This window comes from Pezoporus wallicus, unplaced genomic scaffold (assembly GCF_028554395.1).
Source record: "Pezoporus wallicus isolate ANWC-B61680 ecotype Strahan unplaced genomic scaffold, APGP_CSIRO_Pwel_v1 scaffold_13239, whole genome shotgun sequence".
Taxonomy (NCBI): Eukaryota; Metazoa; Chordata; class Aves; order Psittaciformes; family Psittacidae; genus Pezoporus; species Pezoporus wallicus.
Genome location: NW_026642052.1, coordinates 7,606,551 through 7,750,729, shown reverse-complemented (window position 1 = coordinate 7,750,729; position 144,179 = coordinate 7,606,551). Strand labels below are relative to the sequence as shown.

General features: G+C 38.2%; 1 protein-coding gene across 12 annotated transcripts; it reads left to right on the top strand.

Moving 5' to 3' along the window:
* The first annotated feature begins 59,808 nt into the window (after positions 1-59,808).
* On the top strand, positions 59,809-143,924 carry LCORL (ligand dependent nuclear receptor corepressor like). Of its 12 annotated transcripts, XM_057426818.1 has the most exons (9): positions 59,986-60,085; positions 63,836-64,014; positions 87,384-87,449; positions 96,531-96,610; positions 96,882-97,011; positions 104,217-104,471; positions 114,772-114,862; positions 123,918-128,764; positions 142,813-142,965. In XM_057426818.1, the coding sequence occupies exons 4-9, from the start codon at positions 96,563-96,565 to the stop codon at positions 142,824-142,826; spliced, it is 5,385 nt and encodes a 1,794-aa protein (XP_057282801.1). In that variant the 5' UTR covers positions 59,986-60,085; positions 63,836-64,014; positions 87,384-87,449; positions 96,531-96,562; the 3' UTR covers positions 142,827-142,965. The 12 variants fall into 12 exon arrangements, with proteins under 12 accessions (XP_057282798.1, XP_057282807.1, XP_057282810.1 ...); XM_057426815.1 differs by lacking the exon at positions 63,836-64,014 and having other exon boundaries at positions 59,809-60,085; XM_057426816.1 differs by lacking the exons at positions 59,986-60,085; positions 63,836-64,014 and adding an exon at positions 78,607-78,803.
* Positions 143,925-144,179: the final 255 nt, after the last annotated feature.

Here is a 144,179-nt window from a genome sequence, read left to right as displayed (position 1 = left end):
GTCTCATCTACAGATAGGCACTGTAACAGTTCTGTATTCAAGTATTTTCCACTTCCATCAATGTGCATGTAAAACTGGAAGTTGTCTTGGATTCACTTTGTGAAGTGAATCCAAGATAATAAATATCTATTTTACAGTAATTATTACTCTAAAAAGACCACTAGAACTGGGACTGGGAGTGTTCTTGTATTCAGAGAGTCAAAAGCCACTGGGATTTTTGTTCATATGGAGTGGGTATTTTTCTGGGATTATCTGGAAAGGTCATTTAATAAACATCCTGCTACTATTCCTGTGGAATATTTTAGCTAAGACTTGCATCTTTTACTACTGAGCCTGTACTTCTAATAGGATGCAGAAGTGTTTTATGGCCTTTGAAATGTATACATAGTGCGCAGCCCAGATGATACTGTGGATCCTTCAAACTTGGTATGATTGTTGAGGATTCACTGGCAAAGGTTCTGACCACACCACACAAGTCTTGGAAGGCAGATGCAGGGACTGTGAGAATGAAGACCCCATGCCCTCTGAAGGAGAGGATCTGGTTCAAGACCATCTTAAAAACCTGAACGTGCACAAGTCCATGGGACCTGATGAAATCCATCCTTGGGTCCTGAAGGAGCTGGCAAATGAAGTTGCTAAGCCACTGGCCATCATATTTGAAAAATTATGGCAGTCAGGTGAAGCTCCTGATGACTGGAAAAAGGGAAATATAACCCCCATTTTCAAGAAAGGGAAAATGGATGACCCGGGGAATTACAGACCAGTCAGTCTCACCTCTGTGCCTGGCAAAATCTTGGAGCAGATTCTCCTGGAAGGCATGCTAAGGCACACGAAAGTCAACAAGGTGCTTGGTGACAGCCAGCATGGCTTCACTAAGGGGAAATCCTGCCTGACCAATTTGGTGGCCTTCTATGATGGGGCCAATTCGGTGGCTTTCTATGATGGGGCTACAGAACTGATGGACAGGGGTAGAACAGTTGATGTCATCTACCTGGACTTGTGTAAAGCGTTCGACACTGTCCCACACGACATCCTTGTCTCTAAATTGGAGAGACATCAATTTGATGGATGGACCACTCAGTGGATAAAGAACTGGATGGATGGACGCACACAAAGGGTTGTGGTCAATGGCTCAGTGTCTGGCTGGACACCAGTGGTGAGTGGTGTCCCTCAGGGATCGGTGTTGGGACCGGGCTTGTTTAACATCTTTGTTGGTGACACGGACAGTGGGATTGAGTGCGCCCTCAGCAAGTTTGCCGATGACACCAAGCTGTGTGGTTTGATTGATACGCTGGAGGGAAGGAATGCCATCCAGAGGGAGCTTGACATGCTTGTGAGGTGGGCTGATGCCAACCTCATGAAGTTTAACCACGCCAAGTGCAAGGTCCTACACCTGGGTCGAAGCAATTCTAGGCACAGCTATGGGCTGGGAAGAGAAGAGACTCAGAGCAGCCCTGTGGAGAATGACTTGGGGTGTTGGTCACTGTAGTGATAGGACAAGGGATAATGGGTTCAAACTTAAACAGGGGAAGTTTAAATTGGTTATAAGGAGGAAATTCTTTCCTGTTAGGGTGGTGAGGCACTGGAATGGGTTGCCTAGGGAAGCTGTGAATGTTCCATCCCTGGCGGTGTTCAAGGCCAGATTAGACAGAGCCTTGGGTGATATGGTTTATGTCCCTGCCCATAGCAGGAGGGTTGGAACTAGATGATCTTAAGGTCCTTTCCAACCCTAGCTATTCTATGATTCTTCTATGATTCTATGATTCTATGATTACAGAGAATTAGATCTCATGGCCCAGGTGACCATTTCCAGCCTTATATTCTTGTGCACTTCCCTTTCCATGTTTTACCTGTATCTTCTCACATCTTCTATTTTTGTGGAAGAGATGACTCCTAACACAACACTTTTATGTGTTTAGCTCAATTTTCAATTAGCTCAATTTTAGGGTTAAAGCACTCATCAACAAGGAAGGTCTTCATTACAACTATTATAGCTGCTGGGTTTTTTTTTTCCTACACCCCACAGGGACAGATCTCACAGCCATGGAAATTAAACCAGTAGCAGTTGATTCAGGACATTTGGATTTGATTCTCCAAAATGCTGAACAGACTATCCCTTCTTCAGCAATTTATATAAATATGTGCTTAACCTCAAACATGGTAATAATCACAGCCTTCAAAGAAAGCTTTACTTTGCATATGAATATAAACTATGGTTTAAACTTACTTTAGGGAGAGCTGCATAGAGTTTAGGAGAGTGCTACAGTAGCATGATAAAAGCCTGTAGCACTCTTTTAAGTACAGATCTATAAATCTTTTGGTAATCATGCCAGGCTAATCACTAATGTGGTGTTTTAATAGAAAAAGAAAAAAATCATTTACTGAAACAAGTGAATCTCAGCCTTGGAGTTCAAGACCTACTATACTGTACCTTTCCTATACCCTGAACTCTGCTAAATTATGGACTCTGTATTTTTCAGATTTCCTGTTTTCTGGAAATAAAAACAAACAAACAAAAAAAAAACACACCAAAAAACAACAATACCACCACAATTTTAAATAACATGTATATAAAGTAAATGTAAGATGCCTATGCTTGAGCCATATTTGCTTGCTACATCTGTTGCTGTCCCACCAAATTCTTGGCAAAGTAGACGGGTCAAAATGTATTTTAACAGTTTATTTCATAATTTGAGAAGCATTTAATTTTGTAAAATGTCTTCCCTAAGTACAGATGGGAATTAATAGTCTGATGTCAAGTAAAATATAGCTTGGTAAGGTTTTTGCATAGCATGCATAAGAAAAAAATTGCTAATGTTCCAGGGAATCCTTTGGTGATGCAGCACTTTTCCCAGGGTATGCATAATCTCTTCCATCCATCAGATTTAAAAATATGTGCTAGCTGTATATAAAGAAAGCTTCCTCTGCATCTGAGAGAAAAAGCTCTGCTAAAGAAGCTTTATCATTTTTGAGCCTTTAACCCAAATTTGTGTGGACTTCATGCTCCACAGTCAGTTTGAAAGTGTAGGAAATACGTTCAAGTGGTGATCAAAAACCAGTGATAGATGTGCATGCATGGTTACAGCAAATGCTATCAGTGGCATGCAGGATATTTTGTTTGGTGTGTTCCCAAAGATTTCTATCACCATGTTAAATTTCTAGTATAAGCTGTATTATTGGCTTCCTTAAAGATGGGAATTGTGTGCTACCTATAAAGTATCTTTGCAAATAATTCGCATGTCAACATCAAGAGAATTACTTTTGACAGAAATGTGGAATTTGTAACTGCAAGTTTCATGTTCAGCTCAATTATAACATAAAATATCTAAGGGAAAAATAAGTGTAAACAGACGTCATAAAAATTGAAATTCTTTTAAAGGGGAAAGTCCTCTGCATAAATTTATGCAACCCTCGAGAATAAAGCAATCCACCCTTTCTAAGTGAAATGACAGAAATAACTTTGGAGCTCCAGAAATGTCCACTTGTGAATGATTTTTGGTGAAAAAAAGTCATCACATTTTATAGATATTCAAAAATCTGCTATTAAATGTTCCATAAAATGTAACTGAAAAAATATCTAATACATATATTTATTCATTTTTTTTAAATCATAAGCAAAAACCTTCAAAAGTGTTGGATTCAGTATCTAAAAAGTCCTTCACACAAAGCCTTAAAGAGTTTGTGGACCAAATTTCCGAAGAATCCTAAAACAGTCCCATTCCTAGTCAAGTGTACACAAAGGCAAATATTTCTGCAGACATGACTACATAATAATAAAGAAAACCAACAACCAACTGTCCAATGTCATGTGGAAAAATAGTTCCTGTGATTTTTTTTTAAGGAATATAAAAGCTTTGAACAAACTCCTTAACCTCAGGAAACACTGCTGAAGATTCTCTCAGCTTCTTCGTTAAGCCTTTTATAAGATTTTCTCTCATTCTCCTCCTACTTGTCTTTTAGAGAAATGCCATATCTTTTCACATCTTTCCTACTTATTTTTACCACAAGCACAGTTTTTAATAAAATTAGTCATTAAGTATTATTTTTCAGACCCAAAGAAGTTGTCAGCTTTACCATTCATTAAGAGCCAGTTTTGTGCTGGTCTTGGGTAGTTATATCCAATTCCATGGGATTCTTTTTAGATTTTTCCATTGTATTTATAACCTTCATAAGCAAAGTCATGTTCAGCATATTTAAACCACTTCTTAACGCAAATATATATCTAAAATTATTTAGTTCCACCTTCTCTACCTTTAGTCAATAAATTCTGATTAGTTTGGACACAAAGGAGGAGCAGCTCTGAATAATTCTCTGAGCAATGATTTTCCTCATTGTCTGAGATCCATGTGAGTAGAGGGTGCATGCTTTCAATCATATCACAACCCAAGACTTAGTGCTTGGAGCTGAAAAGCTTCCTTATCTCCTTCATATAAATCTGAAGTTGTCAGAAACCATTTCTTTCATAACTGACAGAGAGTAAATGTATGTTTTCTGACTTTTCCAACCCAAGATCATATAGAAACATGAGGTAATATCCTTCATTCAGAGAGTTGTGCAGTTACTGTTTTTTGATATCTATCAGGCAATGTCCTCAATGTAAAGTCTTTGAATTTTCTCCACAGCTTCTATGATGGGGTGAAAGACCTGCATCAGTTTTCTGCAGGTCAGGTCTTTTGACAAATATTCATGGAATCTTTTCATTTTTTACCTCCCCATGGTAGTGTGTGGAACACCATCCACACAAGGGCTCACTGAAGCGATAAGACCACTAATTAAATAATCTGACATACAGACTGTATTCCCGCATAAGCCTTAGGCAATATTTCAATTACTGTGAACTTGAAGCCAAACTGGGCAGTATTTCAAGGTGGAACCCGCAAGTTTGTCTGCACTGAACCTCCAGAGACTCTGAACAATTAATAGTAGTGCCTTTCTACAATCTGCAGTAGAGCAATGTCTTATGTTTCAGTCATCTTAAAAGTCACAGAAGCTAGGAGCCACCCTTATGTGTCTCTTTTTTTTCATGGTTATTCTCAAGGCCTTAGGCCCATGTGCAGAATCCCTCAGAGCCCCATACCTTCACCAATCATACCTGCTGCAGCCAACCATCCCCTGCTGCACAAAAAGAAACCATCAGGTACCCAATACTATATTACCCTGCCTTGTAGCATCCATCTGTCTCTCAGGACCTGAACAAGTCACACAGCCAGTATCTACCAAAGTAACTTCAAACCTGGAAATGTTATAGGAAGTCAGTACAGAGGATGGAGTCAATTAAAATGATGAAATGATACATCTGCTATTATAATTTCTGACAGAGCTGGAAAAAAACAAAAAGCCTTCAAGCACACAGATTGCTTTTCATTTAAAATTGAGATTCTGTGTTTATTACAAACCCACACAAACACTGTTAATGGTAACTTGATAAAGAGCTTGTCTTTGTAATTTGCCTTAGCAATTTGCTACAAAAATTCAACATTTTGAAAAAATCGAATTATTCATATTCCAACATTTTAACTGTCCTCTTTTTTTTTTTTAATTTGCCTTCACTTGCACATACATGATTGGTATAAATGTAAAAGCCACAGTTACCTCAGTGTTGCTCACTGTTCCTTCTCAGAATTCAAAGCCAATAACATCAATTCCTTCTGGAGAATGTCTTAAACTAGAATTGTGTTTTTCTTAAAACTTCTGCTAGTATTAAATAGTCACCAGCTAAAAGGAAGAATCAGGAGCAACTCTAATTTGATAACCAATTATTCTGATGTACTTGTTTTTAACAGATTTCAGTTAATTCAGGCAGAGGAGGATAACTATGAAGTTGTGATTTTGAAATGTGAGAAGCTCTGTCACATTAAAAATAAAACACAATTTATACGTTTTATGTAACAGTTTGAAGAATGAGGTAACTATTTCTTTGAGATAAAAATGAAAATCTAATATCATAATTGTGGGAGATTGAGTTTTTGCTAAAGTTAAAAAAAAACAAACAACATTATTGGGATCTAGGATATAAAATCTCTGGAGTGGGTTTTATCCTGAAACAGTAAATAGAATTTGCTGAGCAGTCACCCAAATCAAAATAAGGTTTATGCAAGCCAGATTATATTCTCATGTTATGGAGACCACAAAATACTACAAGAAATGATCCTGGAAGCAGAAAAGCAAACATACTTCAAATTAGTCTTCAAAAGCAGCACTAAAGCCACTTGGTCAAACAATACAAATGAAATTACTAGCCAATATTTGAAAGAAGATGCAAGACAGTAAAGTCAAAAAGAAGAAGGATCCTTAGCTCAAAGATCGCTTCATAGGCACAAGGCACAGAACTGCAACAGCAGATGATAATACTAAGAGCCTTCCTGCAAAAGGTGTGTTGGTGTCAAGGTACTGCATTGGCAGTATAGGGCAAAAAGTAGTTTAGATTCAGAAGAACCTCATGTTTTAAAACTTATATTGATAGCACTCAGGTTTATAAAAATACTGTCCAGGTTATAAAACAATGTGAACTTAATATGAGAGTAAATGAACTGGCAAAACATTTGCATCAGTACTTCAGCAGAAAGTATCTATTAGTATATTATTAAATTAATTAGTATCTCTACTGAAGGAAGGCTAAGATTATTTTCTTTTTTCTTGCAAGAAATAAATGCTTTTATGCTGATAGCGACCCTTCAAAAAATACCATGTACAACTATGTATGTTCAATTTATCTTTCAGGTGACTCCTGCGCTGCTATTCCCATTACATTCCATAGCTAACATGCTGAAAATTCAAGACAGATGTGTGTGTACATTTTATCAAAAAGATACTAAAATCCTCACAAGAAATATTTTCATGAGTGAAAAGTGGAATAACAGCATGGCCAAAAGATCTGAACATCTATGAAAAGGACCAAAATTGCTGGGCTAAACATACAGAAATGTAGGCTGTGTTAGGGAAAACACACAGCAAAAGATGCAGGTAAGACTGAAACTATCACATACATACACTACTTTCCAGGCTGAAGTCTCCTAAAGTCTTGACTAAAGTCTTAGTTCACAGATGAAATTTTACATAGAATACTCCTGAACAGGAGTATTCCTTGCGTATGTCCAGCTAAGCTATCCAGATTTCTTTAAATGACTGCCAAATCTCCAGTGTTATTTACATGTCCACCACATATTTTATCATCATTGATTCCATATTTGCTTCCTCATATCATTGTTGAAATGTTGAAAAATTATTGAACCTAATACCATTCTGAGTAGTGCTTCACTAGAAAATCCACCAGTTGATGACTCACCACTGGCAAGCACTTAGAATCTATCATGTATCTAATCCTTAGTCCATTTATCCAGTACTTCTTTGTTGTGCTATAAATCTGTACTTATTATAAAAATCTTTACACAGTCTTTACACCTCTGCTATGAAGAGAAGCTAAGATAGTTGGGCTTGTTCAACCTGGTGAAGAGAAGTCTCAGGGAAGATCTTTATTGGCCTGCCAGTACCTAAAGAGCCTACAAGAAGGCTGGAGAGCGATTTTTTACAACGGCATGTAGTGACAGAACAAGGGCTAATGGCTTTAAACTGACAGAGGGGAGATACAGATATGAGGAAAAAATCCTTCTCTGTGAGGGTAGTGAGGGAGTAGAACAGGTTGCCCAAAGAACTTGTGGATATCCCATCCCTGGAAGGGTTCAAGGCCAGGTTAGATAGGGTTTTGAGCAATCTGGTGCAGTGGAAGTTGTCCCTGCCCCTGGCAGGGGGGCTGGAACTAGATGATCTTGAAGGTGTTTTCCAACCCAAACCATTCAGTGATTCTATGATTCTAATTCCTTAAAGTCACATTAATGACAATAAATTCTATTCCTATTCTTCAGTGGTTTTATCAGATAGCACATTATTTCAGTCGGTTTTGATTTCAGGATAACCAGAATATATTTACATAACTGTTTCCTTTGCCCTTTTGAATTACGGGGTTGGTTTTCAACTGTCTGGAACTTCCCCTGTATTCAAATGTGCACTGAAATTAATACCAGCAGACTGGCCAGCTTATTCAGCTCTTTTCAAGCTCTAGGCTCCAGCTGTTGCCATCAGCAGTGGTATCTGCTCTACTTCAGTAAGCACTGCAGAAAGTTGTTCCTTGCTTTTATATAACTCCTCTACATTAATCTTTCCAAATAGGGAATAGGAAGTTGTTGAGCATTTCCTGAGTAATTATCTTCACTTTAGCCATGTCCAGTTTCATAATGGCCTGTCCCACCAGTAGGATCATCGTTGCTCCCAAAGTAATTGAAAAAAAACAAAACAACAAAATTCTATTACCCTTTTTACTGGCAGCCGGAACTTTTTACAATTCCTACTTTATTACAAATTTTCTATGCTCTAAGTTGAAGATTACTTCTCTCTCCTTAGCTTTTCTTCCATCTCATAGACTGCTTTTCTGTTTCTCTTCATTGCGTCACTGGATTAGGGTAAGCTTTTAAGAAAATTAGTCCTCTTCCTGATATGGAATCATAATTTCCAAGATTTAATCAGAACACCTACTTACTTTCTAATAACTCTTACTAAAGGAACCAAATTTATTAAACTTCAAGTTCAGTCAAATGTATCCATTATAATAAGGTTCAAAATATTGTTGCTTCATGGGGAATTTATGTATTATAAAATTACTGCTTTTGATTTTAAAACCTCTAATGGTGATTAAAGGTTCTTGCTCCATAAATTCTCCGATACTTGCTTTTAAAAGCCATTATACCTTTTCCTCACCACACTTTACAGTCAGATGTTTTCTATTTTTATTAAATGTTCTCTAATAGATTCTTTCTGACTGTATTTTTTAGCCCTTACGTGGAGTTCTCAATACTATGCTAGAGATACCATAAGTATGCCTCTTTGAATTCAAATAGTAATTCAAATGGAAAATGGACAGAAGAGGTTGCATGCAGAACTCAGTAGACACTCTTAAAAGTATCTGTGTTACTTTCTGAAAAGTATCTGTGCTTTCTTAAAAGAAAGCTGTGCTACTATATCACAGTTTTTAAACATGGATGCCTGAAATTAAGCACCAGAATAAAGGATATAAAATAAGCTATGCATAGAATCATAGAAGAATCATAGAATAGTTAGGGTTGGAAAGGACCTTAAGATCATCTAGTTCCAACTCCCCTGCCATGGGCAGGGACACCTCACACTAAACCATGCCACCCAAGGCTCTGTCCAATCTGGCCTTGAACACCACCAGGGATGGAGCATTCACAACTTCCCTGGGCAACCCATTCCACTGCCTCACCACCCTTACAGTAACAACTTCTTCCTTATATTCAATCTAAACTTCCCCAACCCATTACCCTTGTCCCATCACTACAGTCCCTAATGAAGAGTCCCTCCCCAGCATCCCTATAGGCCTCCTTCAGGTACTGGAAGGCTGCTATGAGGTCTCCACGCAGCCTTCTCTTCTCCAGGCTGAACAGCCCCAACTGCCTCAGCCTGTCTTCATACAAGAGGTGCTCCAGTCCCCTGATCATCCTCATGGCCCTCCTCTGGACTTATTCCAACAGTTCCATGTCCTTTTTATGTTGAGGACACCAGAACTGCGCACAATACTCCAAGTGAGGTCTCACGAGAGCAGAGTAGAGGGGCAGGATCACCTCCTTCGACCTGCTGGTCACACTCTTTTTGATGCAGCTGAGGATACAGTTGGCTTTCTGGGCTGCAAGCGCACACTGCCAGCTCATGTCAAGTTTCTCACCAACCAACGCCCCAAGTCCTTCTCCACAGGGCTGCTCTGAGTCTCTTCTCTTCCCAGCCCATAGCTGTGCCTGGGATTGCTCTGACCCAGGTGTAGGACCTTGCACTTGGCTTTGTTGAACTTCATAAGGTTGGCATCAGCCCACCTCACAAGCGTGTCAAGGTCCCTCTGAATGGCATTCCCTCCCTCCAGTGTATCAACCAAACCGAATGCAGAAGTGATACGTTTCTCTTTGAAGCACTGAAAGTAACAGACAGGTTTTTTTTCTGGTGCATAATATGGTTTTCATTGTTTATTTTTTAGAATACTAGATTAAAAATTGTAAGCAGTCATTATTAAACTGTTTGCTTCAAAACTCTCAAACCTGACAAGGGTTTGTAAATATTGCATGCTGTTTCCTAAGAGAAAATGAAATCGTAATGGACTGGAAATCCCACATCATCCCATGAGTTGTCCCATATCCTTATCAAAAGCATGGCCTTTGTCAGGTTTTGACCTCAACTCTAATTATTCTGGTTTTTTAAAGGAGGGAGAACTTACTTTTATGGAGTACTGCAGGCAACTTTAAGGGAAAAAATATCTGTACTTAGAAAAGGGGTAAGTATGTTTTTAGTTGGGCAACCCCTTCCTTACACCCTGGGGGTGGAGGCAGTGGTTCTATATTTTTAAGTACATTTTCAGTATCGTGAAGCTTTCTCATAGCTTGCATCTACCCAATGGTTGTCATTAAGTTACAAATCTTGCACAGACAGCAACTCTTAAGCGGAGAAAAGCAAGGGAAAAGATTGGGTGTCGCTTCACTGTAAAACTGATGTAAAACAGGTATAAGGAGAATCAGATACCCTATGAATAGATCTCACACAAAAATAGAATATATGAATGTTCATTGCGCTTTTATTTCTGGTTTCTGTTTTTGAGAAATCTTTCCCAAAGCTTATACTGAGGTAACAGCTTGTTCATCAGTTGTAGGTGAGTGCAGAGTTTTTAGTCTTCCACCATCTTTTGCTTTCTGACAAAAAATGATGATCTCATGGAAAACCAGAACCTCAATTTATTTATTGTTTTAATAAAGATGGATATTGTACAATTTTCTTCTTCCATGTTTATTAAAAACTGAATGCCCTGATAAAACATGATGAAGGCCCCACATGTACTTTTTTTCACCTGCCTCATTTCAGCTACTAATTTGATCTCAATGAAACAGCATGTCTTTGGCAAATACAACACACAATTAAACTGTATGATCTGGTTCTAATGCTTCTCTGCTCTTGCAGAGTCACATTTTATTTCAATTAATTATTTAGATTTATGAACGAATGGCATGCCTTCTCCTCTCACCCCAGGGCATAAGGTAAACAAAACCTAAGCTTAATTATGATGTTCTTTCTTCTCTCTGAAAACTCTTCTAATCATTCCCGTTCTAAACACTACTGTTATCAGGGTAATAAGAACAATTGGGTTTGTTGTCATATTTTCTGGCCATTTCATCAGCTTCTGCTTACAGATCCTCATAAGCATAATAAAGGCTGCAGGTGACTGAAAAGAAGTCACCTTGTACTGAGAGACCCAAAAATATTAATTTCTGTACTTCACATTATACAAATTCTACTTATGCTATTTGACCTCAAAGAAGGGTGAGATCACTCTGTGGTTTAGTATAATATAGCTAAAAAGTCAGTTAACTGTGAGATGCAAACTCGTAGCAAATTAGACTTCTTCAGTTCCAGTGCTCATGGAACTACTTATTTAAACACGCAGTCAACTGACATCCACCCAGATTGTGAATTATTATTGCTATGGATGAAGAACTTGCTGGGTCTAATGGAGCTCACTGGCTCAGCCTCAGAAACAACAAAATAGAGAGACATTAATCTCAAAACAACTCTTGCCCAGAAACAATTCCGCTTCTTTCACGTGATACAAAGGCTGAGGCTGCAAACTCTGCAGCTGTAATTTTCCTCCTGGAGAACCATCTCAGTGCCTCAGGATTGCAGTTCTAAGCACCCAGTTACAGGAAAGCTTCTTAGATGGGCACAGAAGTGTGTGAATGGCAGAATGTGAGCAGGCTTAAGCCTGGCACCCAAGTTACCTGGTGATACAGTCAAAAGACATCCGATGCACAAATCCAGCATGTACCTGCAAAAGCCAGGAGATAAGTTTTACTGAGCCCAAAGTAAATTCTAAGTAACTATAAAAAAGTTTTGCTTTTCAGCCAGATTCACAATATTCATAGCATCCAGGTTTTTCCCACTAACCTAGAGCTTCTTAGTCACCTTTCTCCAGCAAAATCCAGAGCCGGCTATAGCCAAAACACCAAAAAAAAAAAAAAACAAAGCAAAGTCCATTACTATGTTTTTTGCTAGATGCAGTTATTAAAGTCACAAGTAGTGATGTATATTTGACAGAGCTATCTACTATTTATTTCTATCCTGTATTTGTAGTGAAGCAGAAGGATATGTTACATCCCATATGATGTTAAGGATGCAATAAAAGTTTACCATCTGTTGACAAAGAAAGATGTGAAGGAGCATTTGCTAAAATTAATTATTTCAGTCAAAGTTGAACATCTTATATCCAAGATCCCCGCAGTAACTAGCTGGGGAGCTCACTGGAACAGTCTAGGACTGTTCTGAAGAACCCGGAGACTCTTGGTGTAGTTCCAGTGTCAGACATGGGCAAGCTTGAGGGTGAATCAGGGACCCAGGCCAGCCATCATCCTATGGTGAACAGAAGGGTTCTCATGCCTGGTTGTACAGTGGCTCATGTTGCCAGCAATTTGTAAGGTTGTGGGTACAGACTGGAGGTACCCTGGGAATGGTACAGATGCCTCTGTTGGGATGCTATGCTCCAGTTTCTCATGTGCTTCAGGGGCTCTCTGTAGCAAGGCAGCAGAAGCAGGCATATCCCTCCACAAAGTCAGTGTCCCAGGAGTTGGAAAAAAGCCAAAGCACCATGCATGGATCTGTGACAGGAACAACTGGGAGGGAGAATGATCCAAATGAGAGCCTGGGGTTACTTAGCCCTGGTAAATCCCCACCTGCCAATGTTAAAAATAACTGGAGAACAGTAATACTGGTCTGGCATTCACATAGTATTTTATTTATCAAAACTCATACTTCAGGGATTCAGTCAAGCCTTCAATCATATTAGGAAGATTTCCTTTCCTTTCCTTTCTTCTGCAACACTAAGTGAGAGATGCAATTCAGTGGGAGAGCTTTTTTTTTTTAAGACTTACTATATTGGTGAATGCCAGGGAAGGGACACAGGACAGGTCAATTTGCTTACTTTGTTGCTGTACAGTCCACTTCCTTAGCATGTCTGAATGAAGTATTGAGCTCGCATGATCATGTCTCTGTCACTAGATATGGAAAGAGAAAACTTCTGCTGCTGCTTGCAACATATCCACGACAATGAATATGCTGCTGTTTAAGTCTCCTGACATTTGGAATGATTTTCGCTAACTGAAATCTTTGGATTCTAGGAGAGATCAGTATGCAATGTAGCAACATTTGACATACAGAAGGTGATTAAATGGTATTCTTTGGCAAGCAGATCTGCTGAAAACTCTGACTTGCATACTCCCTATCTAAACAAACAGACAAGAACTTGAACACAGAAGAAAAATAAAATAGAAATATAGAGCCAGCTGTGATGGAGTCATGGGCTCAGAGGCAGAATGGGTGTTCCATAGAATTAATTTCAGGGACCAATGCATCACTAACAGCAGATATTCAATGGAAAAACTAATCCAACAGGTAAGCTTTATTCTGTATAGTAGACAGATTGAGAAGGATTCATCTGCCTAAACATAGGTGAAAACTAAATGGAGTCATCCACACCTGATTGGCTGGTAGACTTATCTTCTGTAGTTGGAGACAGAAGTAACAGGGAATCTAAAATGAAAAATGTGTCTGGACACATGAATACCAATAGACAGAAAAAGTCCATTTAACAGTCATAAACTGTTTGGGCTCTTAAATCTTCCTGTTATTCACCAGGAAAGAGTCTGGATTTCTATTTGCTAGAAATTAAAAAGATGTACACACCCTCGACAGCAGTTTTTATTTTCCTCCCTCTCCCATTTTTTTGTCCAGACTTTCATACTGAAAATCAAATGGATAAATTTAAAAGATGAAATCTATGCACTGAAAAACTGCAATGGGCTACCTAAATTCTGACAATGAGTTGGGGAATAGGCCTGGTTTAGATAAAACAGACATCAAAGGGCATGGAATTGAAATAGACTGATACAGCCAAAACAAGGAATCAATTATTTTGGTTTTGGCATAGACTTATATCTTCTTGTAGAGCTAAATTTGTTATGAACATGTGGTGGTACCATATTAATAGGCTTGATTAAAGCAAGCGACAGCATTGCATTTCTTTTCAAGGATATAATATGTCCCTATAATTAACTGTTCTTCACTGCTCCTGAAAGTTTGAAGTACTGGGTTAGTCACAAGGCGACCAAAGCAAGCCTCCAACAGTAACTTATGCTGTCGCTTTTTTCTTTTTTTTTTTTTTTCCCAGATAAGCTACTCTCACAATTCACCCTAAGAAAATACAGCTACCACCTATGGCAGAAAAAGAGCTCAATACCAGAAACACTAATACAGAAGCAGATGGTATGGTTAACATTGGTCATAATGGGTAATGAAGCCTAAGCAGAGCTTTCAGGTCCTATCATGCTTCTGTAGGACACATACAGTGTAACAGTGGAGAGACTTGATAAGAAAAGAAGATATCAGGAAACCCATTATTTTCTGTACCTGTATCTTGTTTTTTCCCTTCCACTTACAGGGAAGAAGACACATAGTTCAAGCTTGACAAGTCATCAAAACTATTAGCCACTTTTTCTGTCTGCAAGTTGTGAGTAGGTAGAGAAAGAACACATTAACTATTTCTTTTCACACTTCTGCTCCTCACATCTCTCCCTTTACTGATCTGCTGAGTAGCAAAGGAGGTTTCCTTCCTCTCTGGAGCTCTCAAATGAGACCTTCCTCCTTCCTTGGTACACCTGGATTCACATGAGAGAAATGTTTCTGCTTTTAATTTGTTGTATCCACTTTCTGCTCTGTGTCTTTAATGTTGTTCCCATCAAGATGCATGGGCTCCCCAGGGGAGCGGAGTTTGTGGGGTTTCTGCAGTGCTTCCAGCACCAAAACCGAACAACACCTCCTTTGTAATCTGTGCCCCACAGTTGTATAAACAAGAGTTTTCACCTGCAAATGCAAACAGGAGTGACACTGTTGATTCAAATGCTCCATATTAGCATATCAAATGTAGTACAAATGGACCTAGCACAAAATCATTTGTTCTGGCCAATACATACATCAGCTTTTTTTACCTGCAGTCAAACTATTTGTCAAAGTAAGAATAACATTCACCTAAATTGTGTGTCCCATTAAAATATTAATTAGCAAATGATAGCAGTAAAATTTCAGGCATGTTTTTAATATTTAATTCAAACATTTCATGTCTTCTGAACTGTAGTTCACTTTGTAAATATTTGCTAATGCAACAAAATATGTACTGCCAACTTCAGGTCATAATTCATGCAGATAGCAAAAAGGACTTTGTGCCATTTTGTAATGTGACTTCCCATTTAATTAACTCCTTTAATCTGTTTGTATCAGACTTTTTTTTCCTAGCTCTTGTGTTTTTGCTTGTGTGACTAAAAAGCGCTGCGTACAATTCAGCACAGATTAGCTTCCTCCCTCTCTCATAGCAACAAAATCCTGGCTACCCCTGAAGTAGATATGCTAAATGGGAGGATTTCATACAATCTCCTGTCTCTCTAGCTTACCTGCACAAAATGCCACAGTTCTGCTCAGTATGTTTATTTTTCAGCAACAACCATTTTGTCTGTGATGCTAATCAGTTTGCTATTGATGACATCTACTCAGCAATAAAAATAAATCAATAATATAACTAGTCTGTTTCATGTTCTTTCCTAATTCAGTAATGTATGGTACATGCAGTCATTCTTCTCCTAATTTCCAATTTCCCAGAAGCCATGCATAAAGAGCATGAACTTTTACATATCTTCTTGTTATTCTTGCTTAAATAATAAAGACACATTCTTTTCTTCACTTAGCTGTTTCACTTAGAAAAATACTTGATGCTAGCAATTTCTTGCACCAATACATGAAACAATATGTTGAACACTATAGCCAGTTTTTTTCTGACACAGCTTACACTTTCTGCTAGCACAGGTTCCAGTCCTGTAACCCTGATTCAAATGAGCTCATGGGAATAATCTCACTAATTTCAGTAAATCTGTTTGCATTGGTGCTGTTCAATATTGTTGCTGAATCAGGCCATTAGTAAAGATATACAAATGGATTCAGCTATAGGCAACTTGTATTTCCCTGTTTCTAAATTAATGAGCTTATCCTACAACATAAACAGCCCTGGAGGAGCTTTAAAGGAATGAACACAGTCAAGACTAAACTCTTCCTTTATTATGACGTATTTTTTTTTTCATCATCCGTTACTAAATGTTGTTGGGTGCCTGCAATCAGAGACTGTTGTGTTGCTGTGCTCAGTGGTAAAAGGATTGTTTCTATAAGTCACAAGTGAAATATTTCCAGACTAATTTGATAAGCTTCTGAGCTCCCTTCATTTCTAATGAAGCACCACTACTTAGCAAAGATAGAGCATTTACTAGCTCTTGATAGCTTTTACTCAGTGAGACTATTTATAAGAGCAGAACTAGAAATAAGTATAAGCATGTGCAGGGTGACAGCTTGACAAGAGGTTCTGCAAAGAGTATTGCTAACACAACACCTTAGCCCTCAGAACAAAGAAAGGAAACATGGTGCATTGCTGACCAAGCTGCTATGTTAATGCTACAAGAACAGTTGAAGTTACAGGGATTTTTGATCTAATGTTAAAAAGAAAAATCAAATATATTTACCAGTTTGGTGTAGTATATTGCCCAAATCCATTTACCCTCATTTATGTTCACCTTCTTTTATCTAAGTCAGAATTCTGGTTTGATAGCTTTGCTGGAAGCAGAATATGAGAAACAGGTCTGCTGCAGCTGAAGGGAAAAGCAAAGATCAGGACCTTCAGCGTGACTGCAGTGTGCATTGCCTGAATTTTCCTTTCCATCTCCTTGGACAAATAAGAGTGCTTCTACTCTAGGTTACCATAGTTTCTGGTTTCCTTAGTAACCCCTTTGAGAGCATGCATGTGTTTGTGTCAGTAGGAAAGGTTGTGAGGGGGTCTAAAATGGAATACAAACCTCCCAAACTTGGAGTGAAAAAAACTCCAAATTTTCTCCTCAATCAACAAAACAAAACCAAAGTTAAAACAAGTGAAGTTTCACTGGAAAGCAACTGAAATAATTATGCCTGGGTATAATTTAAATCATGATGGGATGAAAAGACAACTTTGCTCTCAAGTCAGAACCATTTATGGTCCAAGGCAAACCTGGAAGCTGATCAGAAGAAAAGCACACTTAATATCTTTGGGATGGAATTTGAAGTTATGAACTCTGACTTGCAAGGATGCTTCCTTTCTAGAGGTTTGTTGCATGGTAGTTACAAAGAAAGCGGCTACCCACCTGAGTAGTATTAGCAAACAAAACAAGGCCAGTAAGAATTATGTGCTTTCTAGCAGCTTTGTGTAACTATAAGGGAAATGCTGTCATAATACTAGACCCAGTAATATTTTGCACAGTACTTCCTCCTCTCTTCACCCAATTGGCACTAAATACACCAAAATAACATGTTTTGTGAGCCTTTTTTAATAGCCTTGTTGATATGCACCTTAAATACGTCAGAATTGAAATTCAGAATTTTTTTTTTATGTTTAAAGAAGACTATTTTTTACTAATAGCTGTCGTGGTTTAAGCCCAGCTGGTAACTCAGAACCTTCATTGACCCTTACTGCTGCGCATCTATCCTGCACTAGAAAGATAATTTTCAGTAGATTTGCTCTTTTGCTCTTGCTCTTGAAGAGTCCTTTTCTGTCTGGAAGCTATGCAGACACTCTACTGAAGCAGGTCTTAGCTAAATGAACATAAGCATAAAAATGAACATAAGAAAATAAATTTTTCCTGTGAGGGTGGTTGAAGACTGGAACAGGTTGCCCAGAGAGGTTGCAGAGTTTTCATCCTTGGAGATACTCAAAATCAGCTGGACACAGTGCTGGGCAACCTGCTCTTGAGCAAGCATGCCTTCCGATTTCTGCTCTTCTGTGATTCTGGGATTCGGTGAAGTCTGCAATGATTAGGAAACTACCTAAATGCATGTTACTGAGAGAACTAGAAGTCTCCAATTCAAGGAGGCACGTGCCGTTTCAGAAATGTAATGCTTTTCTAAGCTAATTTATAGTATTTGAGAGTTTAAAGTGTAAGGGCTTTTGAGGACATTTCCATATTAAAAATTAATAATAAAACAGAAGCTATGGCATTGGTATTGAAAAGGTCTAATGTCCTTACAACAATTTTCATGATTACAGGATTTTTAATTGTGGGAATTTGGGAAAGTTAGCAGGATTAGAAGTTACAGTTGTAAAATTTTCATTTTTAAATAACAAAAAGTACAGTACTTGTCACATACAAATTACAGAAAGATGGAAAACAAGTGCATAGACAATTTAAGAGTAATGTGAAAGATGAAATACTGATAGAAAGACAACAAAAAAAATTATCATTTTTTGTTTGTATTTCTCATTCTTGTCACTGAACTGTCATTTCCCTGTGCTGCTGATGGCTTGCTGTGTTTCTGAAGGCAGTAATGGCAAAGCTGCTGATACCACTGTCCTCATTTTTGGCTCTTGTGCCAATGTTTTATAACTGACAATGACAGCCTGCAAAATACATTTGTTGATCTTTGCCTAACTGATTTTATGAAAAGAAAATAAAAAATAACTACATAGGTCAGCCATGAATGGCTTAATTTTTTTCAACGAGCTTCTCCTCAGAAGCAGTTTGAAAATAAACTGAATGAATGGAGCATCAATAATGGCCTTATTCCATATGCAATGCATTACATATACATCTTTAATCAGGGAAGCATTTTCAGTAGGTAACTCCTAATGAGCTATGGGCTACATTTCAGCGGTGATTTATCGATTGGGTTTCTGTTAACTAGCAGTAGGAGCTCTGCCCTTCAATACACATCTCCATTGGCCAGTTTGTTGTCCTTAAACTATTCTCTCATCCTACCTTTTTTAGATGTTCCATTGCCTTGAATCCTGTAGAATACTTACTTCAGGAGAGTCAAAAAAGGAATGTTTTGCACTTGTTTTGCTGAGACAAAAGTAAGTACCTATTGTCCATATGAAAAAACAGCACCTATTCCTTCAGATAAGTGCCACTAAAAATCACAGTACACTACTTAAAAGTCTGACTCAAACCTCAGTAAAAATCAGTGGCAATCTTTCTGTTTAATTGAATAAACTTTAGATTGGATCTTGAATAGCCCTAGCTTGTATTACAGTCAAAGAACTCTCCTCCAAGAGGAAGAAGCGACTCCCTAGTGACTTCTAATGATGGCTTTGAAAAGTAGAAAACTGTAAAGATGAGACTGCAGAATAACAAATAATTGAAAATATCATTACTACAGTTTACGCCTTAGCTGCTGACCACAAAATTCAAGATTCAGCTCAACTGAAAAAACAAAACCAAAAGAACCCACAAAACAACAAACCCCTACAGCAGGATTGTAGTTTGTATATGTCCAGACTCCTGGTAGTATTTTCCTCCTCACACTTAAATAGTCTGTACTATAGGAGTTACTTATAATATGGGTATCATTCTTGGTTTGCAGACTGGAAATACTCATATATCAATTAGAATGCTTTTTAACATAAAATACTAATGTAACAAGTTAGTGCCACAGCTAGCACTAATATTTTTAGAAATATTCATACTGTTGCATATTAATACATTTTCTTCTTAAAGTGAGTTCCTTCCAGATCCTGATGTTCACTATTCAGTAAGATGAAACAAATAAGTGCTATTGTTCTCTTTCATGTTCTCATTCCTTTACTACTGACTTTCAGGTTTCATATGGATAAAATAGTGACAATACTTTAATAGATAAAAAAATAATTCCTGAAGTTCTGTTCACTGATTAACAGCTAGCTCTCATAATAAAAATAATTTTTTCTAACCCATAAACATGCATAAATATGACAGTAAGAAATCATGAATTGGATAGCATACTTTATACACTGCCATATATTGTCTTAATCACAGCCACAGAATCATATACAAAGTATTCAATAGAGTATATTACTAAAATGCCTTTCTTATTCTGCTAAGGTTATACTCCAAACATCTTTCTTAAAACACATTTCCATAAAACTTGCAATCAGATGTCTCAGAGGGTTAGCAAATCTTTCAGTTTCAGGTACATGATTCAAGTGTCAAGATGTTGTGTTTATCAGAACTTGTTACCATTTGATGGTGTTCAATAGCTCATATAATCTAGGTCGCAGTCCACCACTCCACCTTCTTGCAGCAAGTGAAGCTCCCCTACGCAAAAAAAAAACAAAACAAAAGAGATATTAACTGGCACACTTGGTGACAACCTCAAGGTAAGGATCTTGAATAATTGGCTTAAATCACCTCTCAACATACAGGGTGCTACACCAAACCAGGGTTTAGACAAGATGATACAGGGAATTTCTCATTAGCACTGCCTGGCATTGAAAATTATCATAAAAATATTACATTACCATGAGAAAGAGCCCAGGGGATAGTCTTTTTCTGTACATGATGTCTATATTTAACAGTTCTTATTCTTCGGTGCTAGGCACCAGTGCAGTGACCTTCTTCAACTATGAAATCAAAACAGCAATGCCACATGATACCAATTTTAGCAAAGGCTATCTGGTAAAGTTGTTGGGGACCCAGTCAGAAAGGTGTCTCATTTTGATTAGACAGCTTGTTTCTAGCAGCTTTGTAATTTGTTCAGGTTCAGAGGCAAAGAAAGAAATTTGTGTTCCTTATTTTCACCCCCAGTAACCTGCTGACTTTGTGTACTTTTCTTTTGGAATAAGAAGCACTGAATTTCCAAGGTACCACTGAATAGACACATTGCCAGTAACACTAAGAAAATCCCTACTCTTATACAGTTAATTAGCCTTGTTACATTAATTGAAAACCATTCAGAACTCAGATCTGAATGGAGGGCGATCTGGGAAAGCGGCCAAGCAGGGCTTTAGGGAGCGAGGCACAATGTGCCTCTACACACTGCTGGAGGCAAAGGGGACTGCCTTCACAGGGCAGCAGATCAGGCTATGCTCCTACTCACAAGTGTTGCTGAGGAGCCATGTATTTATTTTAAGTAATCACATTTAGCGGTGGTTAGAATAATGAAAAAGGTGGAAAGCGAAACCCTTTTAAAGAGCTTTCAGCAATTAAGAAGCAAGAAAGGTATCTTCTTCAAATGACTGTAAGGGTGTACAGAGAGCAGTTGCTAATGGCTAAATGCTCCTCAGGAATTAGCTGTGGCCTCTTGCAGGTGTTTGCTATGCTCAGGACATGTTTTTGCCTCTCCCCTCCCCCCCTCCCCCTTTTCTTTTGTTCCCAGTTTGAGTCTTTAAATAACAATATTAATAAAATGATAGATTAGAAAAGTAGACGAAATAACCTGTTTACACACAGAAATTGAACTCTGCAGTGTAGCAAATAAGAAAAATAGGACTAGGATGAAAACCCTTTCAAGAACTGAATCACTTGAATATGAAAGCATGTTTGCTTAGCTCTTTCTGAGCATCCACTATAGAATGAAAACAAAATACAGTAACAGAGTACTTTATGATGGCTTTCTCTTAATAAAGGCAAAAATACAAAAATACAGAAAATGAGGAATAATATGTACATTTGCACTCTGGTTTATGGAAAATTGAACTACAGTGCACTTGTCTTAAGGAAAATTATTGTGTTTGTAGTGGGTTATCCTTGGCCAAGGACCAAACTCCCACCCAGCCACTATGTCATTCCCTCTCCAATAGGACACAGGCAGAAAATAATACATAAATACTCATGGGCTGAAATAAAAACAGGGAGATTGCTTACCAGTTATCATCATGAGCAAAAGAGGCTTGACTTGGGAAAAATCAGTTTCATTTAGTACCAATTACAATAGCTTTGGGTAGTAAGAAACAAAGACAAAAATGAACACACCACCTTCCCCTCCCTCTTCACAGGCCTGACTTCACTCCCACCTCCTCTTACCTTCCCCCCCCCCCGAGCAGTGTAGGGTGGGGAGGGGAATGGGGGCTATGCTCAGTCTGTAACAGTTCCTCTCTGCCACTCATTCTTCCTCACACTTTTGCCCTGCTCCAGCATGGGCTTTCTAGAGGCCACAGCTCCACCAGGGAATATTCACCAACTCTGGCATGGGGTCCGCCACGGGCTGCAGGGAAACACCTGTTTCAACACCTGCAGCAGCTCTGCCCCTCCTCACTCTCCAGGCTGTGTTTGCAGTTATTCCTCAGCCTCCTGCACCCTCAGCCTGCCCAGCGCCCTGTGGTGAGTCGGCTGGAGCCAGTTGGAACCGGCTGTGTCCACCGTGGGGCAGCCCCAGCTGCTCGCACTGAGGCTGTCCCGCCTCCATCCCCTGCTGCCAGGGCCTCACCAAGTAAACCCAGTACAGCGTTTGATTCAGTATTTGACTAAACACAGCAATATATCATGCAAGACTCTTGGTAACCAAAGCATCTTGTTGTACCTTTGGAAGTAACAATGAAATACTCCTGAATAGTTGTGCAATTTTTGTTTATATTCTTGTGATACAAGATGATCCAAATGCAATCCAATTGGACATTAGAAGTTAGTAGTAGCACTTGGTTTTCTGACAAATACATAGTCCTTCAACGAGGCAGATCATTTTTTTCCTGGAATATGCTTACAAACTGCTGGAAACAATTCAACTGATTTAGGAAATAACACTTCAAAACACAGGATGGTTTTGAAAGTCTGTGTGGAAAGTAAACATATGTACCTGAACGCTATCCCCTCTTCCTCATACTGTGGTTGGACCAGTTAAGGTATCTTTCCTTAAAAACATTGTTTTTTGGGGGCCACTGCAGAGTTCATTCCAATATCCTAAATACCATCAAGTTTTAAGATGCTTTAGTAATTGTCCTGGGTACACCAGTAGCAGTCATTTTTCTCCTTCTTAGTAGCTGGTACAGTGCTGTGGGTTTGACTTTCAGCCTGGGAACAGTGCTGATAACACCCATGTTTTTCATTGTTTCTCAGTAATGTTTACTCTGACCAAGAACTTTCTGAGTCTCATGCTCTGCCAGGGAGGAGGGGAAGGCGGGAGGAAGCAGACAGGACACCTGACCCAAACTTACCAAAGAGGTATTCCATACCACAGCACGTCATGCCCACTATGTAAACTGGGGGCAGTTACCCAGAAGGGCTAGATCCCTGCTCTGGTCGGGCTGCGTACTGGTCGGGGGGTGGTGAGCGGTTGTATTCTCTTCCCTTGTTATTTCCCTTATCATTATTATTATTCTTATTGGTGGTAGCAGTAGTGATTTGTGTTATACCTTAGTTACTGGACTGTTCTTATCTCAACTCATGGGAGTTACATTCTTTTGATTCTCCTCCCCATTCCTCCAGGAGCTGGTTGAGGAAGGGAGGGGGAATGAGGGAATGGCTGCGTGGTTTCTGGATTGCTGGCTGGGCTTAAACGATGACAGTAATCATTAAATGCTATAATTCACTGCTATGGTGTTTGATCTGTTTTCCTCTCCTTTTTCCTGCCATTCGTATGTCATAAATAACTCTAATTCCCGATATCTTATTATAGCCAGCCTTATTCATTCATGTGACTCATCTTTGACTTTTTGTCACTCTGCCTTTTTTTATTTTTTTAACTACAGATCATTTTTATGACCTGAGCTCTTTTTGTAATAAGGTGGGGGGGGAAAAGGGATCAGGGCATGCATTTTGCAAAAATTGAATTATTAAATACAACTCCATTCCCATGTGCAGTGAGAGACAAATAGAAAATGGAAGCTGACTATAATTTAATTATAGTACATACAATAATAATCAGTTACCATTAGGACCCTGATTTTCACTGTAATGTGCAAATAGAGAAATACCCAATTCACAACAATGAGGTCCTTTGTAGCAGGACTTAGCCCTTTTTTGTGCAAAACTCCACTTTTTATTATTTTTTATTGTTTATTTCTGGTGACATTATGTCACTCTAAACTTTTAATTGCACACAGTGAATACATTACTTTAACAGGTATTATTTTTAATGCAAATCACAATACATGGGCATATTCTAGAAAAGGAATCAGAAACAGCATTCTTATTTCTAAGTGATTCCTGTTTAAATTGTGAGCTCATGCTGCTATTTTGAAATTAAATGCTATAGTATCAGCCCAGTAATGATTGAAATTTGTTGATTATTACAGATCTCAAAAACAGCACTTGGGCATACACTGAAACAGATTGATAATGCCAACTGTATACAAACTGGAAGTGTTAAATTCTGCTGCCAGATTCAGATGCTTTGAAACACTTCAGGACTAGAGCTCTGGTGGCTCCAGATTGAGAACTGTGCAAAGCGCTGTATGCATACGTAACAACAGGTCCCTATCTCAGCTAGTGTACATCCCAAGTGCAAAAAATCCCCATTGACTAGATGAACACTCACATGAAACTGGGCAAAGGTTATTAACACAAGGATATGAAAACAGGAAAAATGCAACCTTTACTTATCATAGCTGTGCATCTGAAGTAGAGACTGGCAGGAAAGATGCCCATAGTCCATTGAAGAACGTGTCTCCTTGTGGTACTGTGTGGAGATAGACATGCAGTCTTGAAAACACCAGAAATAGCTTTCAAATATATATAGCTTGTACTGAACATGTGGTGCTACTAATGACTAGTTTTTATGTACATGTTTTGCATATTAATAAATTAATTAACCAATTAAAAAGGCAGATGATAAAAATTATAACCTCTAGGATTTTGCCTAAGGAATTGATAGACGTCCCTGAAGGAGAATTGTGAGTCAAGTTGCTGGACAACTGATGCTATGGTGCTGGTGACAATTAAGCACTAAAGCACTCAATGCTTTTCAATTTCCGGGCAACCTTGATAAAGAAACCCAAAAGGTGAACCAGGTTGGTTTGGAGCCATTTCAGTTAGTCTTTGCGGTCGCTGTCCCTGTAGGAGCTGGGATTTCAGGTGGACCCTGAGGCAGTGAGTAAGTAGCAGCTTCTGAAAGAGCCCATGAGCCCTGTAGCACCTGGCAGGTCAGGGTAAACAGCTATGGACATATTCAGACCCTCTTTTCCACCCATTACCAAACACAAGGGATTTCTTACATCTTAATAACATCTTAATGTACTATATTGCATGGGTTTGGGTTTTAGTTTTCACAATATAGTGCCCAAACCTGCAAAAAGAAAATTGCTACTACTTCCCACAGAAATTAAGAGATACTACTTTTCAGAACATCTGAGCTTTCCCATTCAGTTGAAGAGCCCTATCCAAGACTACCTGAAAATATCACAAAAAAAAACCACCACATTCATGACTGCACCCCACTGCTAGAATACAAATATGTAGTGGAAATAGCGTACACTGCTTGCACAGGAGCTTGATTGCTGACAACTTTGCAGCCACTTTGCCTCAAGTCACAAACTTTCAGTGCAAAAGGGATTTTAAGGCCTTAGTTCTCAAACTGATGCCATGAAATGAGACTTGCAGATTTCATGTAATAGAAATAATGATTTCAGGCTTCAATAGTTACAACCACATTCTTGAATACATGACTTGGGTGCACCTTGTGAATTTAGAAACCGGATTGTGGACCACTTACCTGCAGCTATAGAGTGCTTGGAACTGCCTACCTTCCTGCCAATGTCATACACTGAATGTCTTTTCATCTCCCTTACTAGATAAAACTGCAGTCTGAATTCTCAATAGTGCCTTGATCCAGCACTAAAACAAGGAGCTGCATACTGACTAAACCCACTGAGTTCACATCCAGGAGGGGCCAGCACACTCCACTCAAGTCTGCTATAAGGAAGGTTTTTGCCCCAAGTAAAGAAAGTACTGAAATGATTCCATGCCTACTCCTTCTTTTTTGTGTGATGGATTTTCCACAGCACTTACCGACAGAATTATACATTTAAGCTGTGCTACCACATATTTTTTTAAAAAGTTACAATTTTTCAAGTTGCTTTCTTCCATTATTTGTGCCATCTAATTCTTTCGGCAATGCTTTTGGTAGCTTCAAACTACCTTTAATAAAAGCATAGTTAAGCTCTGTAAGCAAAAACTGAGCTCTGTATCACCACAGAATTTCTCTGCTTCTAAGGAAGAAAAATATTCACTAGCCAAAAGGCAAATCTGCAAGCATTTCACTTCTGGAAAAATACTCATTTCAGGATATGGTATCATCAAAAACCCATCCTCTTTCATCTAAACATTTGTTTTTACACCTGTCAAACAAGACTAAATATAGCCTGATTCTGTGCTCTGCCACCATATGTTGCCAGTTTCTAAGCGCAGCAAAAGTGATTTTCGATTTAAAAGGTTCTATGCAAATTCCAGCTGCTAAGGGCATTCATTTTTATGTTCAAAAGTGGTTTACTGCCTTATGTAGATGCTTTATTTCTACTTGTAGTTACTTGAGGTATATTCAGGCATCAGATGGCACTTATCTAAATTTTATGTGATGTATTCATCCTGCACACCTGTGAAAGGTTCTTGAGAAGAATAAGGTACAGCTACTACTCACAGAAAATGTTAGTTCATGTTAATCAGCACATTATGAAAAAACATAAGCCATTGCTTAAACTCATAGCCTCCACATATTCAATCCTTACAGATTACATCTTCTCAACATAGAACTAAAATTATAGCCTTGTTATTAAACACTTCCACAAGCAAAGTAAGGTGTTCTGGAAACAGGTTAAGGGAAGTCTTTCTCCCAGCATTTGGGACAAGATTCTTGTTCATACTTTCTTGTACATGCGAGCTCCTTTAGGTCAGGCACAAAGTCCATAAGCAAACACCACCCTGCACATAAAGCTGTACCTTTTTCCAGCAAAACTGGAAACTGAATTTACTGTAATAAGTTCAGAAGCACAAGTCTACAATGAGTCCCACAGAATGGCAACAACAGAAGACAGCATTTTCAAAGAAGTAAATATGCCAAACCCCAGCAACTAACACAACATTTAAGCTCACCTAATCTCACTTCACTGCTCCTTGCAGGAAAAGAACAAGCCCTTTCATCATACCCTTCGCCCATGTTACAAACTCATGAAAGGGTTGAATCCCTAGTTCAATCATCTGGATCACTTATAGTCATCCTGAATCAGCTCAGCTATTTCCCAGGTGAAGCATTTTCACTGAAGTTCTCACCTCATCCAGATGCTGCACAATCACATCTTTTCAGATCTAGCCTGCACCACCTCTCAGACCTTCCTCAACATTAGTTCTTCCTGGAAAGTTTATCCCAGGTGGAAAAGCCTGGCTGGCTTTTTGTTCATAGAAAAAAAGGGTTGAATAAAAGTTGTCACTAGTACATCCCATAATAAGTACTTCATATTTTGGCCTCCCGTTGTCTCTAGTAACTTTTTACAACACCTTTAATACTTGATCACCTCTTGGAGAATTATCTCTGTACACCCTGAACCAGAAAAGCTTTTATATACTTACATACTTTATATATTTTTCATGCTTATTTTAAAGTGTCCTCACATCCTTCTGGAGTACAGGGTTTTCTCCAAAAACATGTTCAGAGCAGGGAAGAGGACTTGGAAAACCAGTATGGCCATCTGGTAGTTTTTAACCTATATCGTCTATAAACTTGACAAGCAATACCTGAAAAATACATCAATTCAAAGTCAAAATGTTGCTTGATATTTCAAGAACCTGAATATTCATTTTCTTCAGCTATTTGGAATTCACTGTTGGAAAACAGCAGCCATGACACAATGTGGAACCCACAACTTTTTTTGTCCTGTCTAAAAGGCAATGGGCAGAGCAAACAGGAGAAATGCAAAAAGATTAGAAAACTGAGACCAACCTCAGAACAAAAATAACAGTGTCAAGCTCAAAAGCTTGTTGAGTGCACTTTATCTTCAGGTGCCCAACTTGGAATATATCAAGTGCTTTTGATTTTCAGGAAGCCCCAAATTCACTTTCTGAAGACCAGCTCCTGTACAACAAGACATGTTGGGAATTAATTGTCCTTTCAGATTCCTTTGAATAGTAAGTACCAGCCAAAGTTCGTTTGAGTTTTCTTAGCTCTTCAACTAAGCTGACAAGTTGTTAGTTGCTCTGCTACAAATTGCTGTAATTTGAGATTGACTTTTCTTGAAAGTCCAGTCAGGCTCCAGCAATGAATTATATAAGACTGTTAATCCAGAGTTTGTGTAACTAGTGTGCAACTACTCAATTGTGTAACTTGTGGAACAGTTACATCACCCTATTTTGCATTCGCCTTTTTCTATTTTATGCAATTAAAGATAGTGACATGAAAAGACCATCAAATAGGTAGAGGACACATAATGATAAAAAGTTTTATAGCCATGATTCTGAGAAAAGTATGTTCCTTACAAAGAAGTTACACAACTCATTCTTAGAAATGCCAATAAAACATTTATTTCTCTCCTTCCCCACCCTCTCCCATCCACACACACACAAGTTTTTATGCTATATTTGGAAAAACATATTTTATTAATTTTCAGTGTTTAAGCCCATTTGTCATTCCCCTAGTTTATTCACTATTCTGTATCTGTGTGAGGCTTTCAACAGTTTCATTTAAATACCATGTATATATAGTAAATATACGTAAATTCCTTCTTATCCTATCCCTTCATTAGGAGTCAGAAAAAAAGATTTTAAAGTATTTTAGGTCAGGTCTGGAAATACACACTGCTAGGTCATACTGTTCTGAGCATATTGTCCTGTAAAGGAGCATAACTGGAAACTTGCAGATTATTGCATTGGGCCACTGGGACTCCAGTCTCTCCCGAAACTTTGAAAGCATTTGCAACAAACCTCCTAGTTAGAGTCATCAGTCATATAAGCAAAACATGCATTTTTAGAGGTAATCTTTTTAATCCATTTTGAAGTTTTGCATTTCTCAGCAGAGAGCACAGGATAATCTAGCAAGGCAGAACATAAACAGCCAAACTGTACTACAGATTTTACTAGGGATTTCTTGGGTCAGAGCAGGTAAAAGGATTTCTAGCTGTCACATAATGTGTCTTTCTCTGAAATAATGAATCATGGTTTCTCTTTTTCACAGAGCATTTCTGATTTATAGGCTGAGTGCTTCCCCCCCACCTCCCATGAGGAAATAAATGTCACAAATAAAAAGGGGTTTCTTGATCAGCACAACGACGGAAACAAAACTGACAGAATAAATTCAGACATTTCTGTGGAGCTTATTAAATAGCAGGTCCAAGAAAGGATTAGATATTTGGGAGTAGAGTTTCTAATATATATTACTTAAAAATAAAACTTTTAACTGAAAGACCTAGTAAAAAACTTAAACTTAAACATGGTTTCAACCAAGCACTGTGCATTAGAATTTAGTCTGGCATTTAATGTATGGGAAATCTTTTACTGTAGCTGCTTATTGGAGTTTTTGGTACTGCCTTCTTCGATCTATACTCCTGGCTATTGGAAAAGTCTGGCTATTGGTCTGATCCACTGTGTCAATTCTAGTATACGTATTCTGTTGTTCATTATATTGATAAAGCACGATATCTTCACAGCCTGAAAAGACAAAAGTGCTACTTGAACAAGTTAACAAAGCTAGAAAAATGGTTAAACCGTATTTCTTACTTATACTATTAGATTATGCACTGGTGAATTCCTCTGAGGTGGCTCATAAATTTGAGACAAAGACTTTGCCTCCTATAAAGTCTAAAAGTTGTAGGTGCCGCCTTCTGTAAATATTAATAATGGCACCAGAGCAAGTGCCACAAGCAAAGGGCACTCAGCCTCTCAGAGCCTCCCCAACAAAACCCTCGCTACCACATAAATTCAGTATTGTTTGTTCTCAAATCTTCCTATAAGTTTGCTAAAGTAAAGGAATTTTTCTATATATACCACAACAACACGAGACTGCAGTTACTCCTTCATTGCTACTTGCATTCTCGACATAGCATTTAAATATTTTTCGCAGAAGTCACAAAAGCTTCAGTGTGCTTGTGAGCACTCTCAGTGATTGACCCAACCTAAACTACATCCATCCTGCCTCCAGTCTTATCTAATTGCACTCCAAAATGTACTCTTTAACCATAAACTATGTAAACACAGATGTACTTTTAATCTCTTTATAGATTAAAAATAAATAAATACATTAAGGGACTTTTCAGTCCCTACTAAGGACACCACCCTCAATTGTGCTAACAACCCGACAGCCTGAGTGAGTTCCCAGCAGAGATGTCTTGTGCCTTGTTCCCTGGGTAACGAGGACACAGGCTCGGGAATGGAGCACAAACCTGCCAGGAACAACCCAGGAGCCATTCCATTTTTTTGCTGATCTGTCATTTTTAAGTATCTCAGGAGCGTTCACTGTCTCAAAAGGCTGCTTGAAAGAGACAAAAATTGCCTTGTGTGCATTCTCCCTTTGAACCAGGGCAGATCAGTGATTGTTTATTTACCCTGAGTGTAGCAAGTGATGTTTTTTCTCCAAATTCTAGCAGACAACACTCCCACCACCGAGCCTGACATGATACGTGTCACACAGAGCTGGGATGGGGCACAGGACTGGAGCAGGTTAGACACTGGCTGCCTCAGTCACACAGAGAGCACAATCACTTAATGGCAGCAATTTACCAGGTTTACAGTTTGCAGTGCCAAGGAAATATCGTTTGTGACAGCGGAAAACAAATCAAGCCTGAAGTGGGTGTTCAGCACAGAAAATCAGAGCTAGTTCTTCCAGCACTGACAATCATGGAATTTATTTCAGTGCTTAATTAATGCTTTGGATACTCGGTTCTAAGAAGATTTCCTGGAAAGTCTGGGACACTGATATTCCTTTTAAATAAACAGAAGTTATGGATTAAACTGTCTTTGCTTTTTTCAGTTAACTTGACACTAGATTTCTTTTTTTTTAAATGATTGTTCACTGTATGCTATTGATTTTCCAACTGTGAGAGTTATTTATTTGTGCTGTTTTCCTAAGGAACCCTGCTAATTCACTCCTGAAAGATCACGCATAAGAACAGGGCTACCAAAACTGGCTAAAGTCTTTCAGTTCACAAGAAGACATTAAGGAAGAAAAGAGTTCTTGAAGCCTCTCAAGGCTAGACTAATATCGTCACCTTTCAACATTAAAAGAGTGTTTTTCAAATTTGTATCATCACCAGTTGCAACCGGATTTCATGGACAGAGAGATTAGGACTTTTCAAGATTTAAAATCACTTAAAGGGAAAAGACAGAAAGGGATTTGGTTTAACAGGTAATGAATTTACAAGTCTCCCGGGAATAACGTCATCAGTGCACAGGAGGGGAAATCACAGCTATATGTATTTCTCCTGTACATATGTTTATGTACAACTGCAGTGATGATTTTTTAGGAAATGAATGAGAGTTAAAATGTGAAAGAATCTGTAATTAAATTAGGGGCTTGATTTTTTATTAAAATATTAATTAGCCCAAAACCTACTACATACAGATTTTTCAGCTGAATAGCTTTCAGACTGAAAAGCACTAGAAATCTATCACTGCTTTCTGACCTACTTTCCATGGTCATGGATAATTTGATCTTCTTGCCTTTCATATCTCTCTGTCTCTGCCAACAGACAGATGAGCAGTGGAAGAACAGAAGAGGCAGGCTGGGTTAAGAGGCCAGATCACAGCAAATCATAGCAAACAAGAGGCTGGAAGATTTCAGACACCCACTCCCTAAATAAGCAGACAATTATTCTTATTAGGATGAAGTCAAAGGACATTACTGTCACAAATATAGCATGTCTCATAAATCACCAAAATTGTCCAAGTAAATGATCTATGCATGGATAAAGTAGTGTCTGAAACAATAATTATACCACTTAGAGTACCAAATCTAAGTTCTACAAAAAAAGTTAATCAAGGCAATTGAATAAGTAGATCTGTCGAAAAGTGAAACATCAGAAATAGGGGGAAATTGATTACACCAGACATTTTCTACAAGAATTACTCTTTTGGTTTTTTTTTTCAGAACTATGTATTTGTTTTAAAAGAGAAGCAATTTATAAGATGTGAAATAACCCAGAAATCATACATTTTATTTCAGTTCAGCTATTTTACCTGACCTGAACAACATAAAAGAATGCTTTTCAAGCTAAGATGATTTTGCTATTTTCCCCCTTAAGAAACTTTCCGTATGTCCCAGTTTCTATCCTGAGCCCTCCCAAATTAATTTTATTCTGATTTCCTAATTAATGTATTTATATAACAGCACAGTCAATTGGCATCTGTACTCCACATCTTCAAATAGCTTTTCACCCCATTGACCACTTTAAAATCGATTACATGAAAATACAAATTTCTACAAATGTGTCTGATAATTGACAGCTGTTTGGAGAAGATAGACCAAAATTCATATCCCTATTTAAAACAAGGCAGCATAACTCCAGCAGTTTCCTGTAACCCAGACAGTATATACATAGACTAAGCCAGTCTGCATGAGGTGCTGCATGCCCACCCAAACATGGAAGCGATTGAGGAGCTGGAAAAAAAGTTGAGTGGCAGAGGACAGGAGCTTTAGTATATCAGGATGTTCTGTGAGATGAGGAAAAGAGATTTACAGCATTGACCAATTGAAGGCACCTCCACTAGTTTCACTGTTCAGATGCCTTTTTCTTTTTCCCATGTAAAGTTTTCAGGGTAGCCCCCAAAATGAAGTAGTCATTATTTGCAAACTCCTAATTAAATATTAATAAACTCTCAGGTACAAGCTTCATGAAAGAGACCCAGAAGCTTAACTTCAGATGATTAGGAGGGTTCTATGTGACATCTAACTACACTGTCTCTGAGGATCTGCCTCCTCTGACCTTGGCCCAAGGGTAAAACAAGCCACTGACTGCACTGCAGTGATCCATGTCTATGTTTCCTAAAGGCAACTATCATGTATTTCCATATTTGCTTCTAATAAACACAAGCCATATTGCTAGTAGGGTTTAACTGCTTTTTTGAGATTAACAGTTTATTGCTCATTGAAAATTATACTGGGACTAATGTCTTAGTAAAGATGTAAAACTTGTATGAGTGTCAAGTCTCTGACAAAGAATGTACAGATATCTTCCCAGTTCCACATAGTGTGTACACCTCTGCAATCCTTCTTTAAGGAATGAGTTGATTTTTTCAGCCTTAAAAGAGCTAACTGGATTTTGTGTGTTGCAGCTATGATCATAGAAACTTACAGAACATGTTTCAAACAGCTGTCCGAAAATCTACCCTCTTATGCTGAGATTTCTAGTGGAGCTGTGTGCTCCCCGCTACAATGAAACAACAGCACCTGTACTGTTCGTTATAGTTCAGCAGAAATTAATTTTTGTTTGTTCCTGCCAGCCAATTTCCCTTTCCGAAAGCTGTCAATATTGGAAATGACAAATATTCCCAAAATGCTGGTCTCTCATTTGCTGTATTCCTTTTACAATCCCTAAGCAAAACAAAGAAACAAACAAACAAATCACCCCCCAAACCTACTAAGTTCTTATTTTTCAATAATGCTGTAGAACAAAAATGACTGATTCAATGAAAGACTGTTTTAATTGGAAGATACTATGATAATGAATTTGCAGCAAACGCCAGGTGACAAAAGAGAAAGCAGAAATACAGAGGTTGTTCAGCTCCATGGTTAAGACTGTATGGACTGCAAGACCTTCACATAGATTAAACACACTAGGTATCATAATTTAATAATCACAAATTTGGAAGAAAAAATCTTCAGAAGATGCCAAAACTTGATGTACAATTTTTAATCTATAATTTTGAAATGTAGATGTTTTGTTCTGCAATGTTCTGGCCACACAGAGAACAGGAAAAGGGGGGTGTTAATTTCACTGTGACTTTCAGTTTCAAGATTGCTAATAAAAGGTATTTCTTTCAATTCAGAAGCTGGAGCAATTGTATCATATAATGCTGCCATAGATTTTCTTTGTAATAGATTATTTTTTTTTCCAGAAAATAAAGTAAATCTAGCTGGAAATAATTTGGGGAACTTATATTAAAAATAATTAACAGAAAGTGAGCATTTTATTATAAAATCTTTTAGAAATGTCTTAAATTTGATCTTAAAATTATTTCCTTATACCATATGAGATTAATACACCAAAAAAAGTAATGAAGTACAAGTCATTTAAGCAGTGAAACTTCCTAAGGCATCTAGTAAGTATAATTTAATATGTGGGGAGTTTTGGTTTTGTTTGGGTTTTGGTTGGTTGGTTTTTGCTTTATATACTTACCTGAACTATATAGCTACCTGAGAGGCAAAAGTATCTGGGATATTGATAACATATTTTATTATAGCCTAATGGCTAAAATTTAGCTATATTGAGTAGCCATGCTGATGCTAAAAGGCCTCTTGTCACTGTGAGTACAGTAATACACATTTGCAGAAGAGCAGCTTGCAGCATGGTGCTGTACTCAAATGTAGGTTTAGAAAAGCAGGTTTAACTAGGGAAAAATCTGAACAAATATAAAGGAAAGAAAGCTCACCTTTGAAAAAAACAAAGTCTTATAATGCTTCTTGAAGCAAAAAGGCTATAATTTTTTTTCTTGCCATTCAGAAACAGTAATTATTTTCTAGTTTTCTGGTTCCATACTTTTTTTTCAACCTTTAAAGCCACACTTTTGTAAAAAAAAGAAAAAAAAAATCTTCCCTCAGGACAACAGGAAGAAATTCCTGGTGTGTTGCAAAAGTACAAAGTTCAAGCTCAGAAGTGCATGCTAGAAAGTTTATTTATAATATTTAATCTTCTACCTTATATGGACTAAAAATATCCTCAGAGTTCCTTCACCTTTTTAAGCAACAGAAATCGTTCACATAATATCATATTGCTTCACTGGTCTTCTAAAAATTGGTTTAGAACATCTTTTACAAGAAATGTGTCATTTTTAACTGAAAGAATGTAATAAAACATTTACTACAAAATTCTGTGGTTCTCTACTGAAAGAAATTATGATTCTTCAAAGGTCAGCTATAAATACTTTTTCTAATGCCTCTGGTACTGGAAAGAGCCTCATAATAATGAATATAATCTTTGTCAGTCCAGATTTTCTTTTTCAAGGAAATCACAATTCAGTAATTTCTACTTGTTAAATTGGTTTCTTTAACCCTCTTTGCACGTGTTCTGCAAGATTAATTCTTTCACAGTAAAGGAGAAAAAAAAAAAAAAACAAACCTGTTTAAAAGGAATAGCTGGCATCATTGCAAAGTAGACTGAAAACCTGTTTTAGGGGGAAGGGCAAGCGGAAGACTTCAGAAAGACAGATGTCAGGGTTAAAATAACCGGTTCTGCTTCAGTGTGTGAACCAAAGTGAAATGTTTCTGGATTAATATAGGGAAACACAGGAAAACCAGATTAACAAGTAGGATTTCTCCTTTCATTGTTTCCTTAGATAACTTTCACCCATCATCACTCCTAACACCAGCGTAGACATAACTAAGTCCTGAAGGACAAAAGAAGCTACTGATGCACCTTTCAGAATTACAGTCTTCAGTGTTTTTTACATTAAATCTATAATAATATGAACAGGTAGTGAAGTTGAAGACATTGCTTGTGCAAGTGCCTCTTGTCTGCTGTTTTAAGATATCCCATGGAGTATGTCTCTCTCTGTTTTAGTGCTCTCCTTAATGCAATAAACCAAACGAGACTGGAATACAGAGCTAAGTAAGGTCCATGCTAACTACAAGAATTCCTAACAACTAGGGTTTGGAGATGTTTGGGTTTTATTAATTATCCACCCTTTCTTAATACGTAGCATAAAAATGTTTTCTATTTCATGCCAACTAGTGGAGAGAGAAATATATTGACCTTTATGGAACAAAAGGGTTTACAGGGATGGAATTAGCCAGTAGTCTTACCAGCTATCTCACCCTAGCTTAGCTTGACTGCTAAGTTAAAATTCTTTGATATATATATAAGTATTGCTAAGCATTTTCTATGTATCTCAAATAAACATATCCCACATCCTTACTTTAAGATATCTATCACCAGAAGCCAAACTACTGCTAGACCATTTCAGTGACTCAAAACAAACACTCCTGAAGGTGTTTATAATTTTTAAAAAAAGGACCTGTACATATAAACGTGACAGAATTAGGATCCTCAGTTTTATTTGAGCTGACACACTGAAAACAGTTCATTTAGTCTGTATGTGAAGACAAGGAAAAACATGATTTTTTATGCCTCAAATACTTAACCTTTAGACCCCTAGAGTACTGGGGTCTCTTTCAGGGCACTGGTTCAGACTTCAATGAGAATAGGAATCAACCCCCAGGCAGGTGTGACATGTAAGCTTATCTAACAGCAACTAAATGAGGAAAGACAAGATTTTGATCTCCTCTGCCCCAAAACTAGATAGAAGAGTAGGGTTTGTGTTTTTGGCAGCAGTAGGACATGTAACCAGTTGGCCCAAAAATCTTGCTTTTGAAGGTCTACCAGCAGCAAGTGGTATTTGAAGGCTATATAATGAGACAGATATCAGCTGGCAACAACTTGCCCAAGGAATGACGTGAATATAGAGCCAGAAGCAAAATAGCACACCTTAAAACAACACACAATTCAAGCGTTGTAGAGAGTCAGTGATGACTGACCACCATATGATGCCAGATGCAAAAAGGAAACTCAGCTACAAATGGATCATCCGGACATGTAAAAAGCAGCCAAGCTTAAGTTTTTAAGCACAAGCAACAGGGGCTACATAAAAACAGATTAACCATTACTCTTTTTCCTGAGACAGTTATGAGGCATTCAGTGCATGCAGCTCTGTTACAGAAATCTGAGGATTATTTCATGTCAAGGAACTGTAAAAGGGTAGCAATTTAAAAGAGTGCTACGTACAGACATTTCCATTGGTCAGGTCAATGCAGTGATAATTCATTGTGTCTGAACTGTTGCAATCAGGTATGCAACATGACATTTTATGTCACAATTCCCCAATTAGTTTAATTCAGTATAGATCTGCACTACTACTGAAGGGGTTGAGCTTGTCTCTTTTTCCCCTTCCCAATTCCTGTCCCCTCTCTTGTGCTAGCACTAGCACTCAGGAAGACATGTGATGCACTTGTCAGAAAGCTCATATCCATGAAAATTACATTTGAGGATTTAATTTCTAACCAGATAAGTGGCGGGAAGGGGGGGGGGGGGGGGGGCTGTTTCTAACCAGATTAATGCCAGATCCAGTCCACCTTGCAGCTCCATGAATGTTCATGTCTGCTAAAGGGACAGGGCAATAATAAACAACTAAGGCTGTGCCCTTCAGTAGCATTGATGATTCATGACAGTTAAACTGCTGTTGGTTGTCCAGGTAATGATTGCCGCAGAAAACCTTACAATGGAGCAAACAGACTGTTGCCAACTGTAGCTTTGCATGGGATCAGCAACAGTGATTCCTCAGCTACATCTCACAGTTTCTTTCTCTGCCTGGCACTTCATACATTTTTGTTATTTAAACTGTTTAATTGCAGTAGTAATACTTACTCCTACCTCATTATCTAATGAGAATAATTGCCTACTGTTATCTTTATTAAGCCCCTCCTTTTTCAACAGTTATGCTTCTTAGAATACTTCTTCCCCCTAAGTTGGACAATTTGATTTTCATAGTGTCTACTAGAGTAGGATATCAGTTTAATAATTATGGATTAAATCCCTACATAAATTAAATCGAAACCCTCTTTCTCTTATCGCATTGCCACTTTGATTAACCCATTGCCATTCAAATGCACAAATTCTGCAAGAACTCCTCCAAGCCTGTGTTGTTTTCTGTGTCGGATTCAGCATCCTTACTTGCACTGTAACTTCCCTGAGTCAATACAGATTTTACAGTGCCTCTGCCCTGCTGTGAAGGGAGTTGTATTTTCCACCCTGCAAGCACACAGATCTTCCCTAGCTGCCCTTAGACTAATTTAAGGACACATGGAGAATTTGGCAGAGACTATTACAGTGCAGTGAATGGAACCTCTCTACTTTGTAAGGGTTTCATGAACAAGCCCATATTACAGTGTTGTAATACAAATATATAACTAATTAACTAAATAATGAAGGGGAAACATAAAAACAGTTTCTCAAGTGTGGGAAATTATAGAGCCTGAGGCTCAAATTGCAGCTTTAAATAAGTATTTCTTTGCTTTTGTTAAGACAGGTTGCTTTATTTTAATACATATTTTACATTAAAAGCATTTATAATGTATATTGGATTCTGTGGTTATAATTTGTATTTTCTGCTTTATGTGTCACTCACTCATTAGTTTCCTAAATAACAGAGAACACACTTAGTCAGTTGGCATTTTCCAGTGTTTTAATTGCCTGCTGTGATATAATTATTGTGACATTTTGGGATGTTTTTAACATCCTGAATTAAATATTCTGACATCCCACAGAGCACTTCATGAAAACAGTCAAACTGTATTCAAGTCATTAGGAGTCTACAGTTGTCCTTTAGTATTAAAATTATTTTTGACACCAAAAATCCAGATAAAATTAAAGTATTTAACAATTTATATCCTAGGTCCAGTTTAATCTTTAAAATCGTGAAATGTCATTAGAATATAATGACTATGGAGTTAAAAATATTGTAGTAATTTGTATTTTTTTTAATAGCTAGCAAAGAATGCTACCCATGAAATCCTATCCACAATGTTTAATTTTTAGTGAATCCTCACAGTAAAAAATGCTATACATATTTTAAATAAATAAATTATTCTTACTCTTCTTTCACAATGGTTGTGAAATACTGCGCATCTTTTAAAATCACTTTGTTTTCCAGGTTAGACTTCCTTTCTGCAAACATTAAATGTTTAATGGATTAAACAATGAGAATGACACGTGTCAAATAAAATTTCGTGAATTAGCTCCTAACAAGGTACAAAAAATACCTAAGAATAAGATAAATTTACACAATAGACAGCCATTTCCCAGTCTTGGTCTTTTCAGCCCTGTTTTGTAAATGGGTCAGAAGTTTGCTAATATGTGCTAGGAGAGCATCTAAGAGGTTTGGGGAACCACAGAGTCATTAAGGTCAGCTCCATTCAGTCTTCCAGTCCAGCTACTTTCATCACAACCACTACAGAAACATGTAGTCTTGTCAGGGATAGAGAAAATTCAGGAGAGCAATGGAGGATGATATTGCACACTGGCAATCTCCAGTTAATACCTGGTCCCTAAAGACTCATATGCTGGCTTGTGCACAGCACTATATTAAATTGCACCATGGTCAAACTAAAACACCAGACAGAGATAACCTGTCACTTCACCATGTAAGAGTAACAGTCTGAGATAAGAATTGTGCCTGTTTATTAAATATACTTTTAAAGATTGAGAGAATGTTTTAATATATATTTAATATTTAATTTATACCTAGCACTGATACCCCCAAAACTTAATCAGAATCCTTAATTCATAGTCTCACATTTAAGGCATAATAATGATCTTTTTAATCTTAACTGCAAATTTAGCTAGTCTGTAACATTAATCAGTTCAATTTCAAAAGATTGCCTGAATTTTCCTGTAATAAAATTTAGAAATAAATGCAAGCCTGTAACAATAAAGTAATATTGAACAATTTTAAACATAACTGTGGACATTTAAACAAAAAATATATTCAGCTATTGAGTGACCAAGACACGGTCCATGCAAGGTGAGTGATAAGACTGTATACCTTGTGTGGAAAGACAGTAGTTGCTAGCTACCAGAACTGAAACTAGAAACGAGGAAGCAACAGTAAACAGACCTGTACTATGTTGGCATTAGTTTGATAGGGAGAATATAAAAAGGGAATTTAATTCTACTTCTTAGGCACAACACAGCAAAAATCTAAATCAAAACAATTATCTGATACAAGTGAAGAAGATGACAGTATTACTGAGCACAGTGTTTGCAAAATTAATGTCCATCATAATTCTAGTGAGAACCTGGAGAGAGAGATAATGGAGTTATGACTAGGGGACAAATTTGCAGCAGGGATGTTACTTTTATGTCTCTTTTATGAGTTATAGCTTTACTTATATGACTACTTATTTACTTTATATATTTCTGATACTACACTGATGATTCATATTTACATGAGCATGCCCTAGCATATTTACTACAATAAAATGCACTGAAACAATCCCAATTAAAATATCAAAATCTTCAATAACCCAGATGATATTTAATGCCGACACTCCATGCTCATGTCGAACTTCTATGCAGAGCTGAGAGCCTTTTTTGTTGGAATCTTGTCTCCACTTTTTATATGTCTTTAAAACACTTTAAATGAGTTCATTACAATTCCAAACAGCAGATGTGGGTTTTAACAGCCATAGTTTCCACTAACAGGATATCTGAGCAAATATCCTGTTAACTTCAGTGAAACTCTTGCAGAGCAGCAAAAATATGGAATCAAGAAATAAGAGACTACAAATAACGTGGTTAAAATTAAGCTCACATAAACTCTGCCTCCATTTACAGCCAGGAGGAGATCAGCACTGCTGTTATTTTACTCCAGTTCTGAATCAATTCTTTAAGTAAGATCAGTGCAAGTGTCCTCAGGCCTACTGGCTGTTGAACTCTAAAGTCCTACTATTTTACTTTAGCTGGTGTTTAGCCAGGCATCTAAACTACCTGTGCTAAATGCATCCCCATTCAACAGAGTATTTAAGTACATGCTTCATGCAGCTAAACACAGTGTAGACTTAAGCACCCACTTATAATGAGTATGGTAATACACTGCCCTAAATTTGCTTTCCCTTCTACTTGTAAATATTGACAAAGCATGAAGATGGTGAAAGACAAATGGAATTGGGAAAAGATTACCCAGAACATCTTATTCAATTGATCATTTTCAGGAACAAAATCTATGTGGACAGAGTTTTTTAATTTGAAATGTAATCAGCCAACACTGTACTACATTGTAGTGTAATACTGAAAGCCAAACAATAAAGCAAAGAACCCTTAAGTGCCAGAAGCAAGCCTTTAGAAAGACTTCCAAGAGTTTTATGAGTGTTTTGTTGTTTAATAACCCCAGCTTATTAAGATGTTTCTGTTAAAGATGGGAATGCTCAGTGACAATCTGCAGGTAGTTATAGCTGCCATTACAGAAAGTGATGCCTAGCACTGGTTTGGAAAAGACATTATGACTGCATTTTGTATGGGGCCTAATCCTGTAGTATCAGGTATGCTCTGAGAATGCCTCCCACATCAAGCTGCTTAGAGGATTTTGTAGAGAAACAGTTCCCAGATCTCTGCCAGACTGAGGCAGAGCACAGCAAGCTCCTTGAACATGCACAAACCCAAAAATGTAGACACATTTAGACCTTTAAAGTCAAAGAAAGTAAGAAAGTCAAGTGCATCTAGAACGAAATGGCTACTGGAGCAAGGTCTTTTTGGATCATACTTTAGTCTTCATGATCATAAACCCTTTACTTGAGCTACTATCCAGTTCCTCTGATTTTGAGGTCTATTAGCAATTCCCCTACAAAAGAAATAGCAGAATCTTGGGAAAATCAAGAGAAGCAACTGCTCTGCAGAAACTAGAGCATACTAACAGAAGGAAGTGTATACTGCAATCTGCATAACTTAGCAGGCTTTACCAAGGCAGCTTGAGCAATGGAAGCAAGTCAGTAAAATTGCCCCAAGTGCCAGGCAGTCTGTGGTTATAGGCTGTTCTCAGCCCCTGAGCAAGCTGCTTTCAAACTAGCTCATATAGCTCTGTTGCAGTCAACAGGCATAGCATAAAACCAATCCAGGAAAGAACTTTTGGTATGCACTTAAGTTCATAATTAGGAAAGTGGGTAAGTGGATGCTTGAAGTTAATCACCTACTTAAGTGCTTTCCTGAATTACAGCCATACACTGGTATAACTGATAAGTGTATCTTTATATAGACTCCATTTTATAATTCTATACAGAAGCTGAGAAGGAAAGTATTCGGATTAAAGGAAGGGGAATGAAGCCCAGTAAATTCTATTCATGCTAGTTTTGTTGGCTTTCTTAATGCTGATATACCAGTTTGACCTTTATTTAGAAGTCTAATTTTTGTCATTGAGTTTGCTATGTTTCTAAGCAATAGACTATTTAAATAAAAACATTTCTTCCTTTCCCCTTTGCTTTTTTGTTTTTCCTCATATTGTAACAATTTGTACCATTTCTTATTTCTATTGCTAAGTAGATACGGTTGTTAGGTTTGCAGTAATTCTATCCATAACTGTTCAGTGGATATGGCAGACAGCTGTTTCCTGTCTCCCACACTGGTGAAGCAGCTTTCTGAGTAAATATTTACAAAGAAAGAAATTCAGAACAGTTTAATTAAAATGTTAATTTTTAAAGAATGAGAGCTACATAAAGTTGATATGATTAAATCAAATTTAAAAATCCAAACAAATAACAAACCATGAGCTACAGTCAGTATAATCCTATTGATCACTGTAAACAACGGAACATTTATTCTTGAAAATGATCATTCAGCACAGAATATTTGTGTTCACTGAATTCATACCAAAACCCTTCCACACCTTTGTGTTTACTAAGCATTCTTCAACATGATTCATTACAAGTAGAAACAGTATTATTAGCTAGTCTGAAAAACTCCCAGGTTTCAGTAAATGCAGTTTATTCTGGTCATACCAGAATCAAGCCAGACACTTACAAAATCAGGAAGGCCACTTGTTAGTCCAAAGTTTGATCTTCACCCTCTGAAAGTATGGTTCACGTTGTTAAATACTCAATTTCAGAGATAGGAAAATCATCCTTATGGAGATTATATTTCAGATTTGGTGTTACTCTTTTCTCCAGAGCAAAAAGATATTATATATACCCTCAGTCTTGCATATTTTAAACCAAGCTTTACTAAAAATTCACCTCTGAAAAGTAACAAGTGGCTACAGGATAATGGAAGATTATTTTGCAGATACAGATCTGAGTAATGAAACAAGAACACAAATACCTTTATTTTTAGTGATATATATATATATATATTCATTTATTTGCAGGTAAACTCGGATGCAATTTTTGGAAGACTGCTACATGAGCAAACACTTGTCCACATAAATTGTCTTGCATAATCAAAGCCTAAACTTATTTTAAAAAGAACCTAAATTCAGCCACAAGCTTAACATCAGCTCAGTTTTGTCTTTTTTAAAATATAAAGCCACCCAAAGGTGATATAGAGTTATAAACCCTAAAAAGAGGTCCATTAGACAAATAATAATGAAGTAGAACACACTGCTATAACTAGAGCAAATTCAGAAATACTGAGGCATACGTTTAAGAAATGGTTTGAGAACAAACCTGTCCCCTACCTGCTGAGCCCCTAAAGGCTATGACCTTCCTCAAAGTACATTTTTCTTATTCAGGTTTCCCAAACTGAATATATTCTGCATAATCTCTTTAAGAAAACTGAGTTCCTTCTATTCCTCCTAAGATTTAACTCTTTGAGTGTTCACACTCCTTTAACTTAACCCTTACTCTTTTATAATTTTGTTTCCAGTTCACTATGTTCTCTTCCTCACTCACCCAAATAGACACAGCGATACAGTGGAAGAAGTCTTTGAGAAAGGGAGGAAAATAATCCAAATCCTGCTGAAAGCCGGTTTTGCCATAAAACGGAGTAAGGTCAAGGGACCTGCACAGGAGATTCAATTTTTGGGAATAAAATGGCAAGATGGACGTAGACAGATCCCCACAGATGTGATCAACAAGATAACAGCAATGTCTCCACCAACTAATAAGAAAGAAACGCAAGCTTTCTTGGGTGCAGTGGGGTTCTGGAGAATGCACATCCCAAATTACAGTTCGATTGTAAGCCCTCTCTATCATGTGACCCGGAAGAAGAATGATTTTAAAAGGGGCCCTGAGCAACAACAAGCCTTTGAACAAATTAAACACGAGATAGTTCATGCAGTAGCCCTTGGACCGGTCCGGACCGGACCAGATGTAAAAAATGTACTGTACACTGCAGCTGGGGAGAACGGTCCTACCTGGAGCCTCTGGCAGAAAGCTCCAGGGGAGACTCGAGGTCGACCCCTCGGCTTTTGGAGTCGGGGATATAAAGGATCTGAGGCCAGCTATACCCCAACTGAGAAGGAGATACTGGCAGCCTATGAAGGGGTTCGAGCTGCTTCAGAAGTGATTGGCACTGAAGCACAGCTCCTCCTGGCACCCCGGTTGCCCGTGCTGGGCTGGATGTTCAAAGGCAGGGTCTCCTCTACACATCATGCAACTGATGCTACATGGAGTAAATGGGCTGCACTAATTACACAATGAACTCGAATAGGAAATCCCAGTCGTCCAGGCATTCTAGAAGTCATCATGGACTGGCCAGAGGGCAAAGATTTCGGAATGTCACCAAAGGAGGAGGTGATGCGCGCTGAAGAGGCCCCACCATATAATAAACTGTCAGAAAGTGAAAAGCAGTATGCCTTGTTTACTGATGGGTCTTGCCTTATTGTGGGAAAGCATCAGAGATGGAAGGCAGCTGTATGGAGTCCTGGACGACAAGTTGCAGAAACTGCTGACGGACAGGGTGAATCGAGTCAGTTTGCCGAGGTGAAAGCCATCCAGCTGGCCCTGGACATTGCTGAACGAGAAAAGTGGCCAGTACTTTACCTCTATACTGACTCATGGATGGTGGCAAATGCCCTGTGGGGGTGGTTGAAGCAATGGAAGCAGAGCAACTGGCAACGCAGAGGTAAACCCATCTGGGCTGCTGCACTGTGGAAAGATATTGCTGCCAGGGTGCAGAGCCTGGTGGTGAAGGTACGTCATGTAGATGCCCATGTACCCAAGAGTCGGGCCACTGAGGAACACCAGAACAACCAACAAGTGGATAAAGCGGCTAAGATTGAAGTGGCTCAGATGGACTTAGATTGGCAACATAAAGGTGAATTATTTTTGGCCCGGTGGGCCCATGACACTTCAGGCCATCAGGGCAGAGATGCAACATATAGATGGGCCCGTGCCCGAGGGGTGGACTTAACAATGGACACTATTGCCCAGGTTACTCATGAGTGTGAAACATGTGCTGCAATTAAACAAGCCAAGCGGTTAAAGCCTCTTTGGTATGGAGGACGATGGCTGAAGTATAAATATGGGGAGGCCTGGCAGATTGACTATATCACACTGCCACCAACCCGCCAAGGCAAGCGCCATGTGCTTACCATGGTGGAAGCAACCACCGGGTGGCTGGAAACATACGCTGTGCCCCATGCCACTGCCCGGAACACTATCCTGGGCCTTGAGAAACAGATTTTGTGGTGACACGGCACCCCAGAGAGAATTGAGTCAGACAATGGGACTCATTTTCGGAATAATCTTATAGATATTTGGGCCAAAGAGCATGACGTTGAGTGGGTATATCACATCCCCTATCATGCACCAGCCTCTGGGAAAATCGAACGGTACCATGGGCTGTTAAAAACTACACTGAAAGCAACGGGTGGGGGAACTTTCAAGCATTGGGATACACACTTACCAATGGCCACCTGGTTGGTCAACACCAGAGTATCTGCCAACAGGGCTGGCCCAGCCCAGTCAGAACTTTTACATATTGTAGAGGGGGACAAAGTTCCCGTGGTGCATATGAAGAATTTGCTGGGGAAGACAGTCTGGGTTATTCCTGCTTCAGGTAAAGGCAAACCCACTCGTGGGATTGCTTTTGTTCAGGAACCTGGTTATACTTGGTGGGTAATGCGGGAAGATGGGGAAGTCCGATGTATACCTCAAGGGGATTTGATTTCAGGGGAAAACAGCCAGTGAACTCAATTGTATGCTGTTGCCTGCTGTGTAATACTTTTATAGCCCATCAACTAGATGTCTCCAGGTCACCAGCGACCGGCCCTGACTTCCCTCCAGCCATCATCCCAACAGAGAATGAACTTTGAACATCATGGACTGAATGGACTCGGCAGCATTATAGGGATTGGTCCATGCACTAAGAAAATGATCTTTTCCTCTTGGTCTGTATGTATATGGATGTATATATGTGGGAGAGCGATGGTGTATTGAAAATGTGGGATCTGAGCACGACATGAATGGTATGGAATAAGGGGTGGATAATGTCCTGGGTTCAGTAGTAGCAGTCATGTTTTTTCCTTTGTGTTAGCTGGTGCAGTGCTGTGTTTTGACTTCCAGCCTGGGAACAGTGTTGGTGAAGCCGATGTTTTCGGTTGTTGCTACGTGATGTTTACCCTGACCAAGGACTTTGTGAGGCTCATGCTCTGCCAGGGAGGAGGGGAAGCTGTGAGGAAGCAGAGATGGGGCGCCTGACCCGGGCTAGCCAGGGAGGTATTCCATACCACAGCACATCATGGCCGGGGTGGGGGGTAACTGGGAGTTACCCGGAAGGACAAGGGCTTCCGGGTGGAACTCGTTTTCTTGGCCGGTGGTATCATATTCTCTTCCCTTGTTATTTTCCCTTATCATTGTTGTAGTTGGTAGTAGCGGTGGTGATTTGTGTTGTACATTGGTTGCTGGACTGTTCTTGTCTCAACCCGTAGGAGTTGCACTCTTTCGATCCTCCTCCCCGTTCCTCCGGGAGCGGGGAAGGGGAGAGCCCCGGTGGGGGGGGGAAGGGGGGACGACACGGACCTCGATTGTTGTCAGCTCAGCACCACTCACTGGGAGTGAGTGAACAAGTTACCTGACTGGGTTTAAACCACGACACCTCATCATGTAGAAAATAAATCACTTACTGTGTTAATCCTATTCTTTCACACCTAAACCTTCTCCAGGTGAACAAGGTTAACTGCTCCCAGAGGAACTACTTCTCTCTCCCCCATGGACTTCACCTGAATAGAGTGCAAGAGCCGGAGCAGTACAGGTAGGTAGTTCTCTCTGTGCTCAGTCACAGATTTTGTAATAAAACATAACATGTGTGTGCAAAAACTCCAATTGACTATCGTAATAGGATTGGTTAAAACTTTAAGCTTGGGTGACCAGGTTAGATAAAAATAACCTTTGTGTCCTGTTTTCCAATCTGAAGTGCATCTCCTCTAGAAGAGAAAAAGAAGAGATGTTGATTTATGGCTGTCATCTGGGGAGTGATTAGCTTGTGTTTTGCATTATTCAGTGCTTATACTGGGTATTTGAATATTTTTTCTTTCCTCAGATTCTTTTGAAGGTGAACGTTAAAATCTTTTTATTCTGGTGGGATTTTTGGTTTTGGCTGTTTTGTTTTGTTTTTAAAAAAAGATCTGCTGACACTGCTCACAGAGCTGACAGTACATGCTGGAGGTAGGAAGACTGGTTATGCTAGAAGTTAGCAGACCCTCAAGCAACTTCTCTACAAACTTCAGGATCCTTCTCAGGCAGAGAAGCAAGATGACTACCAGATCACTTAATATTTTGAGGAAAGTTGATTTCTAAGTTATCATCTTTCAAGCAAACAATATCAAAATGAAATGAAAGCTCACTAAAATGAAACCTCGGGAAACTGCAGTTTGGAGGTTTGTACAGTTTGTACAAAGAGGATTTCCTTACAACCTCTAGCTACTCTTGTCGGTCACTTCATATCAAGAAGCAAATTGTTTTTTTCGTAATATGCAATAGAAAAGAACTTGTCATAATGATTCTTATTTTACATACTTCTGCTGAATTGGTAAGATAATACTCACTTGTCTCTTTAATCTTGTCGTATTTATAAGAAGCAATGTGAATGAGGGAGAAACGTTTAACATGTTTTAATACTCCTTTCTTCTGATTTTCATTTTCATGCAGAGCTTTGCTTATATGACAAGGGATTGCTACTGATTTATGTGTGTGTGTATGGCTTTGCTTCTGAGTGAGAAAAATCTGCTGCAGGTCATTCAGATTCTGGATGGAGTTGAGCTTTTTCTTCACATTTAGTGTTTGTTTTGATTGGTTGGTTTTAATGTTGTGAATTGGGATTTTAAGGAAGCATATTGACTCTGGAAGACTTGTTTTAAATGCATTTCTTTGGTACAAGGCATGTTATTGCTTTCATGAATATCTTTGTAACTAAGAGGAAGTGTCTTTCCAGATGACCAAAAAGGTGACCTTTTTCCCATGTCTAAAATCACGTGTCATTTAAGTTTATATTTTTAAATAGATCCTTTCATTGACTTAATAAACATGATTCCAAAATATAAATTAGTATATTTCATGATGAAGCGTATTTCTTAAAAGAAAGTTGTCATTGCTTACTTCTTTAAAAAGTACAATTTTGAGGAATCTCCAAAAGATCTCACAAATGTTGATCATGGTTATTGAGTGGTTTTGGCCTGAGAATGGTGATGTTCTTGAAATGGTGTTTCATGCACTTTTAACAAAGGCTGGGACATAGGGATCAGAGAGGAAGGAGTCACTCTGCCATTTGACCATGTTTTCTTTCTGAAATAAGTCTATGATGTACACCCAGATCATGGGAGACATGTTATTCTTCTTGCTAGGAAGTTACAATAGGCACCTCTGAGTACAGAGAAGAGCCTGATAGCTATTACACCACCAAGGGCTTAGGGCAAGGCTTGCTTGTTTGCTGGCTCACATGCTCTCTCTTTTTACATACAGTCCACTTTTTATGAATTAGCTATATAGTCACATTGTCTATTTGGTGACTAGCTGTACATCCATAGGGTCCTATCACAAGGGCTGATCTTAGTTCAACCTTCTGCTTCATTTGTTTCTCCAGCATGGTTTTGTTTTGTACCTTCCCCTCAGCTTTTTGTTCCTCCACTGTATATATGTTTATAATCTTGCCCCAGACGTGGTTCTTATATCATGTGTTACACCACTAACAACAGCATTACTTTATTAGCAAACTCCAGGGTTTCACTTTTGTGAAACAGGTAAAATGCGTCACAGTTAATATATGCTGTAGAAACTGGTAATAGAAGTGATATAATAATATTTAATGCTGAACTCTCTTCATATCAAGATGTCCTTCAGCAATGCTGATTTGTCACATGCTATATAAGACTTTGTTTACGACAATTTTGATCAGAAGTACTCAAATTTAACAAACAATCAGGCCACAGATGGCAGTTAATCTAGTCTTTGACTAAATTAATTGCTTTCATAATTGGGTACACATGGAGCTGTTTAAACATTAAGCACAGTGCTGTTAGGTATCTTTAACAGGAAAAAGTATGGCTGTTTTAACCAAATTCTTTGAGCAGCTGAGAATAACAGGAGTGTGCATGTCACAGGAAAAACAGAATGCTGAGACTGGTTTTAGCTCTGCAGAGACAGGAAACAGCAAGATTGGCATGATTGGTTAAATTTGAGAATTGTTTTGTAATTGCACAGAGATAGGAAACTTGTCACTGTTTTCCCCTCACTGGGCACAGAATTCACTCAAAATTTGGGGGATAACAGCTTTTTATCAGCTTCCCTTAAACTTAACAGATTGCCCATGTATAAAAATAAGGGGAGAGGAGTTTTAGTTACTACCTGAATGACTTTTCCAGTGCTGGAGTGTGCAAACCTTGTGAAAGCTCTGACATATCTAGCCAGGGACTCTTTGTGGGGAGAATGGTGATAACCAAGATGAAAACATGATAGTCATGGTAAGGGAAATCTGATAAGCACTAGATACTGGGCAGGAAGAATTTTGTGATGGTAAATTAGTATGCTTATGAAGCACATAACACATAAAGATACTTGTGCATCATAGCAAGTTGTGTGGGCTTTGACTGGTTTCCACATGACAGGCCAAGTTCTCTTTTAGCTTAGGAGGTAGTAGTTTTGGGGAGATCACTTTTCACATATGCACAAGCTCTTCTCTAGCAACCTACGGTTCTATACAGACCTACACAGGAATTTCTCAGCAGCAGAACAAGCTCCTGTTTTGCAGGCCACACCTAGTAAGGCTACACCAAACAGAAAAGCACTGCAACTAGAAGTCCTAATACCCCTGACACCACAGTGAAAATTCTGTCACTGAGACTATTTATATTCCAGCTCATATGCTCTTCCTATCCTTTCCTTTTCTACAAAGGAAATGCAAGATGTTTTGAAATACAATATTTTCCACTGATAAGAAGTCTTGATCCTAGCAGTGAAAAGATGTTCTTTCAAATAATCTGTTGCCAATAATCATGCAAAACAGTTGTACAAGGTCAATGTGGAAATGGAGCTAAGATTTATTTTAGAAGTAGCATTCCACGTATAAAAGGAGCGTTCACAGGGGAAAAGGCCACTGCTGAGGAACTTAATGAGTTCTTTGCATCAGTGTTGGAGGTGGGAGAAGCTAGGGAGATCCTTATGCCAAACCCTTTATTTCTTGGAGGAGGGAACTTGGCAGAGGGCTTGTCTAAAATCAAAGTGGCTATGCAAGAACTATGGAACAAGTTGCTAAAATAAACACTGAAAATAAATCATCAAGACCTGAGTAATCGTTTGAGTTCTAAAGAATTCTAGTTTGAAATAGCTGAATTATCAGTGGAAGTGTATGACCTCTTTTAGCAAATCTCTAGGGATGCTGTCTCCAGTCTTCAGATTTGAAAAAGCTATCTTCAAAATAAAATTTATAAACAGATCAAAACTGCATTGGATTTTAAAAGCTTATGTGCTTTCTACAATGAGCTTGTAGCTAAATCTTTTCCTGTTTCACAGTCCTGTAGATATAATAATAAAAGATTAGAACTGACTTTAATGATCAGCAACCGCTGCTGCTGGTTTAAGACATTCCTAGCACCTCCTTTGACTCTCTGGTGTGAATGACTAGTTGAATGACACTGGAATCTATTTCATGGCAGCAACACCTGGCTGATAAATGTTGGAAAAAGCTGGTTGTGCGAACGCCTAAAAGCCTGAGAATATGAGAAATGATCTAAATGTGGAAGGTTTATTACAAGGGTACCTAAAGTACTTGGTATGAAACTTAACTGAATCTGGGGAAGCGGTGGTAGAGTCTTGGCTTGTAACAATATTTGTGTAGCACTCAAGCCTATGATTATTTTTAATAAGTTAAGATAGAGCCCCTACATTAAGGAACAAAGCATTGTCACATCTCACACTTGCATTACAAATTCTGTTATTTCTTTAAGCCCAAGACTGTAGAATCAGTGAAGACTTTTTGGCTTCCCTTTGGAAGAAATTGTATACATAATAGTGCAGAAAAGGTTGAAAACATACTTTAAGTCAACCATAAGCAGAAAGGCAAGAAAAACTGCACAATGGAAAGTAGTACACTAGAGAGACTGCATGGAGAAGGAATGTATCTGCATCACTGGGGTCAAACTTTGCTCTGAACTGCTTATAGCACTTTTAGATCCACAACAGTTTCTTATCCATATTGCTCTGCACTGTGGGGAGGTACTGCCAGGAAATACAGATAACTAGCTGTGAAAATATCCTTCAAGGCAAACAGTAGATATTAGAACACTTATATTTATGAGCAAAAGGAGGAAAGGGAAGAAACAAATGTTTTGGGTTTTAGAGGAAGTAGAATTCCTTAAGAAAGAGAAGGAAAAGATTAATTCTGTTTGCCACTGAACCCATTAATATTTGGAATGAAAAAGACCTTTCCAGGGATGATAAAATTATGGGAAAGGACAACAACAATATTATGCTTTTTCTTATGATGATCAGCAATAGATCTACTCTGCTGGCTGCTTTTCCCAGCAGGAATTCAATGAGGAGCTGTTCAGGCTGTCATATTCAGCCTACTGTGACTTCATTTTTATATTAGCTGAGGGGATCACTTCATGTAGTCCCAAAAAGGGATACTTGATGTGAATCTATAATGGTTCTGTTAATTTGAATTCACTTAATACAAAAATAGTCTTTAAAAATTCATGTGAAAATGGTCAGGCAATGTAAGAAAATAATCAGATAAAGTTTTTAAAAAGCTACATGAGAAATAACATGGCGGAAAAATATTCAATGTGTTTGATTTTAAAATCAAAGGATGAAAAAAGGGACAATAAGAAAATATCTTGGCTACATTGAATTAACTGCTTTTGTAAAATAAAAATGTTATCTTTGGTCCTTTTTCAGCACTACAGAGATTGATTGAAACCACATGATACCTATCAAGAACCAACATACAAAAGCCCAAACATTTGAAGAAAGCAGTTATGCAAAGCAGTATAAGGCTATAGCAAACTAAACCCCCAGCACTGATCTTGCTTGAGAAATAGCTGCATTTCAAGAATAACTATAATGAAATTACTTGCAAATTATTTTGGGTCTGAGAAATGATGTTACTGTTTATTTTGCAAAAGGGGATGAATTTCATCCACAAAGCTCCCCCTTTCTTCTTCTACTGTTTTTTGAAGTTGTTTTGTTTTGTGTTTTTTTTTTAATTCAGGATGTTTAGCTTGAAAATGGAAGAAATGGTATTGGTAGGAAAGGAAGGAGAAGGGAGTTGAATGGGAGATTCAGAAGACAGCATAACCTGAACTACTGACAAATCAGCTGAAAGAAAGGCTATACATAAAATTGATAAAATGAAGCTTATAGATGTAATAAAAATAGTTGTTCTAAGTCAAAAAACAAGAGGTAGTAACTCTGTAAGTGAAGTTACAGGAAATAAACTGCTTTACCCAAGTGACCAATGAGCTATTCAGTCTCGTCTCCTACCATCTCCCATGGTGGATGCTGGTTAGGTTGGTTATAAAATTGCAGATTATGCTGGAAACCACAGCTGGAAGATGTACAAAGGACTATGAAACATGAATTTCTGCAGTAAAAACAAAAAACTCAAAGCCTGTTACAGGGATACACCTTTCTCCACCCAGAATCAAACACACTCACCCAGTCCTGGGGAGATACTAGGGACCTACACTCTGCTTCTGGAGCAATGGCTTTTTTTAAAGCAGCCAACTTGTGAGCTGGGTGTTGTTCTATTTAGACTGTAATCCTTCTAGCAGAAAAGAACCACATCCTCTAATGCTCCACGTGTGCTATATCTTGTCACATGCTTTGTTGACACCAGTGGCATACAGGGAAACTTACCCAGTGTGACCTTCCACCCAGGGAAGGGTAGGTTTGGGGGGAAAAACTTCCTCCTTAGTTTAAACAATAATTAATCTGCGGTCTGCAGCAGAACCAGTAGCCGTTGTATAATGCAGCTTTAGTGAGTTCTTAGCTAGCATAATTGTAAAAGTCATTCATGAAGACAGTAAACAATTCTTTGTCTTTTCAATAATAGTGTAAGTTTGGATTACCAGCACATGATCTGATGGCTGGCTCAGTGTTTCATGTCTATCTCTAATATTAAGCTGCAATTAGTGATCTATTCTCTCTGGGTTTAATAGCAGTATATTTTCAGCTGCAGAGTTGCTCTGGTGATGGCATACTTAAATTACTTGGCCACTTGGGAAACTTTAGAGAGAGTGAGTGACATTACTCAGCTGTGTGAAGGAAAAAACAGCCATATTTGATTGATAGTGCTATGGAGACATCACTTAGGAGTATATATTGGTTTTTACCTTGTCTCTAAATTTAATTTTAATAGTCAAATAATGACATGTTAAAACAGCAGTCTAATCTATAGAAGACTAATTTGTTATTTTTTGGCATTTCAAGCTGGCTCCTTTCACTTGCACACCTTTTTCTGCCAGGCTAGTACTGAAACATAGGACATATCATCCTCATCAAAACACAAAGACTAAAAAATATTTTTAGCTAGTACCTAACAAAAATTACTGTATTTCAAGTTGCAAAGTATTCTAACTGGATTTTTATACTACAGAGCCTTTCATATACTTTGCATATTAGAATTTGATTTCTCCTTACAAGCCTGTATTGTTTAGAGCCCTATTTTATTCTACCTTACTGTCCACTGGAATGTAGCTCTGCTTTGAAGAGTGATTCTGTAAAGTAACATTTTGGATTTCACTCCGATCAAATGTACTCAGCTCACTGTAGAAGTCATGTGGTGATTATTATTTTTTCTAGCTCTAGAGGCTTGTCTAAATGTAATGCAGACTTCAAAAATGTGTGCTTTTGTGCATAACAGAACATGTGTGGGATGAGACCATGGACCTTTGGCCTCAGTATCACCAGAACCTCAGCCTCTGAAGTAGTGATAAACAAAGATCTGAAAATAACCTGTGAAAAAAATTCACTGTGTATTCTAAAGTGTTATAAACCGAGAGCTCTATTCATGTTATAGTTATCCATGTAAAACTGAATGCATCTATTTCATAAACATTTACTGTAGAGTTTTACTATAATGCTTGCTTGCTATAAACAAGTCCAGTTTGATACATGGAAGTGACATGTCTATTTAACTATACTAGCTGATTTAAGTAGACAGGACATGAAGAATACAGTGTTCTTGAAAGCTTGGCTGGTTTTTGCTAAATTAGATGGTCTGATAAGAAAACATCCGCTCAGATGAAAACTTTGTTTTGCCTATTTACATCCTCACAGCTTTAAGAGCACTAGAACATAAGAAGCACTCTCCCATCTTTTCCCTTCCTATACAAGGAATAAAGATGTTTGTGAAAAATTGTCATCTTCCTGCAATAATTATGTTCCATGTACTTTGAATTAGGTCAATAGCAGGGCAAAAATATAGTGCTGACTTGATTGCCTTAGCGTTGCCTTTCTACCTGAAGAAATTTTCACTTAATGAATTTCCTGGTACTTTTCTATAGGAAATAATAACTTCTCTAGAGAATAAGGAGCAGGTTTTGTCTAAAAAAAGGTTATTGTACAGCTTAGCTAGCTTTCTATTAACCTGTGCATAGATTCAATTGTGCATACATGTTGAAGGTGGTGATATGGGCTAATGTTGTTGAGATTCACAAAAGTAGATCCTGTAATTAGGAGACAGCAGTACTCTTTATATATTGCTGAAATACACTGTCACTGAACACCAAATATTATATCCTGAGATTTCATATGTGCCATTTCTTTCTTCATCTGTAAGATATTTGGTATTAAATTATAGCTTCTCCACACATCTCCATTTCTAAGCTATTCTGAATTTTACAGGAGCACAGGGAGATAAGAGGTCTAAAGTCCCAGGAGCATGGAATGCTTGCAAATATCGCATCTTCCTGGTGATTCAAAAGCCAATGAGTAGATCTGAAGTTGCCTGACTTTTCTGCCCTGTTAGATAATTCACTTGTTTGTTAAATGGAAACTTTTCCAGGTGTTCTTGTTCGAATTTGAGCTTTCATTTTCCCTGCTAGAACTGATGATGATGCAAGTGAATGTTTTGGCCATAAGCTTCAAGGTTCACAGGGCCCCTAACCCAGATGTCAGCAGCCAACTGTGAAGGAATTTAGCTTTTTTTAAAGAAATAATTCTGGATTTTAAGGATATCTTTGTGTAACTTCACGCTGATTGAGGTTATTATGGAAAATCAAAGTCTAAACTGTTAGATTAGGCATAATCTTTTCACCTGGGTGGTGCTGCTTGCCACCATAGGCAGGGAAGTGGTAGACAGTAGGATGTTCCCTCTTTCACAGCATTCTTGTCATACTACTCTACAGCTGCTGATCCAGCTGCTTCTGCTGGAGGTTACCTTCCTCCTCCGCAGAAGAAGAATAGGCTGTATATCAACCTTGGACTAGTAGAAGTATTGGCTGGCAGTAGGTGAAGTAGTAGGTGGAGCAGTAATGCTTCAGACCTGGCTGCAGTGAAAAATAATTACCGTTCCCTTGCTGTCTGTGCTTACCTTGTTTAGAGGTTGTCAACCTACTCAGCCACAGCAATTTTTAAGTACAGTATATCAGTTTAAATCTCTGAAATTCATAGTATTCTAGCTGATGAGATGGAGCTTTTTTTGCATCTTCCCAGAGTCTCACAAAACTAGTATCTGTGCTGGCCATACACTAATCACAGCCTGAATCTCAGGATGAGATTGCACCTGAAAAATCCTATTGCTTTTGAATAGGTGTACTTTTCCGGCTCCTGAATCTCACCTCTGCTTTGTGCAGGCACCTCTAGACCAACCTACATACTTTGTATGAATGTGCCTTTAGGAGTGACCACAGGGATTCTGCCTTCAAAGCATGAATAAAAGCATATGCAGATTGCTGAACAGAACTGAGGGTTTGCTCCTCAAAGCTGCTGCTATGGAAGCTCTTTGCTAAGTCCCCTGACATTTTTTAAGATTAAGTCCTCAATGATCAGTGAGATAAAAATGATAATTAAAAAAAAAGAAAAAGGAAAAATGGCCTATATAATGGATCACTTAAGATGATATTTTTCCTACATCTGACACTACAAAAGAAAGTGTTATATTTTATTAGTATCTCTGAATTCTTTATAATGCACTAAATTGTTAGGAAATTGATATTGCAAATAGGTTTAAGTAGTCATGTATTGGCAATCGAATATTCATACTGATTATTAAGCCCTTATTAAGTTTGACTAGATACTGTATCTAAATGATCATGATACTGTTTATGGTGAAACCTCCTCTAGTGTCATTTGATTTTACCTTCTATTTTCAGCTGTGGTACATCTTGTAAGTATGAATGGTTCCCTGGAATATTCATTCATAAAGCTATCATATAATTCATCAGTTAACTCTTTCTGTTTTACCAAGACACTGACAATTTCCAGGTTTACAAATTGCATTCATATGAGAGAGGGAGCTCAACACTTCAGGAAGTGTTCACTCAAAGACAGCATCTGCAAACAGCTTACTACAGGGATTTGACTGTTCAAGTTAAACTGTTTTAATTACTCTTTATCCTCACCCCCAGTTTCTGCAAAGCAGTACTTACGTGACAAAGAGCCATGCAAAGCTGTCTGTACAGGAGCAAATTTCACCTTTGGGGATTAATTATAAAGAGGGTTTGGTGATGAACAATTTTGCAATGTTTCAATAGGATAGTTAAACCTCCCCAATGTGTGTTCAAGAAAATTAATTCAGAATGTCAGATTTTATGGTTTTTTTTTTGTGCTATCAAACTGTAAGCATCTATGACTATTTTAGTTTCTTTTTACCCCCAAATTAATATGAGGCAAAACACAGAGAAAGAACAGCAGTATTAATTCCTGTATCTTCAAACAAAATTGTGTTCGGCTTTGCCTCCACAGCCATTTCTATGTGACTCTCTGATCCCTTAAAAATTGGCCAGGATAGGCAGCTAAAATTAACTGAATCAAAATTATCCTTCACTGCTCCAGCTTCTGCCCTCAATTGGCTTGCTTTGGAGTTTTGATCCAACATTTGTTTGGAAAAGTGGAATTGCTTCTATAAAATCAAGTACAAACGTAAGAAGTGACCTCTTGGCTGAACAGTCATTTTCATAGAGAAGAAAAAATAGTACAGCTAATGTAAAGATAACACCTCTGGTGGCTTGATGAAGCAGGATCCTTGGTTACCTGGTTCAGTTTTAAGTTAGGGAGAATAAAACATCTCAAATGGAGGGAGTGGTTCAAAAACCTCTTTTCCACATCATATCTGATGTCTAGGCAGCCTTTTAAGAAGGCCTAGGAGTTGAAAATCTAAACAACTAAAAAAATTCAGTTTGAAATTCCTTCTTTCTTTCCCCTTTCCTCCTCCGGCTCCCTGAACTTTGTCAGCCAGTTTTATTACATTTTTCTTTCATGCACGGAGAATTCTGTCAAACAGGAGGAACCTTGAAAGTACAACAAAAAGTACGTTAAATTAACCAAATGTGGAGGGAGTGCAGTTTCTTCTCTTTATTTAATAATACTAGACGTCTTGAAATAAAACTCTTCAGATGCAGGTCATTTGTGTCCCTACAAAACTGATTCATGTCAGATAACCTCAGGGATTCAATTAAATGAATAGTGTTTAAAATTCCTGTGTGTTGAATTCATTAAGCTCAATTAGCTGCCTTATAGAAGCGACAAAGTTTATTTTTATGAAATTTCTTTGCCAAAAAAGATGTGACCTGTCATTTGTTATCAAAGTTTTGCTCATTCCAGTGGATGCAGAACTTACAGCGATGTGCTCTACAAGGAGTCCTTGAATATGTCCTTCACATGCAAAAAAGAACATCTATTAGATCATGGTTCCACCATGAAATGTTTGCAGGAGAAGCAAACACAGGGTGGATTTTGTAGTTATTGTTGGTTTTAAGTCCATCGGGGGAGGGGGAGGAAAAGCAACAACAAACAAAAGCCCAAAACTGGAGGATTTTATCGCTTTGAAATTGCCTTCTACTCAAATAAGGTTACTTTTTAGTTTGCATGGGTTTTGACAGTGCCTTCCCAGAGTCGCCTTGTTTTTTGTTACTTTTCCGAGGCAAGGCTGATGATTTTTGTGGCTGTTTGGGAGTCCAGTGTAAATAAGAGGCAAGGCACTTGTAACAGATCTGAGGTGATGGAGGATGCAGCTGCTGCTTGCTATTTACTGCTGGCTGCCATGCTAAAAAGCTAGAGGAAGCGTTAGGCTGCCTTTCACCTGCACTCCAGTCTTGCCACGCTCCTGAAACGTTCCACTGAAAGGCGTTAAGGGCTCCCTTCCAAATAGCCCTGCCTCTGGTTGCACCGACAGTCTACACGGTTGAGTAGAGGGATGAATGAGTGGGGAACTGATTTCCGTTCTTTGTTCAAAGTTGAAGCCCCTCTGCAGCTTTGATGCAGTATTGCTGTTTTTAACTGCTCGTCCTCTAGCACAAGAAAAAAAGACTGTGCAGATAGAGGTGACATGATTCTTTCCAGCATTGCTCCTTCAATCCTTATGGGGGAGGGAGGGGAAAATCAAGGGTGTCTTTTCTTTTCTATGGCTTTTTAAAATGCTGTTTTCTATCACAACCTGCAAATAGGCACAGAAAATGCCATTTCTTGCTGAAGTAACGCTGCATACAAAGACCGTTGTGAGAAGGGGAGCAGGGGAGAGGAGGAGGCACTCAAAGACGCACCAGGATCTGAGAAAACGGCAAGATCATGATTTTTCGGTCTGGGGAATTCAAGACTGCTAATTGCTCTCTTGCAAGGCGCGGATAGCACTTGTCACATCAGACTGGTTCTGGGGGATGTCCGTCTTGTGCCGGAGTTTGGAGGTACAGTGTGAGGGTGACTGCGCGAAGAGCAGCCAAACCGACAGTCCAGGCGGTTGTCAAATGCTCCGAGTAATCCACCCTGACGTCTGTGTGTTAACTTTCTTGCAGTTATCTTTAATCTGGCTTCCGTTCTCAAGGCATCCCTAGGTTGAGAGTGAGCTTTCTCAGGCGTGCTCCCAGAAACTGAACTAAACTGACTTGCTAAATAGTAATAACTAATAGTAGTTCCCATACTAAATGAGGGGGATAACCCTGTGTTTTGTGTGATGCCGGTCCCTAGCTCGCCGCCCTGCCCAGTTCTACATCGAAAGCACGCTGAGGGCAAAGCCGTTACAAACAGCCTGATGGGCTGAGCAGTAGCTGAGAGAACTTTGAAAATCTCAGTACAGGTTGAATTTGGTGAGTTAGTTAGGAACGCACAGCACCGCGCCTTCCCTCCGGAGCCAGCCGCGTCCGTGCCGGCGGTGGCGCAGGGACGATGAACGGTACTGTGGCGGGCAGCGGCCCGGGGGCAGGTGCAGGCAGGGAGGTGGAGGAGACCGCGGGGGGCCATGAGGGAGCCCCTCTCAGGCAGCCCCACCGCACACCATGCAATGAGGCGAGACCTGCGCCGCTGTTAGAGTCCTTCTTAGCTCAGAGCTGCCTCCAGCCGAAGCGTGGAGGCAGCTCTGAGGCCGCGCTGCCGTGTGGGGGCTCGGGCAGCGCGGAGCCGTTGGAGGAGCGTTGGCGGTGGGTGCCGTTCCCCCGCCCTCGCACTACACCTCCCGGCGTGCACCGCTGCAGCCGGCCCTGCCTGGGCTGGCGCGGGGGCCGCGCTGCCCCGCGGGAGTTGTAGGCCGGGAAACGATGGGAAAAGGGGTGAGGGGGGTACCCGGTTTCGGCCCGTGCACCGACCCGTCCCGCTGCCTGAGGGAAGGCTGCTGCCGTGGGGGAAGCGGGGCGGGCGCTCCTCGGGGATCGGCGACGCGTGTCAATCACCCCGCCAGGCGGCGCGCGCTGCCCGCCCCGGATGCTGAGCGGGTTGAGGGGGGTGTGGAGAGGAGAGGAGGGGGGACGCGGGCACGCGCCCGACGAGGCAAGGGGGGTAGTGGGGGGGGGGGGGGGGAGGGAGAGGAGCCGGGGGAGCGCGCGCTCGTATGTAAATGAGCGGGCGTGAGGTCAGAGGCAGATGGAAAAGGGAACAGACAGAATGGCCGCCGCCTCCCAGTGCCGGAGTCCCCGCTGCACGGCGGAGCGCAGGGGAGTCCGCCGAGAACTCGACTCCTGGCGGCACCGGCTCATGCACTGTGTGGGTAAGAGACGGGGGGAACGGCGGGGTACCACGGCCGCCGTGAGGGGACTGAGAGGAAGGGATAGCGAGATCCTTGAGGGGAGCGGGGCGGCAGGGAACGGGGGCTCAGGTGGGGAAAGGGGGAAGCGGGCGAGGCGCTTGGTGCCCAGGTCTCCCGGGTAGGCGGGGGGGGAAAGCAGAGACGGATGAGCGGCTCCCGAGGCTTTCTCGGAGGGTGGAAGCGGAGAGGGGGTCTGTGGGGAGAGCGATGATCCTAAGCCGCCTCCAGGCAGCTGAGGTGGGTTGTTACGCCTTCGGCTGGGGACGCTCAGTCCCTCCCTTCGCCGCCGACCGAGACCCTTTCTCGGTTCGGGTCCTTTTGTCTCTGCTTCCCGTCGTTCGCGCGGTGAGTGCCGGTGGCTGCCCCCCTCTTCTCCACCACCAGTGCCTGGGGGGCGGAGGGGGGGAGCCCGCCCGTGTGTGTGTGTATATGTGTATGTGTGTGCGCCTTTAAGAGGGAGCCGCTCCTGCACTGACGGTTGGGATTTGAAGTTTTCCCTCCCCCTGGAAGTTGTCATGGCGACGGCCGTTCTCCCCTCGCGCTCCCCCCCGCCCCCGGGGCTGCCCCGGTGGCTCTCGTGCCGCGAGGTCCCCCCGGCGTCACGTGACGGGGCGGGGCCAGGGGAGCGCGGGCCCTGGCGGCCGCCCCGGCCGGGGATAACGGCTCCCGGAGCGCGTGCCGCCGCGGCAGTGCCGCCTGCGGGCGGGGGGTGCCGGGCTCCGGGCGGTGGTTTCTGTGTGTTGGGGGGGGATCAGGGCGCGTCTACGCCAGGAGTCTCTTGTCTGTGTGGTTCCAACACACGCTGCCCTTCCTGGGGACGTGGATCAAACTGATCCCTGGTTTTCAAGTAGCGTGCGAGTGTCGGTGCTCAGCCACTCCGAGCGGAAGAAATGCGTCTAGATGTAACCGGGAGAGTACGCAGCAACTCATTCCAGTGTTTCTGCGTGTGCTTGAGGCGAGAGCAGGGAAAGAACTGAACGTCTAACAAGTAGGCACACTTACAATTGAAGGCGATTAGCCTTTTGTGTTTTATCTATTATCATGCACGCATGGTTTTCGTCCTTGCTGTGTTGTCCCAGTAACACTTTTAAGCACCTGTTACCACACCTGTGTATGTCTTATGATACCTGTGTATGTTTGCACTGCCCTTTTAAGCCTTCAAATTATATTGCTTAGGAAAGCAGTGTTCCTGTACTTCTGTTGCCTAATACATTATATAATGCTTCTTGTGGAAAGAAAGTAGTTTAGTTAGAATATGTAGGGAGAGCTAGTTTATCGGCATAGATGATGTGGTAAATTTAAATCTGATGAAGGGGTATCTCAATATTTAAGTGGCTGTTCCTCTGGTTACCTGTGAAACACCAGGTGCTAATGGTGGTTCAGTTTTAATTTTAAGCTAAAATCCTGGAAGTCTGTTTATCAATTGATGACTGAAGGGACTTTCAGGTGGTAATAGTGTGTTGCCATATGTGTTTGGGGAACACAGCTGTACAGCACAACCAGCGCTGACAGGGACTGTGAAGTGTAATGAAAGCTCCATAAGACAAACTGTCACCACAGGCTGGATCCTCTGCTGGGCAGGTCTGTTGTGTTTTGGGAACTTCTTCAAAGTTGTTTTTTGATTGCTCTTTCGCTTAGAGTTGCAAAGTGTAAAACCATAACATAATTACTTACTTTTTACACTGATGTCACTGTGGTATTGCTTCAGACTCAGTTTTCTCCTCCTCTTAATAAAAGCTGTGTAGAATATGATTCTTTTGTATGCTCAAAATGCAAAACTCAGTTAATAGAAAGGAGCCCTGAAATGATTAGCAAGTGCTCAGGAGGAAGGACCTTGGTTATGGTTTAATAGTTAGTCAAGAGATATCTGTTAAGAACTGTTAACTTGGCATGCCTGTTGAGCAGCCCTTATCTGAGAGAAAATGTAAATAAAGTGGCAAGAAAGTGAGTAGTCAGGATAATGGAGGTAGAGTACACTTAACAGGTTTGGACTGAGGGTTTTTTTCTTTACTGCTTTGAAATTCTATAGCATTGGCTTCTGTAATATAACTTCCTACATTATCTCAAATTAACTTCCAAAGTAGAAATGGTTCATTGTTCTCACTAAGCAAAGTATTCCTAAGGATTTGAAGAGTAACAAAGTTAGTATTAACTGGAAGGTCTGAAAAGTTGTTAGGTTGATGACTGAAATGGCAACATGGTGGAGGGAGAAGCGGTGAATAGGATGGATCTGTCATAACTTTATCTTTTTCCACCCCTCTCAAGAATCATACATTTGTAGCAAAGTGAGGAAGATGATGTGGTAAAGTAGTAGCCCCCCAGTTCTTGAGCTAGCTTATTGTCAATCCTCGACCAAGTGAAACACCACCACCAACAGAAAACTTTGATTCTACCCTTAGAGGTTTTATTTAATTAAAAAAAAAAATAAATTGGCAGTTAATGCAGTTCTGTGTACTATCATTTGTCAAACACTGTGCTCAGAAAGCAAAGCAGGAAAGTACAGACTTGTTGAACATGTCATACTGTTTCTGCTAAACCTTTTGGATGAACATTACTTTGATGTCTTGTATCATTCATTGATACTAAGTTTGATATTTGCCTTTCTGTAGTATAATCACTTGAGCACTTTAAAATCCTTTACCTGTACAGGATTCCTCATTCACTTACTTTGTAGAAGCAGTAAACCAAGTCAGAGATACTACTTCCAACATGGTGATTTTAGGGGATTGCTCATATCCACAACAGTGAAACAGAAATAATGCTCAGTTGCCTGCAGTGTACCGATTGCTGGGGGTCACTGATGGTTAGGGACCTCTGCTTGAAGGGCTTCATTGCCGAATTCTTTGTCAGAACCCAGTTACAGACTTAGGTATTTACATGGGCTTCAGAATCAAAAGCTTGGGTTTTGCCAGCCTATTATTTTAATTTGTGACCTGTGGAATATAATTTAAAGTCTCGGGCCAAAATGTTTGTGCCTTTAAAGAGTTAGAGAAGAAAAATAGCGATTTCATTGACATTACTGAGAATTATTTTATTTGGTATCTAGACATACTTGAAGGTACAAAAGACTTCACATTGTAAATTAATTGACTATATTCACTGAAATTCTAAGTAGGTGTTCAGTACAAAATGGCTGATCAGGTGGTAGTCTTTGTGTGGTTGTGTTAAGCACTAATGCTCCTAAGATTCCTAGACTTGTGCTTATGCATGTACCTAACTCTTGCATGACTTGATCAGGGTTCAGAATGAGATGATCTTGGCAGGTGCCTGAAGATCTTGATTCTGTTGATGTGCTTAAATCATACACAATATGTGATAACAAATATTGTTTATAGCAGTGCTCACTGGTATGTTTTGTCCTAGGTACAGTCTTTGTTATATAACAAAAAAAAAATATATCCTAATTCTAAGTTCTGTGTTTCTGGAGAAGTGACAAAGTTCAGAGTTGAAGTACCTAAATTAGCCAGCAACTGAGTTCCATGTTGGTTTAAATTGCAAGGGATTTTATATAGGTAAATATCAGAATGGTTAAAATTGTTTTTTGATGCTCTTTGATTAAAACTTTGTAATGTGAATTGAGTCGAGAGGCTTTGGTAGTATGGAACTATAAAAGTCTAGCTTCGTACCGTGGTCAGCATTAAGAAACAGGATTTATGCAGTTTTTCCAACCAGTCATTGATCCCACTGACTGATTTCATTTGAACTTTACAGATTGCATCTTGGCAAGTACATTGAGTCCCAATAACTTTATTGAATAGGCAGAGAGGAGGGACCTAGTAATTGCTGGGGTGCAAGAAAACGCTGAGGTGGTGCTTTGTACTTCCTTGTCACAGTATCCTATGTCTAAAGTTTGAATCAGTAACTTGAGGCTTTTTAATGGGAATTACCAGGTAACTCCAGTCATGGATGTTGAAATCTTGCTAGGGTCTTGCATTGTATTGTGAGAATATAAAAGCATCTGAATAATCTTGCATTGTGAAAATGAAAGTTTAGAATATTATCATGGCTACTTTAAAAGAAGATTATATATATGTCTGAGGGGAGGGGAAGGGTAGAAGTTTTATTCTTCCTCTCCTGCAGCTCAAGGACACACATTTGAAGGGAAATAGCCTTGGTATTGCTTTCTTATGAAAAATGAAACTTGATTGAAGTGAAAATCCATTTTTATATGCTTGTGAAATCTAGCATACAGTACTCCTTTACTCCGCTTATAATTTTTCAGACTTTTTTGCCTCTGAACTACAATACGCTGGTGCATCTAATTCTGTTTTGATGGATGTAGACTTTCAGTTATTTTTTTAAACTATTTGAACTTCTGCTCCAGCTTACTGTTTTTGAACAGGCTGCTTCTCAAGCGCACTTTTCAGGGGGAGGAATTCCTCCTTCAAATGAAAGATTTGTACCTGCTGCATTTGGTATTATCCCCACACTTGCAACACTCTTGCATCAAGTACTTTGTATCTTTATGCCCACAATACACAGAAGTGGTCTCACTTTCACTGTGGCTGTTAAGTACTTTGCCTCAGGTTAGTGCCACTTTTTTGTAATACTGTTGCAGCTGTAGGTGATTCTCCATAGCTGCCACAATAATAGTGACAGAACTAGTTACTTTACTATATAATATCTATAATGTTTTTTTCTATCTGTTAGTGATTGTTTTAGTGGCTTAATGCTCTATTACCTGTCAAGCCACCAACAGCTTGTATACAAGAATGATTTCAAAATGATACCCGCTTTTACCCCTTTGGCTTTCTTGGCACTCTAGCTTCTTTTAAACAGCAGACAAGTTTCCATCATCCAATATGATAGCCAGTAATACTGGTATAAGGTGTTTTTATGGATCTGTCATCCTTTGAGCTGTGATGGGCAGCTCACAGCCTGATTCCAGTGTAAAACAGATTGAGGAACTAATCTCAGTCCTCCTGTAATGGTTGGAGAAGAACATGAATTAAATCTAGGTCAGAATCACAGCACAGGTTCACAGGCAGTTTTGATGCAATGGGGAAAGATGGCATCATGTAAGGGGATAGCTCAAACTAGTACTACAGAAGCAGGTTTGCAAGTCAGCATTAGTGCTGAACACTTATTATGAAACCACAATCTAAGAATACACTGGAGTGCCATTTTGTATGTTCAAGTCTCACAGAACTATTACCAGAATGGAAAAATCACAGCCCTGACTCTGTGCTTCTGCTGCTCACATGCTTGCATCAGCACTGCTTGGACCCCTGTCTGATCTGCTGTAACTCTCTAGCTGGGCAACTCTGTTGAGAGGAGTTAGGAACTTAACAAAAACAAAAACAAAAAAACAAACCCCAAACCTGATGGCTGCTGGTGCTAGCACAAGGATGGGGTGGGACTGTGTGACCGAAGTAGGATGGATAGTAGCAGAAGGAAGCCATTGGATTGGTTTAGCTGCCTGTGTCACTGTCAATGCCAGGAGTGGAGCACAGCCCTAAATGTACCATCCCCATTTCCCCTGAACTGAGCAGGTTAACAGAAGAGGAAAAATGGTCAGTGTGTCATTGGAAGTTGCTGCAGTTGTAGGTATCGTGTTAACTCTTTAGATTGAAATAAGAGAAAACACATGGGGTTTGTTTTGCTTGTCTTGGACTATCTTTGTTTCAAATACGTAGTGTTAAATCAGCTTTTCTGTGTCCTCTTAACAATCCATTTCAACTCATCAGCTTTTCTCTCAGAAACAAATAATTGCCTACTGCTGTCATTATGTGTTTTTAAAGGGGTATCTTACATTTGACTCTGAAATTCTAATTTGTGAAAACAGTACAAAAAGAGTTAGAGTAAAAACACCAGAGGCTTAATTTAAAAGGCAGAGGGAGAAAGTTCCACATATCTAGTGGTAGATGCAGTACCAGTTCACTTATCTCTTGTGAACCTGCAATTGTGAGGTTGTATGGAGCACAGTTTTTGAAGACAAAACTGCCTGGTACACAAAAACTAATCCAGGGACTGTGCAGGATGCAAGCAATGCTTTGTTTGAATTCTTTCCACTCAGAAATGTGATTCAGGTCATGCAAGTAGATATACATATCTTCAGTAGTGTTGATTAAAACCTGTGATTTTGTTTTTGGTGCTCCTTATGTGTAGATACTGGTATGTGGAAGCAGGTCAATTTTTAAGTGTTCCAGGAACTACTGTAATCTTTGTCAATGTTTTTAGGCATAGCTTGAACTTTCTTATTGTATGTTCTTATATGGTAGCTGTTTACTTTTTATGTAGCTGATAGTGAGCTGAGAAATTCAAACTCTGATAATCTTTCTACATTGCAGGCTCTAAGAGTTTCCTAAACTGGAACTTGTGTAAGCCAAAACCCCAGAGTACAGATACTGTCACGGCAGCTCAGTCTCTGTTCTTCCTTTGAATTGCCATTCAGTAACTGTGTACTAATGTTTGAAGTTGGTAACTTTCAGGGTTTTCTTTTTGTTGATGCATTACACAATTTTATTTTTCTTTTTGGACTCACTGTACCTACATGATTTATGTCAACTGCTACGAGCATTCATTTATTAAACAATTCAGCGAGCTAGGCTGTAAAACTAATCTAGCTTTACACTAACCTAGAAAATGGCAGGGGAAACGTGGCAGGAGGAAGAATAAGAAAGAAAAGGTCAGATCTAGTTGAACTTGGATCAGTTTCCTAATCAGGTTTACTACATACCTGCTTTTTTTCTCCCTAGTCAACTATAAGTAGCTATACTGGAGAAAACAATTTCTGATTTTTAGTAACTGCCTATTTTGGCAACAGTGTTTGAGAGTTTGAAGTGAACTCGAAACTAAATTAGCTGAACAACATCCTAATCAACAAAATTGGTGACAAGAGCAAGAAGACAGTACCACTAACAATAATGTCCTTCTACTTGTTCTCCCTTTGTAGGGAAACCTCTGATGTGACAGTGAACTGCCCTTCTGTTATTCTCTGGGTTAGTTTTCTGTTGAGTCTCCTGAACTGTCGTGCTATGGTAATAAGTACTGGTAGTTGTGTAAGGAAAATAACAGGAATGTGTCATACTGATCAATTTATCAGAACAGTGTATGCTGTTCAAGAGCTGTATTCTGGCTGCTGGCAAGTAGCCAAGGCTTGTACTGCCTGTAGCTAAAGTGGGGGATAAAACAGTACCTCTTCCCCTTATCCACCCTCACCTTTTTTTGTTTTCAGCTGTATTATATGTATGCTTTAAATAGGTAGTTACAATGGATCCCTTCTTCTTGAATATGACTAGAGTTATCAGTGTTTCAAACAAGGTTGTTATTCTAACCATTAGAGCTCTGTATTTATGTAAAGTGTAGACGTCAGCCAGAGCTTTATACTTCACTAACTTAAAATTCTTCATTCCAGTTAGGACTACTGTCTTTTATGGTATTCTTGAACCTCGCTCTGTTCCATGTGCTTGGAGGGTACTTTGATAAGATAGGTTGGAACACTGACAGAGATTGGAATAAAACTGAATTTGTGTGATTCGTGTGTCTAGTATTGAACTTGCTAAAAACAGGATGGCATTATAAATTTATTTACCATACATAAAAAAAATAAACCTTATTTGAGGGTGTGAAGTTATTCTATTATATGTATTTCTCCCTTCTGCCCAGTCTAGTGCTTTATCCCTCCATCCAAAGGCAAAGAGAAGCCAGGAAGAAGCAGTGAAAGAGTAGGGAAGGGAAGGTGGATGGTAGCAGCTCATTTATTTAAGCCTGTACGGAGGGGGTAGCAGGGGTATTACAAAGGTATTATTCAGTCAGTTAGGGGACTGAATCTGCAGCAATGAGGTTGAATTCCCTTTTATGGGGTGTGGTGAGCAGCATGTGACCCTGCATACAGAAGACTCCTATATAAGATTTTCATCTTTCTTTTTGTTTCCACTTCTGGCACAGAGTTCCTGTGTAGTATCTTGAAAGCTGGATTAACCGCTTTCTAGATTAACATCTTATCATTGACAAAATTTTTCTGGACTCTCAGCTGCTGCTTCTAATGGTGTTTGCTTCTCAACATCCCTCTGGGCTTGCATCTCCATATCAGCATGTGTTGTATTATAGCAGTGAGAGTTGAGTAAATGTCACTAGAGATGATTTTTTTTTTTCCTAAGTCACTGAATTTCTGACCTCTTTATGTTCCTCAGCTTTCAGTTTCTGTATAACTTTGTAGGATCCTGCTTTCCAGTTATGAGACATCCTAGCTTTTGTGGCACCTGGGGATTGATTACTCTTGTTTAAAGAGCTGTTGTGGAAAAATTTGTCATTTCGCAATACGTTTTATTCTAAAATGGTACTGCTGCTTTTAAAAATGCTTAATTTTCACTTTATAAATAATTATCATCCTTCATTCCTATCATTCTTCAAATCATCTTAATTAAAGGCTAGTTAAAAAACTTACAGATGAATAGTAGTTCTCACAGTCAGAATTCCACTGCTTTATAAACTAGCTTTAGTGCATTTCTAGTCTGCTGAGCCACTAATAGGTCAGAGGGCAGTGTAATTAAGCTAGGGTTGAATATGCTGTTGCTTTTACAGCTACTGTCAAAAACCTTTGTGCATCATATTTAAAAAAGTTCTTTTCATCCTAAAAGCACTAAAGTGTTTTTTTTTGTAATGCCAGGTTAAATACTAGTGGTGCAAAACTGCTTGACACCTTTTGACAGTGAACTAATATTGCTGTTGCATATGATGTAGATTATAGAAGACTGCTTTAAAGGACTCCAGCTTGTGATTGCAGCTGTCTGTTTGGCTCAGAACAGAGAGTGTGCCACTGCAAGCCCCAGTTAAATGTGAAGCTCTGACTTTACCTAAGTGTAGGTATTAAGCCTCCTAATGTAAATATGGGGGAGGATTATCAAATGGCACATGCTTTGTGACTTGTACAGATGTAGGTCATTCTGGTGTTAGCCATCTGATGAAGGGGAAGAAAAAAAAGGATCTTCTTAGGATCCACTACTGCCTTAGACTGCCCTGTGCAATGGCTTTAGTGCTAAGCATGCCAAACTCTGTCTCAAAAGTTTGTTGTGCTACCAGCTGAATAATGCAATGACTCTGGACTTACCTGGTTCAAGCTCCTTCAATTTTCTTGTTTTTCCTGGACCACCCTATCTCTTCATCCTTCAGCTTTCATAATCGGTCATTTTCTGTCTTTGACTTCTTAAAACCACTCATTTGTCTTTGCTTCCAAACCTTTCCTTTTATGTACTGCTAGTGACATTAAAACCATTTTAACGACTTTGTGTCTCCACAAATTGTTTTATCTCAGCTTTCGATTTTCGTATATGTCTTGACATGTGTATGGAGTTTCTTCAGGTGACTTGCATCACACCAGCAGCATGCTTACCAAGGCAAATTACACTTTTCATGTTTTGGTTTGGGAGACTAGGCAATTTCTTCCTCCATGTGTCTAATCCCATCTGTTTGTTTCTTTATATACTGCTGCCAGATATCCCATGTCATGGTGCTTGAGGAAAGGGGGTATATGCTTCTTCCTACCACCTCATTTAGGAAATGTCAGTCTTTGTCAATTAAGGCAAGAAGACTACTACCTTGCTATCATACTTTCACATACTAAGCAGTAGTTGTTTGAAAGGACTTGATTGTTTTGGGGGGGTGTTTTTTTTATTTTTTTTTTAATTGATCTTGAAGTCATTCTCACTAGAAATTAGGACACTTCTAGCCTCAATTTATCCCCAGTTTTTATACATTGTGTCAGTGCTGTTACTCAGTGGTTTTCCTTAAGTTTTTCCTTTGTATTTTTTCCCTTCTGTATTTCTTCCTATTCAAGTATCATAGTAAAAACTGAGCAGATAATGAGCACTTATGAATCAAAAGTCATGGTAGTGGATTTGAATTTTAAGCAAGTAATTTCCAGACAAGTGTCAAAAATGTAGCTACAAATGTACCAGCTAGTGCAAACTGCTAATAGTGGATATTGTCCAAAATTTACTGCTGCACTGTGGTACAATCCCAGTTGCAGTGAGAGGCTATAATAAGCTCTCTGTTCCTTTCATCTGTTTGAGTATTTTCATTTCCCCCCATACCATTTGAATGGGTTCTACAGAGTCATGCTAAACAGTAGTTCAAATGAGGTATAGTCTGGACCATGTTGAATGAGTATCATAATAATCTGTCTCTGCATTGTCAGATAAAACAGCTCTACTAGATCAGAGCAAGTCTGTGTAGCCTAAGATCTATTGTCTGCAGCCACTTGTGGATTGCTAGGGAAAAAAATATTAATACCTAATAATATTTCTGAAATATCTTTCAGCCTTCCATGACACTTGTCTTGATCCTTGGGAGAAAAAACAGGTATTTTGGGTTTTATAAGTGATATACTAGATTATTCTGGCATAAGTTATTGTTAATTTTGTATGGGTATGTGCTTTCAAAGCCACATGAAACTTCAGTAGGTAACTGCTGTCCCTGGTTATATTGTTACGTGATTCTTCCGTTTGTTCTAAAACAAGAAGTAGAAACACTGTATGAAACAATTACTTTAAAAAGCCAAGGTGTTGAAAAGACCTATCTTTCCTTGGCCATCTCCTCCATCCCTCAAACTGAAGAGTTCTTAGCTGTTCCTTGCAGAAAAGCTGTTCATTAAACCTGATCATTTTCCCCTCCTTTCTTGTGTTTTCTTAGTTCTCTCTTCTGGAGATGGGGAAACTAGAGTTATGTGTATTCAGGATAACATCAGTGTGAATTTATGTGGTGACAAACTAGGAAGCAATGCAGAAGCTCTTCCTTTAAGAAGTCAAATCATTTGACATGCTCTTTATGGAACTGATATTTCAAGTACTGTATATTTGAACCCCAGATAAAACTAAAGTGATAAATCAGTCTGGAGCCTATTACTGTGTGCATAATATGACATTTTACTTTCTCCACTATTTAGCCTAATATGTACTTGCTTTTGGTAATTGTCTTTAAATATACCACCTCAGTACCTCAGTATTTTGAAGTTTCCTTGGTGTTCTCTTGCTTTTCTTTGCTGCTAATACTAGACTTTACTAGGCAGTGCATTGTCACTTTTTCAGATCACCTGTTTTGGGTGGAAGAGTAACACTCATTTGTGGTGTTCTGCTGTGAAAATTAACCATTTACTTCTGTCTTTCAACCAGTTACTTATCTGTGCACAGAATTTACCTCTGTGGCTTGGGAAGTTTTTAAAGCTTTTGGGCATGGATGTCAATAGATGTCTTTCAGAAATCTTGATTTAATCTTAGCGTCCCATGTCTACCTGTCTGCTGACATCTTCAGATAGCTCAATTATGTTTGAAGTATGACTTCACAGAAGTTGTATTGGGTCTTCAGTAATACATTGTAATTCTTTATGCATTTGGTAATCCTGTTCCTTGGATTTTATTTGCCCATTTATGAACATTTGACTTGCTGTTTTATGAAATGGCCTCAAGTTGCTCTAGGGGAGACTTAGATAACATTTTTCACTGAAAGGGTTATCAAGTGTTGGACCAGGCTGCTCAGTGAAGTGGTCGAGTAACCATCCTTGGAGGTACATAAGAGTATAGACATGGTGCTTAAGGACATGGGTTAGTGGTGGACTTCACAGTGTTAGAATTACAGTTGGACTTGATCTGTGAAGTTCTTTTCCAGCCTAAAAGATACTATGACTCTATGGATGCCTTTGGTATATATTCTAAGCAGGTGTCTGTCTGGTAGGGGTACACAGGCTGGGAAAAGGCATGCACAGTTGCTGATAGTTTTTTGTTGATTGATGTTAAGTTTTGCCCCTTTCCTTTCCTCTAGTGTTGAGGTAATCATTTGCTGATTTCTTCATTATAAATACTTGTTCAGGTGTATCACCTTTAAGATCAGTTCAGTTTTTCTTGTTGCTGTTACTTTCTTTTTTGTTCCTGTCAACAAGAGGCTGTTATTACAAGAAGCATGTTTTATTTACTCTTTAGACAAACTGATCATAGTATGACTGAGTCAGTTAGCTTCTCTGAAGAGCAGGAGAGGTCACTCCTTCCCTGGCATCAGCTGAACTACCTTGGCAGAGGAATGGTCCCAGAGACCTTTGTATATGTAGCGGGCTATCCTGGCAACGGGCTGGCAGCTTGCAGGTTAAGCTGGAATTGAGTTAAATGGGGAGAGGGGAGAAAAGGGAATGAGGGAAAGAAGGGTTAGCTGCTCAGCCTGAGGAGTTGACAGTAAGACTTGTATAGATCAAGCTGTACAGAACTCACAGATAGTATTTAGCTGACTAAAACAAACCTTGTAAGTGATACTAGACAATGGCTGTTGGGGAAATATTGGTTTATAAACTCACTTTTACCATCTTAACTATTTACTTTGGAATTCTGCCACCTGTTGTGTGTTCCACTTTGTTGTGGTGTCTGGCTTTTGAGGTCAGAGATCTGGTCATGTTTAGAGAGTCTTGCCAAAAGCTTCGGCAGGTTTTGTGTTAAAGATCTCCTGACTGGGGAGACGCACGTTTTTCTGTTGATGCCTAAATCTGAGGAATTGTTTTCCATCAGGAATTGAGATCCTTTGGTCAAAGTAATTTCGACTGTGCAGCACATAGTGGGTTCTTTACTTCTTGCTGTGTGTACATTCCTATGTGTCATATAATCGGATGTGAAATGAAATGTTATGTGTTTATGTTTGAAGCCTACATCATTATGTGTTGATGTAGTCAGAACTTCAGATATACTTGTATGCTTCTTTTGATTGTTGGTAAAATCAGGAAAAATCCAGGTAAGACTCCTGAGGAAATGGTCTAATAACCCTTGTTCACAACTACCTCTCATTCTCTAAAATTACCTGAAAGGAGTCAGTCTCTTCTCCTAAGTAACAAGCAATAGGACAAGAGGTAACAGCCTCAAGCTGTGCCAGGGGAGGTTTAGATTGGCTATTAGGAAAAATTTCTTCACTGAGAGGGTGATCAGGCATTGAACAGGCTGCCCAGGGAAGTGGTGGAGTAGCCATCCCTGAAAGTGTTCAGAACCTGTGTAGATGAGGCCCTTAATGACATGGTGTGGTGGTGGACTTGAAAGTCCTGGGGTGATGGTTGGGCTTGATAATCATAAAGGTCTTTTCCAGCCTAGTTGTTTCTAAGATTCTCCAGGCTGGAACATCTCATTCAGCATTGCTTGTTGTCTTCCTCCTTTTTTCGTCAGTTCCTTGCCTGTTACACTTGCATTGTGCAAATTCCACTCAGACTTGACAAAGTTTTGTTTCAAGATGCCAGTTCATGCATCCGTACTAACCTTTAACTGATGTATATGCCTTAGGCAGTTGGTAAGTCTGCTGTACCAGTGTCCAAAAGCATGCACTCCTTGTCCATGTCATCACATACTCTCAGTGGTCTAATGTGTAGCTGAGAAATGTGAAGTGTTGCTTGGATTTTAGCCTTTCCCTTTTTCCTAAGGTACCTTACTGTATTTCATTTTAATCCCTTGCTGCTTTTGAACAGCAACAACTCTCCTTGCCTCCTTGATACTGGCCTTCTGTGTTGGAATACCAAATGCTAGTCCTTGGAGAGAGTTCCTTCAGGAAGGCCACCTGACTGGCTAGGATATATTGGAAAGTAGTTTTATTTCCTGTCTGCACCCTTGCCTAAGTCTACTGACTGCTGAACAAATGTGTTCTGCCCAGAGGAAATGGGTTTTAATAAGAAATGCTCTGTGTAGGTGTTTTCTTAAAGCTAGGTGGTCTTGACAAAACATGACTGTTTCAATGGTGACTTTAAAGAATAGTTGTACAATGGTCCATGAAGTGTTTTTTCTGGCTTATGCTGAAGCCTTTACTTCAGGTTGTCACATGTAACATTTTGAGGGCTCGTACTTGGTATGACTTGAAGTAATTTCTGTCACTGCCATTGCCTGAGGAGATCTTGGCATCTTTTCAGAATCTCTCTTCTGAGGAATCAAATAAATTTGAGGAAACTGATATTAACAGAGCATCTTAAAGGCAGTAAAGTGAGTGCTCGTTTTCTCGAGGCCTTATTAATTTCCTAGGTAGGAACGACGGGTTGCACAGCTTCTGGTCATCTGGTTGCCTCATTCAAAACTCAGAATGATCACAACACAAAAGCATCGAAAACTCAGAATAGCCATAGCTGCCTTGTCTGCAGTTGTCTGCAAGAGTAGCCACTTGGTAGTGATTGATGTATTTTAAGAGCTGTTAACTGTTCTATGTTCTGCGTGGTGCTTCTCCACCTGCCCTTTAACAACCAGCTGACCTGATTATGTGGCATGCAGAACAGTTACCAATTGGATACTTGACAGCTTTGTCAGTTGTGCATTTTGCATTGGTTGTGCTCTGGCATTTTCTCCTCCTTCATTCTCAACTTTGCAGGTTAGTAATAAAGGCTGTTTCGCTCTTTGTGTGGGATATGAGTGACCTTGACCTATGAGACTGATTAAGAAGCTGGATAGCAGATAAGTAACTTCATGTGAAGTTTTCCAGAAATCTGGAACAGAGATTTATCTGATTCCTGCAGGAGTTTCCCTCTTGCTGGAAATGCAGACTGTAATCACACCTTTCTTTTAGGAAATCCTATTTCTGTATTCTTGACCTTGCTGTTCAGTTGGCAGTTGGCTTCCCTAAGTGGTTGCTCTTGTCTTTCTTAATTGTTTCATTCAGTAGGGAAAAGTACCCTACTTACAAATAACTCAAAGTACTAAAGTTTCCTGTTTTGCCTTGCTTTGAGTCTTCTGTGGGGGAGCAATAGGATATGGCTGTCTTGGGTCAAAGAAACTCACTAAATTGTGAATGGAATAGTGAAATCTGGTACAGATTTCTATTCATTTTAAATTCGTGGCCCTTCTGAAAGGGGAGGAGGGAAAAGAACAATTAGGAGCTGTTTTGCTTAAAGTTTCTGATTCAAATGCCCTTTTTTGTTTGTTTTTAGCTGCTTAAACTTAATACAGAACTTGTGATGAGTTTTTGTTTGTTTTAAGGAGCAAAGTAGGGACATAAGTTTATTCATTTTTTGCACAGCATAAACGAAGTGGTATATCTTCTCATTATTTTTAAAGCAGACTTAACAAATTTAGAACTAACAATGAATGTCTGTCTGGAAATAATCTTCTGCTAAAGAGGAGCCAGTGCTGGAATACAGAAGGAACAGAGTGTTTCTAAGACAGGATAGCCTACTATTTAAGTGCATCCGCCTTGTGTAAGACCTCTTGTCTGTTCTCTACATGATTTAAACTATTTGGAATCTTGCCACTAGGCACTTGAAAAACATATCTGGTTTTCCTTTGTGGTGTTCCACCCGCTGTTCCCCAGGTCAGGTTGGACAGTTGTTAGTAATGTGAATTTTAGAGAATGTAATCAGAAATTAATTATGGAATTGTTACAAAATTGATTATTGCCCAGTAAATTCTCAGAGCTGGTGTATGGTTTCATTTGAGTATCATATGGGTTCTGTTCCACAGCAGATGAGATTCTGAGTCCCACACTTTGAATCTTACAGTTTCATGCTTTGTCTTCTGCCTTTTAATGATCAGGAGGAAGTTTATCAGAAGTTGTGCAGATGTGTGTAATTGATTTTAAAAATGCCACCCAAACACAGCTGCTTAAGCTTTGAATTGTGTCAAATGCTAAACGCAAAACCAATAAATTGACATTTTTCTGTTCTCTTATATCTGACGTCTTTTATCCTATAAGAGTATCTAATGTGAAGCTAAAATCTGTATTTAAAGTCTCCATTTCTGTATTTCTGCTTTTTAATCTCCAGTGGGAAAGAAAAGAATTCAGCCCACTTAATCAAACGTTAAATCGAACTTGTGTGTATTTTTTTGGTACACCATGCAAGCACAACACAAGCATGCTGAGAAGATGTAGGTTACAGGTTGGCTATCCCTGACATGTACGTTGAGATAGGATACCTGCTTTTGAACAATGTCACCTTTTATGAACTGAGCATGCCCATCACAGGGGGGGTTGGAACTAGATGATCTTAAGGTCCCTTCCAGCCCAAACCATTCTATGATTCTGTGTTTAAGAACTCATTTGAATCATGGTTTAGCTGAATTTAGAGTTCTTCCAATCTAACCGGAGTATCTGAGGCACTTGCAGTTTTAACCTTGGATTCCAGAAAATCCTCTTGGAGAAAGGAAGCTTGGTTAACTTTTTTTAATTTCAAGTGAAGTTTTTACATGGATAAGAGTGTCCAATTCTTGTTGACCTAATTGAAATGTTGCCAGCTCTAAGTTTTGTCTGATTTCCCAAGCCAAATTTTGGCAGGATACAAAAATAATGGCTGGCTGGTTTTGTTGTGTTTTCTTGGGGGGGGGGGGGGTTTATTTATTAAAGTTACTCATAAAAATAAACTGTAAGTTAGAGGTGAAAATACATGGCATAGGTATTATAAAATGCACCAAAGAAAGTAAGCTTATAGCAAACTTACTTTAGCTACTAGTTTAAAGGAACGTTGCACTAATTTCTTGGTAAAGTTGTGGTATGGCTGGGATTATTAAAAATGTATTTTAATAAACTGCTTTCAGCATTTGTGTTAACATGTTTGGAAATACATACTTTGAAGAATGCAGAACTGAGATTTACAGACTTGATAGTTCACTTACTGTGTTATAATTTGGCATCTAGATACAAGATGCCTTTCGTGCTGTAGCTTCAGCAGATGTCTCAATAGATTTCAGGGAACCACTGTGTTGGTGCAGAGTAATTGCAGGATTTCAGTCAAATTCAAATGTTGGTTTTGTTTTTTTAATAATAGAGACCAACAAATAGATTCTGAATATGAGAAGTTGGATTTACTGGGAGACGAGAATGACTTCTCTTGTTCATTTCAAAACAGTCTGCAGTTTGTGGGGAATAGACTGGTGGTTTGATGCAGAAATGACAATTAAAAAGAAGCCTCCTGAAAAGTCTCATGAAACTCTTGAATCTTTTAGGAAATTCACCTTAAACATATTGTCGGGCATCAGTTTCATGGAATGCCCTTGAAGGCTCACAATTCCATTAGCTTGCACTAGACCCATGGTGTAGTATGGTATCCTAAGCTTCAGTTTTTCAAAAGTCCATCAGGCTAGGAATGTTTTGAATTAAATACTTTTTTGGCTCAATGAACTTGTATTTTTTGAATAAGTGTATTTTTTTTTCTAACGGCTTTCAACTGGCTCTCCTTTTTAGCAAAAAGTTTCATGTTCTCTGATTCTGATAATCCAGGAAGTGTGCCAGACCTATTTATTCATTAGTTGACTTCTAGACTTTCTTGAGAGGCTGGTTAGATGTGTGATACTGTGTAATTGTAAAACAGTGTTGTGACCTATTAATTGTCACAGATTCACTGTGAACTTCACTTTTCCATGGTGATTTAGTGAACATCTGACTAGGCCTTCATGTAGAAAAGAAGCTTTTGTCTGGCAGTCCTTAATGTTTTAGATAAAATAGGTAGACTTTTCAGACTACTTGTGTACCTTAAAATGTGGTTAAGAAACAAGAACCTGCTTCAGGCACGTGATCTTCTGAAAGTGATAGTTGTTTCTATGTTTTATTCTTCTCATGTTGTAAAATGGTTAAATTGGTACCAATGAGGAAGTCACAAGCATTTTTCCAAGCTAGATGTTATCTTCTTTTACAGTTGCCTATTCCCTCTGGATTTTGTTCTGTAAGGATACAAAGTCTAAACTGGTCCAAATTATCTCCAGTACTGTTCTGAGTAATTGTTGCCATCTAGATAACTTTGATGTAGTGTCTAGGGAAAAGAAAGGCAGTAGGATAATTTTCAGTGAAGAACACTGATATTCACACCAATTCCATATCTAAATACCTGTGAGTGACAGCTGGGATTACATCACTGTTCAAAGAAAGAAGAATTTTTAAAGAGAACAGAAATTAAGTTCTAGTAGCTGTCACTTAGAAGCAATTTTATGTCCCCTTATCCACAGAGCAGTGCAGTCACTTCTGAAGTGTTTTCCTTATGCCTTTTAAATTATAAATAACACACAAATCTCAATATCTTGCTACTGTATCAGAAATTAAATCTAACTTTAATTTTGGCAGCCTCTGGAAGCTACAGTAAAAGCTGTCATGCGGCCTTTCCTATTTACAGGTTTGCAAGGGCATGTTCTTACTGGCCTGGAAGCATCTCCAAGCTCCAAACTTCTTTTCTGTGGAACCTTATTTTTCTTGATGTGATATATAAGTACCTGAAAAATGGACCCAAACACCAGTGTTGCTGCTAACCTCAGTCTTTTAATATTTTTTCTCTGTCGGCTGCCACCATTTCTTTAAAATAGTTGAACAATTAGGGGGGAGGCAAGAGGTTTCCTCTTTTTGTTTTTCCTCAGAGATATGGCCAGTGTTGGCCTTCCTAGTGCTGGAATGTTACTCCCTCTTGTATTCTGGTTGATGCTTGTAACTGCTTTATGTTATAGCCAGTTCTTTTGATGTATATATTCTTTTTGGAAACAGTATTTCATCACTGTCTACATCCCCTTAAGAAAGCACAGCATAGAGAGTTGAAAGGATTTTTACCCTAAATGAAAAGCAGCCACTTAGAAGGGAAGCTGTTCTGTAGTCTCATTTTGGTTTTTGGTCACCCTGTCTTTTCTCTGTGGCAGCAGCAGTGTCCTCAACTGCATTAATTCCTGAAGTTAAGATTTGCAGAGGAAGACAAGTATCATTTTAGCTATGGTTCAGAATTTGTATTGGAGTCTAAATAAAGGATTTCCTCCCTTTCACATTGGAATCTCTGGTATGTTGGCTCCTGTTTGCTCAGGATTCTGAATCAATATGGTAAAGAAAATGAGTGTATGAAGGTAAATGTTTAGAACTTCCTATTAAAAAAAATACATTTTTATGTATGTGTGTGTTATAAGCATGAAGTGGATTCAAGCTAGACAAGCTCCCTCGCTATGCCAGACCTATGTAACATTTGTCCTAAATCATGTCTCAAGAATTTTTCTGCAAGAAAAATGGGTTGGTTTTAAGTGAGAATCTGGCCCGCATTTTATTAACTAATGAGTTTTACTGACTAGATGTTCTGTAACCTCATTGCAAACAGGAAAAAGATAGTAATTGAATAAAGATATATTATTTTGTTTGTTTCTGTTATGCAAGGGGTGTCTGATGCAATTATGAAAGGGATAACTTGTAAGAAAGGTGAATGACTTCTTTGCCTTTTTAAGTAACCCAGAACAAAATACTGCTCTTGCACCTGTATTACTTTCAAGTAAACAGTGAAGCACAGTTGAGAGAGCTTGAAGAGAACCACAAGTTATTTTTTCAGAGAAACTGAAAGACTTGGTACTCTGTCTGCCTGGCTTATTTGTTTAAACAAACAACAAAAAAAAAGCGGTTCTAATGTTTGACAACACTAATGAAGCCGATTTCTGTCTGTGGTATAATAGTTTAAATCCAAGGTAGCTTAGTAATGCTAACCGCAAAATTTCCTTCAGATATACTCCTGTACTGAGCCAAACTGAATAATGCAGTCATGCAACTGTATAAAATGGGGAAAGTAGAACTGAAGTTTGTCATTTATATATAATACTTGCTTGATTTACATGTAGTTTTCAGAAAGGATCACTCTTTAGTTGAGTGAAAGCAGACAAAATGCCAAGGGGAGGGGAAAAAAATCTTTTATGTCATTGATGTTGTGTGGGAGAACCAAGCTTAATGGTTTTCACTGCTTGTTTATTTTCACATATGAAGGGAAATTTTCATTTCTCGTGTAATGTCAGTGAGTTTTAGCTCAGAAATGTGCGTTTGTGGGTTGTACCTTGCCATGAAGTTACTGCTACTTAAATGAAAGGGTATGGGGCAAAGGAGGCTATTAGCCTATCGGTTATGGTAATAAACTGGTGTGTGCAGGATCTGTCTTTTGGTCGTTACTGGTCCATAATTTTTTTCCAGTGTGATTTTTAGTTTCTTAGACTCATACAATTTATGTAATAGTCCTCATAGATTAAGAAATACCATCTCAATATATGGGTCGTTTAACTTCAGAATGGGAACAGAATTTATATGAAAATTAGATAACGGTGTTCCTGTGGTCAAAGGAACACTAACCTCTATTACAGAACACCAAAAATAAAAGAAGGAAGCTTCATTTTAATGCTGTGTCTGGTGATACTGTGCCCAATCTTATTAAATATAATCCTATTCTTTGGATTTTCCTAATTACATTTTAAAGACCTTTTGCTCAACTTTACAGTCCTCTAAGAACTGAAATCAACAATTCTCAACCTATTTTCACGTTAGTTCTGATTTGAAAAGCAGCATTAATGGGCTAAATTCCACACTGCTTAGAATGAGCAATTTTTTTTTTTTCTACTTTAACTTTTCATTCCATTTACTCTGCTCAGAATATTGAATAAACTCAAAAAACAAGGAGGAGGCATGAACCTTCCATGCATGTTACTTAACAGTACATTTTTCTCAAATTGAGGGGGTTGTGGGGAGGATGCCGATTTTTCCTTAGAAGTTAAATAACAAGTGTTTTGGACTTCAGTAAAACAACTTGAGCTACCATAATTCAGACATGGTTCTTGGTATAGTAAACCACAACATGTGGGGTGATATAAGTTCCCGTGTAGCTAATTTTTTAGGTGCACAGAAGTTGTGAAGATCCAACCTGATTCTGCTAACTTTGTTAGGTGGGTTAACGGGGATCTTGAGGGTCTGTAAAACTCACATCTTTTTTTCCTGCAATACCTCCAGAGGCTGTAGTGCTTTAAGCTGGAAGTCTTATTTCATTGTAGTAAAAATATGCACATATACCCCATCCTTCAAAGCAGTGTGCAACAGACTCTTACCCTATGCTTAACTGAGGATATGCTGAAGAAGAAGAGAAAAAGCAGAACTTGATTTGCATGCACAGAGTATTTTCCAAATTCCTTACCATAAACCAGTGTGATCTGTTCTAATGGGTAATCTTCCAGCATTAAGATGAAAAACAGAGCAGTAAATTTGAATCAGATGGACAGTATTGTAAAGCATCTCTCTCTTCCATGTGAGTTTTGCCTATCTATGTAAGAAACAATTATGCACCATTTCTGGTAGGCATACAGCGATATGAATAAACCAGTCTCTATGGCTTGGAATAATATCAAACAAAAAATTAATTTGGAAATATTTTCACTGAAAGCTTTTTATCAGTTCATCTGCTCATACTTTCCTAAACTGGAAAAAGCTGCAGCAGGTCAGGGGAAGTGACTGCAAGTGTAAGTAAAGGGTTTTTCTAGGTGTCTTACTGTGAGGTCATTAGTGTGAAGACAGTTTGAATTGTAAGGGTTTTTATAAGGTCACCATCACCATTTTATTTATTTATTTTTTTAAACTTGGTGGCTGCAACGTGGTAGCTGGTTACATGGGTTCCCAGTTATCCTGTTACAAGTGACTAAGCAAGTATCTCAATATGGCTCTGCATCAGTTGTAATTATTCTAGTTTGCCTAAGTCTTCTGAGGCCTCTCCTTGAGATTTAGTATTACTGTTCTAGCACTGAGTAAAAGAGCAAAGAAAAAGGAACAAAGAGGTAAAGGTAAATGGAAATATATCTGCTTTTGTGAAACAAGCTTTCTATGGAAAAGACAATACAAATACTGAAGCTAATAGGCCATAAATAAGACTAGGAGAATAAAAAAATTTGTATTATGTAGAAAGTACCAAACCTATAAAAATCTTTTAAATATAACCTGCACATATACTACTGTTTTCTTTCATAACTGTATAGTAACTGCTTCTATCTTCAGTACTCAGATGTCAGCTTCCATCTATTACATGACATTTATTTTTTCTTGGCTCTTCTTCTAACACACAGTCTGGGTTATTCAAACAGATTTCTTGAAAATGTACTTGCAGTCCCAGTTGTGATCACCTAGAGGATGTAGAGAGGGAAGGAGCGATTTAAGAACTGGGATCAACTGTGAGGCTAAAATAACTTTTCCCTCTTAGAAACATTATGGAAATATAGCTTTTGGAAGAACAATGGCCAGTGTATAACTAAAACTGTTTGATGTCAATTTGTATGTAAAATTGTTCAATTACTATGTCCAAAGTTAACCTAGGCCAACCTGCATAAACAATTCTAAGTCTGCACCTTGTGATTTCCTCCAGGCTAGAATATAGACAGCTTCCATAGTAAGAAGTGCAGCCTAGCTGTTGACCAGTTTGTGGGTGGGAGAGGCCTTTGTAATGCATAGCCACACTACTGCTAAAGAGTAGAAGAAAAATGTCTGGGTTTGGTCATGCAGTGAGAAAGAGTCCTTGTGTGTTCCTTAAATAGCTCTGGAAGTCTGTATAAGGTGCATAATCTGGGGAGCTTCCGTTGAACATGTCCATTTAATCACTATTCTGTTTCATTCATAACAAAGAACTTCATAGCGTCTACTGTTCATATGTGGTGAGGTACACTTTCTAATGTAGATAGGCTTTGAAAATGTGGCAGACACTGAGTAGTTTACACTGATAAAATAGTTATGTAAAACTTAAATCATAAAGTTCTGTGAGTGCTTGAAGAAGACTATTTAAAAGTTATGAAGGTACTCTAAAGACTTATTTTGGATTTAATAATCCTGGTTTAATAGTCTTTTAAATCTGACTAAACCTGTAGAGACACTTAAACAACATACTGGAAATAACTCACGAAGTAATGGTTTCTGAATTGCCAAATAGTAATTACCTTTTCCAATTTCTTTGACTTTATAAAGAGTTAGTAGGGTACCTCACTAAAACACTTGCCTTAGGCCTTTGGCCCATTTATGACTTCTCTTAAGACTATCTTAAGACAGTGCAGCAGCACTACTAGCTCCATTCCACTTTCTGCCTCCTGTTGGAGGAGTGTAAATCAGTGGCTTCTAAGACCAGGGCCATTATTCAGCTATCCACTTCCCTTGGGATCTTAAATTCCATCCCATTCCATCCCGTGGCTGCTGTGGCCAAGGCCACTGTTAACTGGTTGCGTCATTGATCCGCTCTCCCTTAATCATGAGTAGCAGGTCTAGCAGAGTGCCTTCACTATTGAGCTTGTCTGCCTTGATCAAGTTTGTCCTCCATTCACCGTCAAAATTTCTAGGGTTGTTTCTGTGCTGCCATATTGTATTTCCAACAGATGTCGGGGGACTGATATTTTTCACGTGAGCCAACGCCTTGACTGTGTGTTATTTTTTTTTGTTTTTTGAAGGCTTCATCTGTTGATTGGCCAGTCTGTAACAGATGTTCACCATGATGTTCCCTGGTTGAATCCTGACCCATGGATTTTTAATTGTCATGTGGTGTGTTCCACACTAAAGCTCCAGTTCAAACTCTTTGCAAAATATAAGCACTGTCCTTGACTTTCTCACTTTTCTTACAAGTATCCATTCACTGTAGTTCTCCAGTTGTCTGAACTGTCTCACCATACCACATACTCCCAGTAAGATTGTTGCGCACTCTGGTTTATAATCCCTTGTGCTTGCTTCCTGTGCTGAATGTATTCATGTACAGCTGCTTAAGATGTGTTCCTGTTTATGCCACCTTTTCAGTGGAACTGTAAGATCTTTGCTGCTGTGTAGTCATGTGCATTTACCCTCTTTGCCATTCTACTTTCTAGGTGTCGGCCTCCACTTCTCTAGCAAACATAGTTTGAAGCCCTTCTTAAGAGGCAAGCCTGTTGGCAATGACACTTGCATCATCAAATGGATCCTGTCTCTCTCAAGCACTGTGATGTTGATGTTGTAAGAGCTGAGGTCCTGCCTGCAGCCATGTGGTCAGATGTTGATCCGTGGAAAGTGTTTGCTCCTGTCAAAGCCTTTCCCCTGCATCAGCACGTGGTTCTGGTGTCATTCACTATTGTCCCTGGACTCCTGTAGTTAGCTTTGATCTGCTGCAGATCTTCTTTGGCAGTATCATATGAGGTGGCAGTGAGATGGACAAATTGCAATGGCTAAATGAACCATAAGAGTTTCTCTGTAACATTCCAGATTTGGACTATGGGCAAGCAGCAGAGCTTTAAGGACAGCCCAGTTGCTGAGCAGAAGTCTTCACCCCCCGGGGGTCTACAATTGCCATCACTTATCACTTCGTTTTAGTGACATTGGCCGTGATCAGGCTTAGATGCCAAACCTGATAGAACTCTTTCCTGTGCCGCTTGCCTCTTCAGCACCTAAATAGCTACCAAAAAGAGAGAGCTCCCTTCCTGTGGTTGTAAGTCACAACTCCCAGCCTTCCTGGTCCTGGGAGTCCTCATCCTATCCCTGAGTGAGGAAAGCAGTAGGTTTGGTGAAGGGTGGTTGTGGAGCATGGGGATAGTTAATGTAGGGGAGAGAGCTGTTCATGACACTGTTCGAGAAAGCAAACTGTATAAACTTCTGATTGGGTTAAGAGCCGTATCATAAATTTCTGCATATGAAGATTGTTAGTGTAACCTAAGGGTTTTGTGTAATGAAGAAAGCTGATCTTACAAGAAGTAAGGCAAGTAACAGAAGAAATTTATTAGAGGTAAAGGGAGTTTGATATATTGAGGTATTACAAGTTAATAGAGCCAATGGTGTTTCTTTTCAGTTTGGGGCTATATGTGTCAGGGCTCAACAGTAGTTTTGAAAGGTAGTTTGAAATCAAGTGCTCAATTGGCCACAAAAAGAAACAAAAAAATTGTGTAAAATGAAAGCAGAATATTTATTTAATCACAAGAGATATAAGCAAAACATATTTCTGACCAGTATCTGTAGGCTTTTCAGGTTCTGAAGAGTTCCAGAACTACTACTACCATTTGCTTTTGCATACTGTCTCATGATGTAAAACAGAGGTTTATTGAAATGCCTGTGTTTAGGTGGTTATATTTTATGAAACCATCCTACTGCATGTTCATCTGTAGCTGTACTAGAAACTATCTTCATTTTTAGGCTAAATCAAAATTGTATCAATGCTGCTGAAAAGCAGAACAACAACTTTGTAGAAAACTGCACAAAGTGGAAGTAGTACACATCTTTTCTGGGAAAATTTTAGAATAAGTGCTGGAAAAATATGATCTCTGTTGTTAGGCTATATAAGTAAACTGTTTTAAAAGAAAGTATCTAATATCCAAACCTGAGGGAAAAAATTATCACATCAGGTATGTTAAAATTATGGCTCTACGGCAAAGTTCTGTGAGGACTTGTAAAAGAGGCATCACCTTGGATTGGTGGGGTGGAACTAAGTTTGGTGAACTAGCAGACATGTGGGGCGGTGTGTCCTTTGCTCAGGAAAAAGTACACTGTGGGTTTTAATTGCTGTCCCTAATACAAGCTGTATGGAAGCCTGTTTGGAAATTGCATTATTCCTTAGCAAGCCTGTGTTTCATAGAACTAGTTTTTCTGTGCTCATGTTTTTGCGTAGGCAGGAGCAGGCAGTAGGACAAGCAGATATGTTTAAGTACAAAAGTAAAGGCAGAAACAAGTGACACCCACCACACTCGGGGCAGGAGAAAAGGTAGGTGTCTAAAAAACAGGGAGGTTTTGGTTGCTGACTGGAGTGGTAAACAAGCTTCCTGTTTGATTTAAAAGCTAGTAAGAAATGGGAGTTAGTGTTTGTTCTTTTGGAATACGTACAACTGTCTCCAAGAGATACTTCACTCATTCATGTCTTTACCCAGTGACGGTAACTTGCAAGAACCTAAGTATTAGTTAGCTGCTGAGCTAAAGTGGCTTGCAGTTTATGACATTAATGATCATTATAATACACATAGCGTGTTTTCTGTTTCCAGACTGTTGTGTTTGGGGAATTGCTGTCTTAACCTGAGACTTCTTCATCTTTACTTCTTCATCTCTCTTGGTTGTTGTTTATTTTTTACCATAACCCTTTGAATCCAAAAGAACTTGGAATTTGTGCAATGCTAATAGATATGAATTTATATTACTCTGAATCTAAGAGTCAGTGGATAATGCTTTAAGGTAATTTTTAGTGTATCCTTGGGCCTTGGAATTTTGCTTTTTGTAGGCTGTGTTTAAAAAGTGTATGTATATATACATTTGTGAGGCTTGATTTTGTCAGCTTGTGATCTCACATAGGACTATATTACAAAGAGAACAGGAAAATTAAAATAGAAATAAATAACCTTTAGAGCATTAAAATGACAAAATAATACAAAACTGAAAGGTAAATTTCAACCAAATGTGACCCGTCAAGCTCAACAGCACCTATGTGTTAAGGTAGCTTCTCTTGTCTCCACTAGGATTTTAATATATTATTTAATGTGCTGCTTAAGATGTGGTATGTATTTATTCTTCCTTCCTTAAACTAGTGTACAAGCAATCTAAACCAAAAAGTAAATATCGTTTTTCATGAGAGCTGTATGTCATGTTGCCTTAGAGGGCTTTATAGCTAATGAGCAGATTTTATGATTCTAAATGTTCTTTGTTGATAGTAGTTGTTTCCTGAACATATTAATATCTTTTATGTGATGTAGCTAATTTACAGTACTTTCTAAGACTATTTTATATTTGCATCTTTAATGTAAATAGGTCTTGAGAATGAAGAATGAGAACCTTCGAATGCTGCTTTGATTTATCCTCTTAGTTGAAAATAAGCTTATTATTTGGAAGGAGAAAAGAGTGGACACTTGGAAACTGTTCATATATCGAGCAAAACTTCTTTTGATGACGATGATGTAAATTCTCATCATATTTCATGTATCAGTCGTCATTCATCTTCAGGGTATTTGTTGGCTTTTTTTTTTTTTTTTTTAGATCATTTGCTTTGCTCTGTCTCTCTAGTTACAGTATGTGATTTTACCAAATACCAAAACAGATAGCTGGTAAATCTGAAAAATAATTGGATTTATTTAAGCCTCAATTTTAAAAGGTTTTTGTACAGATATGGAAGACTAGAGTAAACTGTTATGGTAGCTGAAGCAAAATAAGCGTTTTTTTTACATTTGTAGAAATACTAGCGCTCTCAGATTAGGTAATTTTGAGTGATCGTGAATGAGAAGTTTCTTATTTTTTAAGGTTTCTTCCTCCTTCCCCTCCCCCATGATTCTAATTCTCAGTGCCAGAGAGAGACTACTTCACTTCTGTAGAGCTATGAGGCTAATCCTCCCGTCTTTAAGATTCTGTGGTAGTTATTTTAAGTCTATAAGGAGGTTGTTGGGGCATGGCTTAATAGGCTGATTGTGTGCAGATGGCAATTGCCTGTCTTATTTTTATCTTCTAATTCTGTTGAATAGTACTATAGTGGAAGGAGTAAATATTTGTGTGATAAATGTAATGATTTTTGGAATTGCTCTCAGAATTTGGGATACATGCTGCCAGTGTTCTTGGATTTGCTTTCTTTAAGAAACTTTTGATTTATGGTTTTAAATGTTTCTTTTGTTTTCAGGTTTTGAAAGTATTTTAGAAGGGCTTTATGGACCAAGGCTACGAAGAGACCTCAGTTTATTTGAAGGTAAATGAGTCAGCTCTAGTGCAATGGCCTTTATTTATGTTTTCTTTTAGTTAAAGGTACTTTAATGTATGTATTCTAAGAAGAAAATCATCAATCGTTTTTCTTTCTAATGTTTATTTCATCATGTTCTTGTTAATGCTGAGCATAGGCAAAGCACTAGGTAAAATGGTACCTGGGTTTTGTTCCTGTACAGGGAAATTTTGGATTAGCTAAGCTTTCCTGAGAAGCTCTTATGGGAAAGATCTACTTCCTACTTTTTGCAGCTCCTACTTTGTTTCTTTGGACAGCTTTTAGAAAGGGAAGGCAAGCTGCTCAGCTGCCTATTGACATTAATTGGGAAATGGAAGGTAGTGAATGCTAGCTTGGGTTTCTTGGTCAAGAAAGTGTAAGCTTTTTATAGGTATATTTTTAATATCTTTATATAAAAAATAAGCTTTTTCTTTTAGTATACCTATATTTAAGTGTGTGTGTGTGTGTGTGTGTATATATATATATATATATGTAAAAGTGTAGATATTTTTCCATTATCCTTATAAGACCTAGCCTGGTTTTGCTGGAATAGCTGTCAGTAACACCTGATCCCTTAGTTAAATATAAAATGATTTATCCATCTTTAACAAAAGCAAAGGAGGAAAATCCAGCACAAAATTTCTTTGAAGTGTTCTGTCGAGTTCACTTTTGTGACTTTAAATAGTGTTTTGTTATCGAGCCTTCAAAATGTTCCATTTAATTTCTTTAGACTTTATTATCTGATAGTGTAATTTGTAAAGCATATAACCTATATAGAATCATAGAATACTGCTAGTACATGAGGCAGAGTGGGCATATTCTGTTTGTTTGCTTACAATAGGTTTGGAATGACTGCTTTAACTTGGTTGTGGTTTTGTCCTCTTCATATTGTGCAAGTTCTTTGGCCTGCATCATACAAATAATACAATATTTTAAAGGAAAAGGGGGAGAGCATGGAATACTAGTTTACTGATGTTTTAAGAATATTTTTTGCCACTTAGGTTTATAAGCATGTCACTAGTCAGACTTAAAAATATTTAAGAAATGTGTAAATTTGGGTTAAAGCTTATTTCCATCTGCTGTGATAAACAAGCATGTTACTGCTTTGAAAAGGAAACAGGGCATTGCTATAACAGTATACAGTATCTTTTTCTTTCTGCTTGTAATTCCAGTGGGTTGCTATGTACTGGGCTGATTAATGACTAAAGCTTTAGTATTCCTTCTGCATCAAAGGATTTACATTTTTGAAAGAAAACTCAGGACACTTTTTTTCCTTTTCTGTGAGGAATCAGAAAGTACTGAGCTAATAGACATATTGCGAGTGTTATAGCTGGCGGAGCCTGACAGCACGCGATTAGGTGTACGTTGCTCCTCTAGAGTTCCTGTATGCATATATTTGAGCTGTCTTACGGGAAAAGTTTTAACTAATGCTGTTAAAAATTTCTTGTAAATTATATGCTACTGCTTACAAGCTCAGGAGTGTTGTGTCCAGGAAGTGCAGCAGGAGGGCTGGGAGACCTCCTTGGATGGATAAGCAGCTGCTGAGGAAACTTAGAGGGGAAAAAAATGGCTTATAAAAGGTGTAAGCAAGGACATGTGGCCTGAGAAGAATACAGGGATGTTGTTTGGGAAGCTAGGGACCAGGTTAGGAAAGCTAAGGCCCAGTTAATATTAAATCTAGCAAGGGATGTGAAACATAACAGGAAGGGATTCTATAGGTACATTGCAAATAAAAGACAGACTAGCAACAATGTGGGCCTTCTCCAATAGCTATGGGGAGAACTGGCTACCCTGGATTTGGAGAAGGCTGAGGTACTTAATGGCTTCTTTGCCTCAGTCTTCACTGGCAAAGGCTCTGACCACACCACCTGAGTCTTGGAAGGCAGACACGGGGACTGTGAGAAGGAAGACCTTGCACCCACTGTAGAATAGGATCTGATTTGAGACCATCTTAAGAACCTGAGCATACACAAATGCATGAGACCTGATGAAATCCATCCACGGGTCCTGAAGGAGCTGGGGAATGAAGTCGCTAAGCCACTGTCCATCATATTTGAAAAATCATGGCAGTCAGGTGAAGTTCCCGACAATAAGAAGGGAAGGGGAAAATGGATGACCCAGGGAATTACAGAGCAGTCAGTCTCGCTTCTGTGCCTGGCAACATCTTGGAGCAGATTCTCCTGGAAGGCATGCTAAGGCACATGAAAATCAACAAGGTGCTTGGGGACAGCCAGCATGGCTTCACTAAGGGGAAATCCTGCCTGACCAATTTGGTGGCCTTCTATGATGGGGCTACAGAACTGATGGACAGGGGTAGAGCAGTTGATGTCATCTACCTGGACTTGTGCAAAGCGTTTGACACTGTCCCACACAACATCCTTGTCTCTAAATTGGAGCGACATCAATTTGATGGATGGACCACTCAGTGGATAAAGAACTGGATGGATGGACGCACACAAAGGGTTGTGGTCAATGGCTCAGTGTCTGGCTGGACACCAGTGGTGAGTGGTGTCCCTCAGGGATCGGTGTTGGGACCGGTCTTGTTTAACATCTTTGTTGGTGACACGGACAGTGGGATTGAGTGCGCCCTCAGCAAGTTTGCCGATGACACCAAGCTGTGTGGTTTGGTTGATACGCTGGAGGGAAGGAATGCCATCCAGAGGGAGCTTGACATGCTTGTGAGGTGGGCTGATGCCAACCTCATGAAGTTTAACCACGCCAAGTGCAAGGTCCTACACCTAGGTCAGGGCAATCTCAGGCACAGCTACAGGCTGGGCAGAGAAGAGATTCAGAGCAGCCCTGCAGAGAAGGACTTGGGGGTGTTGGTTGATGAGAAAATGAACATGAGCTGGCTGTGTGCACTCGCAGCCCAGAAAGCCAACCGTATCCTGGGCTGCATCAAAAGGAGTGTGACCAGCAGGTTGAAGGAGGTGATCCTGCCCCTCTACTCTGCTCTCATGCAGCCTCACCTGAGTATTGTGTACAGTTCTGGTGTCCTCAACATAAAAAGGACATGGAACTGTTGGAACAAGTCCAGAGGAGGGCCACAAGGATGATCAGGGGACTGGAGCACCTCCTGTCTGAAGACAGGCTGAGAAAGTTGGGGCTGTTCAGTCTGGAGAAGGCTGCATGGAGACCTCATAGCAGCCTTTCAGTATCTGAAGGGGGGCCTATAAGGATGCTGGGGATGGGCTCTTCATCAGGGACTGTACTGACAGGACAAGGGGTAATGGGTTGGGGAAGTTTAGATTGGATATAAGGAAGCAGCTCTTTACTGTAAGGGTGGTGAGGCACTGGAATAGGTTGCCCAGGGAGGTTGTGAATGTTCCATCCCTGGCGGTGTTCAAGGCCAGATTGGACAGAGCCTTGGGTGCTATGGTTTAGTGTGAGGTATCCCTCCCCATGGCAGGATGGTTGGAACTAGATGATCTTAAGGGCCTTTCCAACCCTAACTATTCTATGATTCTATAAAAGATGTGCTATTTACATTGCTTGCAGACGACTTTTTGTATTTGATGCCACAATCAGTTTGTCCTGTAAATTAAATTAATGTTTATGGAAAATTTAAATTTTTTTTTTTCCAATTTTCATGAATGTGCATCAGGAATATTTCAACATTTAAATCCTGTTTCCATGTTTGACACATCTGTAAAACTGATTTTACTGCTGGAGTAACTGCAGAAGAGATGGAGGACTGCTAGGTTGGGATGCCCAGGTTACCTTACTATTTTTGCTTCTTTTTTATAGATACAGTCTGTAACTTCAATAATACCATTTGAAATTGCTATGTTTTGTAGAAGCCCAGTAGAGGTAGAACTCACAGTATAAGATGCAAGGCTATTTCTGATTTGAGGTCTGAATTGATTTATATAGATGTATACAGAACTCTTGAGTAAAATTTGTTACAGATTTTGCACAGTTGTAATTTAAGTGCCACTTTTCACTTTCCAGTTATTCAGTCTATGATACAAATTAAAAAATTGCCTTTCATAACAAAATAAACAGTTGGCAGAATCAGAACCCAAGTTTTTAGACTCTTGGCAGTATCTAAATCATTGCATCTTTTAAGGTGTCCATTCTTCTCATCATAAACACTGAACCAGTGCTGGCAACATGCAGCGTTATGCTCTATTAGCAGGAGTATGTTTCCTCGAAAAAATCTCAAGAAATTATATGGGTTACTTATCCAGAAATGTGTGAGAAACAGCTGAAATATGTGCTGCTTAGCTACAACAGCATTTTTTCACTTACGTTGTTGGTTTTACATATTATTTGTAGCATAGAAAAAAAATAATGTGCATAAAATGTTACGTGACTGTGTTAACTGATCTATGTCCTCCTCATTTCTTTCCTGTAATAGTATTTGATCTCTAGATTATTGTATTCTCTTGAAGTTGCTTGAGATAATAATTAATTGTAATGGCAAATTTAAATGGTAAAAATTGCACTTCATAGAATCATAGAATAGTTAGGGTTGGAAAGGACCTTAAGACCAACTAGTTCCAAACTCGCTGCTGGTCTCCAGCTGGACATTGAGCCATGGACCATAACTCTTTGTGTGCGGCCATCCAGCCAGTTCTTTATGCACCGAGTGGTCCACCTATCAAATTGATATCTGTCCAATTTAGAGACAAGGATGTTGTGTGGGACAGTGTCGAATGCTTTACACAAGTCCAAGTAGATGACATCAACTGCTCTACCCCTGTCCATCAGTTCTGTAGCCCAATTATAGAAGGCCACCAAACTGGTCAGGCAGGATTTCCCCTTAGTGAAGCCATGCTGGCTGTCACCAAGCACCTTGTTGTTTTTCATGTGCCTTAGCATGCCTTCCAGGAGAATCTGCTCCAAGATTTTGTCAGGCACAGAGGTGAGACTGACTGCTCTGTAGTTGCCTGGGTCATCCATTTTCCCCTTCTTGAAAATGGGGGTTATATTTCCCTTTTTCCAGTCATCAGGAACTTCACCTGACTGCCATGGTTTTTCAAATATGGTGGCCAGTGGCTTAGCAACTTCATTTGCCAGCTCCTTCAGGACCCGCGGATGGATTTCACCAGGACCCATGGACTTTTGTTCAGTTTTCTATGTTTTTTATTTTCCAAAGAAAATACCTTGTAAACATCAGATACAATCTTGCTTAGAAGCCAGACTGAAATAGCCACCATAGACGGATAGTTACCTGAAGGTTACAAAGTTTCTCTTTTGTTACACTGAAGTTCTTACACGTGTACCTAGGACTTACCTTGGTCTTGCCTAAATGGTTCTTGTCACCTCTGTTACTCAGCACCTTATTTCTTTTTTCCCTGACTGCTTTGGTACTGCAGCTCTTGGTTGCAATGGTGTAAAGTTCTATGTCTTGGCATCTGACCTTGATCATCTCCTGAACAGGCTTGAGGCTTCTTGTGTCATTGAGTCCTTAAGGCTTTCTAATCCTTTGCTTATGCCCATTTTCAGCTAAGTAGATTCACATGTAAATTGTTATTCTTGACATTTTACTTACAGATACTTAGCTTAACTGTTAGAAAGCTTTTCCTCTGATCATCTGGTTTCTGTGTGTTTTCTTTTGTGGGATATCCTCGTATGGACAGAGGAAAAAGGGTCTTGTGAAAGAAAGGCAGCTCTCATTCTTTTTCTGCCAGAGAAAAAAACCCTCTTTATACACAACAAAAGGTTTATTTGAGGGTGTGTTTTGTTTTTTCATTAAGTTGTTCTGGAATATCTATATATGACATAATGGAATGAAAAATTATATTAGAAACATGAATCTATGATATTCAAGTTTTCATTAAATTAAGAATGTTAAGAAACATGATAAACATCTCAGATATTCTTATATACCTATCAGAAAACAGTACTGCCATATAAAAAGAAAGGGGAGTGTTTGGTCAGAATTGTGACAAATAGCTGGAAAATTTATTGGGACATTATTATAATGATGCAGAAGATGATGAAAAGTAAGGGTTAAATTTTTTAAGCCATCTCATTTATATTTACTAGGCAATTATTTCACATTTTAAGAGGTAAATGGAGTCTGTTCAATACTGATATCTGTATTAATGTGTTTAATTCAGCATGACTCCTTGAGGAACAAAAAATGGTTTGGGGAAATAAAGATTTGAATGGCTTAAGAAATTAAAAAAAAGTAGTAGTTTTTGTCAGAGCTCACCTTTTTATTCTTTGTGGGATCATGGTTGTCTCTGAAGTTAAAAACTAACACTGGTCTCAGTATGTTTTCTGCAGTGGTGACATGACATTGTTGGATGTCAGGGATTTGATGTATCTGGTATATATCTGCTGTCTAATGGCAGTTTTGCTTAGCTGACTGTCGTACTTAAATGTGGAATGCTGTACATAGTTTATACTTCTTTAAATAAATTTAGTATTACTTAGGGCTAATGTTTCTCAAGGTTTGCTTTTTTGGCAATATACAAGGATTGCTCTCTAGTTAGACTTTTAGCAGTGGAAATTCAGGATTCCATGGCAGAAGAATTTCTCTTAAAATATAAATTATGTTTTGGAGTTACGCACAGGATCCCAGCATCCATAAGCAGACTTACTGAGGTTGCAAGTGAAGCTGCAAAAACACGAATTTATTTATGAAAGAAATAGTGTGGGTTATTTTCATCTGTGGACATCTTAAAGGAATAAATGTAATAGGCTGAGACAGCTAGATTAATTCAGCAGCAATAACTCGTTTTGTTACTGCCCAGTCAAGAAAAATCTCATGTCTGTTTCTTACCATCAGCTGTCCAACCTGTCAAATTGCTGTTTTGCATCCCTGGAAGCATATAATATATTGTTAATACAGAATTCTATTCTCAATTAGTATTTTAGAGCTGAGTAAACTAGATTTAAATAATAATACAGTTATTTGGGTTATGTTCACACTCATGAAGCTCGTTTTTGCAGATTCATTTTATTTCTGATGGTCCCTCTATGATAATGCATTTAAGAGAGAGTAAAGGCTCATCAGTTGTTGGGGTGGGGGAAACAACTCAGCAGACAGTGAGGTCAGAGAAGAGGGTAGGGAGGTGCTGCGGGCATCAAAGCAGAGAGTCCCCTACAGCCCGTGGAGAGACCAGGTAGAACCTGCAGATTGAGGAGGACCATATCAGAACAGATAGCCACACTGCAGCTCGTGGAAGACTCCACACTGAAGCAGGTGGACATGCTACAGCCCATAGAGAGCCCATGCTGAAGCATGCTACTGTCAGGAATTGCAGCCTGTAGAGAGAAGACCGTGAAGGAGCCCATTTTCTGGCAGGAACTGTGGGCCTTTGGAGTAATCCCTTCCTGAAGGACTTGTGCCCTGTGGAAAAGACACACACTAGAGCAGTTCATGAGGAGCTGTAGCTGTGGGAAAGACCCACACTGGTGCAGGTCATGAAGGCTGGTGGGAAGGACCCCACGCCAGTACAGGGTAAAAATGTGAGGAGGAGAGGCAGACAGGAACTGTTATTAACTGAGGACAGCTTCTGTTTCTTATCCTCCTTGCACTGGTTGGGATGGGGAAGAAGGTAGAAGAGTAAGGAATGAAGCAGTGAAATTGAAGCCTGGGAAGAAAGAGTGGTAAGATCATTTTAGTTTTGGCCTTTCTTATCATGCAAATCTATTTTTATTGACAATAAATGCAATTAATTTTCCCCAAATTGAGTTTGGCTTGCCTGTGGCAGTAACTGGTAAGTGGTCTCCCTGTCTTTATCTGGATCCACATGTTTTTCAACCTTATTTTCTCCCTCTGCCCTGTTCAGAGAGAGGCTGCGTGGGGGTTGGTAGCCAGCCAGGGTCAACCTATCACAGTGTGTTACTGGAAGTAGGTAATCCCAAGAACCTCCCTGGTAGAACTGTCATTGTAATTTACTGGTACAGACAAAAGTAAGAAACATATCTGGTAATTAAGGTCGGGGAGGTGTTAAGTTGTAAGTGTATGAGCTGGAAATGGATGGGATGGACAGGGCCTTGGTGTTGTAGTTAATCAGGGTCATTCACTTGCCAAAATGCTGCATCTGTGGGAGACTCATGCACAACTTAGGATACTGTAGGAAGAGTATTGCCTGCAGTTTAAGGAAGTCTGGTAAAAGAAAGGCATCATCTTGACGTCTTGGTCACCTGTGTTCAGGAAGTGGGTGTTCAAGTGAGAATGGTGCAGAAAAGGTGGTTGCAGATGGAGTGCAGAGGGTTGAATCTCATGAGAGAAAACTGGGTGCACTACATTAGCCTAGCAAAATGAAGTGTAAATGGCATGTAATGATACTCTCTACAAATACATCAAGGTGCTAAATACGTAAACAGTTATTGTTTGCTTTTGTGACATTGTTCTTATAAACTGGAATAACTTGCCATGAATAAATTTAAACAAGAAATTAGAAGGTTAATTTTGATTATTAGCACAGTTGATCTGGGACAAGCTTTAAGGCAATTGGTGGCTTGGGAAGAAAACAGTGTATGAGGTGGAAAACTTAACTTTTGAAGTGGGGCTTAACTTGCTTAAGGAAGCATTCAATAGGAGAAGACTGGACTTGATATATGCATTCTGCTTAAGTTCTACATTCCCTCAAGATTAAAGTACACCTTCTGATAAAACATACAAAGTTACTTGAAAGTTTTCTAAATAAATCAAGTGCTACAAGTGAGTATAAGGGTTTGTTTTACCTACAGTGATGATATCAAGTCAGTTAAAATATTTTAAGTACAACACATGTAGGAAATGAGGAGGAGTCTTAATTCTAGCTTAGTTTACAAGTTTATACACTTGTTTAACACTTTGCACGGTGTTAAAATGAATGTTGACTGGAATTCAGAGATTTATTTACAGTATTCAGATGCCTTAAGTAACTGTGATAGGTAATTAATTGAAATGTCTGAGTTTACCTTTCCTCCTAAAAAGGTGCCCTTTATTTGAAAGTTAAGCTATGTGAGCTAGACAAGAAAGAATTGAATACTGACTATATTGTAGCAATAAATGTATATTAGATTATGATGGAATTTATTTAAGAGATTTGGAGGCTGTGTATTTTGTTCTCAAAATCCATTTTTGCTTGTTTAAAACATCTAGCTTTTTTTTCTTCTTTTAAGACTGTGAGCCAGAAGAGCTAACTGACTGGTCTATGGATGAGAAATGTTCCTTTTGTAATTTACACAAAGAAGCAGTCAGTGTAAGTATGAACATGATATCAAGCATGACTCCCCAACACCCAAGTTTTTGTATGAAAGTAGGAATCGGAGAATTGAATTTTGCAAATAAGTTAATACTGCATTTTGACTCAAGATATATTTGGCTATGAGAGGGAGTGAGATGGTTTGGTTCTATTGTAAATATATTTTTAGTGATTCTTTTACTCAATTTTAGCTCAATAATGTAATTGTATATCATACTACCAGTAGACAAACTTCTGAAAGATGTTATAATCTTTGTATGTCTTCTAGGATCGCGCATCAGTTATCGGTTCTTCACAGTCAACACCTACAGAGGAACTGTCATCTCAGGGCCAGTCCAACACTGATAAAATTGAATGCCAAGCAGAAAACTATCTAAATGCACTCTTTCGAAAGAAAGGTAATAAGCATGTCTTTTATATTAAGAGAAATGACACAAATCTAGAAGAATCAAATTATTCAGGGTTTACTTTAAGTAGTTTTCATTTATCTACTGAATGTCATTTCTCTTTATTCTTTGTTTTCCTTAATCTTTTTCTCTGCTTACTTGAGTCACCAAGGGAGGCACTGCTCTTCCTATTTAGTGTTTCTGTTAGTACTGTCACATTGTGTGTTATATTCCTGAATCCCTGTTATTTTATTGTTTGGTTTGGGTTTTGGGTTGTGTTTTGTTTTTTTTTTTTTACCATGACCTGCTACTTTATTTTTGTGCCAAGTTCAGGTGCCAATCTCTGGAATTTTAAACATGTAAACATTTCCTGTTCCTAAACTTTGACTTCTAGTTTTCAGCAGGAAGACTGTTTTTAGGTGAGAGAATGTGTATTACAGATTAGAAAATGGTATTTGAGATCTTCTCACACAAAACCTAATACTTCAGATATATCCAAGTCAGAGGTTAAAACTTCTTGTCAAAATATATAGTCAAAGAATTAAAGAGCTAATTTAGTAGATCTTGTTCTTTGGCACTCTGCATGTTATAGCAGTACATGAATGACTGACAAGTCAGCTTGGCTCATATAAGTTAACTAGTCACTGTCACCAGAAGCAGAAATAACTCATTTTCTTCCTTAAATTTCTGTGAAAGCAGATCTACTCGGTAACTACAACTTCCACAGGTTTTTCTTAGGTTTAGTAGATGTACTTGGATGTCAAAATAGCTGAGTATGAATAGGGTGACGGCCTTTTCCTTGCTCCAGCAAAGAATTAGAGTGTGAGCCATGTTCTCTTCCTTCATGTAGGTGGGAGAGCAACCCAAAGCTAATTTTCTCTTTTACCTTGCTGTAGCAGGAAGAGATTACTGTGCCCTTAAACCTGGGGGGTGCCAAATATTTTTCTGTACAGGGCATCTGTGTGTTCAGCCTGCATTTTGCTTTGGGCTTTAAATGGAGTGCAACAGCATTTTGAGCCTGTCTTTGTTCCTTGGATTTCTTTAAAACTTTTTCCATTTGAAATATCCAGTGAAGTTGCCACCTCATTATTTCTGAAATTCTTGTATATTCATCACAGACTCAGTTTCATGGCATATCCCTAGGCAAATGTTTTAATTCCTTCAAATTTCTACTTTCTCATATCTGTTCTTGGGCTTGATGTACAGTGTTCTTCAACATTTTCCGGCTTTGTGCTTCTGCTGGAGATACTCCTTGAGAGGAACTTTTATCATGGGAGAAGTGAAACTTTGCATGACCTTACTGGAGTGAGTGACTTCTGTGAAGTTTTTCACAAAGAGCATTTGGCTTTTAGCATCTCCCTTAGGTTTTTTTATCTGCCAGATCAGTAATGCTAAGTTAAAAAGGTTTTGTCTACTGAATAACAAAACCAAAGTCTTTTCCGATTGTTTTTGTGATTCTCTGAAGGACTTGTGTGTCCTTATGTAAAAGGTACTTTCTGCACAGTTTTCTAAAAATATTCAGTTCAGATTCCAGTCTCTTAAGTTGTTCAAATGATTGGAACTGAAAAGGAAGAAAACCCCTATATCTACAAGGGCATGTGAAACCAATTTATGAGGTATTTAAGTAATTGTCTTGGCTTTATAGGAGGAAGATGAAGAGTTTTGCCAAGTCTGCTTTCTGAGTTTTTGTAAGCTTTTTTAGATCAACTTGGGGAAAAACTGTCAAAAAATTTTAAGTAATTGTTTAGATAAGGAACAGTTTTTATAACTGGTACTAAACCAGATACACATACACACACATGCCCCCCATTCCTCCTCTGCCCCTAGAGAAAGTAGAATCCTTGTCTGGCTGTGTTTAAAATAGAAGTAACACTTGTTTCTGTGTTTAGATTGCTAACTCCTTAAAATCATATACTGTTTCTTACTATTGTAAATAGCATAGATTTCATTTGGGCCCCCTGTGAACAACTTCTAAGACTAGTGAGCAAATCTGAGAGTTGCTTTTATTGGTCTCACTATTCTTTTATTTTAGAACAAGTTAGTGTGGGGCTGGGGTTTGTAATTTTCAGGCTTCCTTTTAGGTGAGGGTTGTGGGGCTTTTTGTCATGAGGAAATTATTCCAAAAGATCTCAAAACTTGCAGCCAAGTTATATCATTGTCCACAGTGTGCAATCTTCAGGCATTTATAAGATGAGCAATTGTCTGTAGACTCTTAGACAAAGATTATTCCTCTTTCCTCTTAAGAGGATGATAGAATTACTGCCAAGATGGTAAACTAAGTAACAGTCTTTCTCTTAGAAACCTGTCTTACCTATGTATAAAAGACTAGTTTTGTAGATAGGGGTCTGTAGGAAACTCCTGCCCTCAGCAGGCACCTCAGTTAAAGCCAAATTAATTTTTTTTATTAAACTTTGATTGTTTCCATTAAACAATATATCTGAAACTCAGATACTTTCTTGCTAAGCACGATATTTCTCTTTACCCATTCAGTGTTGAAAGCAGAGTAGACTGTGATACTTTTCCACTTAAATAACATTAAATTCCACCCATTTTTCTTTGTCAAAGAAACAATTACAAGGAAAAAACATTATGTGCTTTAAAAAATACTTATTAGTCTTGTTTTTTTTTTCTCCCCTGTGACTATTAGTGTTGCATATGTGATCATCATTACATGGCAGAACTGAAGCTGTAAGAGCTAGATCAGACATTTTGATCATGGATAACTAATTTTCCTGGTTCTGTATGTATTCACACTGTATGTTCTTCAAAGCTTTTTTCCATGCAATATTAATGTGACCTTTTAAAACAAAAATTAAGGGAGAAGAGGGGAAAAAAAAGAAAAGGTCATTTAAATACACTGATGGTGAATCAGGTTTTGTCTTCAGGACATGACCTACCAGGAGAAGATGGAAACCTGAAAAGCTTTTGCAGAAATTAAGGAATTGAGGCACAAAACTGGAGGGAGAAGATGGTCAGGATGACTTAAATCTTTCCAGATTCTCTGGGCAACTCTGAGTATGTTCAGTGCCATATTTCCATACCAAAATAATTTCCCTCCAAGCTTTTTGAAGTTTGTTTCTAGGTATCTGTTTCCTAAAATATTTCCATTCATAACTAGGGCTTTCTTACACCATAGCGCATACCTGCATTTGACTCCGAGTCCTCCTGTTCATTGCTAAGTTATAGCTCAGATACACAAAGATATCACTTGCTGATCATGCTTCTTGGACAGTATATGTCTAATTTGGCAAGCCTATGAAAATGTAATCTTGCACACAATCTCAAACTACAAAAAAGTGTTTCTTTCTGAGGTGTAGTTTTGAGATGTATTTACTACTTAATCCAATAACTGCAGTTCTTTTTTAGTTAATTTTAAGAAGTCCTGTCAAAATCTGAAAGATTTTCTGTAGGAAGTCGTGCAGTCAGTTTGTATGACACTGCTGTCCCTTTTCATCAAGTTAATCAGGAAAGAATGTTTAGCAGGATTTCAGCTGCTTTCTTAAGGAAGTAAAACATACTACTTTTGTGTTGACTGCCTGCCTGCCAGTGTTGCTGTCTTCACTGACTTCTGAATTTCTTGGTCATCTTCCACTGGGTTTAAGAAAAACCTTAGAGATATGCATGTATGTAGAGTAATGAACATGACTATCTGAGAAGAGAACGGAAAAATTTTGAATGTTGAGCAGAAGACTAGAGTGAACTTGGCCCTTATTCCTTCTGTTGTTGACCAGTCAAGTTAACTAAATTAATTATGATACATGGCTTAGAATAAATTGCTTTATTCTGTTTTTAACTTGCTGGTGATCTGGCAGTGAATGGGACAAGTTTACAAGTAGAGCTAAGAATATTGCTGGGACAGCTCCGTTGGTGTCTGTTGAGGCAGGGTTGTTCTGGAAAATGTGGCCTTTTTGTGAGAAGCTGGAGTGAATATAGGAAACATGCTGATGAGTAACCAGGTGTTTTTAGTTCTGCTACTCTCACAGCATGATTTTAAGCTAGGAGGGCAATTCACTGTTGATTTCCAGTGGTTTTTGGTGTAGTATCAGAAGAGAAATTAAGTCACTATTTTGATTTTCTAATGAAAAAAAACAAATACTGATTTTCAAGAAATAGAGTACTATTGTGGAGCACTGTTTTGGGAGCATTTAATTCCTTGCCCATTGTCTTACCAAATACATGTGTAGGTCTGAACTATCACTTAAATTGGTCGCTACATTGTGCGTTGCAGTCTAATGATCACGCATTGCATTAATGTAGAGAGTAGTTAAGAATATGGATTTTAATATTAAAACTACATAAACTGAGGAAGTTTCAATCCTAAATGTGAGCTTTGAATTAAAATAAATCATTGCAGTTAGTCATACACATTGTCTTTATTACTGCCTTCTCTTGCATTCTGTCTGTAATTGGACAATCACAAACAGAATGTATCAGATTATAGCATAGAAATGTGTTACTTAGCCTTCTTTTATCCTAATAATATCAGGAGATCTACAGTGATGTGAGAGAAACTAGTGGAACATCAGAGCTACTTTTTATTCCTGATTCCTGACTGTTCTGCTGGGTTTGAGGTTGTATGTATGTACATACATAATCCATGAAGTAAATGCATATGCCTCATGTTTTAAATCTATGTTTTAAATCTCATGTTTTAAAACTATGTGAAAAAAAAGAAACTTAGATGTAGGCATGTAGATTTAAAGTTTTGTAAGTTGCTATATTCATGACTTCTAATAAGGCATCCTAGCAGAAAAACTTTCTGGGTCATTCAAAATATATCTGGTGCCATCTGCTGATAATAATTATTTGCTAGTGATACTAAGCTCAGAGACCTAATACTTACCCCAGAATACAGTAAGTTGTGTTTAAAAATTTTAGGTGACTAATTACGAATTTTCCACGTGTAGTGAAACTTTCCTACCATGAATTTAAAATCACAGGTCTCTACATGCTTTCATTGTATACTTGTATAATAATATGTACTTACAGCCTTTGAATGTAAGTAATTAGACTTTATATAATACATTTGAAGTATTATGTTTGTAGTACGTGTACCCTAGTCTGGTCATTCAGGAGGTTTATATTGATAAGACATTATGTAAAAGTTGCATTTACCCTTAAAAAGTTTATTTTCTTTCAAAAATGTACAGTGTGTAAAAAGAAAATGGCTTATGAAACCATGTAACTTTTTCTTCTTTGAGTATCTAACATCTTATTTCTGGTTATATCATTTGGAGAGCTGTGAGAAATTATTTCCAACTTCAAAATACTTTAAATTACTTCTTCCTCATAATAAAAATTATGTATCCCCAGCTTCATCCTCTATTAGGAAGCAAAGCATCATTAATAGGAATAAATCAAGATCAGCTTTCCAGTACCCCTGAGGAGGTTACTGAGAAGACAGGGTCAAAGTCTTTACAATGGTGCACAAAGGGACAGTGAAAGATAAGAAATTGAAACAAGAGGCTCCTTTTTGTGTAAGGAAAAGTGAGGGTAGGTAAGAAAGTGGAACAGGCTACCTGGCAAGGTTGTGCAGTCTCTATCAATGGAAGTATTCAGGACTGAACTAGATAAAACCCGGAGCAACATTCTTTGATCTGTTTCAGTGGTCATTCTTGCTAGTAGATGTATTGGCATAAAATGCTTGAGCAAATATGCTGGGTGATACTCCAAACTACCTATTGGGAAATTTACACTTTGCATGCAAACATCTACCTTATCCAGTCATTTTGGTTTCTCCACTTCCCTGAAAACAAAACTCAGTTTGTCTCCTGTCTTACCTGTTTCAGAGTATGTTAAGTATCCCAGTAACTGCCACCATAGCCTTTGGTGTTTCTTTAAGGCAATCCAGGCTGACCTAAAAGCTGATTATCTTTATCATATTCATACTTACCTTAAATCTTTAAATCCCTGTCTCTTCTTGGTGAAATCTGTTTCATTCATTACCTGTGAACTCAAGGATGGGCAGTGGTTAAAACATCAAAAAAGATATTTTTGGTTTGTGTTTGTGTAGAGTTGAAAGAGAAGGAACAGTGGGGTAGTGAAACGAGTACTACTACTACCACTTTAAAGAATAACATAGATCTTTTGAGTATAGACAATTATGCTTGTTTTGTGAAATAAAATATTGCAGTCATCAATGCAGTTTTACACTGATGAATAACACAGCTTGCTTTAAGTGAGTTTCTTAATTACATTGTTATTTATGCTAAGTATTGTTATTTATACATAGTTACTTATGCCTTATTTTGTTGATCTTTCTGGCACTTATATTTGTGTTCAGATCCTTTTCAGTGATTAACAAATTTGGTTTCAGCTATGCTTAATAAGATGTTTAACTTTCTTCTAGCTGACAGATAACATTAAAATAAATTCATAGGTATCGTATGTTTGATCCTTTTTGGCTTTTTTTGAAACACTTCTCTCCATGGGACTCTTAGACACACAAATGAAAAATAAGGTACCTGCAGTTTAGAATAGGAAATAAAGCTTTTCTGCCAGATGTTTTTATTGGTAGAACTTTGAAAATGACCTGAAAATCCTGTGAGATTTTACAATAAAAATATACAACTTTATTGTAAAAATTCAATTGCTTGTATTGCTGCAGTTTGTATGGGACATTTCAAGTAGCATTGTATCAGTTTTGACATTGCTATCCTGATTCTACAATGGGGATTGTAATCTAGTACATAGGTAAAACAAATTTTGTCTCTTTAAGATCAGCTCCTCAAAAGTGCAACTGTTCTGTTAAGAAAGGGACTAATAAATAGTACTGCAATTGAATTATTTTTGTTATAGTTGTTCTTTGAAAGTGATTTAATTATGTATTAATTCATAGATTTATTTAACTTCTACTGTTTGTATTCAGAACTATTTTCAAAAGTGAACATGTGCAGTCTGCAAGTGAAAATTCAACTTGCTTGCCAGCAATAAGTACCGACTCCCATATTTGCGTTGTAGATCTACCCACATAGTTTTACTTGCATGCTATGACAGAGGAATGAGGTTACTGATGTGTGCTAAACATGTTCTTCAAAGTGACCTCAAGTTAGAAATGCTCATAAGAAAAACTTGTATACATCTGAATTAATGTTTGTTATACATGTACTTATTATACACATTTATTTGGCTTATGGGAGGTCTTTATTTAAAGAAAAGTAATGAAATTTGTTTTTAATGCATCTGTTGCCTGTGTTGTTGTTGTTTTTTATTCCTAGATCTTCCTCAGAACTGTGATCCTAACATTCCCCTAGTTGCTCAGGAATTAATGAAAAAAATGATCCGTCAGTTTGCGATTGAGTACATTTCAAAAAGTAGCAAAATTCAAGAGAACAGAAATGGTTCATCGTTTGAACCAAGTCTGATATGTAAAAGTATCCAAATGAACCAAACGGAAAACTCCCTTCAGGAAGAACAGGATAGCCCTCTAGACCTCACTGTGAATCGAACTCAAGAACAGAATACTCAGCAAGGTAAACGTCTATATCTGCTTATTTGTGTTTTGCTGTCAATTATTGCCTTTTTAAGTCTTATTCATTTAAAAACAATGCCTGTGTCAGATATCTTTATTTCATTTTTCTAAAGTAGTAATCACTATATAGGAAAAAGAATTATCCTATGTGATTAAAATAAGGTTGAAAGAAAATTGGCATTGCATCAACTTAACACTTAAAAGAAACGAATATATTTTCCTTTAAGCACCATGAAAAAATATTGTAAGAGAAATGGCCAGAGGGAAACCCCCCAAAAAAAACCACCAGCCAAAACCTCATGTTCTTTCAAGAAACATTTTTCATAATGTGTGTGAGCAGAAAAATATCCTCATTTCTGAGTACCTGCATTAAATAAGTGGTATTGGAATTTCTTTCGCATACTGAATCTAAGTCAGCTTACCTGTGACTGTCACAGGTAACAGCAGTTCAGAATTTGTTGAAGAAGTAAATGGTACTTAAGAAGCTTCCTGAGAAAAGAGAGGAGTGTAGACTCATAGAATAGAATCATAGAATAGTTAGGGTTGGAAAGGACCTTAAGATCATCTAGTTCCAACCACCCTGCATTGGGCAGAGACACCTCACCCTAAACCATCTCACCCAAGGCTCTGTCCAACCTGGCCTTGAACACCGCCAGGGATGGAGCATTCACAGCCTCCCTGGGCAACCTATTCCAGTGCCTCACCATCCTAACAGTAAAGAACTTCTTCCTTATATCCAATCTAAACTTTCCCTGTTTAAGTTTTAACCCATCACTCTGTCCTATTACTACAGTCCCTAATGAAGAGTCCATCCCCAGCACCCCCCTTCAGATACTGGAAGGCTGCTATGAGGTCTCCACGCAACCTTCTCTTCTCCAGGCTGAACAGCCCCAACTTTCTCAGCCTGTCTTCATACAGGAGGTGCTCCAGTCCCCTGATCATCCTTGTGGCCCTCCTCTGGACTTGTTCCAACAGTTTCATGTCCTTTTTATGTTGAGGACACCAGAACTGGACACAATACTCCAGGTGAGGTCTCACAAGAGCAGAGTAGAGGGGCAGGATCACCTCCTTCGACCTGCTGGTCACGCTCCTTTTGATGCAGCCCAGGATACAGTTGGCTTTCTGGGCTGCGAGCGCACACTGAAGCTGGCTCATGTTCATTTTTCTCATCGAGCAGCACCCCCAAGTCCTTCTCTGCAGGGCTGCTCTGAATCTCTTCTCTGCCCACCCTGTAGCTGTGCCTGGGATTGCTCCGACAAATTCCAGGATACTGGAATTTCAGAGAACGAAGGTCACTGTGTCTGTGTCAGCCCTTGGACACATGGATTCTTTAAATACATAATGGTTAGAATGATGCAAGCAGGAGATTTGTTTAGGAAGAAATTTCTATACTTCATTCTTTAGTCACAGATCAGTGCAACTTTCTTAATTCAGAGTAAAGCTACAAGAAAAGTAAAGTTTGTCTTGCTGTTCTTTACAAAAAGGAAATAATTTCTTTGCCTCAAGGAGTATTGCTGTCCAAAACTGATAACGATATTTTATCTGAATATTGTTAGTTTTGGACTTGATTTGGATTAGCAGCCATTTTCAGGAAGGGTTATGACTTCATGTGCACCTGAAAGCAGTGGCAAAAGCAGCTTTTGTCTTTTGCAGATACAGGAGTCCATGTTAATCCATAATACTGCAGACCAAAGGAAAAAGTATACCTAGGTCATGTACCATACTTAAGAAATTAAAAGAAGGTAGAACTGCAGTTCTTAGTTTCTGAGAAAAACATACGTTTGTCAGGATGAAAGCAGATTTCATATGTGTGTACTCAGTGATGCAGTCTTCAGTAAGGTGTCACGTGCTTGGGGGGCAGTAGTCTGACATGGATTTACCTTGCTAAACATACCTAGTGTAGATTAAAGTTTAAGCATCCTTTCTCTTTGACATTAAGTCATTGAGAAAATGTGGAATTCCTGCTTTTGTACTGCGTGGTTAGCAGAAGCCAGTTCATGCCTCTGTTTAGTAAATACCTTGTACAGATTAAATCCTGAGAAAATACCTGCAGTGCTTTGACATACCTCTGCTATGGATGAATTAACGGATTTTAGAGATTTATAGTTTGCTGGGTTGAAGCATGTTTCTTTTGCAAGGGCAATAGAAAGTACTTCCCTAGTATCAACACTGTAGCCTGTTGCTTACTTCAACAGCTGCTTATAAAGAATAACTAGTTTAAAGTGTCCATGATGGAGCAGAGTTCCCAGAGAAAGGTTCTGGTCCTTGCTGAGCCCAAACAAATCTTTGAGGAATGAAGGGGAAGGCAGATGGTGAAGAGGGCAGGAACGGGAAGAGAGCTCTGCTGCCACCCTCAGCTGTTTGAAAATCTATTAATCTGTTCAAGAATAACTTAAAGTATAGAGAGATTGAGGCATTTAAATCTTTTTTCATACGATTTGCATTTTTCTTATGACAAGGCTAACCAACAAGTTTAGAATTCTGCATCTTCAGCAAAAGATCTGAGGCTAAAATATTTGCTCAGCATACATAGTTTACTATGCGAGACTCATAAGCTATGTAAGATAATGTAGATTCTCAGAACTTACATTGCCATATTTGCTGGAATGCTTTGCAGATGTTAAAGGTGCTAGTCTTCCTCTGTAGTTTGGAGCTACTGTAATGGGAAGTATTGAAACAAAGCTGCAGCTGGAGAAAGGCTTTAAGCCATCTTCTCTACCAGCAAAGTTGTAGTGCACTTAGCATTTCCCATCAACATAACATAGCAGTTTTGAGCTATCTTAGGTTTCCACTGTAGTGGTAGCAATACAAGCAAATAAGATCAAGATGGAAAAAGTCAATCTGCTCTTTTTATTTGCGTAGTGTTCTAGGTGTAATGATTCAGAAAGAGTTTTTTCAATTGGCTATTGTCAGGGACTGTGTATTGTTATTTTACCTACTCTTCACCTCTGTCCTTTTCCTGAAGAAAACTTGGATATATTGACACATTACATGCTTATGGTAGGGAACCATGACATTTTTCAATTGGATCATTTTAAAAGTACATTATTCTTTGCCTAACATAGTATTCTTCAGTTTGGAGACTCGTAAATTATACCATGGTTCTCTTCTCAGTAGTGTCTTTCAGTTGTCATGCAACTCTTGTTATTACTTGTTATTTGTAATTCCTGTTACAATTTCCAAATGAAGTGGCATTAACAAAGGAGGTTCAAATTTATACATTTCTCTGATGGATCATCAAAGGTGAAGTCTGTCTCAATTCAAGTCTTGTGAAGCAGATAATGACTTAAATTCATTTTCTGTTTAAGCAAATGCTTTGTATTTATAGTAGTCATCTTTAAGATTAATTATCTAAATAATAAAGCACTCTTGTTTCTTTACTGTGGCAATGATTCTTGGACTTCAGTTGAGAGGAAGGAGTTAGTTTTATTTTCCAGATCACTAGAAGCATTTTCGGGGTTGTTTTTTGCACTGAGTAGATCCAAGCTAAATGCTAGCTCAATACTGAAAAAAGATTCTTTGAGTGAAGATGTCTGGATGATCTTATCTTCATTTAAGAAACCTTCTTGCTTTCCTCCAGTACCTATTGGTCATCTCCCAGAATATTCAGGTCTGACACTTCAAGACATAATATCCCTCTGTATTGGGTTTATGTGGCCAGGTTTTAGTAGCTGGGGAAGGCTGCAGGGATTGCATCTATGGAAGAAGTCAGCTCTGCAAGATGTGCAGCAGGCCAAAGTGGAGCCACATGCAAGAGGTTTCTGGTGCCTCTGAGAACTTACTCAAGAAAGAACAAAAATGCCAGAAGGCGGAGGAGTGAGAAACAGCAGGAGAAACAAGGTCCGAGAAGGAGGGGAAGAAGGTGCTCCAGGCACCAGAGCAGGTATTTCCCTGCAGCATATAGAGAGGACCATGATGGAGCAGGTCTTCTGCTGCAGCTCATGGAAGACATCACTCTGGAGCAGGTATTCACACTGCAGATGGTGGAAGACCTCACATTTGAGCAGCTGGATATTTCCTGAAGGAACTGCAGTCTCTGGAGAACTCACAATGGAGTGGGGGAAAAGCATGAGGAGGAAGGACCTGTAGATTGTACTAACCCCCCATTTGCAATCCTGCCTGTGCTGCCTGGAGATGGGGGAGAATGGTAAAGGGAGTGGGAGTGCAGTTGAGCCTGGGAAAAGGTGGAGAGGTGCTTTGACTTTTGTCTTTCTCATTATCCAAATCTGTTTGAATTTGCAGTAAATCAGTTTTCCCCAACTCTGTTTTGCCTGTGATGGTAATTGGTAAGTGATCTCCCTGTGTTTATCTTGATGACATTTTGCATCTTATTTCTTTCTGCCTAGTGTTGAGGAGAGGGAGTGAGAGAGGGACTGCATGGGGGTCTGGCTGCTGGCCAGGGTCAACCTATTGCACCACTGGTACCGAATCATTCAGTACTGTGTATTTAAGCACTGGCATCCAAGTATGTCTGGCTGATGCCTGACTGATGGCAGAGTCACAGATTATGTTCTGCTTTCTTGTACACGTGGAAGTGTAGTAACTTAGCAGGGTACTTTGATTCCTGTGCACCTTGCTGCTAAGTAATTAGGAAATTTCTTCATCGTCAGTCAATTAGGATCAACTGTCTCAGATATCTATATCTTGGTTTTTTTTCCTAGTCCATGTAATTCTCAAGACTGTCCAGGCTTTGAAAAGAATGCTCTTTATAGTGAAAAAGTGTTTTGCATACACTGCAACTAGCAAAAATAGAGTGGTATTGTGTGTTTTTGCAATATTATTTGTCCTCAAAACTAAGACAATGAAAAGGCAGCATCCTTGTAGAATAAATATTGAGTGAAGAACAGTGTTGGAATATCTTGCAGTAGCTTATTATTTTCTTGTGCAGTAATGATGCTGACCTCTTTGGGGAGTGTTCCAGGAGCAGTTCACTTTGGTGCAGAGTTCGCTTTCCCTTGATAGACACGGGAGAGTTGATCACTCTCAGGCTTCTAAGCAAAGTGACTTACAAGAGGCAGAAATATAAAGAGGTACAAACAAGTTATCTGATAGTTTATCTTATTCTTGTTGCTGTATCTTCTAGGAACAATGATAGTTTGTAAGCAAAGCAGAAAAATGAAGAGAATTTGCATAGATTTCCATGTTTAATTAATCCATCATAGATTGGAAGACATCAGAATGTAGCCGGCAATGTGTGACACTTCACACTGAACTTTTTACAGCCAGGCTGTAGCTTTGTCATTGTTGGCTATTACTGAAGAAGTAGGAAAAATAAGGATAATCCAAGCAAAAATCCTGTTTAAATGATTTAAAATAGCATTTTATTATCCAGTTTAACAATGTTCGTTTGATTTCACCAAAATTTGCAGCAAAATAATGATTTCTGAGTAATGGACCAGAATTTGGAAACAGTTCTTAATTTTTTGAAAAGTAGTTTCATATTGTGAAAGTCCATGTTGAAGTTAGTATGGCAGCTGGGCTCACAGCATGTATGGCCTCTTCTTTGCTGTGTTCAGGGCTATTGAAAGAATCCCAAACATTACTAAAAATAACCTTTTATTTTCTTCGTATATTGTTCTTACCATCTGTATTAGGGAAAACACTGTGCTTTTTAAGGTACATATACAATGTTTCCAAAGACAAATTGTATGAGCTGTAAATATATTCAAGAAGTGGTTTGTTTAATGCTCCTGCATGACAAGATAACCCTAAAAATGTATGGTTTTGGAGGGCAGTAGGTGTTTATTTATTCCTTGGCTGCCTTGGTGGCTAACAGCCACACTCATGTCTGACACTGTCTTGTTTGCTCCTCTCTCAATGGCACAAAGGGGAGAAAATGGGAAGAACAGGGAGGAGAGCTCACGAGTTAAGGATATTGTCATTGCTTACTGCTTGCCATCATGGGCAAAACCAACTCTGCTTTGGGAAAATTAACTTAAATTATTGTCTATTAAAATAATTATTTCAGGTAGTGGAAACAGACACATTACAACACCATCTTTCCTCCCCCTTTCCCAGCCTCAGCTTCACTCCAGACACCCTTGTGACCACCACAACCCCTGTGGTGCAGGGGAATGAATGGGTGTGGGTGTCTACAGTCTGTACCAAACGGTTTCTTCTCTGCCATTTTCGTCTGCCACTGGGCTTCCCTCCCCTGTTTTCTCATTCTTTTTGGTCCTTTTTTCTGTCTCCACCCAGCACTTTTTACCCTTTCTTAAATATGATTTTCCAGAGATTCTGCCCAAATGGCTGCCGAGTTCAGGTGTGTCCAGCAGCGGGTCTGTTGGAATCAGCTAGAACTGTCTATGCCCAGCACAGGGCAGCCTCTGGCATCTCTTTGCAGTCACTAACAAGACTCTGCCATGGGCACCCAGTGCATAGCCATGTACTTTTCATCTAGCAGTTTTCCATTTTACAAAATAGCATGTCAGGTCAGCAAAAAGGGGCTAGTCAGAGCAGTCTTACTGACAGTTCTCTGAAAACATTGTCTCCATATGCAGCACAGAAAACAAACAGCAGAAGGCAAGGCATTACCAGGAAAGGGAGACAAGGCAATGTAATTTTCTTGCTATGAAAAACCTGATTGAGGTTTACCACAGTGTGATGGATAAGGTAAAGGGAGAGTTACTTACTGAACTGCACAATATTAGAACTGGACAGGGCTTTCTGAAACTTCTTGGAAGGGAAAAGCATATAAGGAGCAGCTTTTGCACAGCAATTTCAGAATATCAGAAACTGCTGTGACAGGAGGTTGTGGAGATGGACACTGTCACTGTGTTCAAAAAAGACCTTGGACAACTTCCCAGCTAACTGAACTAAGGCCAGAAACTAAAGCTGGAGTAGACAGGGATGTATCTCTCAGATCCTTAATTCAGTGATTACTGGAGAGCTACTGGGAGAGCAGAAGAGGAATGAGCTGAAGGTGGTGGCCAGGCTGATGTGCTCTCCCACACTAGGAGTGGTGTTTTCCCATGCCTAGAGAATGAAGACTGGATAGAGAAGGTTGTCTGACCTAGGAAGGAGGTTCATAATAGCTAGTGAGAGGTTTCCTGAAAAGCAGGAGAAAGAATTTTGTTAGAAACACCAAATGTAGGAATTCAAGAGTGACCCATACAGTTTCTGTTAGTTATTCTTCCGCCTCACAGTTATTTTGAAGATTATCTTTAATCACACTTAGTTATTTTTTGGTATTGCTGGACCTGATGATGTGGTGCTAAGAAGCAAAGACTAGAGGTTGAGCCATTTCTTTGAAGATCAGAATCATTTAATTTGCATAGAAATAACTTTACTAGAAGATCATGAGCAGCAGACATGAAAAATTAATATCTTTTCTATATTATCCAGAGTTATGTAGTACTGTTTATGAAGACTGTTGTCTTGGTAGTCATGGCTTCAGCTAAAGAGTAGATGTAATTCCATGTCTTTTATTAAAATTGCCTTAGAGTGGTTTGGCTGTTTTGTTTTCTTTTGTTTTTTTTTCCCTGTTGTAACTCAGTTCCTGCTAGAATTCTTGCCTAAATGCCCATTTTGAGTGATTAGAAATAGAAAATCTTGGCTTGGTTAAGAAAAACCAACTTATTCCCACCTTGCAAACTAACAAGTTTTCAAGGCTCATTGTCAACCTGTAGGATACCTTTTTGCAAACCTTTTAGTCTTGTACCTAATGAAAAGTGAACATCTTTACTGTTGTGTGTGTGTGTGTGTGTATACATATATATAACACACAATTTGCTTCATTAGGTAGCATTTCATTATGTCTTAAAGATTTATAACAAATGCTGTCCCTTTCCTACCAGTTTTAGGTGCTCCTTTGTTACATGATAAAACAATTGATACTACTAAAAACCAAGAAGATGTACCAACCCAAGAACTACTGTGTATTTTTATTGAATCTTTCTTATCATCCCTTTCTGCGTCAGTTGGGGGGGGGGGTTTATGTTGCTTGTTTGGGAGGTGTGGGAGAAGGGCATGATTTGGGTTTCTTGTAATTTTGAGAGGGGGGGTGTAATTTGAATTAAATCACTGAATAGAATCCTGGTGTGTGGTGACTTTATCTGGTACTTTGTATGTATATCAAGTTTCTTGCATGGTTCCCTTTCACTCCTTCTGAGGACCAGCTTCCCATAAAGCATTGTCTTTAGGGAGGTGTCATATTCTTAATGCTTACATATGCTGTGTTGGAGGAACAAACTGTCTTGAACCTGAAATGACTCTTCAGTTCTGCTTACCCTTTAGGGGCACAAAATGTATCTAAATTTTATTTTAGGGGTCTGTATTTTCAGTACTGTCTTCTTTTTAATAATTTTTCAGCTTATTGGTGGCTGTATCTTGGCAAAGTCAGTTCTGAAACATTGGAAATTAAAATGGTTTTCATTGGATTTTGTTATGGAGTCTTGCAAGAGTCTTTGGGTTTTCTTTGTTGGGTGGTGTTTGGTTTTCTGGGTTTGGGCTTTTCTTTTTCTGTAGAAATCTAGTTGGCTTCATTTTAACTTTTTTAAGTTTGAATGCGGAGAGTATTAGCTCTTGATGAGTTGTGAACTTTAAAGTCACTTTTTCTCTAGTGATCTCTTTTAAACTTATTTTATCATAGTGCCTATGAATATCAACTGAAGATGGAGAAACTGTTGTGAAAGGGAGCACACACAGGCACTTAAGAAAGGGAGATGTACTTTGTGTGACTGACACAACACAGCAGATTAAATCTGTCTGTTACGCAGACTTGAGGATATTGTGAGCTTAGGTATTTGTGATACTTTCCAGCTGGGTATGCTAGGTAGTCCTTGAAAAATATTTCTGTAGTGCTTTTATATTGGCTTTTCCTTCTGGAATATCAGAAAGGGTGATTAACTAGTCCTTCCTTTAGCTTTCTTAGGGTTAAGGAAGACTTTGAAAGGAATGTGTTCAGGAGTAAAGGAGCATCTTTGACAAGTGGCATATTTATAAGTATTTTTTTACTCAGGCTGAGTAATGCTACTTTTTCTCCTGTTACCTTTCAAATAATACAAAATAGTTGGGAGAAGACAGTCAAAAATGAGGAAAACCAGTCAAAATTAAATAGATGGATTTGATTACTACACAAAACTATTTCTGTGCAGCGTTGGTACAAAAGAGAGTTATCCTAACAGTTTTTCTGACTTCTTTGAGTGTTGGTATTTGGACTGTTCAGCCAGTGCTTCATGTCTGGATCTGAGGCTGTGGGAAAATAGATACAGTTGATAATGTTTTAGAAATAATATGCAGTAACATGAAAATGACACTAATGTAAAAAATGGGTAGCATAAGGTTTCTTGTAGAGCTGAATGTTGAGGTACATGTTGAAACAAAATCAGATTTGCAGAAGTCAGGCGTACAAAACAACCCAAGTTTGAAACAGAAAACCAAGGAAGAAAGGTATAAAATTAAATATATTTAGGGGATTTGTCTATAATTTAAATGTGCTTTTTTTCTTTAAGACAAAAACAAACTAGGAATAATACATGTGCTAATTAGCTGCTTTATGTTTCAGTGTTCTTGAGTATTGATTTAAAAAAATGGTTTTCTATTTCAGTACTTCATAGACTTCAACAGTCAACTATAAATCTTGAATTCAACATTTGCCAGTGACTTAGCAGAGTGGACTCCCACCCCAGTTTAGGTCTTACCATTTCTCTAGTTTCATTATTACATATATGTGGGGGTGGCAGGGAGAATATGTATAAACAAACTGTTAGAATATTTAATGACATAGGCCTTGTGCCCAAAACTCTGTATTGGGCTGAAGCTTTCTTCCCAGTTACTGGGGTACTGCTGTCTCATCCAGTAACCTGGTGGGGTCTCACAGCTGACCCTGCTCTGATCAGGAGGTTGGTCTAGAGACCTCCCGAGATCCCTGTATGGCTGAATTATCCTGTAAGCCTATAATTTAGTTATTTCAGTTTTAACTTCAGCATCCTGTTTGGTTGTTTACAGTATATAAATATGAATAAGTGCGTTGCTTTGTTTGCCTTGAAAGTAAACAATGCAGTATATACACACGTGTGATTTTTAGGCAAACGTTATGTGTTCCTGTTTCAGATAGAGTCTTCTTTTAAATTTTATCCTTTCTGAATAGGATGTTTGTACTTCTTTCTTAATTTTAAAAAGTTTTGTTACAAATTGCATCTAAAACCATTTGCTGACAGCTGACATTGTTAAAAGGATGTCAGTAATTTCACAAGATGAAGTAACTGCTTAAAAAACGGGCCATAGGTCTAAACATTTGCTAAAAAAATTTCCGAGATCACCATTAAACAACTGCTATCACCACTGCTCATTCTTTGCAGGGGATGGAGTGCTAGATCTCTCTACAAAGAAAAGCGCAAGGTTGGAAGAACCAAAATACGACCTGTTGTGTTCTGAAAACTCAGTGTCTGGGTAAGCAATCCTTAGGAATCTTTTCAGCTTATATTAAAGACAATCCAGGTTTCTCTCCTGAAGTCAGGTTTTGTGTTCATAACATATTTGTATATACTGACACACACGTGGTTCCTATTTTGCTTTCAAAAGAATTTTGTCACTCATAAGTGTGTGTCTATGTATATATCATATGTTTCATGTGTCTTTTTCCTTTTTTTTTCTGTTTAAAGAAAAGTTATCAGAACAATCACCAAACTTTAGTTCATGTTACTAAAAATTACCTGAAAATTTATTACATAACACATTTAAAGTAATAGGCTAGTAGAAGATGTAGATACATTCTTTCAGAGTTTTCATAGGAAACTTCAATTTTGGCCTAAAGTGAGCATGTTAATATTTAGATTTAGAATATTCTTCAACTAACATGAACAAGTTAAATGGCTATCTCTAATATTCCTTAATAAGAGAGAGAGCAAGCAAGCACGCGAGAGAGAGCTCTTAATCATCGTACTTATACTTACATCATGGTTCTGACTATGGTGTGTGGTGGCAAATGTTTAAATTTATTCAGCAAAAAAAAATTGCATCTGCTGAAAGCTACCACAAAACTAGTGAAATGCATTGTTTTGTTGGATTTTGTTACAATCTTGGCATATTCCCATCCACTAGCCATAGAAGGACCCTTTTTGTCACCTGTATGTCTTACCGAATAACTTACTACAAATAGAACTACAGTAGCAGTATTTCTTGAATGGTGTAAAATTGCACTTTATTAATTTGTCGGTATGAAGAAGTTTTAAAACAAAAATGGCTTTGTAATTAGAGAGCTGTAAATAGTGGCTAGAAGTCTTTAATACTGTGTTTTATCTTGCCAAAATGGACTTGTTAGCTACAGCACTTTATCTGGTTGTAGAAAGCCTAGTTTTGTGTAAGTTTGGGATGTTTGTGTGTAGTTATACTTATTGCTGCAAATTTTCTATGAGGGGGTTGACTCTTTTATTACTTGTTTAGCGGTAACGTCACGTTTCTACTAACAAAAACTCCTTCAGGATTTGGGTATTTAATGAAACGTTAATTGTATAATTAAAATTATAACAGTGTTGCTCTGCAAGCATGTGAACAAGGGGATATAGCAAGCACATGAGAATATTATCAAATGCTGAGCTAGGATATAAAGTTCTTGGAAGGGCTGCTGTAGAAGCCACGGTATGATTTTTGACGCACTGTCCTACCAGAACTGTAACATTTTGCTAGGATAATCATTTAACTACCACATCTCAAAGGCTTTAAAGTATCAGAAGCAGTGATGTTACCGAAGCAAGGAGTATAATAAAGGAGTGGACCCTTCCCTTCCATAGCTGTGTGAGAGTCTCTCATACATCAGTTTACCATCGTTTCATTCCATCCATCCAGGAGACTACACAGACACAGAGAGGACTATGTGGAAAGAAGTGCTGAGTTTGCAGATGGTTTGCTCTCAAAAGCTTTGAAAGACATTCAGTCTGGAGCACTGGACATAAATAAAGCAGGCATACTTTATGGCATACCTCAAAAAACTTTACTTCTCCACTTAGAAGCCTTACCAGCAGGAAAGCCTGCACCTTTTAAAAACAAAACTCGAGATTTCAGTGATAGTTATTCATTTAAAGACAGTAAAGAAACTTGTGCAGTCCTACAAAAAGTAGCCTTGTGGGCAAGAGCTCAAGCAGAGCGCACAGAAAAAAGTAAACTCAGTCTACTTGAAACCTCAGAATTAAAATTCCCAACAGCTTCCAGTTACCTCCACCAGTTAACTCTACAGAGAATGGTCACTCAATTTAAAGAAAAAAGTGAAAATCTACAGTACGAAACTTCAAGTCCTACTGTACAATTAAAAATTCCTCAGCTAAGAATAAGTTCTGTGTCCAAACCACAGTCTGATACTGCTGGTCTTCTGGATGTTATGTACCACGTTTCTAAAACCTCCTCAGTCTTAGAAGGATCAGCTCTTCAAAAATTGAAAAATATACTCCCCAAACAGAACAAAATTGAATGTTCTGGACCTGTAACTCACTCAAGTGTTGACTCCTACTTTCTGCATGGGGACCTCTCTCCTTTGTGTCTTAATGCTAAGAATGGGACAGTAGATGGAACCTCAGAAAATACAGAAGATAGTTTGGATCGTAAAGATAATAAGCAACCACGAAAAAAACGTGGCCGCTATCGGCAGTATGATCATGAAATAATGGAAGAAGCAATTGCAATGGTAATGAGCGGGAAAATGAGTGTTTCCAAAGCACAAGGAATTTATGGGGTACCTCACAGCACTTTAGAATATAAAGTAAAAGAAAGATCTGGAACACTGAAGACTCCGCCGAAGAAGAAACTCCGATTACCAGATACTGGCTTATTTAATATGACAGATTCAGGGACTGGCAGCTGCAAGAATAGTAGCAAGCCTGTGTAGGATAATTGTTAGCAAATTGTTTTGTGTGTGTGTATGTATGTCTGTATATACACACACCATGTGAGAAATACATATACTCACTCTGACAGAAGACATGAAACTATACAGTTCAAAAACCACACACATGCCTTTTGAAAAATAGTTTTATTCAGGGTTTTCACTGTGGACAGAATTATAGAGTTGCTCACTTAATTCTGATAGTGTGTATTTAATATAATCCTTGTATAAATAGGTGAAAAGATTCAGGTTTTATTTAGTAGTCAATAGCATAAAGATGTTTTGGGAAAAACAAGTATTTGTCATGTGAAGCATAATTTTTAATTGGTGAAAAACCACTACCCATTCAATAATCCATCTTATTATGGAAGTACACAACCAAGGGTTAGCAGACTTTTATACTTCACAGAATACTTGCAATAAATTGTAAGTAACTCAGATTATACAAGTCAAGGGATTTTTTTTAAAAGCTAGTTCCTTACAAGGAGGTGGATTTGTGAAATATTAGTAGGATATAGTACATTCTGTGAAAGAAAAAAAGTTCATTGTTGCTTAAATATCCAATACGAGTAAGAAAAATATTTCATTACTAAAAATGTGTGTTTAGCAGGCATAAACTGCATTTTTTTTATCAGTTTAAGAAAATTCTGTTGTTGGTTTAGAAAGGAATTGGTGTTTACAAAGTGTACACTTATGAAATCTGAGAAATTACTGTAGTTATAGAATTATTAAATATGAAATAAGATGGAATACTGAGAGCATAAAATAACTTAAATTTTAACATAATTTTCCTTTTTAGTTTGACAAATAAGGTAACTTGTAAGGTTTAAGAAGAAAGTCGGAATGCAACTTAGAGCATGTTCATAATGTGCACAGAATGAGCTTGAGAATGGTTTGGGTTTGTTTGGGGTTTTTTGTTGAAACGTGCTGGTTAGTTGATGTTATGACTACTTAAAATTTATTAAGGATTGTGTCACACTCCTTTTGAAAAACCTCACTGTAACTGTAATGTATTTGCTGCTGTGACATTTCAAAACATTTTCAGTTTTTCAAATGAATACCAAGTTACATTATCATTTTGCTAATAACCAAATTTGCAGTTCAGGGTCTTGATAGAAGTACAGATATTAAGCGGTGAAGCTGTTTTGAACTTTCAATAATATAAATTCTTTATAAATTTGGTAGTTAGAAGTTAGGCAGTTCACTTTACGTAACTTTTAATAGAATTTAAGGGAGACCAGTTACCTTCATATTGCAGTTTTTATATGAATTTCAAAGTATTCACATTGGACTTTATATCATACTTTTTTTTTGTGTACTATCACAAAGTATATGTCTACGTATGAAGAATGGGGGCTTGCTTCTTACATTCAATACTGAACATCAATGCCCTTTTCCTCTCAAAATGTAATTTTTTAATGTATAATTTGGCATAGAAAAAACTTTTCTCCAACTTTTATACGTTTAGTACACAAGCATACATTTTTTTATCCCCCAACTAATTCACATTTTTATAGGTTGATTATATAAATAAGACGTTAGATACATGTGGGCCACATAAGGTAATTTGACTTATAGATAAACTTGCCATTAAAAAAGTAAAGAGCATACTGCAATATTGATGGCAAAATCTAGCCCATATTAATACTACTAAAAAAGTGATAACTTCCATTTTAAAACAAAATACTCCATTGAAACTGCACCACCAGTGTCTCAGTTCTTTGGTCTCTCAGATCTATACTGAATTGTCTTCAGTGATTGAAGTTTACTTGCATATTACAGAATGAATCCTTTTTATAAGCAGAACTGTACCTGATAACAAGGAGGTCATGAAACAACAGATGTCAGGGTCATCTTTCATTTTAAAAGAATTAAGCCATATTTTGTGAGGGCCAGAAGGATTAATTTGTGAATATATCCCCACAGAAGAATGAGGTTGAAAAACCTTAAATGTTTCAAGATCTGTCTTTATACAGTTGTACTTGCAAAAATTTGGGGCTTCAACACTTTGCCTGATATTTGTACCATACTGATCTTTTGTACTCCTCAGACAATGTTATAAACTTGAATCAAAAGTTTATATTGAAGGCAAGTTAGAGTACTCTTTTTATATCGTTTAAAAGATGACCTGACCAAAAACTTAACAGGATTCATAAAATCAGGGATCATTTTACTATTGACTTAACAGTACTCAGTAGTTTTGTATGTAATATTATAATTAATTTTCAACATTTTAGTACTTGTATTTATTTTTTGGTCAGAAATAGTATATTAAAATATTTTTTGATAGTTTATAGATGATACTCAACCTGTAAGTGTTTAAAGGAACAGAATTATTTGTTTCTAATTATTAGGTTAACCTTTGACTACACAACTAAGGAAAGGCAGGGAAATATTTAGATTCTCCTATCCCAACCCCTATGTATTCCATTAAATGTCATTTAAAGTACACATTTTGAACTGTTTTATAAATTCAGTTACCAGTTGCTACGTATTAATTGACAGTTTCTGAAAATTCCTGTTTCAACAGAATTTTAAATGAAGGCGAAAGCAAGCCCTACATGCTTTCTACTTATTTGAATGTTTCTCAAGTATTTTATATTAAAAAAACAGTGCCTCTGTTTTTAGAACTACTGCTCAGTAAAGCTGTTTAAACCATTTCTGGTAGCTAATGACAATTTTATATTAAATTGTATATTAACTTTAGTGAGACTGATTTTTTTAGTTGTTTACAGTACAAATACTTGTATTTGTTTTTTAATTGCAGTATTTCCATTGTCGCAGTAATTTAGTAAAACTCTGTGGCTGCCTTGATTTTTTTTGACTGATTTTTGTTAACAACTGATTTTTAGGCAATTAGTTATATTTATGCATAAATCAATTGCACTATAATTCATGAATTATTTATTACAATATTTTCTAATGAATTCCATGTATTTGTCTTGTGTTGTAAATGTACTGTAATTCTGTTTTATTTGTGTTGTTATATTCCTAAATCTGATTGTATGAATTTAATTGTTTAGTTAACGTGTTTCTACGTTGTAATTTGTAGTAAAGCACTTCAATGCTTTTGCACATAAATTTACAACACTGATGTGTGATTGATTTTGCTCATTCAGTAAAAAAAAAAAGAAAGAAACAAAAACCTGTACACTGACTCGTTTGACTTACTCCTGAGGCACAGTTCATTCGCAGTAGCATAAGATCAAGAACTGTATAAATTAAGCACGTAATGGCTAATTTACTATGAGTATATACCAGAAATAGCTTGAAAGACATGATTTCTCAGAATTAATGCATTACTCATAGAATTAGTTCTCTAATTTTCTTCTCATAACAGCTACTTCTTTAGTTTGCATTTAAAAAATATTATATATTACAGATAACATATAGCATTTTTGAGGGATTTATTTACTTAGGAAAGTCAAAAACCAAGCATTTCTATAGGACTAATTTATTGTTCTATAATAGTTCTGTGCTGTTTGTATGAGTACGTAGAAGTATGTTCTGTTCCCAGTCTCTAAAGAAATTTCTAGATTGATCTGTCTTGTCTGTGGCTGAGACGACAAGAGGATAGAACAATAGGGAAGGACATCTTTTGGGAGTCCTCTGACAGATCTCTTTCCTGATAGTTTTTTGGATTTGTGGAGGAGGCAAATGTTTACATTCTTGAAATAGTGCACTGAAAGGCTAGTACTTAACCTTATGTCATCTCTTCCTTTACTCCAGTCAATCCCCATTCCATGGTATTAACCATCCCTGTCCTCCAGCAGGGAAATAACATCGTTCCATGCTTAACTTTTGTCTTTGGAGATATTGTGCACAAAAGGCACCGGGGTGAGCAGTGCATATTGACCCTCTTACTCCCTCAGTTTCCTACCCGTGTGATTTGTAGAAAGTAGAAGACTCTTCTGTGAAGAAAGTATGCAATTGGGAAAGTGATAGCTGTTCCTTCTAGGGAATTGTTTAAGCCTTTTATCTTAAGGATAGCCTAAATTACTGTATGATGACACAAATCAAAACCACTATAGGCAGCAATTACAGGAAACTGAAATCTAATTCCATAATTTTATTGAAAAGCTCCTAAAAATTTAAGTATATTGACAGCTCTACAGAGAGACACTTAAAAGAAAAAGTTGCTTTATTGCTTTAATTTGTTTGCATAGTAAGCTGTTCCCCAAAATGATAACAGAGTAAGGAGTTGGTGTGTTTTCATAAACTTGGAAGAAATGTGGAGTGGGGTGCTGTTGCAGTAGAATAGCTGAAGTTGTCTGTCAGCTTTAGAAACTAACACACATTAAGGGAAAGCAGGTTATAGACATTAGGCTATGATAAGTTGAAAAGAAATCATTTTGGAAGAATGTCCAGTATGTGTGTGATAACCAGGATATTACTTTATACAACTGGTTGATCTCCATATAGCAAATTCAGAGCAGTTCCGAGGCCTTCGGAAATTTTGGTTACTGACTTTGAGAGAGCCTTAGTGCTCTGGAAGTTTCTGCCACCAGTGAGCATACTTTAAATAGCAGTTATGAAAACAGGTCCTATTAAAGCTCTCCAGTGAAACTCCGTTATACATACCTTGTGAGTCTAGAGAGATATCTGCCTGGAGTCTGAAAAGACTGTACAATAGCCATCTTTTTTCCAGATTAGTACCTAACAAATTTACTGAGATTTACAAACAAAATATTGAAGTTCTAGTGCCATGTTTTGGGGGGATTTTTGGTTTTGTTTTGGGTGTTTTTTTTCTCTGTCTGGCCTTTCAAAACATTATTTAACTGAAGTCGCAGTGATGGGAGGGGAATTAGCTTTTATCCATAATTGTATTACTAGAATAAGCTTTGATTTCACAAGTGTAGCAATACATTTCAACACCTCATGACTCCTGAGGTGGTTGGATGGAGTAACACTCAGACTTTTCTCAGTAAAGCAGTGTCTCAAACCAGTTAAATCCTGACAGTGACATGCCCTTGAATAATGTTGGGTTTACTTTGGATTGAAAGTGTAAAGAGGGTTTTTTCTTTTTAATACTTCAATTATTTAAGTTTAAACATAATTGCAATTTCAACTAGTGCCTTCACAATTATCTGATGCTTTTATGAGTTAGTATCATCTAAATGCTTAATTTCTAATATATATCATTTCATACTAAGTGTTACAGGCGAAGGAAAAAACATGAGGAATTATTAAGCATAGTTAACTTGTTTTATGCTCTAAACTTTAAAATCCAATGAGACAATAAAAGTACAAATTTCTGTATGTAACTTCCAGTAAAAAACTTTAAGCTAAAGTTATTATTGATGCCAGTAACATTGGGTATGAGCAAATTAATGAATAGGTAACTTTATAGAAATTTTAAATGTTTCTTCTTTGATAATACAATTGTAGACCAAATCAAAATGATTCTTTTTCCAAAGGGCAGGCTTAAATGCAAAAAAAATTACACAAGATAATAGCAAGGCAAAAAGTTAATGTCATGTTCAGAGTTTGGTGATATGTTTAAACAATACATACTTTTCTAAAACAGAATTCTTATAATATTTTCTACTTATGCAGTTGGTTTCACTAAAACATTTGAGTTAGGTGTTAACTATCTGTTGATAGTTGCTATTCAGCAATAAGGATTTTGTATTTAATTGAAAAAATATCTGTATTAATTTTTGCCATGGAAAATTTTCAGCTTTTCAATATAAATGTTTTATTAGGTAAGTAGTGACATTAGTTTTAATTTATAAGAAATTCATTAAATAGTTAAGGTAGTGTTTTATGAGTGATTTTATTTTGAGTTAATACCTTTGAGAACAACTGTTCAGAAGTCTTATTTAGATATAGGCCTACCCTGTATTTGAGATTTAAAGGATATTAACTTTTATCACAGAAGTTAATTATTCCACTGGTGATTATCTCTGTTTAATGAAGGAATCCAAGTGTGTGTAGTATATTGCAATGAAGAGCCTGTGATGCACCACTGCAGTTTATTTAAAAACCCGAAGGGAAACATTTATATGCAAAGAATAACAGTAGCAAGTGGCTATTCTTTACAATTTTCTGTTAGCCCATTAAGCATTCTTGAAAAAACAAATATATCAATAGAAGATGTCTTTAAAAGGATCTTTACGAGTATCCTGAAGAGCGTTTAATAAACTTTGCTATGTGAATATCTTAGGGTGGGATTTGGGAGAGAGGGATCTGTTCTTGCCTGTGCCACAACCATGAGCTGGGACCTTAGGCGAGTCATTTACCCTCTCTGTGCTTCGCTTTTGTGGCGTGCAAGTAATATTAAACTCCCTTGGTTCCTGGCAAGGTTTTCCTTCATTGATGATTAAGGTAGTTTGAAAATCAGAAAGTTAACTTTATTCTCATTACATTTAGATATCGGAAGCTATATTTCAAACTATTTTTTTCCCTTAATTTTTTCCTGATGATTTTTCTTATGGTAGGACTATCACTGCAATAGATAAGATGAACATTGTTGCTAGTGACACTTGCAAGTAAGATCATAATAGTGCAAATAGAACAGAACTATTTTGCAAACTTCACGTTTTTAGGTTTGAGTTACCATTATAACAAACATTAGATACGGTGTTTTACTGTAATTTATATTTTGTTTTGATTTGTTTTCATTTTCAGTTCAAGCTCAACAGCTGATGCAAATTCAGAGGAAACAGCTAATTTTCAAAAAGGAAAATCAACATTAAGCAAAGTTTTGGAGTCTTTTTGTTCATATCACTGGCAACAGACTTTGGCTATGTTAAAATTCCTAATACAAGATGAAAGTTTTCCTATAGCTTGCAGTTGCAAGCAAACACATTTGGTCCACTCTGAAACTCCCAGTTCCCTTACTGAAGAGGATGTTCACATTTCATTTTGTAATTGCAATGGACATATGCTGACAAAAAGTTGCTGTTTACAAACTCAAAGACCAAACACTTGTTTACCACCTCTGTCTGTCTGTATTAAAGATTTCCATTCTTTGTCAAGCCAAGCTGTAGCAATTGGATGTCTTAAGACAATGGTGAACAAAGCATGTAGTTCTCATAAGTATTGTGCTGAACAGCTGCAAAATTACCACCGGCATTCTGGGAAAACAACAGCATGTACATATTCAACCAAGGACTGTGATCTTTTGAACAGCATTAAAAATTCAAATAGATCTCGCAGCCCATCACCGCCTCCACTATCACCTGTACAGAGTAAAGAATTTGAATCGTTGGAAGGATCAGTTATAGATTTCCCAACTTTAGACAACAACAAGCTTGAAATCTCTATCAACCAGCCTCCATCCCTCTTGCCAGCTGAAGGAAGCAATGGAGAATTTGAATATGAGAGTCAAACATGCAAACGAAAAGAGACAACATTGCTATCAACAGACCAAGAAAGCAACAATTATATAAATCCTGAGAAGGCTGACAAAGGTGAACATTCTGCCATTTTTGAAGATTTAATAGACCGTATTAATGAAAAGCTAAAATCAATAGACACTACAGATATAGCAACAAATCTTGTAAAACTTTCTAGCAGTGACAGGGCACCAGAAAACGATGTCAAATTAGGAGAGTTCATAACCTCTCTTTTGCATAATGCTAAGGCAAGTGATTACAGCTTTAAGGAGTTACTTCGCCAACATGATAAACAAATGGAAAATAAAATCATCCAAACAAGATTTCGCAAGCGTCAGGAAACTTTATTTTCAATGTATAATTCTCCTGATTCACCATTCATTCGACGACAGTCTTTGCAAATCAAGAGGGAGCTTGCAAGCCTTGATGAAACCCTTGTAAGAAAAAAAGCAATTTCTGAGAGAACTGCAAAGAAATCCACCAAAAAAATTGATAAGATATATCCAAATAAAAGACACAGTTTTACTGTGATAGAAGAGGAGGCTTTGCAACATCTTGAAAATAACCCATGCATGAATTGCCAAACCAAACCAAGGTGCTTTCCACTACACCAAACAGAGTCTTTCAAACTACCTCTTACTAATTTTCACACGAGCTCTGGATTTCTAGTTCTTTCAGAAAACAGCACTATTGCCGCCAGACAGGCGAAACTTGCAAAAATGCAAGGAGATTGTGCAACCTTAAATGAGACTGGTCAAATTCCTCTACAGGATGAGAGTAATGAGATCTTGGGCAGAACTAAACGTAACATTGTGCCTCCTGGATGGTACTCTGTGTATGTAACAAACAATATTGTGTTTAGAAAGTCATACAATGCAAAAAATTCTTTCGAAAGTTTGGAAAAAATGAAACTAAATGAAGATGCTCAAGCTGAAAGACACAGTGACATAAGCAAAATTGTGAGAGACACAAATCTGCAAGTTGTTGTACAGCGTTTAGAAGATACAATAAGCTTAGCCAGAAAGACTAACAACTCGGATAGCTACAGAATAAATCAAAAACTTAATACATATGAACAGGTTATGAACCTAGGTGCTAGAAGAGACTTGCCTTTCACTGTGAGTGAAATGAGATACAAAGGACAAAGCTTCCTTCCACATTCACATGTGCCAAGCAGCAGTAAAATCAAAACGGTATGTGTGACAACAAACAAACAAGAAATGGTTATACATCAAGAAATAAATGACAGTCTTTTGAAATCTCTGACCTTTAATTCATCCAGTTCAGCTTCCAACAATGGGGATTTAAATACGACTTCTGAAGCTAGGGAGATCTCATCTCCCTTAAACTACTCCAGTCCTATTAAGCTTATGTTTGTCTCAGAGGTTAATAGTAGTGAAGGAGTCAAGTATACTTTGACATCTGCAGCTGCATCTTCGAAAGGAAGCACAGATATTTGTCTGTTTCAGGGGCACTCAAACACTTTGTTAGACAAACAGGTCACAGGAGATCTTTCTCATGCAATCTGTGTCAAGGATTGTGATTACAGTGAAAATAAGACCAAGGAGGAGTCAAGTTGTGTTTATGCAGAAGCAGTTACAAGCTCTTGTCCAATTGGTCAAACTAACTTAAATGACTCAAAACAAAATGAGGAAGTTGTGGAGAAATCAAGCAGTGGCAGTGAACTGGTTTTAAAAAGAAAACCTGGTAGACCAAAGAAAATAGGTCCTCAAGTTATTAAGCAGGTCAAGCGACCTATTGGACGGCCTCCTAAACCAAAAGTAGACATGACTGAAAGCACAGAACCTAGACCTAAACTTAGTAGTGATGGTAAAAGTACCAACTTGAATGCAGGAGTAATGGAAGAAGTTAACAGCAACAAAAACATTACTGTGACAGTTGTTTTTGGAAGGTCAAGAAGAACTAAGAGACATGTTTCTGAAAGTAATCTAAATGTAGTTAGTATTCTGCCCACACAGCATATTGATTCTAATTTTGCTAACGACCACAGCAAAGCGACGCACGATGTGGAAACTGGAAATGCTTTTACGGAAATAGTAAAAGCCTTACAAAATTCTTCTACTGAAAACGAGGTCTCTGGTTATGACTATGTCAGACCTATCAAGAGTAACCTAACATCGCCACATCCGTGCAGCAATATTATACGGCCCATTAAGAAACCGCTAACCACCATTCGTAAACCTGGCAGGCCAGCAAAAGTAAAAATCTCCGGCATATCAGTGACTGTTAATAGAGTTTCACCTCAAGAAAGAAAAGTGAGTATTAGCAACTGTTTGCCTCCTTTGCAACAGCAGAGTGTGTTAGAAAAAAATTTACCACCGGAGAGGAAAAATCAACTGTGCAATAACATGGGTCAAGTAATGAGCATGCAGAAAGATTCTAGAGAGGATGAAACAAACAGTGCTATTACAACAGTGTCAAGAAAACATGAAATTCCATCGAGGCATTCTGCTAGAGACAGAAAACCCTCGCTGCATTTTTTACATTCATTAGCATCTTCTAGTGCATTTACATGTAGAAGTGCCTTACTACATAAATCCTACAAACTCCATTTGAAAAAAGCTAAAGATCGAACAGAAAAACATAGGCAATCAAATCAGAGCACAGCATCCAAAGATACCTCAGAACTGAGAAATTCAGGAAATGTAAAAATGGATCTTAAGGATGGTGAGTTCGGGCCCATTAATGAAGTATCATCGGATCCCATTTTTTCATCTAATCCTTCTCTCAGGTGGTGGCCTACTTCCACTTCAAGTGACACTTTGTTGGAAGAACTAAACAATAGATTTGAGCGGATAACTAATACCTGGTTGCGAGTGGGGGGAAATGAGTTTGATAAATGTGCATGTGAAAAAAGGGATCCCATTGAACAAGACTGTGATACTGAAATGTCAAACCCTTTAGACTCCTGCCTTGTAGAACTTGAAACATCACCTATAAAAATGCTTTTTCAGAAAAAGTGTAACATGAATGAACTCTGCACCTGGTTTATGCAAACTACAGAAACACAGTCTCTCTCTCTAGTGAGAAAGGCAAATGCTCGCAATCCTTTAGAAGTAGTTAGTACTAGAGAGATAAAGATGGAAGCTAAACAGTCTGATCTTAATACTTGCCCTTTCAGAAAGCACTTTAAAAAGTTTGCACTATCCTCACCTTCCAAAACAGCAGGGAAATTACAGATACTCCATAATATGGTGAGGTCTCCAGTCTTAAGCAGGAAAAGTAATTTCACATTAGCCAGATTAAAAAGAAATGAGTTTAAGAAGCTACGGTGTGATAGGTGGGGACAGATGAAAAAGCTCTATAACCAGGCTCCTGGAGGCTGGAAATCAAAAAAGAAAAATTTGCAGTTCTTTTGCCAAAGCCAGTTGTTTAAAAGTACAAGTGAGGAAACCAATGGTGAAATGCCCAAGCTCGAGGAAAAAAGTACAGTAGAAATCCAGCCCACTCAGACTTTGGTAGAATCTCAGAGTAGTCTCATACCAACTGAAAATGAAGCCAGAGATGCATTTGTTCAACAGATGATGGGATCTTCTGAGTTTAACCCACATCCTGGTTTAGCAAATATACTTAAGTCACATGCAGAGACAAATGGAACTGTTTGTTGCCAACAAAATGTTAGAAAAGAACAAAGCCAAGATAAATTGTTTCAAAGTACTTGGAAAGCCAAAACCTTTAAAGATTGTAGGATATTTCTGAAAAAAATCAACAATATTGAGCAGCACAATTCATTTAAGTTAAATAATGTCATTTATTCTCCTGAAGCTGTTGAAAGTAAAAGTACTCAGGCCTATATGGAAGAAAAAAGACATCCTCTTTTGAGGTCCCATTCTACTAAACAAAATGCATTAAAGAAACACGAAAATGAAATGGAAACATCTAAAGGATCTGTTTCTTCTAAAGTGACTGAAAGGCTGGATGACGAGTTTCACAGCTCAAAATTTAGTGGTGTAAACCGTGATGATAATCCTGCTGGTAATTCTGAAATTCTTATCAGAATAAATAAAAGAAAAAGTCCACAATGGGAGACCACTGATACACATATAAGGAAAAGGCATAAGAGACAATCATGCAGTAGAGGACAAATGGCAACTTATTACTCAAAGTACCAAGTAGGTAAGTTCCTGTTCCCACCTTCATCTTAAAATTATAGTCTTAAGGAATTAGAGAAGTCAAACAACTAAGCACTTTGGGTTTGTTTTGTTTTTTTTTAATTGCATGATCCTCCTTTTAATTCCAGAGACATCATGAAATTAACCATTGCATAGCATCAGAGTAATGCAGAAAAGTGGAATTTTAAAATGTATGTAATATTTTACATGAACATTTCAGCTACAGTAGGTGTGTTACATTCTATTACAACTATAACGCACCAAGATAGAAGGAAAAGAGCTAACTTAAAACAGCTCATACTACAAATCAAGTTCTGACATGTCTGAACTCAGTCACAACTGGTTATTGGTTTCAAAAGGAACTGAATTTCATTCCACTATGTAGTTTCTCATATTTTGAGGAAGGGTAAATCATGAAAATGTAGCAGAAATTCAGTGTATTGAATTTTTTTAAAAAAAGTCATCATTGAATGTTTTCTAATGTAAATCAATCGTGATTTTATAATTATATGGTAAGAAATCGCGCTATGTACTTCTGATAAGTAGTCATTCAGAGATTTGTTTTAGTATCCATTCATTGCCAGGTGAAATCTGATGACTATAAAGTGTTTGCCCACTGAATCCTAGCAGAACAACTTAAAATGCAAAATTATGCTAGACAAGTATGATACACAGTTACTATGCTAAATGCATTGGCTTGGAAACTCTTTAGGCTAGTGTGAAATTAAATCCATTTTTGAAGCTAGATATTTACAATACATTGCAGTATGAGTGTGATCTTAGGCTGTTATGTTACTTACAAAGAGGGTACACTTATGAAATTATTTTTTCTATTGGGTGAAGAGATCTCCTTAAGCAGAAGTCTCAACTCAGTTCAATGAAATAACTAAGGTGTGCAATACTCACCAAGTGAAAGAAAAAATCTACAATAGGAATTAAATTAGTGCAGAAGTATTCATTTACAGAAACAATAATCTGTTAGCTAGTCTGATTATATTGCCCAAAGAAATAGAAGAACTCTTCAAAATACCAGAGGAAAACCTTATGTCTGCCTTCGTATTATATTTTATAGAAAACTCTCTGATAATAAACTGAAAAGTTTATTTAAGTTGTAGTATAAACAACATTGTGGCTCTTGTATACTTTATTTCTTTTACGCTATATTTGATAGATAAAATTCTTTGTATTAAGCTCATTCAATGTAACCCTGCTTTTCCAAAATACAGCATTTTTTATCTTTAGATTATGATTTTGTATTTTAGTTCACTGATTTGCAGCTAAACTCAACATACAAATCTTGTTTTTAGGAAGGTCAAACCTTGACACAAGACTGCTGTAAGAGCCAGGCCTAGAAAAGGAAAGGGTAACATCTCTCTGTTTCTGTTTTGCAAATGAAGAGCTCTCTCATAGTTTTATTTCATAATTTAGACTGTAGTAAAGAAAATTTTGCATTCAAATATTTAAACTTTTTCTTGCTGTGGCAATACAAGACCTATTACTGTGATATGGTCTCAGTTTTAATTTGGACTCAGTTTTATTTACCTGATAACTTTCCTCCTTTAGTTTTGGATCTTTAGGAAATCTGATAACTATTTTGATATTTTACATTATCTCATTTACAATTTTTGTTACTTTCGCTTTTATTCATAATTTCTCATATCAGTTGTCGTCTTTAGAAAGTTCACTGGTAAACGAAATGTTAAAAGACAAAGAATGATGATTCTGGAATTCTCTCTACACTTGTAACCCAAATCTTTTTCAGGGGTACTATTGCAGTACTGGGGGATTGTCTGACATAGAAAAGGGTGTCTCGTTTTGGCACGTTGGTTCAACATTGTGTACTGTCTGCACTAGCCAAGGAAATCATATAAGCATTTTTAGTCTAAAGTATAGCTGCTGGCTAAAAAGAACGAACATGATTTCTGGCTGTGCATGCACCTGTTTTCAGACGTAATTCCTGCATTTGGAAGTTTAATGCACAAGAAAACATCATTATTCATTTTTATGTTATTTAGACTGTGTTTTTGTTGATGTGGTATCATAAATTGTATCATTGTTCTGTTGTCACGCCTGAAATGTTCTTATTACACATTTATGGTCAATATTTAAAGTTTTTCGTCAAGTTTTAACTGATCTTGGTGTCTTACCGAATATGCTTGAAAGAAAAAGGTGTTGTGATGCTGTTTTATTGTGAAGCATTGTGGCAGATAGGCAGAACACTGTTAACAAATTTTTATGTATACTCAGTTTATGCTAGAATGTGCAAGTGGGAATAAAGCATTTGAGTTCTCACAGCTCAAGGTAGTACCAAGCAACAAGAATTAGCCATGTACTCATTGTAGCAACAGAAGGGAGTTAATCACTTTTTCATAATGCCTTTTTTGTTGAAGATAAGGTGGCTGGTAGATACTTTGGTCCACATGACTTTTGAACTGTTTCAACAATGCGTTTGATATGTAGGGGATGGTTCCCTTTTACTCAACACAGAACACAGATTCAGTGTTCTGACCATTTTAATTTCTAAAGTGAAACATTATTATCCTCTGTGATGGCAAAGAAAATTATGTAAGCCTGGTTTTAGGGAAGCATTCATGTTTTCCTTCCATGAGAGTGGTTCATTGTGTTTCATTGTAACACTGGAGAACACATTCTATTGCTTTGGACTTGGCCAAAAGTCTTCAAGAGAACCAAGCTGAAACAAGAGAAACTATTATTCAACATTAAAATAGGACACTATAAAAGACTCCATTTTAGGAACTCACAATGTACTGAGTATTTAAAAAATCTTCTGAGGGTGTGGATTTATCACAGATGCAAAAGGAGGCTGTGGACCTACTACAGTAGCAGGCAGAACTGTAGGCTGTGATGACATCACATACCTGTTTACGTACCCTTTGTGTCAGGGTGGGAGTTCACATAGAAAAGCTTCTAAAATCAATTCTAATCACTTGAAGCTAGGATATTTTCTTCATCTAAAATAATTTTCTCCATTATAATTCGGCTTTTCTCCAGTAGTCTGGATTTTTAGAGAAAATCAATTGTATTTGTTGGTAGAGAATATAAATTTTCAATTTTGATTTTTCATTATATTTGAATGCTGGCTTTAAATGCTATCTCTAATGAGATCAAGTTAGTGCAGTACTTACAATGAGAATTTGCTAATCTTTGTAATCATTTCAAAGTTGACTACAAGACTTAGGAATCTAACTATGAAAACTTGGTATCTTCATGAGTCTGATTATTCTCGATTGTGCACTTAAAACTGCATCTATATTAATAAGACAAAAGACAAAGCTAAATTTTCTTAAAATTGGGAGGGAAAATGTTGTGAACTCTACACATCTATATTAGTATGCCATTAATATTCCCCTATTGTTGCTTATTTGTCTTGTTGTAGTGCAGACCAGTAAGGATAAGGCTACAATGTGAATCGCTTTCCTACTACTGTAGAAGACATCAGTTTTTGATCTAGTGACAAAACCAACTGTTTTTTAGCAAGTCTCTTAGGCTTTCTCTTTCATAAAGTAGCACATTTTATACTCCTAGCATGGAACAAATTTAAAATATTAGATTACATAAAATGCAAAAGAGACTTAGTGTAACAGTCTTAAATCTGTTGATTTTGATTCAACAGCTTTGTCTTAGCTCTTTTCACAAAAGCTTTTCACCAGAGTAAGTTTCACCTGTGATGCAGAGTAAGTAGATAGAAATGTTCATAACTGTAATTGCCAGACAAAGCTACTTTTTCACAGACAGCCATAAAATAAAGGTACAAAATTAATAGAAGATGCAGGACCAATATTGAAATGAACGACTCTACTCAGTAAGTGGGCTGTTTTTAATGCAGTATAAAAGCAAATAAGGTAGACTTGATATACAGTTGGCCACACATATATAATAAATCCACATATATAATAAATTAAATGAACTTAATGGTCTCTGCCTCATTCCCCTTAATGCAACATCAGCAGCTCTAATACCACAGCCTAATACTCCATCTTGTTTTACACTCTGGAATTCCATTTGCCAAATCCAATTATGTAGTCTTTCCTTCCCTTGTCTTGTTCTCCCATCATGTGATCTAGTGTGAGGTGCATAAAGCTTGGGTACTTTTGGGGTTTAAACTGTCGTCATTTGCATCTTGCCTTAGCGTATGCTGTTCCTCTGGTTCTTTTGAGGGTTCTGAGCTAAGGATTTATACTTCTGCTTGTTTGAGTCAAAGAACTCTACTCTGAAGTCTTTTTTTTCCTTTACCTGCAAGGAAATTTCAGTAGTTTAGTGTCATGATCAATAAGCCTTTGTGTGGGATTTATATATACAATTTAAAACATAAGAGGGTTTTTTTTCATCATTCAGTATTGTTTTATTTTCTTTTTTATTTCCTCAAAAACTGAGAAACCCATACTCATGCTTTCCTATTTGTCCTCAGTCCTGAGGAAATGGTTAAATTATTCAGCTTTAAAGAAAGAACTGGTAATAACTGAATAAATAAAGACAGGCTTCTGTCTTTATGCTTAAGCTGTTCTCTAGAAGAGAAAACAGGTTTGCCAGGCCTGCCTAGTGCTTCTGAAAATATGAAAACTACGTATCCCTTTTCAAATCCTTTTTTCTGTTAGGAATTTACAGCTTAAAGCAGAGCTTCAGTTCGTGTTAGAAAAGGATAAAGGTCAATCAAATTTGTAATTTTGTAAATGAAGAGTTGATGTAGTCTGACCATCACAAAGCAGTTCACTATACTGAAACAATTCCACATTTTGGTGTAGAACTCTGCGAAAATATTCTGTTCAAGAAAGATGCTTTAATTTATAGAGGCATGTGTACTGCGCCTTAGTTTGCATTCCTCTATCGTTTACATGCTAAAGCTAGTAGTGTTTTTCTTTTCTTTCACCAAATTTTTGTAAAGCTAAAATTTGTTACACTAGAATCTCCAGTTAGTTCATAGAATCACAGAATGGTTTGGGTTAGAGGGGACCTTAATGATCATCTAGTTCCAACCCCCCTGCCGTGGGCAGGGACACCTCACACTAGACCAGGTTGCTTAAAGCCCCGTCCAGCCTGGCCTCGAACGCTGCCAGAGATGGGGCAGCCCCAGCTTCTCTGGACAACTTGTTCCAGTGCCTTTCCTCCCTCATAGTGAAGAATTTATTCCTAATGTCTCAGCTGAACCTCCTCTGTCAGCTTAAAGCCATTCCCCACTGTCACTACATGCCCTTGTAAAACCCTTCTCCCTAGCTTTCTTGTAGGCCCTTAAGGTACTGGAAGACTGTTATAAAGTCACCCCTGAGACTTCTCCAGGCTGAACAAGCCCAAAGTTACATTCAAAACAACTGAGTAAGTTACATTCAAGAAGTTCAGATTCTGGTTCCAGAATCGAGGGTAAGATTTAAAATGGTGTGAGATGGCTGGGCTGTTGTTGAATGTATTCTTGGGTAGAGTTTCCTTCCCTAATTCCTCTTTCACTCCAGCAAAAGAAAGTTCTAGTCTGTCATTTGATGATTCAGCACCTTCTTCAGATTTTTCAAGCCAAATATAATGCCACATTTATTCACTGTTTATGCTTTTCCTAGCAGTGTCCTCTTGTTTTGCTGTAATTACGCATTTGTGCCTTAAAGGTACTGTTTAAACAATAGGAATGTTTGTACTATTCCAAAGTATTTTAGGAGAAAGTCTAAACATTTATTTGCAGGGTGTTACAGGGTGGTGCTGAGTCTTAGTAACTTACCTGAAACTGTGATTCAAATGTAAGTGAACTTTTAGTAGATGTAATTTTTCTTTTTTTATGTTCTTTCTTCCTTGTATTCATTTGGTAGCTGGATATTAATTTGATTCAAAGAAGATTTTTGCCATATTTTAAGAACAGCATTTTCTTATCATAAGGTGTTTTCTATGGTCAATATGAAAAAAGAGAGACTCTGCGCTTTCAAATGGCCTTGAATCTTGAGGGTTTCCCAACACACTGTTTCCGAAAGCTGTTGACAGCCTTCAGGTTCTAATTTAGCCAGATATTTTTGCAATGATCAACAAATAATTGGATGATGTAACTGAATGGAAATTGTTCAATATGGGATGCCCAAGATTTTAAGAGCAACATTCTGCATTCAAATTCACACACCACTGCAACATCACAGCTTGACAGTTCTGCTCTTCATGGTCTTTGAGATGATGTCATGCTTTGTAGTTCAATGTGATGTAAAACATGATGGTCTTCTTGGGTGTGTAATCTGACAAAGAAAGTTTATGGAGTCCTCATTAACAAAGTTTTCTTCCTAGTTATTTAAAATATATTCTTAGATATTTTAAAATAAATCAGAAGAAAAGATTTGGAAACCAAAGTTTGTTGTTGTTGGGTTTGATTTTTTTTTTTTTTTTAACAAATACAGGTATATAGAAATGTATGATTTATAGACCTGTAACTATATATGTATAGCGATATGTACTGAGAACATTTCTAATGCACCATTTGAAGAGAAAACCTTGACTGAGGTCCCAAGTGAGATGTTAATTGGAATTTTTTAATTACTTTGATGCTTGTAAGGAGTTTTTTTTAATGGTGCTGTATAAAAATCTAGAAAAGAAAATACATATTATTTCACTACTGTTCAAATAAAATATTGAATCTTTTGTAACTGAGCAATAACTCAAATGTACTCCATGCATTTTTATCAGGTTCCTAACCAGGTTATGACTCAAAACACTGTTTTCTTTTCCTAGCAGTGTCCTCTTGTTTTGCTGTAATTACGCATTTGTGCCTTAAAGGTACTGTTTAAACAATAGAAATGTTTGTACTATTCCAAAGTATATTCCAACCACTCAAAACTCACTGTTTTGAGTGGTTGCAGTGTATCTTGATAAAATAATGCTGTTCTTGAGACACATCTCTCTCCTTCTTCTCCTTATAATGCATAAGGTATCATCTTGAATTACTTCAGTTTTCATATCTCCGCCATCTGTTATTTCTTTTCACTCCTTATTGGATTGCCAGCTTTCAGCTGACTAACTTTTCTCATCTAAATGCTCACTTTTAATTTTTTTTTCTCCATGTGTGATTTTTGTCAATGTTATTTTCTATATTACTCGCTTTAGTAAGTCAGGCTGGCTGTGTTCTCCCTGCAGCTTTCTGCCTTCTTTCCTCTCTCACAGGAGCATGTAAAGTGTGCACACTTTTTCAGGGAGGCTGACGAGCCCAAGCAGGATGTCTGACCACTCATGACAGCTCAGCTCCCATCATTGGCATTGGCTCTCTGCTAGTGTTGGCAATCCCACTGCTTCTTGTATATCATGATACTTATATTTTCACACCAACATACTTGTGCTTCATCTGTGACTTACTATAGCTGCCAGTGTGTCCTGGCTTCAGCAGTAGCAGTCATTTTTCTCCCTCTTAGTAGCTGGTGCAGTGCTGTGCTTTTGACTTTCAGCCTGGGAACAGAGCTGATAACACAGAGGTTTTTAGTTGTTTCTCAGTAATGTTTACTCTGACCAAAGACTTTCTGAGTCTCATGCTCTGCCAGGGAGGAGGGGAAGGCGGGAGGAAGCAGAGACAGGACCCCTGACCCAAACTAGCCAAAGAGGTATTCCATACCACAGCACGTCATGCCCAGTATACAAAGTGGGGGCAGTTACCCAGAAGGACTAGATCACTGCTCTGGTCGGGCTGGGTATTGGTTGGCAGGCCGTGAGCAGTTGTATTCTCTTCCCTTATCATCATTATCATTATTCTTATTGGTGGTAGCAGTAGTGGTTTGTGTTATACCTTAGTTACTGGACTGTTCTTATCCCAACCCGTGGGAGTTACATTCTTTCGATTCTCCTCCCCATTCCTCCAGGAGCCAGGGGAGGAAAGGAGCGGGAGGGGAGTGAGCGAGCAGCTGCGTGGGTCTGGGTTGCCAGCTAGGCTTAAACCATGACGCTATGTCTTAGTGAAAGAACTGCCCAACCTGCATTGGTACTGTGCCGTGGTCCTGCAGAACTGCTGTTTATTTCACACCATAGCTTTTATTCCTTGATTTTATTCGGAACCAGCTCTGAAACACTGTTCAGACCATCCAGACTAATACCCTCCAGTTGTTCCACATTCATCTGCGTCCTCTCTTTATCCTTTGCTCTCCTTTAATTGATTTTCAGATCATGCATCAGCTTTTTTCCAAGCAGTACATTTGTGAGTGTCAAAGCATGCTCTCAGGAGCACAGCAGAATGTGTGCAGCCCGGTTTCTTTCCGTTTTGTTTTGTGCTGCATCTTTTTCATCTTTGTACTTCTGCTGCTCCATACTATCTCTTTCACCTGGTAAGAGATTTGTACTAAGAGCGAGAAGTCTGTCAGACTGTCTTAGATTTCTTTCACTGATGTTCCACAAGTGCTCAGCAAATTCCTCCTAGCCTCCTTCAGTTATCTTTCTCATGTATTTCATATGTATTTCGTATCTATTTCCTTTCTTCCCACACTTTTTTTTTCCCCCTCAAACCAAGAAAAACATTTCTGAGTTAGTGCTGAAGACCAAAAGCAATTTTTTCACCATCATTTCAGTCTGGGACTACAGCTGGTTCTGACTTCTTACCTTGTCTTTTTGTCTACATTCAGTTCCCCCCATGTCTTGCTTCTCCTTGTGTACTGTTCTATTTGTTTCAGTAGTCCAACTGTGTCAAATCCAGCTCTTAGGACTAATTTTTAAAAGCCTCCTGCATATTGCTTATCTCCCCAGCTTGCTTTGATCTAGTTGAGCACGTTGTCTATTTCCAAGGCATTTCTTTCTCTCAGATTCCCAAATAGGATTCCATCCACTCAGCTGAAAAAAAAAACCCAAACTATTTCTTATTACAACAAGAATCCATTTGATAAACTGAAACGAGACAGTAAAAAATTTCTTTGTAGATTTCTTTGTAGATTTTTTGTTGTTGCATTTGAGCATTGTGGAAACAATGAGTTAAATTTTAGAGATAATATATCTGTGTGTGCTTGGTTTACTTTCATTTCAATGTTCCTTGCATTACTGAATCAGCCTCTGTTGGAAAGGGTGCTGAGGCTACTATAGTGCTGTGGGGTTTAACTTAATCTATTCCACTGTTTCTTTTGGGGGAAATGTTTAAGTGCTTTGTACAGAGAAATTATTTTTTTTTATGCTGCTGAAGTTTTACTGTTCTTACTCAGCATTTTTTTAAACCTTTCTGTAAAAGCCTTAGATCAGTGCTGTATCTCACCGATGCTCTTAAGCTTTCCAGGCTGCCAGTTTGCACCTCACTGATGGCAGTGTTTAACAGTGTAGTTTGCAGAATCTTTGTCAGACAGGAAGGTAAAAACCAGTTTGCCGTAGACCTCAGCTAGGTGGGAAAGAGAAGTGTTTATGAAATAAGTGTTGCAAAAGATTTAGAGAAACATAACCCTGCAGTGATAGTTTCATAGTCATTTTACAGCCTACAAATACAGCATTTGATGGTAATCTCTAATGGGAAATGCTGAGGAGTTGCCTAACAGAAAGAAACATTTATCCCTGTTCCTGTTTCTTCTGCGTGGCCTTGACACATGGTAGGCAGAGATTAACTCAGCAAATCTATGGACTTGAGCTAGCCAGGTTTTCTCAATTTTGTTGTTTTCATACAGCGGGTGTCAAATTCCTGGTTTTCCTGAAAAATGCAGTGCCAAACTGCATGGAATATAAGAAGCTCAAAGAATACTTGTATGTGTGTGTATGCTTGGCAGCCTACCACGTACAGTATTGCTGTCACATCCTCCTATTAATTAGTCAGCACTTCTGTTATCTTGACAGTGATTTAGGTTAAACTAAAGAAAGAAACAAAATTTCACAAATACTTGTATGCGAGCAGTGTATCTGGAAGTGGGGAAAAGAACAAGGTTTTCTTCAGCTCTTGGAAGACTGTAAAGGCCCCTTGCTGATTGCTTTAGTAGAAGGTCGAATTTGAAGACCTATCATCTCTTGAATTCCTTTTGCTTTAATGATAGGAGGAAATTTTTGTGGAGAGAGATGATCCTTTTCGGTCCTAGCAGGCCCGGAAGTTTACACACCATGCTCAGCCAGGGGAGACTAGATGGGACTTCAGAGTCCACTGGCACGATTTGAATTTGTCTGCTGTGATTTGTTAGAATAACAAATAGGTAATTGCCTCTGTCTCCAACACTGTTGGAGGATAGTAAATGCAGAGATGATTGGATAGTGGTGACTTGGGAGCTGAGTAGCAACACATGAAAAATAAACCCTGGAGTCATCTCTGACAGTTTTCTAGGCCCATAGGTTTTAGGTTCAGCAGCATCCAAAGGAAGGCAAGAGCAGAGTGTCCTGTCACTGTACACAACCTCCGTGTGTCCACATCCTCAGTGTGGTACCTGGTGCCTCCCACCTCATCACTCGTTCAGATATACTTACTCACACAGCAGTCATGTAGAGCATGCAACAGACCACAGGTACACACACCTCAGCTCTCTGAGATACATGATTTTTAATTTGCAATTGTTTCAGATCAAAAAGGTATAGTCTTATTTCCATTTTTATATATGTGTGTATATATATACTTTCTAAGAAAAGACAAGAATTATCAACATCAGTTATTGTACACTCTGAAATAGGAAGTCTTTTACATTAATCAGTAAATGTTGCCAGCACTTCAAGAGTACTTAAAGATGAAGAAAAGCATGAGTTTTTGAGAAATGTTGCTAGTTTATCATACAAAGAATTTGAAAAAATACAGACTCTTTTCTTCCTTTTCACTGGGCTGTTAGCACAGTTGACCTGTCTTAAAATTCACTAATGAAAGCAGAACTATTGAATATTCCATGGCTGGAATTTATGTTCAGTGTTACAGGAGCATCAGTAGCTGATATCCACCAATCACGTGCACAGAAGCTGATGAACTGAGTCAATCCCAACTGAATAAAACCAAAGCAGATGATAATTGCTGGAATAGTAAACAGATGGCTTCAGAATGGCAAATTCTAACCTTTTTAGAGACTGTTATATAAACCAGTAACTGCCTGTTGTCTGGACAGATAAAGGGACCTCCATCCTCTTACTGGTGCAAGTGTTGGTAGCAGAGAACTCCAGAAGGCTGTAGAGCTGAGGTGTATCACAGCCTCATTCCAGGCTCTGCTGGAGCAGGCTCCTTGGCTTCTGTAATATGCAGGTCTTCCTGACAGGAGGGCCACAGTGTGCACCTTTTGTAAGCAGAATGGAATAAAATTTAGAGTAGAATCTGCTGATGGATCTGGCTGGAGAAATTCAGCTGCTTCTATTTAATGTTATGCTTAAATTATATTCTCTGCTTTAAAAAAAAGTTATCTAAATACACCATTTTCATGCCTGGTTACATCAACAGCTAAGAAATAAATCACTGCCGGTAAAAGTGAAAAGCAAGATGAAAGACTAGGTTCTTCTTGGTTAACAAACATATTAGTGCAGATCTCAGACCTATTGTTTTCCACTTTTACTGTGATAAAAATAAATTTCCTTAAAATACTTGAGCTTTTTATGTTGATGTTACCTATACTGGGGAACTGATGAAAACATTAATTTAACATTTCCCTGTTCCTGTTTTTACGCATGCTCTTAAAATGCCAGACTCCTGAGTTTCATAGAGCTCTTCCATGAGAGGTAAATGACTGCACAACTACCAGCATATCAGTTCTACTTCTGCAGCCTCGGTCCTGCCTTTTACACCTGGTACCCAAGCCTGTACAAAACCTAAAATATAAAGAGTAGGAGAGTCCCTGAGAGAACCAACTACGCAAAGCGCTGCTTGGGGGTATCGCAGCACTCTGTGTTTGCAGTCCAAACAAAGGGGAAGGAATTATGGTCACAATTCCACCAAGCCCTAGTATACATAGTTACAGCTAGCAGTGCTGTTTGGAAAATGGGCCACACCAACAGTACAATTCCTGGTTTGTGTACATAAGTAAGATGCCAAATCATTTGAGAAGCCCAAGCCTTTAGCTTTTTCTGTCTGGCATTTGCCCACTGTTAAACAAGGTTTATGTGGCTACTACTTTAAAGACAGTAGAAATGCTGTTCTTTAAAGCACGTTATAGGTATGTACTACTGCAGAGTTCGTAGTTTCTTGATTCCTGAGGCATTTGTGTTCTTTGACATAACAACAGCCACCACAAAAAAAAAACCAAAACCCTGAACAAAATGAAAACAAACAAAAACCATCCCCCAAAACACCAGCAACAAACAAATCCCCAAATGTAACAACATTCCAGCCTTCACTTCATTTAACTGTAGATTGTTCAGAGGGTAAGTTTTGCTACCTGGCCATGCCTGGAAAGCACATAATCAGTAGGGGTGAGGCAGGCTGCAGGACTGCAGCAGTCAGCATTAGCACCATCTCAAACACACGCTTAATCCCAAGGCCGTAAGAAAAGGCTTTGACTTTCTGCATAGTGGTGAAGGCAACAGTTCAAGTCTGAAGAAGCTGTAAATTCAAGAAAGTAACATTGCTAACTGAAGTCTTCCCTGTCACCTACACTTGCACTCTCTGTCTCCTATGGGAAGGGACAGATTAGAGCAACATGAGCATGTGCAGCTCAGAAAGAATGAAGGAAAATAGCACAAAGCAAAAACATGACGAGAGAGGCAGAAGAGTAAGCACACTAGGAAATACTGGGCATGGGAGCAGTACCCCACTTACAGAGGGTTAGGAGCTAGGGTTGGTAATTTAGAAATGCCCATTTAACCACCCTGTCAGAAAGGCACATGGCCTTCCAGAGAGCTTGCATTAAAATGTAAAAGAATGGAAATCGCATTTCAGATGCTCTGTGAAATGTAACAATGACTTTACCTGTTACACAGGCTGTCTTTCCTACTTGCCATGACATTGAAAGAAGTATAATCAAAGTCAGTGAATAGTATTCGAGTAACACAAGCTAGGTATTTTGGGTTATAGTCTGATGATTACTGAATGTCCCAGCTAGACTGTTCACCCATGGGCACACTATAAATACTATACAGATTCAGTCCTTGATACTTTGCACCTAAACATACTGTGATGGAGCCGATTTCCTGAAATGCTACAAGAGATTCTTGCTGCTTAAACATGCCTTTGATAGGAGAAACTGTGCAGATAGTTTATAGCACAATCATTACTTTCTGCCCTTAATTACAACACATACAACTTGATTTTTAGCATCTCAGTAATTAGAAATACTTCCAACTTTGCATCATTCATCCACTTAGAAATCTTTGAAGAGGTTTGTGAGAAACAATGAATTGCAGGAAGGAGGCAGGGAAAGAGAAAAGTAGCAGGGATGGAGAAAAGGTAATGACAGTGCTTGATATGTTAACGAAAAAAAATTTATGATGAGGATGGTGAAACACTGAACCAGGTTGCCCAGATAGGTGGTAAATGCCCCATCCCTGGAAGCGTTCAAGGCCAAGTTGGATGGGGCTTTGAGCAACTCAGCAGTGGAAGGTGTTCCTGCTCGTGACTAGGTGACTGTTAAGGTCCCTTCCAACCCAAAACATTCTATGATGCTATTCTGTGATTCTATGTGCACAATGAGAGCGTGATGCGGTCCACACAGTATCATCTGTTCAGTGATTCCCACAAAGGGCTGGGTTTCTTTCCTTTCTTCCCTTTACTTACTTTCCTAGATTTAAAACAAAATAAACACTGTCAATATAGCAACTCTTTCATGGCTGTACTGTATTAACAGTGTCAGCAAAACCACCCAGCCCCAAGTTCTTGCCCAGTTCCTGGTCTATGGTTTTACAGTAGTCAGCTGGACACAGTTTAAGAAGGGCCACTCCCTTCCTGTGCAGAGGAACAGCATCAGCAGGACTGTGAGCCTGGGACAGGCTCTGCCAACCACCAGGACTATGCCATTTCAATAGGAACAAGCCCCGTCTACTTTGACAACATGGAGAGCACAGTACAGTCAAGTTCTATCTTAGTGTTTCTGAACCATAGTGCAGTAAAACAGCAGAAAAAAACCCACAGAATACACAGGCTGCCACCACCAGTTTGTTTGTTTGCAGAGGAAGAAGAAAATATACTAAACTTTGTCTCTTTTTTCCCCCCCCCTCCCACCCCCACTTCTTTTCTCACAGCACACTACAAGTGAAAGTCTCGGAGCCGCAGAATTCAATAGACATGAACACAGAAACTGAACATTTGAAGTCCATAAAGACGTGCCTTAATCAGCCCACTGAGTGGAATCTGAGTTTTTCAGCAACATCTCTCTCCAGCTGTAAAGTTTTTAACCAAAATCTCAAAACTGATGAGAATAAATAGATCACAGCTGTTCTTGCACTATTATTTTATACATTGTTCCTGATTATTTTTTTTCTGATGAATAATAAGCATTCATTACATTGATCTTGAAATGATCTTGTGTGATTTGGCTTTCTCTTATTACTAGCATTATTCATTTTGATGCTTTCTTTTTTCTAAATATAAAGTTTCACATCTGACCATCATGAAATTCTTGCAGTACAAATTTATATCAGAATCAGATGTTCCCCATTAATAGTATTGTGATTTTTCTATGTTCTTTAATTATTATTTCCCAAGTTTATTTTTGTGCACGAAAGTTAATATATTATGTAATTTGTGGCATAGGTCACCATGTAAAGATTTATGGTAATAACAACTCAAACTAAGTCTGTAACAGGTGGAGACCGACTACCTCGAAGCAAAGCAGTGAAAAGGTAAATTACGTGAGATCTCCTTCACCAACAGAGTGAAATGCGCCAAACACGCAGGTTGTTTCTGCAGTATGCTTTCATCTTCATCATCCATCTTGAGAATGTCTGTGTGACAGTGTGTCATGAGCATAATGTCTAAAAGAATGGGCTGAGCCTGTGGGAGAAGCTCTTGAATGATTGTCATTCAACAAATCTGTATCTGCACTTTTTGAGGTTTCTGCTAAATGGTCTTTCTCCTCCCTTTGTTTCTATGAATTTATGCCTGCCACCAATTAAAATGGATGTAAATGCTTTTCCTATTTCATTTTTTTCTGTGTACTTTGGAAATTCAATGTAAACATCAACATTTTGAACTCTACTCAAAGAAGTAGCGAATGGTTGTAGCCAACTACGTTGTAGACATTCCGTGCTTAGATCAGCTTTGGCAAGGTTCATGTACTTCATTCATCAAAACATTATTATTAATAGAGCTATAAAAAAGTGTTAGAATAAAACCATATGATATATTTCTCTTTTCTGGAGTCATACATTCAATAGCTAGAGTAGAGGATTCTTAATTCAACTTCTTAATAAGTGGTCTCTCCTGTCCTTGCCAAGAACCAATTTTCCAGAAGGCAATTTCCTTGGAAGACACTGTGTTCTATGAAACAAAGTTTTTAAGGATTCACTTAAAATTATCATCTTTCTTAAAGTGAAGATGCACTTTGTCTTTACAGAAGTTTGTTGGTTTGCAGGTGCTATCCAGTAACTGAAATAAAAAGGTTGTGGTT

Excerpts from the sequence above, each read along its gene's own strand:
- LCORL (XM_057426815.1), top strand. The coding sequence starts at position 59,962 with ATGGAAAAGGGAACAGACAGAATGGCCGCCGCCTCCCAGTGCCGGAGT. Across the intron at positions 96,611-96,881 it reads TACACAAAGAAGCAGTCAGT|GATCGCGCATCAGTTATCGG; the intron begins GTAAGTATGAAC and ends TATGTCTTCTAG. Across the intron at positions 104,472-114,771 it reads AGAACAGAATACTCAGCAAG|GGGATGGAGTGCTAGATCTC; the intron begins GTAAACGTCTAT and ends CATTCTTTGCAG.